Below are 144,179 nucleotides of genomic sequence, written 5' to 3' on the forward strand. Positions count from 1 at the left end.
ATGAGGCCTCTATTTTCTTTATTTTCCATTATTTCCCTTCATTTTCCTCCTCACCTACAACCTATGACCTTTCACCACCTTTTTCTCCTAAATTCCATTATTTTCATAAATAATTGTGCCAAAAATGCCATTTTGTCTTTCCAAAGCCTTATCCATTGCCTTTGCTAATTTCCTTAGCCATAAACAACCAAATGAAAACCCCCCTAGGATGTCCTTCCCAACATTCAACTTGGAATAAGTATCTCAGTCACCCATGGTTTTTAACATTTATTACGTGGAATTTTCACCAGGGTTGTTACAGAACCCTCCCCCTTGGGGGACACCATCCTCAGTGTTCAATCAAACATACTGCTTATGGAGCTTTATATCACAGCTCGATGTAATATATACAATGAAAGATCTGCTCAAGACATAACATCGTAACAACATGACAACATACCACATAGTGGAGCTTTATAACACAACTCATTACGGTATTTACAATGATCATCCTGCTGAGTGCCAACTCATATGACATCATAACATCATGATAACATAACCACATGATAACATATTAACATAACACCCCTACCACATAGTGGAGGTTTATAACATAGCTCGTTATGGTATTTACATCCATACACAGGTGTACATATAACAACATCATCAAAAACTATATATACCAAAATATATGCCAAATCATATATCAAAACATATATCAAACATATACTAACATCATATCTAAGAATATATATCAAAACATCATATAATATATATCAACCATCATAAAGCATATATCGATCACTATAAATCATATACTAAACCAACATAAAACAAATACTAAACCACCATGAAGCATATACCAAGCCATCATAAGCAAATACTAAACCACCATAAAGCAACTACCAACCACCATAAGCAATCACCAAACCACCATATCAAAGTTTCTTTGCCTCAACTGACAAACAAGGAAGGATACATGGCCCACATCTGGTCCGCCATCTCCCATGTAGCTTTATTGGGCCCAAAGTGCTTCCGTTGCACTTTAACTTGCTTGATTGCTCAGTTCTAGAGCATGAGCCCCTTTTTCTGCAATATACATTGAGGCTCCGACTGGAATTCTCCATCTAGTTCCATCTGAAATACAGACTAGTTAATCACATGATCAACATATTTAACATACTTCTTAAGCAAAGATACATGGAAAACATCGTGGACTTTCACTGTTGGAGGCAGTGCAAGTCGATAGGCTACTGGCCCAATCCTCTCAATGATACTGAAGGGTCCACAAAATCGTGGTGCCAGTTTGGCACATGAGCCAATCCACAAGGATCTCTTCTTCGGTTTGATGTGCAAGTACACCTATTCCCCAACCTGGAACTCCTTGAACAACTTGTTCCTATCTACATAACTCTTATGCCTACCATGTGTTGCCTTGAGATTCTTCTTGATCACCTGCATCTCCTATTTGATGTCTGCCAACATATCAAGTCCAATAAATACCATGCTAACTGGATCACTCCAGCTAATGGGAGTGTTATATTCTGCCCATACAATGCCTCAAAAAGACTCATCCTCAATGACTCCTGATAACCGTTGTTTTATGCGAACTCTACCAAAGGGAGATACTATTTCCACTTGCGCTATTGATGCATCAAATACATCCTCAATATGTCTTCTAATATCCTATTGACCCTCTCTGTCTATCCATCTGTCTGCATATGATAAGCTATGTTGAAGGCCAACTCAATGCCCGAACTTGCAAACAACTCCTTCCAAAACTTGGAAGTGAAATTCGCATCCCTTTCTGACACAATCTTCTTTGGAACACCATATAGTCTAACCATGTCTCTGATGAATACAAGTGCCACATAACTAGATGAGAATGTAGACTTTACCAGAACAAAGTGTGCAACCTTTTTTAACCTGTCAGCAATGACCATGATGGAATCATGTTGCTTCACTGTCTTCAACAACCCTGTGATGAAATCCATGGAAATGACCTCCCATTTCCACTCGGGAATAAAAATTGGTTGTAGCATTCCACCTGGATGTTTGCACTCTGCTTTCACTCGCTGCCAGTCGAAACATCTAGCCACAAACTCTGCTACACCCCTCTTCAAATTCGGCCAATTGTAATATCTTTTCACCACTATGAGTGTCTTCTAATAACCTGGGTGACCCGAATAAGGTTTCACATGAAATTCCCTCAAGATCACCTTCTTGAGTTCACTGCTATCTAGTACATATATCCTATCTCAGAACCTGACCAATCCCTCTGGTGTAAGACAATATTCCATGCCCTGTGCACCTGTACCTGTACCTGTACTTCCACCTATACTTGTACCACTACATGTACATGTACCTATACCTGTACCCTGCTACAACCTGTGCATAATCTCCATATACCTGGCATCCTACTATCTTGCCTGCAAGATCCTATCATGTAAGTCAGTCCCATAGGAGCTCATAGCTTCCAAGTGATGTACATGTACCCGTTTGCTGAGAGCATCTGCCACCCTATTCTCTTTACCCTTAATGTACATGATCTCGAAACCAATCTCGTTGATCATGGCCAACCATCTAGCCTTCCTAGCATTTAGATTCGGCTGGCCAAACAAAAACCTCAATCTTATGTGATCACTCATAAGCACAAATTGCCTGCCAAGAAGATAGTGTCTCCACAAATTTAGTGCATGTATAATCACAGATAACTCAAGATCATGTCTCAGATATTTTTGCTTGTGTTCGTTTAGTTTCTAGGACTCGTAACATACCACCTTTCCATCCTGCATAAGGACTCCATCAAGTCCTCTCTTGCAAGCATTTGTACATACTATGAAATCTTTATCCAGATCTACAATTTGTAGCATTGGTGCATGTGTCAGAAATTGCTTAAGCTGCTCAAAGCTAGCCTCATACTCTTCAGTCCATTCGAACTTCTTGTTGGGTTGTGTTATATTCTTTCCATGACTAGCCCACGCAGTTAAGTGAGGGGTTAAATGGGGGGGTGAAGCCCCCCCTTCATTGTGCCGATTGCATAGCGGGGGGGTCACAGGGGGTTTGAGGGTGCGGGTAGTCCCCCACTATGGGGTCTGGGGCAGTGCCCTGGAAAATTTTGTTTTTGGACCCTATATTAGGTTGGACGGACTTACCTATGGTTTTTTGCATGATTTTCGCACATGGTTTTGGACGCGATGGTTTTCAGTCCATTGTTTTGGAAACGATGGTTTTCGGTCCATGGTATTGGATGCTTCAGCATGTATAAATATGTATTGTAACATTGAAAGGAACATAATGAAAAATCATGCTGGTAGTCTCAGTTTTTGGATCAAAGGGAAAATTTGTGTATATGTGTTTTATGTGTTATGCTCTCGCATTGTTTATTTTCTGTGTTTTAGAATTCGTATGCAAGTAATTTTTGTACGGAGTTAAAACCTACATTTGGTATCAGAGTTGTTTTGGCTTCAAGGGGACGCCTTTGTTGCTGAAGGGTTTCACTCGGCCCTGTGGTAGACCCTGTTCAGTGGGAGATCTACGGGATCGATTCTGGTGGTGAACGAAGATGGCGAGAAATGGAAAGATAGAGATTGAGAAATTTAATGGTCGGAGTTTTGAGTTATGGAAACTCAAGATGGAGGATCTGTTGGTGGATAAAGATCAGTGGGTTGTGGTAGATTCAGGTACTAAACCAATGGGAGTGTCTGATGAAGAATGGAATAAGTTGAATCGGAAGGCTAAGAGCACAATAAGATTGTGTGTCTCAGATTTAGTATTGCTGAATTTATCAAGGGAAGCTACGACAAAGGCTTTGTGGGACAAGTTAGGGACTTTGTACCAATATAAGTCTCTGGTGAATAAACTGTTCCTATGGAAAAACCTCTATAACCTGAGGATGAAAGATGGAGACTCGGTGACAGAACATCTGAACGCATTTAATACTGTGGTAAGTCAGTTATTATTTGTTGATATTAAAATTTCAGATGAAGATAAGTGCATCAGTTTCTTGTGTTCTCTACCAGATTCGTGGGATAGTCTGGTTATTGCAATAGGTAGAAATGCAACTGCCTTGTAGCTTGATGAAATAGTCTCATCCTTGCTGACGGAATAGATGAGACGGGAAAATATGGAGAGCCAGAATGGTGATGCCTTATCTGTACGAGGACGGTCCCAGAACAGAAACAAAAATGAGTCATCGAGTAGGAGATCTAAATCTAGAGGGAGATCTAAATCTCCAGGAAAACCTATAAAGGTGGTGTTCTGGAAATGCAGAAAGGAAGGGCACTACAAAAGGGATTGTAAATCTAAAGCTCCTGACAAATGAAAGGGATCTGATGATGCTCCTTCCATAAAGATGAAAACCACCTCAGATGAAGGTGGGGATGTGTACTTGGCTTCTTCAAGTACACATGTAGATCATGAGGCATGTTTGATTGACTCAGGTGCATCCTTTCACTTCACTCCCCATAGAGAGTAGTTCTGCGAGTATGAGAAATATGATGGTGGTGATGTATTCTTGGGGGATGGTAGGAAGGCTAGAATTGTTGGTCGTGGAAAAGTAAAGTTGAAGTTGCAAGGTGGAAGGGTTAGAACACTTTTAAGTGTTTTGCATATTCCTACATTAGCCAGAAATCTGATTTCCGTAAGCAAGATGGATGATGCAGGTGTAAAAACAATGTTCGAGGAGGAAACCTACAAAATGGTTCGGGGAGCACTGTTATTGATGCAGAAGTTCGAATTGGAACTCTGTACAAGCTGCAAAGTAGCATTGTTATTGATGGGTGCAACAGTTCTGTGGTTCTTGAAAGTGGAGCAGAAAATCTAGTGGTCTCTGGAGAGAAGACCATGCTGTGGCATCAAAGGCTTGGACATATTGGAGAGAAGGGCATTCGAATACTTCATGGTAAAGGTATGGTAGAAGGTATGAGTAATAACTCTCTAGATTTTGATTTCTATGAAAATTGTGTATATGGGAAGCAGAATCGGGTGAGTTTCCCCTCTGGTGATAAGAGGGTGAAACATATATTAGAACTTGTGCACAGTGATGTGTTTGGACTTGTGAAGGTTCCATCGCTGGGTAAGTCTATGTACTATGTATCATTTATAGATGAATTCTCAAGGAATATATGGATATATTTCCTTAAGAATAAATCTTAAGTCTTTGACAGGTTTAAAGAATTTAAGGCTCTGGTGGAAAAACATACAATGAAGAAGATAAAGGTGTTGAGGACAGATAACGGTGGAGAGTTTTGGAGCAAGGAATTTGAAGAATTCTATAAGAAGTTTGGTATAACACGGCAGAAGACTACTCCATACACAATTGAGTAAAATGGAGTTGCAGAAAGAATGAACAAGACGTTGATGGAAAGGGAAAGAAGCATGCTCAGTGGTGCCGAGTTAGGACATGAATTTTGGGCAGAGGCAATGGAGACAACATGTTACCTGGTCAACAGATCACCTTCATCAACGTTGGAGGATAAGACTCCACAAGAGGTATGGACTGGTAAGAAACCCTCTCTTTCACATCTGAGGTATTTGGATGTGATGCATATGTACATGTTCCAAAGGAGAAAAGAACCAAGTTAGATAGTAAATCTGAAAAGTGCATCTTTATTGGGTATAAGAATGGTTTAAAGGGTTATAAGCTTTGGAACCCAGTAACAAGGAAGGTTGTGTACAGCTAAGATGTGGTTTTCAGCGAGGTGAAAGATGTTATTAAACAAGAAGTCCAACCAAAGGAACCTGAGAAGATAGAGTTTGAGCTTAAGGAGGAAGAATCAGACTCTATAACAGAGGGGGAATCAGAAGATGAAGAGCCACAAACTCTGGCTGTGAGAAGATCAGTTCAAGATAGAAGACAGCCAGAAAGGTATAGTCCATCTGCTTTTTGTTCAAATTTTTCTTTATTTGTTATTGATGATGATCCCAAAACTGTGAAGGAAGCAGTAGATTCGGAGGATGGAAAACTCTAGAAAGAGGCCATGGTTGATGAAATGGCATCTTCGCACAAAAATGAGGCTTGAAATCCGGTGGAGTTGCCGGCTAGAAGGAAACCCATTGACAAAAAATGGGTGTTCAAAAAGAAGACAAATGCAGAAGGAAAGGTGGAGAAATACAAAGCTCGGTTGGTACAAAAAGGTTATTCCCAAGTGTCGGGAATTGAATTTGGTGATATTTTTTCTTCTGTTGCCAAGGTACCTTCTGTTAGATTACTTTTATCTGTTACTTCTGCTTTTGATTTTGAGGTAGAACAGATGGATGTAAAGACAGCATTTCTTCAAGGGGATCTGGAAGAGGAGATCTACATGAAGCAACGTGAAGGTTTTGTGGTGAAGGGTAAGAAAGAAATGGTTTACAAGTTAAAGAAGTCTCTGTATAGGTTAAAACAGTCACCAAGGATGTGGTATCATAAATTTGATACATTTATATGGGGATTTGGCTTCACCAGAAACAAAGCAGATCACTGTGTGTATTTTAAATTAATTGGTGACCGTGTTATTTATCTGGTCTTGTATGTGGATGATATGTTGTTGGTTGGAAATAACAAAGAAATTATTAAGGATTTGAAGACCCAATTGTCCTCCAAATTCGACATGAAAGATCTTGGTGCTGCAAACTATATTTTGGGCATGGAAATTAAAATAGACTGAGCAAAGAGGAAGCTCTAGTTAAACTAGAGGAAGTATGTCAGGACAATAATGCAGAGGTTTAATATGTAGGATAGTAAACTGGTGAAGGTTCCTATTCATATAGGTGTGAGGTTATCTGTTGAACAGTGTCCCAAGACACAAGAAGAAGAAGAGGACATGTCCTGTGTTCCATATGAAAGTGCAGTCGATAACCTAATGTATGCAATGGCTTGTACTAGACTAGACATTGCACATGGAGTGGGAGTATTGAGCAGGTTTATGTCAAAACCAGGGAAGGAGCAATGGAAAACAGTGAAGTAGGTTTTCAGGTATTTGCGTGGCACTAGTGATTATGGTTTGTGATACCAAGGAAGAATAGGATTGGACAGAGTGTTGGATATTTGTGGCTTTGTTGATGCAGACTGGGCTGGAGATCTGGATCAGAGAAGATCTACAAGTGGGTATGTGCTTAACCTGTTTGGAGGTGTAGTCAATTGGATGAGTAATAAACAATCTGTAGTGGCACTATCAACTACAGAGGCAGAATACATGGCAGCCACTCATGCAAGCAAGGAAGCAGTTTGGTTGCAAAGATTGTGTTCAAGTATGGGGTTAGTACAGGGAGCTATAAGGATAGATTGTGACAGCCAAAGTACAATTTTCTTGGCAAAGAACCCTGCATATCATTCAAAGACAAAGCACATTGATGTTCAATATCACTTTGTGAGGGATATTGTAGAAGACAAAAGGGTGTTGCTGGTAAAGGTGGACACTTTGAAGAATATTGTAGATGCATTGAAAAAATATGTGAGCTCTGAGAAGTTCTCTTGGTGTAGAGAAACAATGGGCATTACAGGGATGGATAAATGACTAAGCTCTCTTATGGCCCCCTGTGGAAAGAAAAAAACAACTGGGAGAATTTTGGGTTGTGTTATACTCTTTCCATGACTAGCCCATGTGGTTAACCGAGGGGTTAGAGGGGCAACAGAGCCCCCCCCCCTTCATTGCACTGATTGTGTAGCAGGGGTATCACAGGGAGTTTGAGGGGTGCGGGTAGCCCCCCTCTATGGGGTCTGGGGCAGCGCCCCGAAAAATATTGTTTTTGGACCCTATATTAGGTTGGGCGGACCTACTTATGGTTTTGTGCATGATTTTCGCACATGGTTTTGGATGCGATGGATTTTTGTCCATGGTTTTGGATGCTATGGTTTTTGGTCCATGGTATTGGATACTTCGACATGTATAAATATGTATTGTAACATTGGAAGGAACATAATGAAAAATCAAGCGGGTAGTCTTGGTTTTGGGATCCAGGGGAAATCTTTGTGTGTATGTGTTTTATGTGTTATGCTCCCGCATTTTTTATTTTTTGTTTTTTAGAATTCGTTTGCAGGGAATTTCTATACAGGGTTAAAACCTACACTTCTTACCTTTCCTTTGCAATGATGTGATAGGATAAGAAATCTATGAGAAGTTCCTATTGAACCTCCTATAATAGCTTGCCAGACCCATGAAAGTTCTCACCTCATCCACACTCTTAGGAACTACCCACTCCATGATGGCCCTTATCTTCTCTAGATCTACTGCAATTCCTTCCTTGGAGACAACATGTCCCAATTAGTGTACCTCAATCTAAAAGAAGCTACATTTTTTTATCTTAGCATACAACTGATGCTCTCTCAACAACCTCAATACTACTGCTAAGTGCTCGACATGATCTTCCTCATTTTTAGAATATACCAGTATATCATCAATGAACACAATGACAAACTTATCCAAATATGGATGCAACACACTATTAATCAAACACATGATTGTAGCTGGAGCATTAGTTAAGCAAAATGGAACAACAAAAAACTCATAATGACCATACCTTGTCTTGAACGCAGTCTTGTAAATGTCCTCCTCTTTGATACGTACCTGATGATATCCGGATCTCAAGTCAATCTTCGATAATGCAACTGCTTCCTTCTGCTGATCAAACAAGTCATCAGTCCTTAGGAAAGGGTACTTGTTCTTGATAGTCACTTTGTTCAACTACCTGTAGTCAATGCACAATCTAAGAGTACCATCTTTTTTCTTTACGAACAACACTAGTGCGCCCCAAGGCGATACACTTGGCCTAAAGTATCCCTTGTCAAGAATTTCCTTCAACTGCAACTTTAACTCAACCAACTCAGGTGTGCTAATCCTGTAAGGTGCTTTCAATGTTGGAGTTGCCCCTGGAACTAACTCAATAGAAAAGTATACCTCCCTGTGAGGTGGAAACTTTGTAATGTCTTTAGGAAATACATCATGAAAATGATTCAAAACTAGATACTTGTTCGATACATCTGCATCCTCAACCTCTTTAGCCTTATCACTAGAAATATGTACTGAAAATAGCTTGCATCCTTTCCTGCAGCTACACTTTGCTTGCATATATGTTACCATCCTAATTGATGTGGCTTTCTTCTTACCCTGCAAGACTCTTGGTTCCCCATTTTCATCAACACACTCAATGGATTTTTCATAACATTCTACTTTGGTCTTATGAAGATACAACCAATCCATGCCCAATAAAATATTGTATGAACTCGATGGTAATACATTCAAATGAGCTGATGTAGGCATGCCATTTAAGTCAAATTCGCAAGCCCTTACCCAATGATGAACTCGCTTCTTTGTACCTATATCCAACTGCACTAACCAAGACTTTAGATGCAATTCCTTAATCAAACCACAATTATCCACCAAGTTAGGACTAACATAGCTATCGTTAGATCCATTTTCAATCAAAATAGAAATAACTTGATCACAAAACTTACCGTCCATCTCAATGATAAATGCCCGGTGTTCTGTCTGCCTATTGTCCACTGCTACATAGATATGTGGAATACTCTGACCAATGTCTCCAACAATGTGCGCCTCTTGTGCACTATATATCTGAGGCCTAACACCCTGATTCCAACACTCCGACCAACCAGTGCCAACACCTCTATGTTGTTGCTACAACTCATGTCCTTGTTTAGCTGCATTAAATCTCTTTTGAGGTGCCACATTATCTTTCTCATCTACATGCTGAGGCATTATTCTCTTAGGCTGCCATTTACCTCTACATTTGTCCTTTCCTTTCCATCCATGGTGAGATTCATTCTTACGCTTTGATTGCTCATAGCAATGCTTGAGTTTCCCAATAGTTTCCTCAAGTGACCAAGGCTCATCATACTCAATCCGATCTCTATATGCTAATGGAAAACGACTGACAAACCATTGAAATTTATCCTTCTGATCAGTAAGATATGGTGCATACCTCAATAGATCCAGAAACTTGGTCGTATACTCCTCGTCTGTCATTGACCCCATCTTTAACTCATAGAATTCTTTAGCCTTGCTGTCGTAGTACCATTTTGACAAGTACTTCTTTATGAAAAGCCTCTTGAATTCCCACCAACTCAAGTCATTTGTCTGATTTCTCTAACCCGCTTAAAATTTTCCCACCAGATGTCTGCTTTACCTTTCAAGCTAAAGATAACTATCTGGGCCTTAATGTTATATGTGTATTCATGCAACTCAAACAATTTGTTCATTCCAAGTATCCAAGCCTCTGCATCTTCTGCTTCTTCATATCTCTGTAAAACATAGGTGGTTTCAGTTTCTTTAATTCATCCGACAAGTATCCCCTATCATTCCTCCAGTAAGGATGATAGCGAAGACGATCATGATGTATATCAGATCCAAAACTAGAATAATACTTGTACTCACCACCCCTCTGATCCAGAGTGTCCAACAACCTACCATCTCTCACTATATCAGATCTATCCGACCTGGGTTTACCAGGAGATCTACTGCCATATGCTTCATTAGTCCCATCCTCATGTACATCGTTGATCTGAAGCGTCCCTTGTCGTTGCAAGTTCAACAAACTCTTAATAAGTATAACATTAACCTCTGCTTGCTTTTCTTGTGCCTGTATGATCCAGTCATTATCTGCCTTGCAACTCCTTATCTCTTCCTTCAAGCTCCTTGGTGTTTCAACCAAATCAGAATTATACCCCACACCACACTGCTCATTTGATGCATAGGGAGATTCTATGTACTCTACCACCTTGCTAGCCATTTGATCTCTTTCTTCCTACAATTCATAATATATCAAATAAACCAAATCATAATAAATTGACATACCTTAATATAGCTTGGGGAGGATACCCTGTTTGCAAGATCACCAAATCATTGTGATACATGTATAGCATAATCATGATAGCATATCGACATATGCAAGTAAATGTATCAACACATAAGCATCACTCTAACTAGGATCTAGTCATCGATGTAAGGCCATATCAATAGTGCATGCTATGATCTCATGCATGATAACAACCATTACTCCATTGTACACATTGCTACATGCAACCAACAACATGCATAAGTAATGCCTAACCAACTACAAATACGCATAACTGCATGTAGTCGAACATAATCGATTAGTTCCTGCAAGACTGATACATGTAATCAAAATACTCAAGGATGTAACATAACATAAAAGGATGTAAGTAGGCAACATAAGATCAACATGTAAGTGACTATAACCCATATGAAATCAGTCACATACTTATGACAAATACGTTCTGAAAGATCAACATCAAATTCTCCATGATAACCATACTACAACCCTAATCCATCATCAAGCAAATGCAACAAGTATATAAGTGTAAGAGACAAAACGAAACTGACATGCATGCATGACCAACACATTCAACCCATCCAGTCTGAGAGTTGAATCGTGCTCTGATACCACTCTGTAACACCCTCCTCCCACATCCACCCAAGTAACCATGCCAACTAGGGTAAAAATGAGACAAGAGGCTACTATGATAATATTCGACCTCCTAAGTAATCTTAAGGAAGTGGAATCGATAGAACATCACACACAACCATCCAACATCATCAACAGAACCCTCAACAGACAAGTCAGCCACTCAAACAGGCTGTCCCTCGGTCCCACTGTTGTTCTTGACAATTTAAGGCTAAGTCGCTCTCATGCTATGGGCAAGGGAGCGACTAGAGACCTAAAGTCACTCTCATAGGCCTGCATACCAGGGACTCCGGGATTTGAGCCACTTTTTCATACCCAGAGCCCAGACCACTGCCCAGAATGGAATGAAAGCTCATAATTAAGTAAGGTACAGGGAAATAATGATGCGAAAGTAAATAGTTGATAAAGGCCTTAACCAAACCCATACTAGCCACGACAAACATTTCATTAAACATATCATTGACATGTAACCTACAGGTGTAAGCAACAACGTTAAGTGTAGGGATCTCTTACTTATATGAGAATCATCATTAACCATTGTTACCTCATGCCATTTGTTGCCTTATCACTTATTAGGTCATAGATATAATATATATTCAAATACAAGTAAAAACAAGCTGAGAGCCAAACATAGCTACCGCCATAAAATGAACATATAACCAGCATAATAGGAACATAATTATAATAAACATATAAGCCATCAAAATCCATATATACACTAGTAAATTTACACATAAAAATCAATAGAATTAATTTCTCATTAATCAATGCAATGAACTGACCGAAGATGGGACTACCACGCTCCACTCGACCATAGATTGGCTAATTCAAGTCTCTCTTCAACCAATCACCCCCGTGCCATATTCCAAGCATGAATGTGGGACTCAAACCAAAAGAACTCAACTAGGGCATACCGAGGCTAAACCAACTCACCCTCATCACCAGGCTTTATCGTAATCCATCCCGAATCAATAGGCCAACACAATGAACACATCATAACACACTTTAGCATGATTTCCACCTGATGACTAGGCCAAACAATCATGGATGCCACCATATTTCTCCACTTACACCGTGAGGAATTTTCCTGTCTCCTAGTCTCTCATGCTTTACCGCAATCCAAACCCGGGTCACTTGGCCCTAAACCGAGACCCACTCTCCAGGTTTTACCCAATATCCCAAACCCGAGATTACTAGGCCCAACGGAGAGAAAACCACCTCTAGGCTTTACCATATATCTTGCCATTCACCGACAAGGATTCCTAGGCCATCTGAGGTAACACAAAATACAAATTTACCGCAACCCACAGTCTGGTTCAGGGGTTACTAGGCCATGTGTTCTATAATTTCGGAGATCCACCTCACTCAGCTTAGAATCCATCCGAAAATCCAACTCACCTAAACATGAGAACCCCATTACACCATGGCTATCCAGAAATGGAAAGGCTAGGCTAAAAAACACTATTACAACTGGCAAAACCCATGCCACGATAGAAAAGAATCACATGCAATGCCATGCATACCAAATCTAACAAGGAGAATACACATGCAAGTCGATGCCTACAATGAAGCCTATTGTGGCTGCTTGATCCTGCTTCCTCTTGCTTTCTTTTTGTTTTTTTCCCAATGCCAAAGTGCTCCAAGAAAACTCTAAGTGTCTAAGAGTATGAGAGAGAGAGAGAGAGAGAAAATACTGAAAGAACTCCAAAGCTAAACTGACAAAAGTTTACCAATTGATCCTTAGAAGCCTTTTTATGAATGAGGCCTCTATTTTCTTCATTTTCCATTATTTTCCTCTTCACATGCAACATGTGACCTTTCACCTCTTTTTTCTCCTAATTTCCATTATTTTCTTAAATAATTGTGCCAAAAATGCCATTTTGCCTTTCCAAAGCCTTCACCATTTCCTTTTCCATTTTCCTTAGCCATTAACAACCTAATGAACACCCCCTAGGATGTCTTGCCTAACAGTAAGCTTGGAATAAGTGTCTCAGTCATCCGTGATTATTGCTTTTAACATTTGTTACATGGAATTTTCACCAGGGCTGTTACAACAGGGCAACACCTTATAGTTCATTGGTCCTTAATGGAAGAAACCCACTCTTATACACTTGCCTTTTTTAAGGGAAATCTCCTAACGAACTAAGCTCAATTACAATCCTTAATAGACCTTATTTAATAAGGTCTCATTATATTTATTCACTACCAACTACCATAGTGGACCTTATTTTATAATATAATGGACCTAGTCCACCTTATGTAGAATGGACTCCATTATTCTACTATTACTCCCCGTGGGTACCACCCCATAATGGCCCCATTATTGCCCTCATAAACACACTACATTACACCCCGCTTAGGAAAGTCCCAACATTACCTTCCCAATTGTAATTTTTTAAAGTCCAAACATTTTTTATTTCCATATGCAATCCCATCCAATCAAATCAAATCATTGTAGTATGTCATGAGTAATTAATTTTAAATGTTGCATAGCCGCTCAAGTCCGTGTTGAAACAAGTTATTACCCACTTTTGAAATTATGTGCTCCCATTCACATATATTTCCTAGATAATTAAAATATACCTAAACAAACAAGGTTTTATTATTAAAAATTGACCAGAGTTTTAAAATTCAAACACCATTATTGTTATGTTATTTAAGAAGTGGCTAAGAAGACTATATGCTATGCAACCTAATAGTTATACTACTAAACATTGATGGACTAAATACACCATTAACAATACAATATAATACAGTGGACATCTTATTTTAGAAATAACGAGAGTAGTCCAAATTAAATCGATAATAAAATACGATATCAATTTATTAAAAGCATAATGTATTTGTTTGTTTGTTTCGATATGTGATAAAATATCATAAAAATTAATTAAATAATAATTTTATTTTAAATTTAGTGTTATTATTAATTATAAAAAATATAATATATGAGTTAAATATATATATATATATATATCAAAAAATATGTGACAATATTTTTAATTATGGAGATTTATTTCTATTTTAGGATGGAAATTTTAAATTGGTAAATAATATTTTTTACAATACCATGATTTATTAATACCGCGTGCTTAATATTACATGTGTTAATATGACATTTCGTTTAATTAATAAATTTTAGATAAATTAATTAAATAAGCATAACTAACTTAGAGGTAAATCTTTAATTTTAATCTATGAATACTGCTATGAATATTCCAACATATTTTATAGAGATTAAATCTCGACCATCCAACTAATAATTATTGATAATTAAATTAAAATTGTGGAAGACCTCTTACAAGACAATAATTATTAATAATTAAATTAGAATTGTGAAAAACCTCTTACAAAACAAATACACTTATAACATAATTAAATATGATACAAATTTAAATATTTTATTTTATAAAATAATTATTGTATATCTAACATTAAATATGTTTGACCTACACAATTATCTTGCTCAAGACAAATATTTTGACATGAACCATAATATGATCATTACTTCCTATTTTTAGTAAGCCTGTATAAGAAGAGACGCCCTAACCAACTCATTAACACAATGACTAGGTGCATAAACAACTCACAATCACTTGATAATTACCTCAACCTTAAATGATAGAAGAAATATCCCAAGGCAATGTGACTAGGTTGTTTTAGCACACTTCTTCTTCTTATGCTTCTACCTAAAACCTATTTAGCAAACTAATTTTCTTGATTTTTTGAGCTTTGCTTACGTGTATATTTTATAGAAATATCCCAAGGCAATGTGACTAGGTTGTTTTAACACACTTCTTCTTCTTAAGTTTCTACCTAAAACCTATTTAGCAAACTAATTTTCTTGATTTTTGGAGCTTTGCTTACGTGTATATTTTATTTTGTTAGCATGATTCTTCATCCAAATGACTTATCTATTTTAGCACACTTCTTCCTCTTAAGCTTCTACCTAAAACCTATTTAGCAAACTAATTTTCTTGACTTTTGGAGCTTTGCTTACGTGTGTATTTTATTTTGTTAGCATGATTCTTCATCCCAAATGTCTTATCTTCAGTGTATCTTTTGCAAATCCATGGGCCATTTTTAACTTTATGTGGATATTTTTAATAATATAGAGGAGAAGAAATCAAGATTGTTGTTTATAAATAGATAGGGATTTTTATTTAAAACATCAAATGGACCACTGAAGAACATATTTTACAGCATTAACGTACACCACTCTTCATTAACCTTTGCTTTTTCTTCAAAATATTTGGTATTGTTTCTCACAAACGTAAGAAATTTTCCATGTTGTTGTGTTGCTCAACCTAACTAATATTACTTATATGTTTTCTCACATGTTAAGAACACATTTTCATTTAACATTTCTATTTCCCTATTCTTCTTGTTTGGCAACATGTGATGTTATTTAACAATATGTCCTCTTTGTACCTTTCTCTTAATCCAAATTGGACTACCATACCATTTGTCATCTATATTAGTATTTTCTAGGTGGGAAAATAGGAGGAAATGGTATTCAAGGCTCATTTTAGTGGGGTTGTTAGTTTGGAAAATTCGGGTATGAAAAATTTCGGGGCCATTTCGAGGCACCAAAAAGTATTTTAAGGGGTTTTTAGTGTCTAAAACTAGTGGAGACACCCTTGACTTTGATCCACACTTTGATACGTTTCCAATAGTGCAAAAATCACTAAATGAGAGCATGTATGTGAAAGTTATACCTCTCACAAGTACACCTCCCTTGTTGACCACCATGGTACAAGTGGATGTCACGTCAACTCCCCATTACTCACAAATGTGGAGCTAGCCATATTTGGACTTTCAACGAGATTCTGGAGGGTCAAAAACCTTATCACAATTGAGGTTTGAAGAAGTCAAAAACCCCACCCCCACATGGTTATTAGGCTATATTAAATATTGAGCTACTAGGAGGAGAAGGGGTTCCATTCTTTAGCATTCTATCATGTTCCATATTTTAGCAAAACATTTAGGAGCAGTATTTTGAGAGCATAGCAGAAGAGGAGAATGATTTTGTAGTAGTCATTTGGGCCATAATGTTAAGAGGTAAGTCCAAAGTGAGTGTCCATCCCTTTGTATGTGATTTTTGATAATAAAGGAAAGAGAGTAAAGCATAGGCCTAATCTTCTAGATGGGTTTTCTCCCGTATTGGGTTTCCTAAAATAAATCGTTTATTCATTTATGTGGATATGTATTTTGTGATTATTTGTTCGTTTTCACATTTTAGTTATTTATTAAATTCAAGCCTTAAGCTATAGATAAAAAAATATGATATCTAATGATAAAACTTGCAAGATTTAAGGTTTTTAGAATATTATAAGATATGTTGAAAAAAAGTCATACAACTTAAGAATTGGAGAAAAAAAGTCATACAACCCTATCCATGGTAGATGAATTATTGGAAGTAATGCTTCCATGACTTCCAAATTGTCATGAAGTGTAAGTGTGTGAGTTCTGAAGTTATTAGTTGTATAAACTATTTTTAGTAATATAGATCCACTATTCTCGGATCTAGAAGTATCATGTATTCATATATATGTAATCTTTGTGAAATCAATAAAATCAGTGTGATATTTTTGTTGTGTGAAGAGTCTCTGGCTCTCTCTATATTTTTGTGAAGAGTCTCTATCTCTCTCTCTATTTTTCTAACATGGTATTAGAGCTAGATATGGCTTGATTCCCTCAAGGGAAGGCCACGACGATGTGAGAGAGCCTTGAGTGTTATTGTTTTGTACATAGATAGATTAATATAAGTGTGTGACAGTTGATTTATGTTGTGAGCTTTATTTCTCCATGTTTAGATATGTGTGTGAGTGTGACCCTCTAAATCTAGATTTGATCTTAAGCGAGAATTATGCTCCATTTTCTTTAGGAGATCTACAACTCCAGGGATCTACAAAGCGTTGCCTATCATTACATGTGGCAAAGGAGTGGTGTAAAAGTTGTGCATTCTGTTTTGAAAGGAAGAAAGCTGTGACATTGTCACGATTATGGATCTACGCAGAGATGATTCTGGATCGTGGATCTATGTGAAGAGGCAGAGGAATATTGTGGATCATGGATGTGTGTTAAGAGGCAGAGGAATTTTGGAATTCGCTATACACAGTTCCACTAACCCTCCCAACGGAACCATTTAAAATGTTAGAGTGTTCGTTAAAATATCTATAAGAGGTGTGTTGCCTTGTCTTTTGGCAAAAATCTTTGAAGGATTTGACCTGCACAGGAGATTTACAATAATCTAAAATAACCGAATGTTATGCACTGATATATCCATGTGGATGGTTAGATATCGTCGTCAAAGGAAAGATTGTGTCTGGTACTGTGCAGTTCTTCTGTCAACGAGTTTGTCGGCGTTATAATCCATCTTTGAAGCTGCAAATATTGGAAGCCTATTGGCATCAAGTGACGCTACCATTGTTTTTCTTTGTGGTGGCCACGCTGAATGAATGCGCATGCAAGGCCTCTCATTTATGTTCAATGAATCTTGACTAGCAAAGTGGATCCAGTGAAAGAATGTCGCTACTCTAATTGTCATGAGGTGTAAATGTGTGAGTTATGAGGTTATTAGTTGTATAGCCTATTTTTAGTAATCTAGATCCACTATTCTTGGATCTAGAAGTATCATGTATTCCTATATATGTAATCATTTTGAGATCAATAAAAGTAGTGTGTGATTTGTGTTGTGTGAAAAATATCTCTCTCTCTCTCTCTCGTTATTTTTCTAACATGAGTGTGTTCACAACAACCATTAAGCTTGAGTAGAAGAGACATTTGTGATGTTGAAAGAGAGAGTCACTGCCATCTCTCACAATATGGCCCTCCTTATTGTGGCTCTAGCAAGCAATCTTGGACCATTTGGGGAGGTTGCATGTTAAATACCCAAGATATAAATATAGAATCAAATGCCAAGTATCTACGACTATGATAAAAACACTCCATAATTTATTATTATCAAACCCCTTAAGGTAGGGAAACACCTTACAATTCATTGGGACTTAACAAAAGAAGTCCACTCTTGTACACTTGCCTTTTTTAGGGGGGAAACTCTTAAGGAGATAAGCTAAATTACAATATATTTCCACACATATCTAAGGAGTTCTCCATCCTTATTTATAATTTTCAAGAGATCTCTAATCATAAAAACTCTTAAATTCTCAATGGACCTTATTTAATGAGATCACATTACATTTATTCACTACCAACTACCATAGTGGGCCTTATTTAATAATATAATGGACCTAGTCCACCTTACATAGAATGGACTCCATTATTCTCAAATTATTCCCATTGGGTACCTCCCTAGGTACCCCCACATTACCTCATAAACACACTACACTACGCCCCACTTAGGAGAGTATTTTCCTCAATGACTGTTGTAAAAAAGTACAAGCACCATATACCGTAGTCCTATGTATAAATTTTGAACATAATGTTGACGTAAATCAAGGAATCAAAGTTCCATGTACCAGTGTCAACCACCATGTTGAAGTAATCTAAGTGCCACCTTAAACATGGGTCCCATATACAAGTGTCAATGTTGACTCCCCTTGGAATATACATGAACTCAATAGCTGGCTAAAATTCGTTCCCCAATTGTCTACCTTGACCACGTAGACCTAACCATATTGAAAAATCCATCCATGTAAAACACTACAATTGTGGAATAAGAAAGTTCAAAACTCATATCCCAAACCAACTGCACAAGTCCCTCCATGATATTCTCTACATAAGGGAGTTTAGAGTTGTCAAATAAAAGAGAAAATAAGTTTTTATCCAAAAAATAAAAACTATCCAAATACCAAGAGGTACAAGCATCCTTGAGATCGTACTAATAATATCATTCATTGGTATATTCTTCCTTGATTTAATTGTATATGAGCCTAAGAATTCAATTCCCCTACCATTTATCTATCACTACTTGCATCTCTTTCAGTGTGTAAGGCCAATACTAGCAAAAATTTTTAATGACCTTAATACCTCCATGTCCATCAAGCTTAGAAGGTGAAATTGTAAATAGCTTTAGCATACTACATATTGTTTGACAGTATAGCATATCATGCATCAAATTGAATGGCTAACACTCCTCTTTATAATGGTTCTAATCTAATGGAAAATAGAGGCCCCTATCCAAACTTTTGAGAGGTATAGTCCAAAATCCCTTAAAATAGTTGGTTTTAAATTAGTGATACCTTGGTCTCCTAAACTCCAATTCAGATGATTTATTTTTTAAATCTAGGTTATTTTTAATGAGGAATTATGATCTATAGATTGTCAAATTTAGTGCCAAAATATACAAGAAGTTATTTAAATGTTGTTGCCCTCATTTTTTTCTTAAAAAATCCACAAAAGGGAAACAAATTGCCTCGCTTTGGACAATGAAAGGTCTCTCATTCCAATTGTGAAATACCCAAGATATGAATATAAAATCAAATTCCAAGTATCCACAATTATAATAAAAACACTCCACACTTTATAATTATCAAACCCATAAGGTAGGGAAACACCTTATAATTGATCCTTTTACAGAAGGAACCCACTCTTGTTCACTTGCCTCTTCAAGGGGGCAACCTCCTAATGAGCTAAGCTCAGTTACACTATTCCTGTATGCATATCTAGGGACTTCACCATCCTTGTTTGCAATTATCAAGAGAAATCTAATAATAACAAACTCCTAACTACCTAATGGACCTTATTTATGAGGTCCCATTACATTTATTCACTACCCAACTATCATAGTGGGCCTTATTTAATAATACACTAGACATAGTACACCTCACATAAAATGGCCTCAAATATTCTAATATCATTACCCTTAGGTACCTCCCTTGGTACCACCATATTACCATCCTAAGTGAACTACACTACAAGATCTAATTCAAATATAAAATCAAAGGGTAAATTGAGAGAAAATGTAGACCTATAAAAGTAGTATAGGAAAGAGCCCAAGAAAGAACAACTAAGTTCCAATGTCATTACCCCATCACGATCCTTATTTAAATTGGAAGTGAAAGTGGATATATATCCACTTGAAAGTGAGATAAATGCAATAAAGTTGAATATTAACAATTAGAGGTTTATTTTAGCTTCCACCATAAAGAAGAAGAGTAAAATATTTCATTTTCTAGAGTAAAATTAGAGGGAAATGCATTAACCTAGTGGGAAATTCACATGGAGACACTGAGGATGGAAGGTGATCCACAAGTAACTAAGTAGGAGGATTTCAAAACCCTCATTATGTCCTAGTTCTACCCTATTGGGTATGTAGAAGATTAATAAATCTATTGGCATTACTTCAAGCAAAGGTACAGGTGAAGTGTGCAATAGTATACCACTAATTTAGGAAGATGGTTATCATGTTGGATATCTCTCCCAAAATCCTAGATGTGCTCCTCAAGTGGTGTGTGTGTGTATATATATATATATATTCCATGTGAACTTCAAATGTTTATTTCATGCATGTATAGACAATTCTTATATTCTTTGGCCCCAAGTTTAAATATGATTCATACCTATGCATGCACTTCTCTCATTTTTTTCTAAAAGATTCAACATCAAGGCTTATTTTTCATTTCTATTAGTAAATCAACTAAATTAAAAACCATGTTAAGATTGTGTCCATATAATACTTCAAATGCTTAGCATTTCATTTACCTATTTAAAAAAATAAGTATGTAGACTCCTCCTACTTTGAAACATGAAAAGTGAACCAAAAACATATTCCAATGTAATTAGTCAATGAAATTAAGTGCAAGAATCAAATAGAGCTGACTACTAAAGTGCATCTAATTGTATTTGAATAATATTGCCAAGAATTGAAGCACAAACCTATTTTAGTATAAAATGTTTAATTTGATTATCCTCCCCCTTTTAACCATTTGGCTTGTAAACCAATGTTAGGTTCTTAACAATATGGAATATTACAGGGCATATAAGTGAGAATCAACCTCTATAGAGGAAAAGTTTGCATATCATCAAAATCTCAGTTACTTGAAATGTATCTAGTGGGATTTATCTCAAAATGGATCATGTATTCATGGTAAGGGAAACCATCAAACATACTTCATATTTTCATAACAATTATTGAATATAAAGATCATTTAAATTAAGGGATTCAAAGTCAACATTATTGTATGGCTATAAAGGTCATAAGAAATTGGTAATGGTGTTTAAGAATATTAGAGAGTTTAGCCATGATTAGTTTCCCAAAGAGGCACCACTATCTTGGATTAGATTATGAAAGGGTTCATGGAATGTGTCACTTCTTGAGAAACTTTAAATCGTGTTATAGAAAATCCTTTTGGATATCATGCCTCATATGCATAGTAAAAACATTGTAGTATGGAAATTGATACCAACTACAAGCATAAACAAGCGTTGCATGGACTATGTGTAATTATACATGATTAACAATTGCGTACTAGGATAAATGGAATCAAACATTTGCAAAAGCAATAATAATAGGCCAAATCACACTTGTGACACTTCAAAACCAAAACGTTATACTAAGGTAACAAAACACATGGAATGACAATAATGTTGAGGGTACCTGGTAGTACCTATACATCAATATTTTATATATTAGCTTGTTGAAAAACTTTACATATTCAAAAACAAAAAAAAATTACTAACATTTTAAATGAAAAACATCTACCATTTATTTTGTTGAAATAAGAAAATTGAAAACTTATCACACATCATCCATTGCAAATCAAAGAAACAACCCCAACACAAAATGAGATCAAAGTGAAGTTGCCTATTTCATGTCATTAATGGTGGTGTTTCAAATAAGGATCCAACCAATGAATTAAATAGATAAATATGAACTTGCATCTAAGGAAACAAATCAAACCTCATTGAAATCTCAATTCACTCATTTCCCTCTTTTCCATTTTTCAAGGTGGAAAGGAAAGAGTGTTTATATAAAAATACATAAAAAATTAGAACGTTGCATAATAACTTTTGGGTTGATTCATTTGCTAATTTCATGAAAAGAATGAAATCCATATACATAGTTGTTGATCCCTTATCCTGCCAATGACAAGAGTCAACCTCCTAGGGAAATCTCAAAGAAATATCAATATCCCCTCTTTATTTTTAGAGAGGTGGTAGCCTCTTTTGATATTTGGAAGATTCTGATTATGGTTTTAGATGAATCCAATGGGTGAGTGCTAAACAAAAAACTCCAACAAATTTTCCAACAAAGCTCTACGACATATTTACTCATTAAGCATTCAAGAAATGAATGTGAAAAATAGATATTATATATACGAGGGTCTACCTTTAACAAATATTTTTCCTTTCTCTTTAAAATAATGTTAGTCTAGAATCAGCGATAATTTTGCAAGATGAAATAAAAATAAACATAAAAATATGGGTAGGTCTTCAAATAACTTTAACGGATTGCATGCATTAGAATCAAATGAATTTCTAAAGCTTCAATTTTGCAAGAATCCAATGATACATTATCATACAAATTATGTTTGCAACATGAAACTTGAATAGCTCTTTATGTGATTAGGAGCTCAAATTTTTTCAAAAATAAGAGTGTCAGGATTTTGTTAAACTTAGCTTCAGATCAAAGAGCTCGTCATTTTGAATCCAAAGGTGTGAATGAAACTCAAATCTAAGCTCGTATGCAAGATTTAGAGAAAGTCAAAGTTCAAGTTTGACTTGGACATGTGGAAGAATTGGATGACATGGCAAAGGTCTCAGCGAATGGAGAAGCACCAAATGATAGGTTTCCATTGGGTCCCGCATAGCGCATATTAGAGGAGTTAAAGTAATTGGCCCCTAGAGCAGTGAGAGTTGTGATCATATATATCGCAAGTGCAGATCAGCAAAGGGTCAACGTTACAGAATCGACCTCCAACAGAGCTTAGGTGCGATGCGATATATATTGCATATCTTAATCGCAACCCGGGCAAGTGTTTACAAAGAAACACCGGAAGTAAGCGCCGATTGCGATTTGTGATAGGGCGCTGGATGCGATACTGTTATATGTTGTGGTTTATAACTCGTCGGGTCCGTTGGATCGCCAGATCGCATATCGCAATGCGTTAAGTCCCGCATACACAAGACCCTAGGTTATCCGCCGATTGCGATGAGCGATAAGTCCCATATGCGATTGGATTATAGGATCCGTTAATACCCCCGCCGGGTTCGCTGATATCGCAATCGCATAAATCGCCCGCTTTTGTTCACATACCTTAAGACCACGGGTTTTCCGCCGATTGCGAGTTGCGACAGAGTTGCGGAACCATCGCCTTTTCCGCCAGACTCAACACTTTGTATGTGACCATTCAGCCTTAACTGCTAGATAGGCTTGGAAGTTGGCGGGATCGTCGATTTCGACGGAACTACCATATTTAACTCCAGATAATGAATTAACTGCTAATAAGCTAGATTTGGAGGAGAAAATTGTGGAAACACTGACATAAGTCATAACTAAGGCAATTTTCGACGAAATGGTATTAAAAAAGTGGTTAGATAGCCATTTTTGAACATTTTAAACTCATTGGAACAGGTTTCAAGATCAAAGGAGCACTTCGGTAGGATTTTTTGAAAAATGAAGCCTATGGGTGCCATGGTTAACCAGAGTGTTGATTCAGTTTATGGAGGAGTTTGAAGATGGATATGACCTTGCAGGAGTCTTCCAGCCTCCATGTGCTTTCTGCAACATCCATTACATCAGTGTTGTAGCTTTGTCTCTTCTTTCCTCTATATGTGTTTTGGAAAAGAGACTTATTGATGTACTTCAAGTGGATTGTGGTACTGTTTATGCTCTTTGAAGTTGGAGTATGGGGTCTTGGTGTAAGATGCCTATGTTTACTGAAGCTTTACGTGTTTGACTGTAGGTTAACATGTATATGGAGTGAGAAATTTTGCAGAAGTTGTTTCTTTGAAGGAGAAACTAACCATACCATTTCAGCAGTTTATGTACTATTCTTTTCTAGATATTGAGCATAATGAGAAGGGGTCATACCTTTAGAGATGATCCAATGAGATGTAGCCCAGGAGGGGTGAACTGCTTTATCAATGGTTGATGTATTACTAATTCATACATGCTTCCATTCAGTGTTTTTGTTTCATGTTTTAAATTTTATTCATGAAACTAACTTAAGTGAAACACACATAAAATTCATACTTGCTATTTTGGAGTAAAAACCTCAAGCACATTTTTATATTCTGAATGAGGAATTAGCACAACATTACTAATCTACTCCATTTTAGATTAAGTTGGTATCAGAGCATAGGTTTTACTTTGTGCAAGGAGGAATTGACTATTGTTTGCAAGTGAATGTGTTTTGAATCTCAAGTGAGGAGAAGGTTTTGGAAAGGAGAGCAAGATTGTTACAATCTATACCACCAAGTTCTACCTAAAATTGTAGTAGAAGCTTCAAGCAAAGCATGTCCCAAGGAGGAGATCTTGCAAGAATGTCAGAGGATGTGAAGGCTTTTAGAAAGACTTTCTTAGACATGGAAGAAATGGTGAAAATCCTCTATGAAGAGAGGAATACCAAATTGCAAGGTGAAATCTCTAGACCTCCAAGAGGAGAATGTTCTCCAAGGGAAGAAGGTAACAAGAATGGAGATAAACCACCATCTTCTCCACAATCTTCATGTGTTTCTACAACTCTTATGCAATATGCTAGTGTAGAAAGTCCCTCAGAGATGGTAGATGGACCAGTTTGTACCTTTTTTCCACATGATGTGGAAGATGAGGTTCTATCAGCACCCAAATTTAAGGCATTGAAGGAAGAGAGCCAAAGAATCCAAGAGGACACATCTAGAATCAAAAGGGAGTTTGAAAACATCTTTGTATGTCAATCAAAAGATGAGGCAAAAAGTAAGAATTTATATGCTTCTTCCTTATGCGAAAGTGTTGACGTAAACTCATTTGCATCCTTCGAAAAACATAGTAAAGGCATTGGATCCAAGCTCTTGACCAAGATGGGTTACAACGGAGGAGGCCTTGGAGTAAACCAGAAAAGAATTAAAAATCCAATTGAGGCCAAGGAGAGGCCTAAGTATGAAGGCTTAGGCTATGTTGCAAAAGAACAATGGTATTGTAGCAACAACTCATGGGTATTGTGCTCCTTTCGCCGTAACAGTGGACACGAGGAGGCAAGATGTTGGGATTTGCATCTAGAATTGGTTCCACTTGGTTCCTCAAGTGTAAGGAGGACTTGAAGTGCAAAACATCTCCAAATAGAGATGCAAAAGTTGAAGAAGAAGGGAAGCTAAGTTATTCTTGCCATGCAAGTTCCTCACGCAAGAAGCGTAAACCAAAGGATGACAAAAAGAGGTATAGTCGTCCTATTAATGCAAATGCTTTTCATAATGGAAAACAAAATGTTGATTTGAATAACATGTTGAGAAATATGTTTCCATGCACCTTTTGCCTTTCATCTAACCATTGTGTAGATAAGTGCGATAAAAGGAAAGCAATTATCAAGAAGATTTTTATGTCTAATGGAGTTGAGACCGAGAAAAGAAAATCTCATCCAAGGTTAAAGGCAAGTGAACCAAGAGGAGCTCAAAAGAATTTTTGTACTCACTGCAATATCAGTGGGCATTGGGTTGAGAAGTGTTGGAAATTGTTTCCACAATTTCATCCTGGTAAGGGAAAGCAAATCATGCAAGCACCAGAAGAGGAAGCAACAAAAGAAAAAGTGGCGCAAGATGCGACCATCCCTGAAGCAGCTCCAGAATAAGAGAAAGTTCAAATAGAGGGTTCATTTACTTGGTTGGGTAAGAAATGGGCGGACTATTTGTCCAATTGAAGTTTGTAAATTTTTGTTTTGCATTAGTTGCATAGCCTCATAGTTGGGTAATTTGTAAAAGTGATGTTCATAAATAAATCACTTATATGCAACAGTGTTTTCTTTAAGCATTACAATACTAATTTGGGTTGTTGATAGGCAATTTGAATGGAAAATTTGGGATTCAAGTTTATTCCATTTTGTAAAATGCATTTATATTAGTATGTTCCAAATGTGTTTAGCACTCAAGTTATACAAGTATTCACTATGTGAGTCTTTTTTTGGTTCATTTGGCGGAGTCTTTTAGGATCTTATCCTCGATAAGGATTTTGCAGATGAGCACCTTGGAATTCGTCTTGGAAAGGATGTTGTTGAGGATGGCCATAGTGACATGGACAAGTCGAGAAGAACATCCTTTTGATCGGAAGCCCAACATAATTTTGACAAACAAAATGTTGAATGTGTGGGCAGACTTACCACAAGCATGGGTGAAGTGTCTAAGGGTTGTCCATTGTTGAAAGAATGGAATCTAGAAGTCTGCAAAGAGCACGCTCATCAAAGTACACAGAAAATGAATGGAGTCCAGCGCATCTTACAAATCGGCTCCATCTTGTGTAGCAAGAATATGTGCATGAATTCGCAGCGTAGTAATTTGGTCATCATGTGGGAAATGTTGAAAGAAGTGAGGAACTCTTTCTCTTGCTGCAATGAGAGTCACATTACGATGAACAGATCTTACGTAGACCTCAAAAGACATGAGTGTCATATTTTCAGAAGATATCATGAGAGTTTGGCAGCAGCCATTAATGGTGGCAGGAGAGTGTTTCACTTGGCATGTCCAAATATCGTCGATAAAGTTGATGATCATAAGGAAGCACTCGTCAATCTAGCAGTTTAAGGCACTTTGAACGTGTTGAAGACATCGACTGCAGCAAAGGTGAAACACGTAGTGGTACCATCATCCCAAACCCAAGTCAAGTAGATTTGTTGAATTATGAGAGTCTACAATAATAACCTTAATAAAAGTTTAAAGTGCTTTATGGTACTTAGAGCACTAACCCCATTATTTGTACACGATAATATGATGGCAAGAAACAATAAAACATAAAGTGTTTTAAATGGCCATCAAGGGGATTTGTATCCACTCTAAAGTGATGAGAGAATGAGAGGCATTATGCCTTAGTTTTTGTAATGGGTTTTGTAATCATCATAATGTAATCGATTTGAAAGAAGCAATTTGCCTAAACCATCTTGGCAATTCCATGTAAACTTGTCCAAAGAGTATTTTATAAACTCTTGGCAAGTAAATTGCTTCATTGTAAACTTGATAATATCATCTACAGATGCAGGTAATGGCTTGATCATTCAATTTTTGAAGAACAAAGGTGAAGGAGACAAAGAAGATGTTTCAAAGACATCGCATGTAGTTGATTGATGATTTGAAACTTTTGGAGACCAAAACCTTTTCAGTGGGGAAAAGTGATCAAGAGCTCAAAATTTGTCAAAAATCAAAGTGTCAGAATTTTGTTAAACTTATCTTCAGATCAAAAAGCTCGTCATTCTGAATCCAAAGGTGCGAACGACACTCAAACCTGAGCTCGTATGCGGGATTTAGAGCAAGTCAAAGTTCAGGGTTAACTTGGACACATGGCAGGATTGGATGACATAGCAAAGGTCCCAACGAATGGGGAAGCGCCAAATGGCAAGTTGCCATTGGGTCCCACATATCGCATATCGGAGGAGTTAAGGTAATCGGCCCACGGAGCAGTGAAAGTTACAATGCAATATATCGTAATCGCAGATCGACGAAGGGTCAACATTACAGAATCGACCCTCGACAGAGCTTAGGTGGGATGCGATATATATCGCATATCGCAATCGCAACCAGGGCAGGTGTTTGTAAAGCGACCTCGGTTGTAAGCGTCGATTGAAATTTGTGATAGGGCGCTGGATGCAATACTATTATATGTTGTGGTTTATAACTCGTCGAGTCAGTGGGATCGCCAGATCGAATATCGCAATGTGTTAAGTCCCGCATACATAAGACCCTAGGTTATCTGCCGATTGCGATGAGCGATAATTCCCAGATGGGATTGGATTATATGGTCTGGTTAATACCCTCGCCGAGTCCGCCGATATCACAATCGCACAAATCACCCGCTTTTGTTCATAGACCTTAAGACCACGGTTTTCTGCCAATTGCGAGTTGCGATAGAGTTGTGGACTCATAATCTTTTCCACCGGACTGACCACTTTGTATGTGACCACTCGGCCTTAATTGCTAGATAGGCTTGGAAGTTGGCAGGACCGTCGATTTCGGAGGCACTGCCAGATTTAACTCCAGATAATGAATTTAATTGGCAGCAAGCCAGATTTGGAGGAGAAAATTGTGAAAAGACTAACAGAAGTTGAAACTAAGCAATCTTCGACCAAATGGGATGCAAAAAGAGGCTAGATAATTATTTTTGGACATTTTGAACTCATTGGAACAGGTTTCGGGATCAAAAGAGCACTTCTGGATAGGGGTTTTTTTAAATAAAGCCTATGGGTGCCATGGTCAACCAGAGTGTTAATTCAATTTATGGAGGAGTTTGAAGATGGAGATGACCTTGCAGGGATCTTCCAGCTTCCATGTGCTTTTTGCATCAGCCATTACATCAGTGTTTTAGTTTATCTATTCTTTCCTTTATATGTGTTTTGGAGAAGAGACTTATTGATGTACTTCAAGTGGATTTTGGTATTGTTTATGCTCTTTGAAGTTGGAGTATGGGGTCTTGGTGTAAGATGCATGTGTTTGTTGAAGGTTTACATGTTTGACTGTAAATTAACATGTGTATGGAGTGAGAACTTTTGCAGAAATTGTTTCTTTCAAGGAAAAACTAGCCATTCCATTTCAACAGTTTATGTACTCTTCTTTTCTAGATATTGAGCATAATGAAAATGGGTCATGCCTTTAGAGTTGATCCAAGGAGATGTAGCCTAGGAGGGGTGAACTCCTTTATCAATGGCTGATGTATAACTGCTTGATGCATGCTTCAATTCAGTGTTTTGGTTTCATGTTTTAAGCTTTATTCATGAAACTAACTTAAGTGAAAGACACATAAAATTTATACTTGTTATTTTGGAGTATAAACCTGAAGCACATTTTTATATTCTGAATGAGGAATTAGCACAACATTAGTAATTTTCTCCATTTCAGATCATTATGGGAGAAATTAATAATAATATCCCAATGTAAAAGGTTTAACATTGTCTAAAAACTGAAATAACCTCCTAGATGACAATTACATAAATTGTAATTAAACTACATTTGTTTTATTACAAGTAGGGATCTTGCTCCCCTGGACCTAAGATACAATATGAAGCGCTGGAAAGAAATGAGCAGACGTAATTAGACTTATATCTTCCAGTACTTTAACAAACATGGAAAATATAATGGAAAGACAAATGTAGAAGAATACATAAGATGGAAAGTTAAGTAGGTTGATTCACAAAAGCTCTAGGAAAGAAAAACTCTTTAACAAAAGTTCTAGAAGCCATCATTCTTTTTTAATGTGATTTTCTCCCTTTATAATCTTCTCTTGATCTTTACAATTACTTTGGCATTTACTTTTTTCCTTTTTGTGTTAGTGCTAAATAGAAAATCCAAACAAATCTTTCAACAAAGCACGCATACACAAATTTAGCCACTAAAACCCCCAAGAAATGAATATGAAAAATACAAATTTTATGTAATAGGGTCTTCCTTCCATAGGTATTTTACTTTTCTTTTTATAATAATGTGAATCCAAAATCAGCTACCACTTTGCAAGATGAAATAAAAATAAAAATATGAACATGTCACTGGATAACTTTAAAAGATTGCATACATTAAAATCAAATGAGTTTGTAAATTTGCAAAATATTTTAGCTTGGAAGAAGTAAAAGTAAAACCAAGAAAAATTAAATATCTAATAAAATAGATTGTAGGGTGTGGAGAGTAAAGGCGTGTATAAGTGGTTATTTTGATGATTTGTCAAATTACAATATTATAACTATAGTATGATGACAAAATTCAATAATAATGTGCAAAGTGTTGAACCTAAAATGAGATTAAATTAAATCTAATTCTTTTTGTCTCATAAAATTAACTCACTATGAAAAAGATAATAAAAAATATTATTTATTTTTATGATATAAATAGAGATAAAATATATAATGATCTAACATTTAACATATGCAACTAATATATCCAACATATTAATTAAATGAAAGACATTCATATTTTATGGTGTAAGGCTGGAAAATAGAAAAGGAATTCCCATTAAAACTACCTATATAAGTTGATCACAAATACACAACTATACCATACATGTATGATTTATGTTTTATGTATGTGATTTCACATTCACCTTAAACTTTACTAATTTTCCTTTTTAATAAAAAGAAACGTAGAGGTATTTACCCACATTCGTAAATGTCATATCTAATAAACTCCTTAATGTGATATCCGATATCTAATAAACGCTCTAGGTAACTAAGGGATCCAAATATAGCTGATATCTAATAAACGCTCAAGCGCAGGTAACTAAGGGATCCAAATAAGAATTGGACTGTATTTTTTTTCATTCTCCTGGTATAACAAAAGAATATCATTTTCAATTGAAAGAAAAACTAAAGGGATCCAAAGATGTAAATAAAATATTTAAAAAATATTTCACTCACACACGCTCACAAGACATACATTGAAACCCCTTTCTTTGCTCTGATGATGATGTACAGTGCTCATGCCTTTGATCTTATGAAGCAGCACTCGATGAAGATGGGGGAGGAGCAAATGTTTCGATTTGCTCATCCATCAAAATCTGTTGGTAACAGTACTCCATCATCCATCAACATCATCCATCAAAATCTGTTGGTAGCGGCATTCCACGCTGCAGAATGCTTTGTCACCTCTGCAAAAATCAGCAAATAGAGATTCAGACTAGCTCTAGAGGATGGGAAATTATAATCAATTCAATTTAATTCTCAAAGATTTAAAGTCATGGTATGATAATTATAACGGACCTGTACATGTAGATGTCCTTCCCATGGTTCAATTGCCGTTTGCAGAGGCAGCATGCTCTGAGAAAATGGCCAACGGAAAACGCTGGAACACTTGAATAGCTCCGAGGTGGCGATGCGACATCCCATATTCCCTGTCCATTTTGCTTTTGAAGAGGGTATTGCAAAATTTCGCGCTCCATATCGCTATGAGTATACAAGTTATTTGTGCTTGATTTTGAACCACGGGAGATAACACAAGTGTGGCTCTTTGTAAATCCACGAGGAGAACCAATCGGTATTGTCTCGCTGTGCTGCTTGGGAGAACTCGACTCGAGATCTAAGCCGTTTTCATGAGAATCAGTGATCCCAATTCCAGAAAATATCTTGATGTCCAGTGGAGAAGTTGGGCTTCTGGCCCAATCTGAATCTGAGGACCCTTTTGCACTGAAACCTGTAAAGATCCCAGGGCCATTGCAGAACTTGTGGTTGTCTTCGGGGCAGTCTCTGGTGCGTGATGAATCGGATGGGTAATCAGGCGTCACATAACACATCTTCTGTAGTAATGAGGACTGACCCTTCAACCCTTGTTCTTAAACTTGCCAAGCACAGTCTCTACAATGAATGGCGTTCACACCCAAAAACTCCTTGTATGCCAGTCTTCATCCACAATCCCCTATAACTTCGGGTACACTCTTCCGCAAAAAGAGTAGGACTCCTTGGAACTTGTGACACCTATACCACAATGAAGAGCACCTCACACTAAAACCCTCGACCTAGTGATGCATCTACTGGTCCTAGGATGAACCAGAAATGGGTCTTTTATAAATACAAAATTGCTCCAAAACTGGATCAAAACTCCTCCAAGCTCCTGACCACTCCCTCACTATAAACTGCTATTTTCAAAACTTCTGGTTAACAAGGCTCACAACTCCACAAGCTTGTGCCTGATCAGCAACCGTGACAATCAGAAAAATGACAGAAAACCTTCTCCAATATCAATCTACTCCAATACCAGTACACCAACAACAATACAAATCATCCTTCAATTCCGCCGCGAAACTCGCTCACAGGCACCAATTTTTTCTGCGCAAAACAATCCCCAAGACCACTAGAGCATCCTACTCTGGCAAAAAAACCCTTCCTATAAACCCCTTCTTCAATCAATGCTGCAGAAGCAGGAACCCTTCCTAGAGCTTTAGAACGATGATTTGCCTAAGCCTCTGTGGCAGGGGTACATATACGCACTTCCATATGGCAAGAATCTCGCGGAATCTGGGGTACCCAAATACCAGAAACCGGGTATGAACAACGCCGACCTTACTCATATGAATCTGGGGGTACCCAAAAGCAGTAAGCCGGGAATAAACAAGAGCCACACATCCCCATCTATCTCTGTATTTATTTATTTAAACTTCAGTGGACACTGATGTAACACACACAAAATCAAAGGCACAAAAGACAAGCTAATAATAATATATTCCAATATAGTTTTGTCTTTGCTTATTTGCTTCAATACGTACAATTAGACAAAATTCTTTTCGAAGTATAAAAAGATCGGTACGGAAAGGTTATTTAGGTAAGTTCATTAAAGTAATCTAAAAACCCGCACAATTCTAATAATGATATCGCATTATGAATTCTAATCGTCCAAAAAGGGTTAAAAATAAAATTAGGGAGTGAATATCCCATTTTACCCACTTTTCGGATTAATTTTGGTTGTCAAATACTGCATCGGGTATTCCGTGGAACGGAGGATTTGGGCCGCCGGTTTACATAAAAATATTTCGCCCAACTTCAACTGCTGGTGACTGATGGAGCCACCGCTTTGTGGGATCAGGCATCTACAACTCTAATTTTACCAACTAAAGGTAACTGACAGTGAAATTTTTTTATCATATTTCACGGGCAAATGGCCCACCATCAAATTCAACCGCTGGTGATTGTTGCAGCCACCGCCTGTGAGGGAATCAAATGAGTCAACTTTAGTGAGCAGAGGCGGGGCCAGCACGAGAGAGCAGAATAATTGCTTTGTAATTTTAAAGTGATTAGAGTTTTAAGATAAGAGTTTAATATATTTTATTTTACATGAAAAATGAATTGTCCCCACGATGCCAATTGCGCCCTCTTGCGAGTACCAGTAGATTTCAAGTAAAAGTTTCATATCCCTGATGAGTAGGTTTGATCGCTAAATTGTTTGGTGATTCGTTTCTAGGCGTTGTTTACTGATGGTCAAATTTGTTTAGATGACAAAAACAAATAACAGTTATTTTTTTTCAAAAAATCAGATAAAAATCAGATACTATGATGTTTAAATTTGGTTTTTAGAGTAGAATTGGATTTAATATTAATTTTTTTGGGCATTTAAAATATTGAAATTTGATAATTATAATTAAATTTCCCAAAATTTCTCTACTTAATTTTTGTAAAATTTTCTATTATTTTCCGGACAAATTTGAAACCTCCTCCACAATCAAACAGCAAAACCTCCAAAATTCTTTTGTTGAAACTATCAAAAACTACTGAGCGTGTATTTTGAAATTTCAATTTTATTGATAATAATAATTTTTTTTAGATTTATAGAATATTTAATGCAGTCAAATTATATATACCTACTATTACATTTAAACCAGCATAAATAATTAATCTAATGGTAGACATATAGAGCCCACCTGCATTAAATATCTTATAAACTAATAAATAAAATTTATAAACTTTGTTGAGTAATAGAGCAACTGACTGTGAGGGACCCGTTGGTACTGTGGGGGCATCAAATCACAGCCACCACCTGTAAATGCAATGCGCAGAGAGAGGCCCAGTACGAGAGCGCCGAATAATTGCTTTGTAATGGTAAAGCGACTAAAGCAATAAGATAGGGTTTAATGTATCCTACGATGCCATTGGCGCCCTATCGCGAGTACAAGTAGAATTGAAGGGGAAGTCTCAGCGCAGCAGTTACCCTAAAACAACAATGTTCTATCCACAAGGGATGAAGTTATATGATTATAGGACCATAAGTGAGTAAATAATGTTGATGCAAACATTCACATGTTAAATTATAACATTTTAATTTTGTAATTATGTTTTTAATTTCAAAATTATATTATTAAAGTGTTTTTCAAACAGGAAAATCGAACTTCAATTTATAAAGATGGAGAGGCATGGATTCAATTTATAAATAAATATTGAGAAGTATGGATGGAGAGAGGCATAGATTCAATTTATAAATAAATATTGAGAAGTATGGATGGAGAGGTATTTTAATTATGGATTTATAAAAGTTGACCAATATCAAATTTATTGAGATTTTTTTTTTTTAAAATATAAAATTTGAATAAAAATTTTATATATGATGAGTGATAATTTCTCGATGCTATTGCATCATAAGTTTTAGTTAATATTTTCGTCGGGTCCGCCGAAATCACAATCACACAAATCTCTTGTTTGTGTTCACACACCTTAAGACCATGAGTTTTCCATCGATTGTAAGTTGCAACAAAGCTGCGAAGTTGTCGCCTTTTCCACCAAATTGACCACTTTGTCGCCTTTTCCACAGGATTGACCACTTTGTATGTGACCACTCGGCCTTAACTCCGACATAGGCTTGGAAGTTGACAGTGACCACTCGGCCTTAACTCCGACATAGGCTTGGAAGTTGGCAAGACTGTCGATTTCGTTGAAACTGCCAGATTTAACTTCAAATAATGAATTTCACTGGCAGTAAGTGAGATTTGGAGGAGAAAATTGTGGAAACACTGACAAAAGTCATAACTAAGGCCATTTTCGACCAAATGGAATGCAAAAAGAAGCTAGATAACCATTTTTGGACATTCTGAACTCAATGGAACAGATTTCAGGATCAAAGGAGCACTTCTAGACAAGTTTTTTTGAAAAATGAAACCTATGGGTGCCATGGTCAACCAGAGGGTTGATTCAGTTTATGGAGGAGTTTGAATATGGAGATGACCTTGCAAAGGTCTTCCAACTTCCATGTGATTTCTTCCGCAACCATTACATCAGTGTTGTAGCTTTATCTCTTTTTTCCTCTATATGTGTTTTGGAGAAGAGACTTATTGATGTACTTCAAGTGGATTGTGGTACTGTTTATGCTCTTTGAAGTTGGAGTATGAGGTCTTGGTGTAAGATGCATGTGTTTTCTAAAGGTTTACATGTTTGATTGTAGGTTAACATGTGTATGGAGTGAGACCTTTTACAGAAATTGTTTCTTCGAAGAAGAAACTAGTCATTCCATCTCAACAGTTTATGTACTCTTTTTTTCTAGATATTGAGCATAATGAGAAAGGGTCATGCCTTTAGAGCTGATCCAAGGAGATGTCGCCCAGGAGGGGTGAACTCCTTTATCAATAGCTGATGTATTACAGATTGATGCATGCTTCCATTCAATGTTTTGATTTCATGTTTAGAATTTTATTCATGAAACCAACTTAAGTGAAACACACATAAAATCCATATTTCCTATTTTGGAGTACAAACCTTAAGCACATTTCTATATTCTAATAATAATATCCCAATGTAAAAGGTTTAACATTGTCTAAAAACTGAAATAGCCTCAATTATATAAATTGTAATTAAACTACATTTCTTTTATTACAAGTATGGATCTTGCTCCCCTGGGCCCAAGATCCAATATGAAGTGCTAGAAAGAAACGAGAAGACATAATCAAACTTATAGCTTCCTGTACTTCAACAAACATGGAAAATATAATGAAAAGACAAATGTAGAATAATACATAAGATGGAATGTTGAGTAGGTTGATTCACAAAAGCTCTAGGAAAGAAAAAATCCTCTTTAACAAAAGTTCCAGAAGCCATCATTATTTTAATGTGATGTTCTCCCTTTATAATCTTCTCTTGATCTTTACAAGTACTTGGAATTTACTTTTTTTAGAGATTTATTTTGAAAATATGAAGTAGAAATTCATCCCCCACACTGGCTTTGATTTCAAATATTCTAGGTTTCCTTTTCAAATATTTATTTTAAAAATATAGTAGTGATAGACCCAAAATGGTCACAATTATTCTTTTAACTTTGTGAAATGATATCTATAATTGTATCCATGGAAACCACTCCCAACATCTTCACGTTTCATCTTTCCAACAAACTTTCTTTTTCCTAATTCAAACACTGAGAACTCAAATTATCAAACTTTCTTTTTCCTAATTCAAACACTGAGAACTCAAATTATGGCCTTTGGAAGATATGACTCGCCAATTGTCGATTTTTGTTGAAGGTGGATCTTAGCCCATTGGTATACAAGTCCGTCTTTTAACCCTGTAGGCATAGTGGTGATACACTTCAACACATTTATAAAGTACAAGTCCGTCTTTTAATCCCATAGGGATAGTGATAATACACTTCAACATATTTATAAAGATAACCTGCCCCCATAGGCATAGTGATAATACACTTCAACATATTTATAAAGATAACCTCCCTCATACTGTTTATGTATTAAGCATAGTGAGTCACAAAATTTTGTGCCGTTTGTGAAAAGTCTACTCAATCTTTAATTACATGGCTAGAAATCTATCAAAACTTATAAAAAAGAAATGAACCAAACCTACTCAATCTTTAATTACATGACTAGAAATATACCAAAACTTATAAAAAAGAAATGAACCAAAGACATTCTAGTTTCCCAATAATTTCTAATCCTTCAAATAAATTGTTAGATTTCTTGAAAATGAATTGTGTCCTTAGTATGGTTACCAAAAATGATGATCTATTTTCCTATTAACAAAAAAAGTCAACCTCCTAGTCCTTGTTTTGTTTTTAGAAAGGTGATACTCCTCTTTTGATTTTTGTTTTTAGAAAGGTGATACTCCTCTTTTGATTTCTGTTTTTAGAAAGGTGATACTCCTCTTTTGATTTCTGTTTTTAGAAAGGTGATACTCCTCTTTTGATTTTTGTTTTTAGAAAGGTGATACTCCTCTTTTGATTTTTGTTTTTAGAAAGGTGATACTCCTCTTTTGATATGTGAAAGATTCTTATTAGGTCATAGATGAATGCAATGGGTTAATGCTAAATAGAAAATCTAAACAAATATTTCAACAAAACTCACATACAAAAGATTTACCCACTAAACACTCAAGAAATAAATATGAAAAATAAATATTTTATGTACTAGGGTCTTCCTTTGATAGGTATTTTACTTTTCTCTCTATAATAATGTGAATCCAAGATATAAACATAAAAATATGAACATGTCATGATATCTTTAAAGGATTGCATACACTAGAGTCAAATGAGTTTGTAAATTTGCAAAATGTTTTAGGTGGGAAGAAGTAAAACTAAAACTAAAAGAAAGAAAAATTAACTAACTAATAAAATAGATTGTAGGGTGTGGATAAGTGGTTACTTGATAGTATGTCAAATTATTCAATAGTAATCTGTAAGGTGTGGAAGTGCTTAAACACAGTCTCTGCAATGAATGGTGTTCACACCCAGAAACTCCTTGTACGGCACTCTTCATCCACAATGCCCTATGACTTCGGGTACACTCTTTCGCAAAAAGAGTAAGACTCCTTGGAACTTGTGACACCTATACCACAATGAAGAGCACCTCACACTAAAACCCTCGACCTAGTGATGGATATATTGGTGGAGTTGTCTATAATGCGATTTTTTGAGATTCCGGTGACCGGCGGAAGAAATTGAGATGAAATCATGATTTGTTGCAGTTAAAATGGTTTTTTAACTGCATATTCGTATTCAGCACCCTCAAAAACCCCTGGGACGCTTTCATTGTGCAGAAACTAGTTATCAAACTTCGATTTCAATAAATTACTGCCGGATTTTCACCGGAAAAAATTGCCGGAAAGGCTTTCAAAAAGTCGCGTTAAAGACTACGGCTATATTGGTCCTAGGATCAACCAGAAATGGTTTTTTTATAAATACAAAGTTGCTGCAAAACTAGGATCAAAACTCCTCCATGCTCCTGACCACCCGCTCATTACAAACTGCTATTTTCAAAACTTCTGGTTAACAAAGCTCACAACTCCAGAAGCTTATGCCTGATCAGCAACGGAGACAATCAGAAAAATGACAGAAAACCTTCTCCAATACCAATACACCAACAAGAATACAAAAATCCTTCAATTCCGCCGCCGAAACTCGCTCACATGCACTAATTTTTTCTCCGCAAAACAATCCCAAAATCACTAGAACATCCTACTCTGGCAAAGAAAACCCTTCTTATAAACCCCTTCTTCAATCAATGCCACAGAAGCAGGAAGCCTTCCTAGAGCGTTACTTAGAACAATGACTTAGACTAAGCGTCTGTGACAGGGTACATATATGCACTCCCATATGGCAAGAATCTCGCGGAATCTCGGCTTCCCAAATACAAGAAACCGGGTATGAACGACGCCCACATTACTCATATGAATCTGGGGGTACCCAAAAGCAGTAAACCAGGAATAAACAACACGCACACATCCACATCTATCTCTGTATCGGGAATAAACAAGAGACACACATCCACATCTATCTCTGTATTTATTTAAACTCCAGTAGACACACACAAAATCAATGGCACAAAAGAGAAGCTAATAATAATATATTCCAATATAGTTTTGTCTTTAGTTAGTACAATTAGACAAACTTCTTTTCGAAGAATAAAAAATATGGTACGAAAGGTTTTTAGCTTACGTTTTTTATAAAATTTTGAAATTTAAATGGTTATGCGTAAATTAATTTAATTACTTGCAATAAATTATCATAATCGGTAAAGGTGTAAATTTCCATTTTTACTTGATCTCTGAGTTGGTAAAGACGAACTTTTAATAATATGAATTCATACTCGTAAACCAAAAATAATCGAATCGATGTTATGGAACACCCAAATTGAGGTTATTCACCCTCTGGTCTCTTTGGAGGTGGCGGAATCTGATAATTTTTGAAGACTCTCTTTTTTTCGCTAAATTTGTTTTGCAATCAGTTTCTGCTCTGTACACCCTGATCTGCTAAACATGGGGTTTGATATTCTTCTCAAATTCTGTTAATAGGTTCATGTCATATGATGGTTATCTGACACATGGTTTTTCCAGATGCTGCTTACTAAAACTATAACCTGTTTTGAGCTATAAGGTTTCAGGTCCACCTGAACTTTTGTCTGTATATCTCCTCAATATAATATCAAGATTTTCTTTCTAGAAAAAAAAACTTGAGGTTATTCACCCAAAGCATATCCAAATTACCAAAACTGCATATGCGAGTGGTAAAATTGTGGCAATTATAGGTCACTTTTAAATTTGTAACTGGGAATCTATAAATTTGCACGTGAGTGCATGATGTGGGGGTAGTTGGCTTTCGCACCCCAGCCGATTCCTGTGGGAGGCCATTTGTTTGGGTGATGCTTTTCACACTTCGGCGATATGTATATCTGCTGGTTTTGGCCATATATGTTGTATATTGATGATGCTCTTCACGTTTCAATGATATGTATATCTGCTGGCTTCGGCCACATATATTGTATGTTGATTCTTTAACGAGGATCTCTTCTCCACTGAAAAAAAAGATGTAAATTCATTAGTCTTACTAAGGTTTACTTTTAGTCGGATTTGGTTCAAATTTTATGAAAAGAAAATGAAAAAAGATGTAAATTCATTAGTCTTACTACGGTTTACTTTTGGTCGGGTTTGGTTCAAATTTTATGAAAAGAAAATGAGAATCGAAATGAGTTTAAGAGAATTGAAGTATTCTAAAAACCCTCACAATTCTAATGATTATATCTCATTATAAATTCATCGTCCTGATTGCATTCAACGCTAATCATCCCAAAAGGGTTAAAAATAAAATTAGGGAGTGGATATCCCATTTTACCCACTTTTCGGATTAATTTTTGGTTGTCAAATACTGCGTCGGGTATTCCGTGGAACGGTGGATTTGGGCCGCCGGTCTACATAAAAATATTTCGCCTAATTTCAATAGCAGGTGACTGATGGAGCCACCGCTCTGTGGGGTCAGACATCTACAACTCTAATTTTACCAAATAAAGTTAACCGACAGTGAAACTTTTATATCATATTTGACGGGCAAATGGCCCACCATCAAATTCAACTGCTGGTGATTGATGCAGCCACCGCCTGTGAGGGACCCGTCGGTATTGTGGGGTCAGGCATCAAATGAGTCAAGCTCAGTGAGGAGAGGCGGGGCCAGCACGAGAGCAGAATAATTGCTTTGTAATTTTAAAGTGATTAGAGTTTTAAGATAAGAGTTAAATGTATCTTATTTTACATGAAAAATGAATTGTCCCCATGATGCTAATTGCGCCCTCTTGCGAGTACGAGTAGATTTCAAGTAAAAGTTTCATATCCCTGATGAGTAGGTGTGATGGCTTTTGGTGATTCGTCTTTAGGCGTTGTTCACTGATGGTCAAATTTGTTTAGATGACCCCAAAGAAAAATATTAGTTTTTTTTTTTTTTCAAAAAATTAGATAAAAATTAGGTCTAAATTTTGTCGGTAGAGTAGAAATGGATTCAGTATTAATATAAAAAAAAATTGGGCATTTAAAATCTTGAAATTTGACAGTGGTAACTAGATTCCCCAAAAAAAATTTCCCTGATTTTTTTCAAAATTTTACCAGAATTTCTATTATTTTCTGGGCAAATTTGAAACCTCCTACACAATCAAATATAGTTAAATTTTTTTCAAAACCATCCAAATTCTTTTGTTAGAAACTATGAAGGCTAATGAGCACCTGTCAAATTTAACTAGTCTGTATGTTTTGAAATTCCAACTTTATTGGTAAATAATAAAGAAAACAATATTTGTGAGTTTATAGAATATTTAATGCAGTCTCGCTGTATATACCCAACTTATAAATCTAAAAGTAGACATATAAAACCCAACCACATTAAATATCCTATAAACTAATAAATAAAATTTATAAACTTTGTTGAGTTATAGACCAACTAACTGTGAGGGACCCGTTGGCACTGTGGGGGGCGACATCAAATCACAGCCACCGGTTGTGGGGTGGGGGCCCACTTCAAATCACTTAGCTCAATGAGCAGAGACAGGCCTAGTACGAGAGAGCGGAATAATTGCCCGATTTCCATCACTGCTCGGAAAAACGTCTAGCTCTTGCCACCAGTAATTCCTCTGCCCTCAACCACCTTTCGCGAGCTCCGCCACCATTCCACCCACCATCGTGGAACATTAAATCGTCTGACAAAATTCTGAGCGCGGGTATTTCAATTCAAATTTGCCCCAAACCAATTCCCATTTCGCTCATTCCAATTCGAATTTTCCTCGCGGGCTCTGAAGCTCCCCTAACCAATTCAACTCACCAGCTCTGCAGCTCACCAGCTCACTCCGAGGGAAAAATCTACCCCACGCTCTACAGCTCACCACCGAGGCGACAGATAGGCAGCGAACCAAGGTGAACATTACCAGGCGACAGACAGGCAGGTTCATCTTTCCACTTTTCTCACCTTCCCACCGCTCAAACCGGATTTTGTTCATTCCTAGTGAAACCATGCTTTCTCAATCACAAGACACTCCAACTTCAACATGTCAAATGCTACTTTGAGCATCCGACATTATTTTTACAAATAACAGCGATTAGGAGATGTTTATGACATTAATCAAATTCCCTTTAATTGCTTGTATGAAAGTTTCAAAAGTAGACAAAGTAAACTGAGATACCTTACCTCAGCTGAGTGAGCTGTGCAAACCATGTAGACATGCACAGGTTTGGTTTGCCCAATCCTATGGCATCAATCCATAGCTTGCAAATCCATTTGTGGATTCTGTAAATATGCCAACAACCAATATATCAAACATTTGCAAAAGCATGAAGGCTTTACAATGGGACTGCAAAATTACAAAACATGGCTCATAAAAAATAGGTTCCATGTTATGCACAAAATTAACGCTGATGCAAACCAAATCATGTCCAAGTATACAAAATTTTTAGACAAAGCCCGTGTCGATGCAATGGCATAAAAATAATTTTCTTACCCAGTCACTTCATAAATGATGCAAGGATCTGCAGTAGTAAGATTAATCCCAAGTCCACCATTAAAAAGTAAAACTAGGCAGGTAAAAAAAAAGTATTAAAGCTCTCTACTCTCTTAGGAATTAATCCTAGTTCTGCCAACAACTAGAAGTCTAGTTCCAGAAATTGCTTCTTTGGGTAATTTTGTTATTTGACAGAATTTTAATTGACCAAGACAAAATCAAACTCATTTGAGTTTATGACATCAAAATCAAACAAATGATCGTGCAACAAAGAATAGAGAAGGCTTGAGAGCAATCTGTCTTTGCCTATCATCCAGTTTAACAGACCCATCAATGCGCAACTATTGTGTCCGCTCTCACTCAAGTAGTAGTCTAGTAGGTCTAACACTCTTGTCCATTGCAAAAATACCAGAACCTGTCATCATCCTCCAATCTTGCAAATCAGGATTGCATGTGGTTAAGGTTTCAGAATGAATACCAAAGAAAATAGAACTCAATCATATCAAGTATTGTGCTTTGCTTATATCTGCTGAGATCCTAGGCTCAAACCTTATGATTTCGAGCTCTTAAATGTTTTAGAAGCCTGTCCAGAAGCTGAAATTTACCACATCGTTCATCAATTTCTCTACTGAAGGATAGAGATCTGAAATAAATATAAATTCCAATCAGATGATGTAAACCACAAGTCTTTTCATGTTGCATAATGAATGTAATCAATCAACTAAGAAAACGACAGGAAATGCCCTCAAAACCAAGGAGAGATGACAGAGGAATACAGGATATCTCAAACTATGATTGCAAAAGATATGGATGGTTGAAATTCTTGCGTAGTTGAATCATCAGATTGTCCAGACTGGTTTTCACTACTCTACCTGTAGTCATGAAAATCCATCTGGTTGACTTTTGTACTTGCTAAAATAGTAGTTAATTGAAAAGGGAGATTAGTCATGCAGATTTTTTATAAGCTTGACAAAAGTAGATATACAAGGACATGTTATCAATAAATATATCAAAAAAAAATTCACAAAAATATCCAACTCTTTGTTGCAAGCAATTCCAAGAAAGTGGTGATTGCTAGATGTGTTTTTTGCAGAATAGTTGCCAGTGTTGAAAGTGTTGCAGTGTAAATGAACACAAATATGCACCAATTTATATCCATTGAGGCCACTATATTTTCAGTTTTTGTATTCCTCTGACTAAAATGTATCTCTAGAAAGACAACAAAATGATATTAATTCAAGAGTTTACAATCTCACATGATAAAACCACGTTGTGGATACCCGTAGAAGTTATAATCATTCAGGTGATTGCTTGCTCATCAAAGTAAAAGACCTGATATTATAGGCTTAAAATGACAGTACCATAAAGTGAATGAAAAGGAGATTAGTCATGCAATATTTTCATTAGGAGTAGTCTAACAAGGCGGAGGAATTTCCCGGTTTCCGTCGCCACATATGATAAAAAGTGGGTTAGAGCCAAATGTATTTGTAGAAAACAATCTCATCAACATGTATGCTAAATGTGGAAGTGTCAATGATGTGCACCAAGTGTTTGACGAATTTATGAGCGGAATGCTATTTCATGGAATACCATGATTACAGGATATGTTAAACAGGGTGCAATTGAGTTTGCTTGCCAAATGTTTGACGAAATGCCTGAGCAGGACTTGGTTTCTTGGAATTCAATCATTGTAGGATATGCAAACACTGGGATGGGGAGAAGGCACTTGGTTATTTTTTCCGAATGCTGAGGGCAGGGATGAGGCCGGACCGGATCACTTTCACTAGTGTTCTTGGTGTTTGTGTTGGAATTGAAGATTTCATTGCCTTTTCTTTGTTCTAGCACATCTCTTTTCCACGAGTAGTAGAATGTGAGCATAATGATTACCTGCTATAAATTTCACATATATTATGGCAGCACCGAGAATCTTTGAGGACAAACTACTAGTAGAGTTGTGATGTAAACATACATTGTAGAAAGCCCTTTCATTCAAGTCTAGTCCTGCTTAGCAAATGGTCACCCTCAAAAAACATGGCCAACATTCATTAGATTGCATATGTTCATGTTGTCAAAGGAATCTTTCATTTAAGGAACACCATGTTCAAAGTGAATGAGGCAAGAAGCAGCATCTTAAAGGAAAGGCTTGCATCCCAATTTTTTTGCATCCTTTTGTGCTATTTATTTTTGTCATTATTGAGTGATTGATATTTTATACCTCAAAAAAAGCATAAAAGAGGTTTTATATTTATATAAATGTTGGATAACTTGCTAAGATTGAAAGTTAAATTTTGATGTCCTTGCATATTGTTTGACCAGATCAGTTCAAAATGGGCAAGCGAAAAAAATGACAATATATCATGGATCTTGAGGTGCAAGACTGCAAAGGCAAAATGACGTTCTCTAGTAAAGACTTGGCTTGGACGGAAATAAATAGAAAAAACAATAGTATTGAGCGAGTTGTCATAATCCCATTACGACGAGTTGCTGACTTTATCAAAGGAGAGGAAGAAAACCCTATTGCTCCATGTAAATTCATACGAAAAACAAAAAAAAGAACCAAAAGAAAGAGCTACCTCTGCATTGCAATATGAGATGTGAGTATTTAAAATATGTATTGTTTAGATCTTTTGAAACAACGGTTATCTTTCTTTGTATGTACTAACAATTTAAATTTTTGGTGTAGTTATCATTGTTTATTTGGCCCAGAGGACAAAAGAGGAAATCTTCCAGCTAACGAAGGACCTCATTTGTGCAGAAAAAGGGTTGCCAATGCCACTTTATTGTGAAAGTTATGCATGAAATTCTTGATAGAGCAATATTAACTTTCAATATGTATGAACATGAAGATGAGGATGCTTGGGCTTGTCATGGTCAATGTGACACTTCAGGTGAGATTAGGACCTTGCATAGGCCAAAGCTTTCAAGGGACGTTGTTGAATATGTAGAGAGTTGTTTCTTTTTGGTAGTCCTGTTGATGTAGTGTATAGAACCCACATTAAGAAACATGTTGACATCGATGTGGAAGCTCGAGATAGAGATTTTTTCTTATGCAGGAAATATATTGTAAACATCTAAAATAGGTTGGCAAAGGGAAATTATCATCTTCACAAAAAAGATGAAATGTGTGTAAACCTTTGGTATCAAAAGCATCGGGAAGATTCTTTCTTTTACCAAAAGCCCAGTAGTGTGGAGGTCCCTTTCATAATAGGGATTCAAACAAAGTGGACATTGGAGACAATGATCAAGCTATCACACAATAGCTTAATAGTCATGGATTCAACATTTAACACAAATAAATATGGGGTAAGTTAGATGTTAATGATTGATTGAATATATTTATTTAAGTTGTATACATTCAAAATAATTAATAACTTGTATTTGACTTTATGTAATGTTGAAAATGACAGTATCAGTTGTATACACTCGTGGAATTTGATGAACAACAAAGCAGGGTGCTACTGCTTGCTGCATGAGTCGTGGCATCACGAAAAACATCATATGATATTGCAATATGGCTGAAGCAACTCATGCGTAAGTGTTTCCATGTCCGTCCTGATTGGAAAGTCAATGCTTTCATGGTTGATGATGCACTGGTTGAAATTAGTGCCTTGAGGTAGCTTTATCATTGTCATGATATAACCAAACTTGCATTTTTTCTAAAAATACCACACTAAAATGCATTGAATATGGCAGGAGGATCACAGGTTGTGATGTGATCTTATGCATTTGGCATGTGCGGAGGGCTTGGTTGAAAAATGTCAATCGATTGACCACTAGTTTCATAAAAGCCAATGAGATGTTCAGTGTGTTAGGTTTCATCATGAAATAAACTCTCAATTATGAAGTGGAAGATGCAATCAATCAATTTTTTTATCAAATTTGTAGATGAAGAGAAGTTCTTAGAATATTTCAACAATAATTGGGTCACTAGAGATAAGATTCATAAGTAAACATTTTTTTCGTATTATATGCATGTTCTTCTTCTATAAAGGTGATATAGTGAGACTGACATCGTTCTATTTGAAATTAAGTATGTGGGTGAAAGGTTGTCGGGAGTTTCCTCATGCAAATCAGGAGACTAATAATTCTGTTGAGTCATACCATTGTTACCTAAAAACAACATTTCTATCTGATAGAAGGAAAAAGTGTGCCCAGAGGATGGATTGGTTATTTCATATGCTACTAACAACAATTGAACCTTGTTATCGGTTCAAGGAAATCTTAAAAGAAGAAGGATTTCTAAGTAACTACAAGAGAGAAAAGCAGCTAGAATCATCAGTGGAACTAGCAAGAAAAATTATGGATACTAATTGTTGTCCTCATGAGAGCATAAACCGTGCTTATTAGGTGAGAAGTCAGACAGATCGAGGTAAAAAATACCTTGTCACTTGGTATCGTACGGATTTTATAACGTGTGAATGTCCATGGTATATTCGTGGAAACATTTGAAAGCATGCCATAAAGGTTAATTGGTTGTATTTCCACTCGGATAATTCAAATCCATTGCTTCATCAACATGCAGAGGATACCATGTGCAATGACCCACCTGAGAGCAATATAGAGCCTCAAAACCATGATGTAGATGTCGATGCTACTCTTATGGCCACAAATATTATTGATGCAGATGCCGAGACACTTCATTTAGCAAGGAAGGAGTTGTTTAACTATACACATCTCATTTTAGATAACCCTCCTACTACTTTGATGAAGACATTCTAGTTGCCTAGTATGCTTAAAAAAATGTTGGATGAAGCCAATAATTTGTATGTTACTGATTTTGACTTCACACCTGGATTGGGTTCTCTTGATCCATCTTTGAAGAGGAAGAAGAGTTTCCTTAGCCCCACAAAGAAAAGAAGAAGCAGTAGAAAAAACAATGGTTTGGAAATTGATTTAAATGTTGATCCATCAGAATATGAACCATTTTAGTTTCAATACCTCAATAAGCGAGGACGTCATCGATCAAATAATGCCCTATCTATGGTTCTAGGTTAGTTTCATGTGTTGAATAGAGTCATGGTTTTAGATTTAAGTATTTAATCATCACCATTCTTTAACATGTGGTATGTTTATTTTTATAGCAATGCAACAATCCCCAACCATGGCGATAACCCAAAACCAAAGATAGATGCAATACCATCCAACCTTATCTGCCATGCCAGGTACATTTGACACTCTTTCACTATGTGTGTACATATACCTTGATGCTCTAGAAAAAAAATTGCGATAATGTTTGACACTTATCTAGGTAACTATAGAATAAGTGGAGAAGCATCATCTTCTACCATGTCTGATCATCTATGGAAGGACTTCAACTTTAGTGGCAATCAATGAAGTATGCACAAAGAATAGATAAGTTAGGTTTTCATGGCCTCGTCAGGTGGGTAGCCCTTTTTCATATGATAAGTATATTTATTTTTTCCTATTGTTATGTTGTTATGAAAATACCTTTTTCATAATCTGTTCATGGTCATTGAAAAATTAGGATTGCCAAATGTGATCATTGTCAGTGCTTATGTTTCTTCCCATGCATTTCTCACTGAAACAAAGTTCAATTCTCAACACCTTCCCCCCCCCTAAGGTGTTAATTGTATTTCCTATGCCAAAGTCATGGGATTTACATGCCTTTTTATGCTTGTTCATGGTTGAGGAGAAGGACCATCTTATGGGTTCATTGCCCATTCTGTTATTTTTTCCCTATCCATCATGCTGACTGTAAAATAGAATCTCTTACTTATTTATGTTCATGCAACATGTTTGATTTTTATACTTAAACATGTAGTTACTATGTTCTCATACCTATGTTCATGGTTCGATGTTTATTAAATTTATAGATCTTTATATTTTACATCTTTATAAAGTTATGGTTAGATGGTCAAAGGCCAATGAGGTTTGAACCTTATCTTGCATTTTATGTTGTTGGATTTTTGATTCCTTGCCTCTAGTCAGAGATCTCGTTGGATTTTCATGACTTCATTAAGCTGATTTTGCCTTCATAGAATAGTATATGATAGCGTAGTAGATTGTTATGTTATTTTGGACATGCCCTCTTCATGATTTGTTAATGTTCACTGAATCATGTTCTGTCCTTTTATGCTTGTGATAAAGTGTTAACTGTCCTATTGTCCAAATCAACGTCGGTTGTTATCTTTTAGTGGTGTGTTTAGTGAAAGTGTTTATTTTGATCTTGTGTGCTCATGTATATATGCATGTTGATGTTCCTAGTCACATATAGTTTATGGTCTGCTGCGATAATGATGGTGTTGATTAATTTTCAAATTGTAACGTGGATGCTATTTTTTTCAGGTTGTTTTACAGTTCTGCTTCCAACCAGGATTGTTCATGCATTGAACCTCAATGTGGAAGACATAAATTCTCAGCCATGCACACAATGTGGTATTTTTCCAAGCATGCAACTCTCATCCAAGCACACAATGTGGTCTTTTTCCAAGCACACAATGTTTATCTATACAAATATTTTTTGCTGTAAAACGCATCATGGAAGTGATGGTCATGGTTGAAGGCTTGTATTTTATCTAGTCCATGGTTTTCCAACTTCTAGTTGTATAGCAAGTGATAAAGCTGTGATAGATTAATTTACCTTTTGTATAAGAATCATTACATGAAATTATTCTCTGGAAGCATGAGGGAAGTATTATTCAATACTGTGGCAGTTTCCGTGGTCTTGAGGAAACAATTCTAGCATTTTGTAGTAAATTGAATATAATGAAATCCATTGCAGTGAATTTCTTGCTAGCAATCTGTTATATTCCAAACTTTTGATGTTCAGCTCCACTCCATTTTGGTATCTTCCTTTTTATGTCAATAAAGCAGATCCATTGCAATCACTATACTTACCATTCCAATGGTAACCCCTTTAAATGATTAGTTAACCAATTTAAGCTAACAAGGAAGATCCTTGCAAGTGTCCACTCTATTCCATCTATGTTCCTCGAACATGCCAATGAAAACACTGATTCATTCTTTGAAATCTGCTCCCCTCACCATATTTCCTCTATTGATCAAATGGCTCTATGATGCATATAGTAATGACAGTATTCCTATACCCACCTACCCCTAATAGTTGAAATGGATTAGGCATTTTCTAGGAACTACAAAATCCCATATTACATTACACTTCATAAATGTTCTAAGAATTTTTGTCCTTGCTCATTTCCCTTAACAAAATTTATAAAATTTGACAACATTTAAAAATATCGATGGGGTTCAATTATTTGAAACAGAGTTTTAGGTTTTAGAATTCCACAGAAGGCATATTTAATGAGCTTTCTTCATCATTTTTTTATATTCTGCCATAAGAGAACCCCTTTTTTAGCATATCCACTGGCCACTACACATTTCTGCCATTAAAAGGATTGAAGCTCATCTTTTAAGGATTACTAATGCTCAGTAAAAATGATCTCAGTGCAAGCTCATTTGATACGAGAAGGAAGCTCATTTGTTGTCATTCTTGCTATTGTGTTTGGTTTATGGCTCTTGTTATCAATCCTAAATCAACTTTTTGTTTTCTTCTATTGTTCATGGGAATATCTAGAATTCTATTATATTCATTTTGGTTTAGATTGGGAAAACAATTGCATCAAATTATATTTCTTTTTAAAGGCAGGAAAGATGGGTATATGGAGTAGACATAAAATGTTCATGCTATATTTACTGTGACTTTCACATATACCAATCAAACTACCCCATGATTCCAGTTCTACAAAACTTGAAATTGGTAAGCAGGCATTACCATAAGATTTCAATTATTTCTTTTATTGGAGAATTGTTGCAGAGAAGAGAACCCCTTTTTTAGCATATCCACTAGCCACTACACATTTATGCCATTAAAAGGATTCAAGCTCATCTTTTGAGGATTACTAATGCTCAGTAAAAATGATCTTAGCATAAGATCATTTGGTACGAGAAGGAAGCTCATTTGTTGTCATTCTTGCTATTGTATTTCCTTTATGGTTCTTGTTATCAATCCTAAATTAACTTTTTGTTTTCTTCTATTGTTCATGGGAATATCTGGAATTCTGTTATATTCAGTTTGGTTCAAATTGGGAAAACAATTGCATCAAATTATATTACTTTTAAAAGGCAGGAAAGATGGGTATATGGAGTAGACATAAAATGTTCATGCTATATTTATTGTGACTTTCACATATACCAATCAAACTACCCCATGATTCCAGTTCTACACAGCTTGAACTTGGTAAGCAGGCATTACTGTAAGATTTCAATTATTTCTTTTATTGGAGAATTGTTGCAGAGAAGAGAACCCCTTTTTTAGCATATCCACTGGCCACTACACATTTCTGCCATTAAAAGGATTCAAGCTCATCTTTTGAGGATTACTAATGCTCAGTAAAAATGATCTCAGCATAAGCTCATTTGGTACGAGAAGGAAGCTCATTTGTTGTCATTCTTGCTATTGTCTTTGCTTTATGGTTCTTGTTATCAATCCTAAATCAACTTTTTGTTTTCTTCTATTGTTCATGGGAATATCTGGAATTCTATTATATTCAGTTTGGTTTAGATTGGGAAAACAATTGCATCAAATTATATTTCTTTTTAAAGGCAAGAAAGATGGGTATATGGAGTAGACATAAAATGTTCATGCTATATTTACTGTGACTTTCACATATACCAATCAAACTATTTGACAATTTCCATAACTAAATGTGTGAATGTCGGGGCTAAGTTTATCATAGTGTTGCCTTTGACTTATCTCCTGCAAGAAGCTGACAGCAGTTAATTGCATCATTGGATCATAGTAGCTTGTTTACATGCTCTTTGTACATGAAGTCCTTGAGGGTATATCGCCATCCATCGTTCAGGTACTCCTTGCATCATGATTAATGTTGAAAAACAATAAATACTGTGTGGTGAGATTTTGATGGAAAGTAACTTCAATCATTTTACTGTTATAGCTGGGAACACCTAGGCATAAATTAGAGTTGAAGTGATTGCATAGTGTAGTATGAAATAGGTATTTGGGCTGGAATTTGATTAGGACAATTATTGTGCAGCACACTTGTATAATGACTAGGAGATTGGGGTCTGATTAAAGGGGGGAACTATGGAAGGAGTTTTGTGGCCATGTCTAGTATGCATATCAATTATGTGAGGATGCTATGCAATTAAGAAATTTGCATAGTTTTACATTCCATTATTGATAGAAGAGAGAAACTAGTGGTAGACACCTAGTATTCAAGGATCATCCCACATGTCAAATGACTGGCAAGTGATATATGACAAACAAAGACAGTAAAGGCTGGTATTTGCTGGGGCTGATGACAATTCAACTTGGCATTATATTTTAAAATCCAATTTTGAATGGATTGATGGATGAAGATATTAATTAAATTCATTAGTTAGTGGGTTTGGTTTAGATATTGTCAGTGTTCCATGGGGATGTGCCCCCTAGTGTGTTTCCCATACTTCTGGGTTTGTATGTTCCACTTTTGGGGAAGCTTAGGGAAATGATTCCTGAGTGTGGGGGATGATTTTTCCCAGCTACACCCCCCCATCTACAAAAAAAGGATAAGGGGAAACACATGGGAAATGATTCTTGACCTAATAAGACAGAACAAAGATAGGGGAATGAGTTTTGAGGAGTTTGTGATCTTGGTGGTTAATGGTAATATTAATTATTTCAAGATGTTTGAGAGGTGCAAATCTCATTGGACTTCATATGGAGAAAGTAAAATTTCATATCCCATTCATATTTCAGTGGACTTAACAGTTTTCCAGATTTTGGATTGTAGCATTTCCACTTGATTGTACATTGATGAATTTTCATGGGTTGAATTGTTGTTGTTGAGATTTTATCATATGGGGATCCCTATGTTAGGGGCCCCGATGCCCCCCTGTCCCCCATGAATTTCCCTAAAATTTGGGGTTTCCCACATGTCCCCCATGTGTGTTTCTCCACTCATGCACTCTGTTGCCCTGGAAACTTGGTAGAACATATGATATTGTGCATACTGTGTGTTCTATTATGACCAATGGTTTTGAAACTTGTAATTTTAGCCAAGAGCAAACAATTATGTTCGATTACAATCCATGATTATGTCCCTATGCAACAAATGGCTCCTATCTATTGTTGATTTACCATTTAGTAGCCAATTGAACTTTGATGGGAAGTTGATATGAGGTAGTAGGTTTGGCAACAGACACAAGATGATGGAACATAATCAATTTAGCTGATGTGTGATTCTTGCAAAAGTTGTGTTCTTTAATGATTGTTAAGATATGCTGTCAGCCTCGCACTTATTTGGGTAAGACTTCTATGAATCCATCCTTATGCAACAATGGATTGTATCCCTTGTTGATTTACCATTAACTGCCCACTTAACTTTGATGGCAAGTGGCAAGTTGATCTAAGGTAGTGGGATTGGCAATCAATGCAAGGTTAAGGAGCAGAATCAATTTTTCTTGTGTAATTTTTACAAAACTTGTTTGGTCTAGTGATTGTCAATGTATGCTGGAAAGTGGGTAACATTTTGGGTCTCTCGGTGTCAAACTTCCACTGAAGATGGAAAGAGAGAGGATTTTGAACTGCAATTTGAATTAGTCTCTATAAAATTTAAATTGTTTTTCAAATTGTTGTTTTTTCCCTTGATGAGAAGTCTGTAACTTGAGGGAATCAAATTTGATACGACATGGTAATAATGTTTGAACTATAAATTGAATTTGAAAATGTATTCAAACTTTGTGCATGGCAGGTGTTGGTGGTAAGGGAAATATTCTCAGGATTAATGCAAAAAAGCTCGTACCAGCGCAAAATTCTTTGTCCATGTTGTATCCAGTCTTTAAATTGATATGGATGCTGCTAGTTGGACGATTTATTGGCCTTTAGCTATTCTCCAATTTACAATTCATTCCTTGAATGATGCAGTATTTTATAAGTCTCTTCTTTACATATGTCGTCAGGTTTAGAAGCTTTGAACTCTTGCCTAGTTAAAAATGATTGCTCTATGAATAGACGCTGCAGGCCTAATTTTGTAGAATGCAAATAAGCCAAATTTAATTGGTTATATATAGACTAGACAAAAGCCAATCACACAACACAGTGAATGCAAATTAAAGGTTTTGTCAAGAATGTAAACATAATGAGGATATATGGAGCATAAAAATGGTGGAAGTTGTACACATTTGCTACCAAGGAATGATAAGAAATGTGTTTTCTTTTGTTTTTCAAAATCATTATTTCTGTGATTGTTTCGAAAGTTACTAGTTTATTCCCTTTTACATCAAAATTGTTAATAGAAATATGTAGATCACTAAGAAATGCGATAAATTTCAAGGTAGATATAATCTTTTGGAAATATTATAAACAAATGAGGATTATGTATTATCGCTGCTTCATTTCTCTGTTAGATTGTTAATGAAATAATGATAAATTTTTTCAATCTAAATTTGATTCTTATTCTTCTAATTGGATTGCACGAATAAGATAAAATGTACAGAGAGGTTATACAGGTTGGTTTATCTATAATTACTCTTTGGATTGCCTCTGCTTTCAGTTGATATACAAGAATGTTCACTTCTTACATGTAACTTGGAAAATTTATGGCAAGCTTTTATGTATCATACCTAGGTTAAAAACCTCTTGCAAAAAACGAGGAAAATTTTCTAAGCCTTTTCTGTCATGTTAAATAGAAATTTTCAATTTCTACACATCTTGTTAATACTTGATTTTTGAATATCTTAGCATGGAGAACTTGGCTTGATTCAACAATACTCTTTCATTTATATGCTTAGTTTGTGTTCCTGTATGGAAGGTGGTCCAAAATTCATCATATGCACTTATTGTTTTAAAGTCTTTTATTTGGTTTAATTTTTTAAATGTTTGACTAGAGAAATTGGCAATTAGGCCCATTTCATACTCGCATGGCTCGGGATCAATTCTAATCATTGCCACTATAACCTCTAGGTTTCCACATATGCCCCTTCTGTGAACAAAGGTAAGTTGGGGTTTGAACCTGGGACCTTTTACACAAGGTGTGCCTTAATTTTTAACAAACACCCTGTCACTAACTGGTCTAGGCCTCGGGGGCTATTACATGTGGTTATTGTTGTTCCTTCTTCCAACTAAATTTACGTGTTTGCTAGTAACTAAAGAGAGGATAGATCACAAATTAGAACAAACTATTTTTTTCGAAATCTAAAACTTTCTTGAAGATTTCACTTAGCAAGCACACTAAATTTCCAAAAAATGAGGACAATTTGTACAACGAAAATCCTTAAAGGCTTGGAGTTGAAATGCCATGTTTGGAACTTTTCTGAATTTTTTTTTGCAAAAGTTGCATTGACTCGTTTGCATGGTCGATGACCAAATTCATCAGCAGGGATATTATTCATGGGCTAGAAAAGCCACCTGTATGTAAAACTTGAATTGATCATGTCTGCCGACTTGGAATCATATAAATTGCTCAATAGACGAAACTTTTTTTAAAACATATAAATATGACCAAGTCCCAAAATGCAGCTTACCAACCTTGTTAGACCATCATGATGGATGTGATTTCTTGGAGAAATATTGACATTTCCTTGCTTATGACACACTAAGCATGAGAAATATTTTCTTTGATTTAAAAAGACTAGGTCCTTACTATCATGATAAATCCACAAGCACAATATCTGAAATACAAAGAAGTCAAGCCAAAATAGAGTTGTGATCTGGGAAAACTATTGGGATGAAATCCAAGGTGGAGATGGGAAGAGTGACTAGGTGATTGAGAAATAGTAGTGTTATTAAGAATAAATTCCTTATAAACATTAACAAACCTTTCATCATTGGTCAACAACCAACAAACAAATCACATAGCATATCAATATCTTTCCAGAAACAAAGATCTAAGAAGGTGTTTGGAAGGAACAGGCAATACCATAATGTATTAATGATAATCACAAAACCATGAACCAGTAACTTTTCTCAAAATACATTTGTCCATAAATTTGTCTCCCATACAAAAAACTGTAACCGTTGCATGTTGGGGAAAATAAAACATTGACAGGTTCTTCTTCAGTGAAAGAACCATGCTATGATAGACCCTAGAAAAATGATAACAACAACCCATTCACACAATGGGGATCTATATTGATGGTGATCAATGATTTTTGTTGCAGTGGATGGTGATCCTATGTCATATTTGACATCTACATATGTGCTTAAAAATGTTCTGAACATTATATAAATGGACATCTTTTCATTATCTGCAGAGCGATTGATGGTAAAATGTTGAAATTGACAACTCCAATTTATTGCTTCCTTATGAAGAGGTTTTAAATTGTCCTTCCGAACTCGATAGATGCCTTTCATCTGATTACATATCAACTCCGAGTTGGTGAAGACTTCAATATCATTGACATCATGTTGTTTTGCCTCTTTTAGCCCTTCAACAAGGGCAATGTAATATGCCTCATTGTTTGTCATCATTCCAGGCACTTCTCTCTTTCCATGAAATAAATGATTTGTTGCCATATTGTAAAGGACAAATTTAACAACTACTCGACCTGGATTTGGAAACCAGCACACTTCAATGCATAAACGCCACTTTTTCACCATCTTTTACACTTCAAATACCTGAAAAAATATGATGATAACAATAAATTCATGTTAAAAAAGTAGACAATTATCTATTTCCTAATACTCAACATGTTTTTCAATCATATATAATTCAAGAAAGCAGATAATTTTTTTCACAAATTCAATGTAAGACTGACTCATGCAATCTCTCATCATAGTTGCCAATTGGTGTTGTTGAAAGTAAACAAATAAAAGGGTAGTTTTCTTGCCCTTATGTTACAGTCCAACGTAGAATTTTCTTTAATGACAAAATCTCCCCAAAGTAAGGATAAAATAGGCGGCTTTTAAAGACAATAGAAGGCTATTTCCAACTCTATACATATTCTTTTCCATTACCTTTTCTTACTGTTTCTATAAAGTACAAAATCATAAACTCAAGATTTCACTATCTTCATTTAGGAACAACACAATTTCATCTTATTAAATTCATTCCACTAATGTGTTGCCATATATACATGAAACATGTGCAAATCTTTAAAAAATGTCTTCTTCTTTTTTCGTTGATCCACAACAATATCATTTTGCATTCAAATCTAATCAAGACAGATCTCAAAATATATTGAACAGTGGTGTCCTTGACTTCTATCTTAGAGGCGAGAAAAGGCTAAAAATGTTAGAGATGATGGCACATTCCTTACTGGTTACATTCCTGTAGATGGTTGCCAAGTGAATTGTTTAGGTTTTGATATTAATGTTCAATACTCTTTAATGTTTTTATTTCCAATAAGTATTTCAGACTTGACAATCCAGTTTGTTTACAATGTGTTTTGAAACCTATTTCCACCAACATGACCTCGCCATTTAATTAATCTTTGTACCTCTGGGACTCCTCACCATGACCATTCTAGGCATACCCCAAAATAATGGCAGTCCACGACACCATATTCCTTTCCGACATATTGTCAAACACTCTGTTTGCTTCCTCCACACTTGGCATATATGTCAAGAAGGGCACTCCCCACAAATATACAAGACTCAAATCCAGTTCTAACAATATGGGCATGTACTCGCGTACCTCCTCTATCTTCAACACGAACACAAAAACCAAGAGCACTAGTGAAAGTGATTCGGTTCGGCCTCATCCCTGCCCTCAACATTCAGACAAAATAACAAAGTGCCTTCTCCCCGTCCCCAGTGTTTGCATATCCTGCAATGATTGAATTCAAAGAAACCAAGTCCTACTCATGCATTTCATCAAACATTTGGCAAGAAAACTCAATTGCACCCTGTTTATTATAGAAGTAAATTCAAAATTAATGGAAGCATCAATACAAGAAATAGAGGAAATCACATATATAGATCTAGAGGATCATATGGAGAATTTAGTACCAGAATTTGAAGAGATCCTTGAGAATAATGAAACCCCGGTTCCTAAGTTTCTTGAACAAGGAAAGTCATCAAAATTGAATCAAGTAAAAGGAAAGGCTCATAAGACCTAAATTACAAATTAAGACATCGAAGAAGACAATTAAAAAATAAGAAGGAAATTGACAAGAGGAGAAGACATGACTCTAAAACAAACAAAACATAATATTGCCATTAGAAATTTTATCGACAAGAAAGGTATTAAAAGTAAAAATTTTACGGGATTAAAATATTTAAAACATAAAATAAAAATAAAAATAAATACATAAGGGTAACAAGAAGCATGAAAAAACAAGGTAATGAGAATAACCTTGTTTCACCTAAAATAATGGAAAACTTAGAAGCAAGAAAGCCTTAATTGTCACCAACAAATCTAGGATGAGATAAAATTCAACAATAGGTCTATGAATAAATCAATTCCGTGGAACAAGAGGCACATAATGAAAAGGTACAAGATTATTCTCATATTCCTGAACATTATTTTGAGTAGTGTGACTTTCCTTTAGACATTCCTATGGAAAAGGATATCATCAAAGCATCAAAATAAGAGGTAACAAAATTGGAAGTTTTAGAGAGACATATCAAAAGAGAGAATGAAATGCTCAAAGAGAAAAACCATAAGATTCTCAAAAGGATGTATCACTAGTAGCATAAAAATTCCAAATTCAAGAAATATAGGAGGGAACTACACTTAAAGATCAAAATTATGAACGAAAATATACTAGTGAGGAAGCCTAGATGGTTTGTTGCCATGAAAAATAAGGGCACCCAAAACAACCTGGACATTTTCATCTAACCATCTGAAACCATACTCTAAATCAGGAAGTTGACAAAAGAATTGCAATTTTGTCAAATTGCATGAGGACATGCACTAAATTAAGTATGGGGAATGATGGGCCCATAATTAGTAACATTTTATCATTTTTCTACATTAGTCTGATCTCTTTTACCTTGTAGAAACCCTCATAATCATCTTTCCTACATCATTTTGTCATATTTCACATGAAATCTTCCATATGAACTAAATAAGGTTCTACAAAGGTAATAATTTTGTTATTCTACGTTTTATATGTTTTTCTTTGTAAAATTAGGCTAATATGCAAGTATTGTAGAAATTAACAATTTATGTAGCTCATCTATTAATCTGTAGTAGAATCCAAGGTTAGTAATGCTTTTGAAGTAGTGAAGTTGAATGAAGCACATGGACAGGTAGAAAAAGACTCCAATAAGGTGATCCATCCATCTGGTGCATCAAAGAAGCGATTGAGTCATCACGGTGGTGCAATCAAATCTTAGGTCAACCCATCACATGGCACAAAGCGCGAAGATAGATTACACTAAGATGATTATGTGTTAGAGCAACCAACATCAAGTGATGAAATATCTTTATGTATCAAAAATGTTAAGGAATAACACAATGATGGGTTGAGTGTTCATATGCATTAATAGTGAGATACAAGCGAAGCATAGGGATTAAATTTGAAAAATATCAAATGGATACTTACTCATCATCCTCATTCTGATTTGTAGCATTTTTATTCTGATTTTGTTATTTTCAAAAACGATAGAAATTGACCTCACTTGGCACAGTGAAGGACAATAGACAAAAACTTAAGCTTGAGTTAATGTATGCACTGTTGCTTTTTTCTATCTCAAGCTCAAGCTTAAGTTTGTGTCTATTGTCCTTCACTGTGCCAAGTGAGGTCAATTTCTATCGTTTTTGAAAATAACAAAATCAGAATAAAAATGCTACAAATCAGAATGAGGATGATGAGTAAGTATCCATTTGATATTTTTCAAATTTAATCCCTATGCTTCGCTTGTATCTCACTATTAATGCATATGAACACTCAATCCATCATTGTGTTATTCCTTAACATGTTTGATACATAAAGATATCTCATCACTTCATGTTGGTTGCTCTACAGCTCCCCTAACACAGTAGAGTTTTGATGCACAATGCATAAAACTTAACTACTATTTTAGAAAGTACAAAAGTCAACTAGATGGATTTTCATGACTACAAGTAGAGTAGTGAAAACCAGTCTGGACAATCTGATGATTCAACTGCGCAAGAATTTCAACCATCCAGATCTTTTGCAGTCACAGTTTGAGATATCCTGTATTCCTTTGTCATGTCTCCTTGGTTTTGAGGGCATTTCCTGTCATTTTCTTAGTTGATTGATTACATTCATTATGCAACATGAAAATACTTGTGGTTTATATCATCTTATTGGAATTTATATTTATTTCAGATCTCTACCTCCAGAAGAGAAATTGATGGAACAATGTGGTAAATTTTAGCTTCTGGACAGGCTTCTAAAACATTTAAGAGTTCGGAATCATACAAGGATCTCAGTAGATATGAACAAAGCATAATACTTGATATGATTGGGTTCTGTTTGCTTTGGTATTCATTCTGAAACCTTAACTGCATGCAATCCTGATTTGCAAGATTGGAGGATGATGACAGGTTCTAATATTTTCGCAATGGAAAAGAGTGTTGGACCTACGCGACTACTGCTTGAGTGAGAGCGGAAAAAATATGTGTCGCATTGATGGGTCTATTAAACTGGATGATAGGAAAAGATAGGTTGCTCTCAAGCCTTCTCTGTTCTTTTTTGCATGATCATTTGTTTGAATTTGATGTCATAAACTCAAATGATTTTGATTTTGTCTTGGTCAATTAAAATTGTGTCAAATAACAAAATTACCCAAAGAAGCAGTTTCTGGAACTAGACTTCTGGTTGTTGGAAGAACTAGGCTTAATTCCTAAGAGAGTAGAGAGCTTTAATACTTTTTTTTACCTGCCTAGTTTTAATTTTTAATGAATTTATGTGTTGGTTGATTTACCCATTCTGTATGGAACTTGATTCAGATCAAAGATTTTAATGATCCAAACAGTAAACTTCATGTCCTTTTGCTAAGCACACGTGCTGGTGGACTTGGGATTAATCTTATTTTTGCAGATACTTGCATCATTTATGACAGTGACTAGGCAAGAAAATTATTTTTATTCCATTGCATCAACACAGGCTTTGTCTAAAAAATTTGTATACTTGGACATGATTTGGCTTGCATCAACGCTAATTTTGTGCATAACATGGAACCTATTTTTTATGAGCCATGTTTTGTAATTTTGCAGTCCCATTGTAAAGCCTTCATGCTTTTGAAAATGTTTTATATATTAGTTGTTGGCATATTTACAGAATCCACAAATGGATTTGCAAGCTATGGATCGATGCCATAGGATTGGGCAAACCAAACATGTTTATAGGCTTTGCACAACTCACTCAGCTGAGGTAAGGTATCTCAGTGTGCTTTGTCTACTTTTGAAACTTTCATACAAGAAATTAAAGAACATTTGATTAATGTCATAAACATCTCCTAATCACTACTATTTGTAAACATAGTGTCGGATGCTCAAAGTAGCATTTGACAAGTTGAAGTTGGAGCGTGTTGTGATTGAGAAAGGACAATTTCACCAGGAACGAACAAAATCCAGTTTGAGTGGTGGTAAGGTGAGAAGAGTGTAAAAGTGAACCTGCCTGTCTGTTTCCTGGTGATGTTCGCTTTGGTTTGCTGCCTGTCTGTCACCTGGGTGGTGAACTGCAAAGCGCAGGGTAGAGTTTTCCCTCGAAGTGAGCTGGTGAGCTGGTGAGTTGAATTGGTTAGGGGAGTTGCAGAGCCTGCGGGGAAATTCAAATTGGAATGAGCTAAATGGGAATTGGTTTGGGGAAAATCCGCGCTCAGAATTTCCATACCCGCGCTCAGAATTCTGTCAGACAATTTAATGTTCGACGGTGGTGGGTGGAATAGTGGCAGAGCTCGCGAAAGGTGGCTGAGGGCGGAGGAATTGCCGGTGGCCGGAGCCAGACGTTTTTCTGGGCGATGTTGGAAACCGGGCAATTCCTCCACCTTGTTAGATTACTCCCTTTGTAATTGTAGAGCGACTAAAGTAATAAGATAGGGTTTAATGTATCCTACGATGCCATTGGCGCCCTATCGCGAGTACAAGTAGAGGAAGTTTCAGTGCAATAGTAACCCTAAAACAACATTGTTCGATCCACAAGGGATGAAGTTATATGATTATAGGACCATAAATGAGTAAATAACGTTGATGCAAACATTCCCATGTTAAATTATAACATTTTAATTTTGTAATTAATTTTGTTTTATTTCAATTTTTTTCAGACAGGAAAATGGAACTTCAATTTATAAATATAGAGAGGCATGGATTCCATTTATAAATAAATATTGACAAGTATGGATGGAGGTATTTTAATTATGGATTTATAAAAGTTGAGAGGCATCAAATTTATTGCAATTCACATTTTTTTGAGAATATAAAATTTGAATAAAAAGTTTGTATTTCAATAGATTTGATTTAACTAAAAATTTGAAAAATCTATGGTTAAGATAGATATATAATTTTTGAAAAAGAAAATATATATATATATATATATATATATATATATATATATATATATATATATATATATATATATATATATATGTTTAAATTGCATTTTTGAATGTATAAATGGAGTCAATGTCTTAAAACTCTTTTTCTTGAAATTTTACTTGAGCATTTGAACACATTTTTGCTAGATTTCAAACAAAGTTGACTTAAAATTAAATCTAAAAAATGACGAGAATATAAAATAATGACAATACTTGAAACTTTTTAACCATAAAAAATTATATTTTCATAATGTATACATAGTTTTTCTAATGTACAATTATATTTAAATATTTTACTTAACATGGGTATCTAAATATTTTATTTATCACTCACATTAGATTATTCTATTATTAATAAGCCTCTATCTATCCATTTTTTCCCAAGAAAAAAATCGTAATTTCCGTTATCAAAAGAAAATTACATGTTGTATAATTTGCATAAAGGATATGCTAATTATTAGAGATGGACCAAGCCATCTATCCAGTGTCATGTTCAAATAGGACTATAAATATCTACATAAAAGACATATAAAATAAACATGTTATATAACAGCATTAAGAGTCATATAGTCTGAGTCAAAAATCAAAAAGAAAAAAAACAACTGAATGATCAAGGCAGATCATTCGGTACATCTCCGCTAGCATGCTCGATGAAAGGCCTATGGAAGAACTGATATATATCATGATCTCAGTGTTCATGAATTATCCACTGCCCCCTGCGTTGCTGCACGACCTCCTTGGAAAGACTGTTAGAAATCTTGTTCATTTCCTTATATATATGCGAGCAAAAAGTAAAATCACTATGTGATTTTAGTGTGACGACCTCATCCAACAATCCCCTGAGTGTGTGCATGTAACAATGGGATACAGAGTTGAACCAATTGATAACAATATTTGAGTCCCCAAAGATGTGTATCGTGTTGCAGTTTTGCTCAAGTGCAAAAATGAGTAGGTGTTTGAGACTGTTAAGTTCAAAATAATTGTTGGTGCCCCTCCCTATTCCCATTTTGAGCTTGTAAAAATGTCTTTCCAATTTCTATAGTACTACTCCATCCCCACAACTAGTGTCTTAGGCCAATCCATCAAAATATGCCCATGGGAAAGTTCGATCAATTACTTCAGAAGTAATGGCTCAGGTGGGTTTTGATGCCAGACCCTTAGGTACTAAGTGATATAGTGAAACAATGTTATTGCAAATCATTGTCCATTGGATAGGAGAATCCTATAATATGGTATGATTCCTGACTAGCCATATATCCCGACAGACTAGTAGTGGAAGATTTAAATTTTTTTTGATGTTGCTGCGATCCACCAAGTATGCCAAGAATTTATGAGTTGTGTCCCATTCCATCTGATATTGATATTGAGGGAGATATATATCTGATGCCACACCTGATTCGTCGCTGGGCAATGAAGGAAGAGATGGTCAATGTCTTCAGCCTATTCCTTGCAAAGACAACATCGTGATGGTCCATGTATGGCCCGACGATTTAGGTTATCATCTGTAGGCGCTTTATTTGATAATATGCACCACATGAACAATCGGGCTTTGTGTGGTGCCTTAAGCTTCCATAGGGGTTGCCACCTGTTAGAGCCTAGATTTGCCTCGGGCTGAAAAGACAAGGTTCTAGGTCCACATCAAACCACGCTCAGCGTCATAGCTAGCCCTACGAGGATAGGAGAGGGCTCTCTCCGGGTCGATCTCGGCAAAAGATAATCGATGGGGCTCGAGATGACTGTAATAAAAGCTAATCTTAAGCTAGGTATTAAGTGCAAAGGATTTGATTTGAGTTTTGGTGATTTTTGTTGAAAAAATGGGAAAGGCAAATTTGGGCTCGGGGATGAGGCACAGTTTCTGCAGAGTTCTGATTGGGGCAAGGAAGGTAATCGCTTTGATGCTCTAAAGTGAGTGAGATGGATAGATTAGACTGTAGAAGCACTAAGGAGAGTAATAGATTCTCAAGAATTCTCCTTAAATAGATGAAAACATGGAAATTTAAACAAATTCAAAGGCAGAGCATAGCAGTTATGGATTCTACCTTAATCACTCATTTGTTCAAATTCAGAAGAGGAAGCAAGAAAATGATAACATAACACTAATGAACTTACAATTACTTAGAGAATCACACCATCAAAACATAAAGCCACATGGATCCCAAACAGTGCTGCAAAACCCTGGTCTTTCCTTAACCAAAAATACAGAAATGAATGTACAATAGAGTGCCAAACTTTTCCCAAGAGTCCAACCATGAAAATGACTTAGAAATTACATAATATAGACAAGCCAAACCCATTCCCTTGCCTCTAGGGGTCAAGCTCATCATTCTAGGAGCTTTTTGAACTAATTCTAAACAAGGAACTTAAAACTAGGTAGTCAAACAACTTACCCCCATATGCAAGGAAACTGATTCTTTCACTCACATTTCACCTTTTGGTGAATGAATCTTCTAGAAAAAGTAAAAATGTGCCAAAATTACATCATGTCTATCCAATTACATCAATATAGATCAAAAATTATATCACAAAGAAAAACTAGTCAAACTGGCCAAATTTCTGAGCTGGACGGTGCAAAATTGAGTAAAAATCCTCTGTGCGCTGCGCCAATTTCTCTGTGTGTTGTGCCACTTTGAGGTTGAATTTGAGGCCCTTCTTGAAGTCCAAATTGAGCCCAAGTGTGCTTTTTGGAAATCCCTACCTATCTAATTTCCAACCCAAGTGTAATTTCTGAATTTGGATGTCATTTGCCACTCCAAAACTTCAATCTCCCAAGACTGCTTCCTGTGTGTCAAAATAGGGGCAGTGAGGTCATTTTTTGAGTGTTTTTGACCTCCTGAGGACTCAAAACTTGCCCAAACTTCTTGGCCATGCACCAGAAGTCATGATTTTTTCATGAAAAATCCAAAAACATAAACTTTTTTAAGTTTGGATCTCCCTAGCAAAAGTGCGCGCCAGGTGGCGCGGCGCATAGGGAAGGCGCGACGCATTGGGCTTGAGGTGCGGCACATAGAGCCTGTGCATAGCGCTTTTGCAGGAGACTTTTGGAGGCCTTCTCGATGTTCAAATTGGGCGATGAATAGCTCGTTGGAAAGGTATTTGAGTCGAATTTCCAACCCAACTAAAATTTTTCAATTTGGAGCTCATTTGCCCTGTCAAAAATCAAATCTCCCAAGACTGGTAAAAATGTGCCAAATGAGGCTGCCTAAAGGCATAGTGCTGTTATAGTCAACTTTTGAATGCCTTCCTCAACTCAAAATTGAGCTCATGATAGCTCATTGGAAATATACTTGTGTCTAGTTATCATTTTACTCATCAATAAAGTCATTTGGCTGACCAAGCTAGGAGAAAAATTGATTTTCCCAAGGTCACTTCAGAGGTGCATCAATTCTCCCGAGGCAATTGTATTTTTGACATTTCTCTAAAACCATGACATATGTGTAAAAAGTGAAGGAGTTTTTTATTCCTTGGCCCGTTTTGGACAAAAATTTCTCTCCGTTTTCCTAAATTCCTCTTTTCTTGCTCATAAACATCATTTGATTGAAACCTACCCCAATGTGTGGAACAAGAGATTTGTCGAAATGAAGGGGATAGGGAGCTTCTAAATTCTTGAGGAAATTTTGGGAAGTAGGGAGGGATGTTAGGAAGTAGGGGAAAGTGTAATCTTAGAAATTGAGTGAGGGGAAGGGGTGCAAAAAGGCAAAACACAGGCCTAGCCTTGAAAATTGTCAAGTTGTAGTAAGAAACTAGGGTTTGTGCGAAAATGAGGAATTTGGGGGATCTCAGTGATGGGAAGTGTTTAATAAGGTATATTAAGGATAGGGGAAGGTGCATGAACATCCGGATACAATTTTTGCTAATTATTGGACCATCCAAGAGAAATTGCCTTCAAAACCCTAGGAGAGGGAAATGAACCTAGGCGCAACTGAAGCATGAACAAGCTATAAAATGACCCATTACAACCTGGCATGATGATGATAACCCTATGAATGATGGTACACTCAGCTAAATAGTGACATAGACCTACATTTGGACAACTTTGAAAGGAGTGAAAGCAAACCCTAGACCTAATGCATAGTGACCAAATTTTACTTGAAGACTCACTGAAATGATAAAATTTGACCTTGACACCTTAAAATCACTTTGTAAGAGCATGTTTGATCACTGGAGGAAGGCTTGAAAGACTAACACTAACATTGGCTCCAATGGGGATGGTAGCTCCTTAGAGGTGCCAAGAACGACAGATCTTTGCGAGAGCAGACCAATGCCTTCGTCCATTGGGCTATGGAGTCCATTATTTCGACAAACCAACATGACTCAATTTATTGACTGGAAAATCGACTCAAACTAACTCAACGTTAACTGAAATGACTGCTAAAATGACTGAAAAAACTTGACTTTAACCAACTAACTCAAAATGACTAAGACCTGAACTTAAAACTTAAAGCTTGGTGGTAGTACATGACCACCTGTGTTTCTTACAAGACAATATACGATCAAACTATATCAAAATGCCAATGTAACCAATCAAGTAGATGCCTTCTTGATTGATTCTCCTGATTAGATCTCCTGGTCAATAGTAGATACTTGTAACTGGGCATCCAAAAAGCTAATTGACCACGATCTCCTTCATCACCGAATACTGCAATAATCACCTTCACTGCTGATTGCAACATATTTTCCATTGGATCCTGAAAAACATGAAGTCTTTCCTCTTGCTAAAAGAGTAAGGTGTCTTTCTCCTTTGATTTTAATCTTTCTTCACACTGTACTTCAATATGTTCCTGGTCCTAAAATAATTCTGAACAAGTAGATGAGTAGATTTCCTCTTCAAAGAACAATTCAAAACATGAGACATATGAGGAAGAATATGAAAGAGAATCTCGAATGGTCTGTGAAGTCTGAATATATGGTAGGTCATCTTCATATGATATGACAACCAGATTCTCATTACATTCATCAATCATAAGAAAAGAAACTTCAAATGATTCTTGAAACCCAACACTAACATTTCTATCATCTACCATAAATTCATCCAGAGAAACCTTTTCACTTACTAGAGCAAAGACCTCATCTTGTTGTTCATGAATTGATTGGAATATCGCTTTATGCAGGCTTTGTTCTGATGACATGAGAACACTCGGATTCATAACTCTGTCTACTTTATTCCAGCTGTTTTCAGCAGCAGAGTTCTCCTTCGTGAGATTCAACACAAGGTATTCTTGGTCATCACAATCTGAATCTGAAATGGGTGACTTAACTTCATCACATTCTGAAATTGAAACTTGACTTCCCAGCATGCTGTCTTTTTCTATGGACAGATCTGAAACGACACTTTTTCTTTCATCACTTTTAGCCATATGGACATCTTCAACCTGCTGATCTATAAAGCTGCTTACAGGACTGTCATCCTTTTCAGAAGAAGAAGAAGTTCCACCATCACCTTCTTAACCATGTGCACATTGTAGATCTGCGTTAACTTGAGTTGGAACATGACCGTTCAAGAGTTGTTCTATCTCGTCTTCAGACAGAGGAGATAAAACTTTTTGTTTTCTCTTGCTCAAACAGTGATTGTCTTCATTAATTTCAAGTGAAGGAGTGTACAAGTTTTCCTCATACTGCTGATCCATTTCATGTAATTCCTGTTGGCTGTCAAGATGCAAAACTCCTTCATCTTCCACTGTACTAAGATCTTGATCCTGCTGCAAATTTTCCTGATCATCTTGATAAGTATCACTCTCTTTATGCTGCTGAAATGGATTTTCATACAATGCTTCCATGATTTCTCCGTCCATCAAGTCATCATGTCCATAAAAATTCTCAAGATCTTCAATAAAACTATGAACATGGCTACAACAGTCCTGAACTAAAGCCAAGGACGGGTATGATTCTTTATACCTTTCAAATAATATTGCATGAAAATCTTTTAAACAATATATAGAAGCAGGTGGCAAACTTTCATACCAAGATCGGGCTTCGTCTTCCAGAGTAGCCATAAACATTTTCATCAAACAATCTTCAGGAAAATTGATCTTTAATTTATGCACATGAATGTGAAATTTCACCAAATGAAGAGCAGCGTCATTACCTTCCACATTTCTGAACATAGGCAAATTCTTTGATTAATCTACCTTGGGAATTTTGTTCGGAAAACTTGGGATGTGATCTCGGCTCATGGGAGCGTATCTTATTGCAATCTGTTCCATCTTGAAAATCTCAAAGCTCCTGATCTCTCTGCAGTGGAGTCACCATGAAGCATTGATTTCTGGATTTTTCAGTGAATGGAGTCGCTAGGTGAATGATTTCAGCCTTCTTATGTCTGATCGTTGTCCACCATCAACCATCAAATCTGAGCTTGATACATGTACTAGGGCAATTAACAAGTTAGATGTCACGTTTACAAGCTAGACTAGATATTGACTAAAGCAACGTTTATCTACTTCCGCTAATGCAAATCAAAAGCATTTCGAAGGCTACCTGGCATAACTTCCGGCTACGTCTGTAACTTATAAAACAAATGAAATCAACAAGAAAACCATTTTCTTCCCCAGTATGGTCGCCACTATGTTAGAGCCTAGATTTGCCTCAGGCTGAAAAGACAAGGTTCTAGGTCCACATCAAACCACGTTCAGCCTTGTAGCTAGCCCTACGAGGACAGGAGAAGGCTCTCTCTGGGTCGATCTCAACAAAAGATAATTGATGGGGCTCGATATGACTGTAATAAAAGCTAATCTTAGGCTAGGTATTAAGTTCAAAGGATTTGATTTGAGTTTTGGTGATTTTTGTTGAAAAAATGGGAAAGGCAAATTTGGGCTCGGGGATGAGGCACAGTTTCTGCAGAGTTCTAATTGGGGCAAGGAAGGCAATCGCTTTGATGCTTTAAAGTGAGTGATATGGATAGATCAGACTGGTGAGGCGCTAAGGAGAGCAAGAGAGTCTCAAGATTTCTCCTTAAACAGATGAAAACATGGAAATTTAAACAAATTCAAAGGCAGAGCATAACAGTTATGGATTCTACCTTAATCACTCATTTGTTCAAATTCAAAAGAGGAAGCAAGAAAATGATAACATAACACTAATGAACTTACAATTACTTATAGAAGCACACCATCAAAACATAAATCGAAATGGATCCCAAACAGTGCTGCAAAACCCTGGTCTTTCCTTAGCCAAAAATGCAGAAATGAATGTACAATAGAGTGCCAAACTTTCCCAAGAGTCTAACCATGAAAATGATTTAGAAATTACATAATATATACAAGCCAAACCCATTCCCTTACCTCTAGGGGTCGAGCTCATCATTCTAGGAGCTGTTTGAACTAATTCTAAACAAGGAACTGAAAACTAGGTAGTCAAACAACTTACCCCTATATGCTAGGAAACTGATTCATTCACTCACATTTCACCTTTTGGTGAATGAATATTCTAGAACAAGTAAAAATGTGCCAAAATTACATCATGTTTATCCAATTACATCAATATATATCAAAAATTACATCACAAATAAAAACTAGTAAAATTGGCCGAATTTCTGAGCTGGAAGGTGAAAAATTGAGCAAAAATCCTCTGTGCGCAGTGCCAATTTCTCTGTGCATCGCACCACTTTGAGGCTGAATTTGAGGCCCTTCCTGAAGTCTAAATTGAGCCCAAGTGTGCTTGTTGGAAATCGCTGCCTGTCTACTTTCCAACCCAAGTGGAATTTCTGAATTTGGATGTCATTTTCCCCTCCAAAACTTCAATCTCCCAAGACTGCTTCATGTGTATCAAAATAGGGGCAGTGAGGTCATTTTTTGAGTGTTTTTGACCTCCTGAGGACTCAAAACTTGCCCAAACTTTTTGGACATGCACCAGAAGTCATGATTTTTCATAAAAATCCAAAAATATAAACTTTTTTCAGTTTGGAGCTCCCTAGCAAAAGTGCGCGCCAGGTGGCGCGGCGCACAGGGAAGGCGCGACGCATTGGGCTTGAGGTGCGGCGCATAGAGCCTGTGCGTAGCGCTTTTTGCAGGAGACTTTTCGAGGAATTCGCGGTGTCCAAATTGGGTGCACGATAGCTCGTTGGAAAGGGATTTGAGTCTACTTTCTAACCCAACTATAATTTTTCAATTTCGAGTTCATTTGCCCTATCAAAAATCAAATCTCCCAAGACTGGTAAAAATGTGCCAAATGAGGCTGCCTAAAGGCATAGTTCTGTTACAGTCAACTTTTGAATGCCTTCCTCAACTCCAAATTGAGCTCATGATAGCGCATTGGAAATCTCTTTGTGTCTAGTTATCATTGTACTCATCAATAAATTCATTTGGCTAACCAAGCTAGGAGAAAACGTGATTTTCCCAAGGTCACTTCAGAGGTGCATCAATTCTCCCGAGGCAATTGTATTTTTGACATTTCTCTAAAACCATGACACTTGTGTAAAAGGTGAAGGAGGTTTTTCTTCCTTGGCTTGTTTTGGACAAAAACCGCTCTCTGTTTTCCCAAATTCCTCTTTTATTGCTCAGAAACATCATTTGAGTGAAACCTACCCCAATGTGTGGAACAAGAGATTTGTCGAAATGAAGGGGATAGGGAGCTTCTAAATTCTTGAGGAAATTTTGGGAAGTAGGAAGGGATGTTAGGAAGTAGGGGAAAGTGTAATCTCAAAAATTGCGTGAGGGGAAGAGGTGAAAAAGGGAAAAACACAGGCCTAGCCTTGAAAATTGTCAAGTTGTAGCAAGAAACTAGGGTTTGTGCGAAAATGAGGAATTTGGGGGATCTCAGTGATGGTAAGTGTTTAATAAGGTACATTAAGGATATGGGAAGGTTTATGAACATCCAGATACAATTTTTGCTAATGATTTGACCATCCAAGAGAAATTTCCTTCAAAACCCTAGGAGAGGGAAATGAACCTTGCCTAGGCGCAACTGAAGCATGAACAAGGTATAAAATGACCCATTAGAACCTGACATGATGATGAAAACCCTCTGAATGATGGTACTCTTAGCTAAATAGTGACATAGACCGACATTTGGACAACTTTGAAAGGAGTGAAAGCAAACCCTAGACCTAATGCCTAGTGACCAAATTTTACTTGAAGACTCACTGAAATGATAAAATTTGACCTTGACACCTTAAAATCACTTTGTAAGAGCATGTTTGATCACTGGAGGAAGGCTGGAAAGACTGACACTAACACCACCACCAAATAGCCCACACCGCTTCCTGTTCCGAAATAAGGAAAGTGTATCCATCTTGGGGTGTATAATGACCTTGAGGGGATGCAGCCCAAATAATTTCATCCTCTCGGTCAATTATTCTGACATGTGACTCTTCTAGTGCCCCTATGGATCTATTCCAATCCATACTCCAAATATCCGGTAACATGAGGTACTGTGCAGATAACCAAACCTATGAGAGCCATGAAGAGTTCCTCCCATCTACAATTTGAGAGAGTTGAGTGATACAGCCAATTCAAGATATTGTCTGAGCTCCAGTGGTAGTATATGTGCATTTCCACATCTAGAACAAGCATCAATGCCAAGGCGAATAAGCTCACTTGTTCCAATCCACCATGCCAATCATGTCTTAATGACTGATATGGAGTGAGTGATATTTTTCCATATGATGGAGGAACTGGTAATTTCCTTGTTCGGCCCTTGATTCCATTCCATAACTGCAAGAGGGTATATATATTTGTGATAAACCACCTCTTTCCATAAACAATCAGATGTAATTATTTTCCAACCAATTTTTTCTGCAAGAGTCGATGCAAATATATTCAAGTCCTTTATGCCCAATCCTCCCCCTTTTTTGGGCTTACCAATTCTCTCCCATTTAACCTAGGAAAAGGCCCTACCAACATGTTTCCTTCTCCATAAGAATATACAACATATTTTTTGTATTCTGTTGATGACGCCTTTTGCTATCTAGGTCAGAGCCATCCAGTATGGTGGTATGGCCTCCAATACAGATTTAATTAGGATCAATATGCCTGCTCTAGATAGCCATCTCTGCTGCTAGATGTTGATGCACCCTTCAAGTTTTTCAATGAGCCATGTCCAGTTCATTATGCGGTAAACATTTGGCTTGAGTCTGAATCCAAGATACTTGGGTCTGGCGTCCATGTCTTTCCTTGTTGTTATAGACAATTTTGTGCCTTACAGCAACAAGCATGAATTGTCAATAATCCAAGGGATCCAAAGTTCCCTAAACATGATGTTCCTACGCCTAGAGGAACAAGGTCAGCCAACCAACAGCTCTCAGATCAGTTCTCCACCTGAAAACACTCAAAAACAAGCAATCCTGAAATCAAAGCAGGTGCTCCACTAGGTTTCTACGCTGAAACTCAGTTGCTCCATGGTGTACCTGCGTTGCAAAGCAAGTGGAACAAAGGCCACCTGTGCTGAGCGGGATGGGACAAGTGGCACAATGAGTCATTGCTTTGGAATCTTCCAAAAATGACACTTGGATCAGGGATTTCGCCTTGTGATGAGTCAGAGGCTCTGTTTCTCCAAGTGGAAGCAAGGTTCTCCAAGTGGACTCAAGAACTGAAGATCAACTAAAGATTAACTGAAGAGAGAGAGGACACAAGGCAGCTACACATTAGTTGCAAGCTGACTCATCCTTTCTCAATTCATCTATATATTGAGCTCTCTCCTATGAGCTCAGGAGGCTGGAATTTTGTGCAAAGTAATGATATGTTGTTGGTTTCACTATTGAGCTATTGGGTGATTGTTTGAGAGAGGTGAAGAGGAGCAATTCTTTCTACTGGGAGGTGTTGCTGGGTTGGAGCCTTCAATGGTTGTAATACTCTCAGAACCTTTACTTCTTCATTAATAAAAGCTATTAAGGTTCTTCTATGTGCTCTTGTTTCAATAATATATTGTGATGATTGCATGTTTGGTTTACACTAATCCATGAACCAGTTATGATTGCATGCCTCTTGTAGTTTCCTTCCTTGTTATTTTGCAGGATCTCATTGTAGCCGGGCAAGCAAAAGAACAAGGAGCTAGGAGCAAGCGGCCAAAGAGAAGAGTTTGGATTCGACATTAAGCGCAAGGCAACGGTTAGTGCATTTCTCCATTCTCTTTTGCTTTCATAAAGAAGTAAACCTTAAGTAGTTTGTTTTACAGTTGTTGCTAAGGAACTATCACCCTTAGAGTGGGATAGGGTCATCCGAGTCGGATACTTTTCCCTACAACAAACTGGCGACTCCGCTGGGGATCGTATCCGTTTGATTGTGTTTGTAGTATTTTTGCTATTCATTTCCTGAACAAAAGAGTACCAAATCGAAAAGCTTTTGACTATATCAAAAGCGAAGTAGAGGGCAGCTACTCTGGCTCATTTCTGAGCAAGTTCATGATTTTAAGAGCTGATCTACAAGGATCCTTGTAAGCTCTTAGTGATAGCTTTGCACCTTCCTAATCATCCCTTTGAGTGTGCTTGACTGATTGTTTCTGATTTGAGCAAAAACCGTGCATTTTTGAGAAAATTATGACCCGGAAACTGTGAAAACGCAATTCTCGTTTTCCAAAGCAGGTAGTACACAGGCTACCTGCTTTGCAACGCAGGTCCTGAAGGGGCTACCTGCGCTGAGAGCCAGTTTGGCTGTGCAGCACCTGCGTTGGCCCAAATTTGCCTAGTGCATTTGGGGTTTCCTCCCTTTCTCTTGCCTGTTTTCACCATTGATTTGGCTGCCAGTTACCAGTCTTGCACCTGTTCTGAAACCAATATTACTTGCCATCATTCTGCCTCTGTTATATAACGAAATTGTACTTGTTCTTTGTATTTCTTACTCATTTACAATTTCCCATAACGAAGAGTAAACTAGTCTTGCTTTTGGCCTCTTAGATCTGAACCTGTGTTAGGCATTTTGCTGGTCTAAAGAGTTAGCTTGTTTGCTGTCCATAGCTGATTAGTCATTTTACTTTCGTTAGTATGGTTTGATTTCATGTATTTCCAGTGATTAAGCAAGTGAATCTTAAGGTGTCTTTTGATTTTTGGACAAACTTGTTTGTTTTCGCTCTAAATCGAAATCAAAGTTATATAACCACTTTCTTTTTGTAATCCATCCACATTAAGAAAGGGAAAAGAAAATACATGCATTGTGCATTTTGCATTTGACTGTTTGCTTGACGGTTTAGGAAAAATTTGCATTTAGTGTGTGCTCTATGATCTGTGTGAAAAGATTTGCCTTTCTTTTCCCTCAGTAGTTAAGGTTTTCAAAGTTGAAAGATTGAAAAGTTTGCTTCTCATCCTAGACTGCATTCAGGAATTTGTTATATACATCTCGTGGTGATCCTTAAAGGCAAACTGCTAAGCAAGATCAACATTAAAATAAATCCAATTTACATAACAACGCTTTGTAACATAACGCAAACACATAGAGGTCTAGGTAGAGACGTGTTCCGGCGTCGTTAAACATAGTGACTGTCGATCTCTACGAAGGTGGGTGATTCCTCCTGAGAGTCGGTGGCACTAATACGGACTTGTGCTCCCACGTACCGTCGCGTATATATTGGGAGACCCCTATAGGAAATTATCCTTTATCCATAGGAACCCGTGTCGGTCGCCCTACTGATCGCGATGCAGTGAACACAGCATTCACGAAGATCGACCACCCGTACCGTAAAACATATTCTGTGGTTTCGCGAAAAGTTTGGCACACCCTCTGCCTAGAACTCCAGAGCAGTTTCTTTTGGCCTTTTTCAAACTCTATAACTGAAAAATTCCATCTGAGCATTTGTCACTTCGGGCTCGTTAAAACATCGAAGGCGACTAGAGTCATCTTTAGCTTTTTCTCGACTCTTAAAACATGAAAAAGCAAGTTTTTGTCTAAAAGCGTCGTTAATAAAATTTATTTTAAACGGAACATAATCACCTGTTATTCCCACGTTGATCTTTCAGTTGAAAAGTATGGAGCCCACCAACCAAGGAAATAACCTTGGTGGAAGTCCAAATCCCTTCTCCTCTTGGGGAGATGTTGGTGCGCCTCATATGGCAACATTGTCACTTCCAGGATTGACAATTGGCCTACCTGTATGGCTCTTTTCAACTAATGTAGTCCAGATCGCCACTAATCCTGAGCAGTCGAATCAACAGTCAGAACAGTCTAGAGCTACCCACCAGCCTTCCACTTCTTACAATTCTTCCTCTGATCCTTCATCTTCACAAGGTAGAGCCGACAAAAGTCAGCCTCCCATGGAGAAGAAGGAAAAGAAGAAAAGAGAAAAGAAGCAGAAGGGGCCTATGGCGAAGGCGACTGGGGGCAAGCAAAAGACAGCTGACAAAAACCCACACACTGCACCGACCGGGCCTAAATCGCCATGTGTCATTTGCAAAGGGGCCCACTTCCATCGTGATTGTCCTTGTATTCCCCGGATACTAAGGGACTGGTCCCCAAGGTTGCACAATCCGGTAGCGTCAACCTCTGGTAGTCATGTTGATTGCAGTCCGTCAACTAGCGAGAGTGAAGGACGAAGAGGGAGACCAAGATCACCCTGTATATTGTGTGAAGGCGAGCACGCCATCCACCGATGTCCATTCTTAGATGAGGCAAAGAGAGTTTTGGAAGATCGTCCGGTTTCACCGTTACGACTTCCTCCTGGATACCAAAAACTCGCGCCTAATCCCTCGATAGTTGAAAATCCAGCTGACCCGCTCAAGTGGTCAGCTGAAGTGTCGGTCATTGAGAATGAACCTACTGAATCCAGACCAGACGAAAGTCTAAAGGTCGAAACAACAGTTGACCCGGTTCTTCCTTCAGAGGTTTCATCATCCAATGGCTCCGTCATTGAAGACCCATCTTCAAATGACACCCTCACTGAAGAGGATAAAGATGACACCGTCCATATCCTTTTCATCAACACAGACTCTGATGAGCATCAGGGCAATGCGCCCATTCCTTTATCGCAGGAAGGAAAATCGTCAGGGTCGTATCCGGCCGTGTATTCGGTCCCACCACCAAGCCACCTAGTTGTATCCTTTGATTGGAATCAACTAGGCAGACCCCGGTTACCAGCCAGTATCCCATTCAGAATCATAGTCCAAATCTACAGAATTGTGATGGCTGGAACTATCATTGATGAAGGGGCATCTGTGAGTATCCTTTCCTCTGTTGCTTGGAAAGCACTGGGTTGCCCGGCGCTTTTACCTGAGATGAGAAATCTATCAGGTTTTGATAAAGGAACCAGTCACCCGTTAGGGATTCTCCCCAATGTTCCAGTTACATTGAAAGGGAAGACAGTTCATATGAACATCATGGTCGTCCAGGGACCCTTGGTTTATAACTTACTCCTTGGACGAGACTATATATATTGCATGGAGGCAATAGTGTCCTCGCTCTTTAGAGTCACGTGTTTTCCGCACGAAGGAAGAATGGTCAAGCTCGTAGACCAACTTTCATTTCCAGGATCACGCATTGCAAATAGTCAAATACCATCCCTTAACGGTCTATTCACTCAAGGAATGCCACCGCCCCCGGTTCTACTTCCCAATGAATGCGAGTAATTCGAGAAGAAAAGAACTGGGGCCTAGGGGGCATGCACCCTGGCCTGCCTCGGGCAGAGAAAACCTTAGGTATAAAGTTAATTTCCGCAGAAGAATGGACTAGTCCGTACCCCATCCGAAAAAGGAAGAGAGGGTTGTTCTAGGATAAAATTCTTTTGTCAAAGTTATGTTGAAGCGGAAGAATCGCTCCCTTTGTCTAAAAAAGTAGGCTCTCCTAAGGAGGGGATCTATTTGCGACAGCAAGAAGGCACCATCTTTGAATGTCAAGCCTCACCCATTAAAACAATATGTTTTGAAAGAGAGTAGGGGCAGTCTTCAAAGAAAGAGAGGAAATTGCTGTAACAAGTAGTCACCATCCTTAGCAACCTAATGATAGACATCGCCGAAAAGAGAGTTTAGTTTGCGGCAGCAAACAAAGCCATTTTTCGGATAATAAGTAAGAGGACAGAATCTCGAAATTATACTTTATACCTGGGGGCATGCAAACCTTTTAGAGTGCAAGCACGGGACGACTATTTATTTTTTAAATTTTTAGGTCCTCCCTTTAAACCTGTAGGTCTAACCCGTTAAACTCGTAGGATTAGCCGTTTCCAGCTTGCATAAAGAAAGGATGAAGGGCAAAAGTTAAAACCTGCCAAATTGGAGTAATTAGTGAGGTATCGCTCCTTAAATAAGATTACCTCACCTAAGGCATTCCTTGTATTAAGACTGGTATAATCAAGCAGTTTTAGCAATGTTCATGCTCGTTAAAAAATAAACTCAAGAATCGAGCAGTTTTGTACAGAGTTCATGCTCGTTAAAAAATAAACACAAGTTGTGAGCAATCTTTCCCTAGCAGTTCAAGCTCATCCAGAAAAAATGAACCGGTAAATAACCTGGAGAAATGTAACCTTTGAAAGCCATATTAAAAGCCCTTGGTCGTGTTTATATGACATCACCTCCATCTGTTCATTTGGCCAATCGTTCACCTCCATATGTGTGTTTACCCATTTTGAGGAACAGCTGCGAAGAGTGATTTCACCTAGCCATCCTTGTGACACTGCCGTGATTGGAGAATTCCAACCTGTACCTGGAATCTGCTGCTATCCCTGTTCATCACTCGTTCCTCAAAAGACGAGTCTTCTTTGAGCTCTTTTCACTGACTCGTAAAATATGAAAAGTTTGCCGAGTTTTGGCCTTCCAGCTCGTTAAAAGGACCGGAAGAGCTATCCCTCCTCTAGATTTTAATCTTTTTGGACCTGAGGGATTATTGCACAAAAAGATCGAGCGCTTGTTTTATTCGGCTCGTTAAAGAAATCGAAAATTCATCCCTTCTGTATGGTTTTATACTTTTTCGGACTTAAGGGATTAGAAGACGAAAAATGAATTTTGGAGTTAACTTTTCGTACCTTTTCAGACTCTCTAAAAATGAAAAGGACCGAGTTTTCCTTTTCGTTAGACTCGTTAAAATGATTAAATAGCGACAAACTTGTCTTTAGACGAGAACGAGTTTCCCTATCGCTAGGCTCGTTAAAACATAGCGATGGGCTTGCCCGAAGGGCAGGTTATAGAACAAGCATATGTTATCCTCCTCAAGCTTGACAAAAATAAAGAGGTACTGGTCAGCAATGACTGGGGAAAAATTGGGAGAACCTCACAGCATTAATGGTAGCAAGTCGCTCTTGAACATGACACTTTGTCCTCCGTATCACATCGGGTTGGGTTGTTTCATTCACCGGTCTCATAACCATGGTCCTCGCCACACCATCCACAATGGGGGTAATGCTACCAATCCATCACATCAGTGTCGTTATATGTTCAAGAGATGTGGTTCTGTAAAGATTCAACCGTGTTCCACCCACTGCCATACATTATCCTTCATCCACTTCATGACCGCCACCTTGAATCATACATCACAGTTTGTTTTCACCTCATCACAATCACTAGCTCCGTTCCGTGTCACTGATGTGGGATTCATTAAGGCCCTCCTTTGACGGATCGCTCCTTGTCGACATCAGCTCATTATCCAAGGAGTTGATCTAGGAACACCCCCTTCAGTACTTTGAAGCATGCATGCCTAAATGGCAAGTTTCTCACTTCCGGCGACAGGTATACATCAATGACCTTCGACCAGAAGATTTTGCATGGTGGTCGACGCCAAGTCCTTTATTCCCACCATGTGAATTGTACTGCCGTACCTTGAGGGTCATCATCCTTATCGGTGATTCCTCTCGCGCTTGTTAACGGTTTACATCATTGACCGGTAATCAAGCGATGTCTTTCCATGTTCGACTTCAAGAAATTCTCACATGGATCGATTTGTACATCGAGTGAAGATCGAAAGAGATTGAAGACCCCGGATCTAGTCATCCATCCGGGCTGCGATATATATTCAGGATATAAAGACATTTGATATGTACATCATTACAGCAGATGATCATCCTTCTCAAAGGATGATAATTTCAGCAGAGAATTATCAGTCTACAATCAGACGATCGTCTGTTCTATGTACCGAAATGTATTTATAAAGCTGAGCATGGGAATGCCCGCCTCAGCTAGATCATGAAAATGTATGAAAAAATAATGTATTGTATTGTATCTTATTACAGGACACTTCTCAGCAGATTGAATGAACTTCGGATCCTCTCAATAAAGCATTTCACCCGATAAACGACCTCATACTTTAGGGGGCATCTGTTATAGACAATTTTGTGCCTTATAGCAACAAGCATGAATTGTCAATAATCCAAGGGATCCAAAGTTCCCTAAACATGATGTTCCTACCCCTAGAGGAACAAGGTCAGCCAACCAACAGCTCTCAGATCAGTTCTCCACCTGAAAACACTCAAAAACAAGCAATCCTGAAATCAAAGCAGGTGCTCCACTAGGTTTCTGCGCTGAAACTCAGTTGCTCCATGGTGTACCTGCGTTGCAAAGCAAGTGGAACAAAGGCCACCTACGCTGAGCGGGATGGGACAAGTGGCACAATGAGTCATTACTTTGGAATCTTCCAAAAATGACACTTGGATCAGGGATTTCGCCTTGTGATGAGTCAGAGGCTCTGTTTCTCCAAGTGGAAGCAAGGTTCTCCAAGTGGACTCAAGAACTGAAGATCAACTAAAGATTAACTGAAGAGAGAGAGGACACAAGGCAGCTACACATCAGTTGCAAGCTGACTCATCCTTTCTCAATTCATCTATATATTGAGCAATCTCCTATGAGCTCAGGAGGCTGGAATTTTGTGCAAAGTAATGATATGCTGTTGGTTTCACTATTGAGCTATTGGGTGATTGTTTGAGAGAGGTGAAGAGGAGCAATTCTTTCTGCTGGGAGGTGTTGCTGGGTTGGAGCCTTCAATGGTTGTAATACTCTCAGAACCTTTACTTCTTCATTAATAAAAGCTATTAAGGTTCTTCTATGTGCTCTTGTTTCAATAATATATTGTGATGATTGCATGTTTGGTTTACACTAATCCATGAACCAGTTATGATTGCATGCCTCTTGTAGTTTCCTTCCTTGTTATTTTGCAGGATCTCATTGTAGCCGGGCAAGCAAAAGAACAAGGAGCTAGGAGCAAGCGGCAAAAGAGAAGAGTTTGGATTCGACATTAAGCACAAGGCAACGGTTAGTGCATTTCTCCATCCTCTTTTGCTTTCATAAAGAAGTAAACCTTAAGTAGTTTGTTTTACAGTTGTTGCTAAGGAACTATCACCCTTAGAGTGGGATAGGGTCATCCGAGTCGGATACTTTTCCCTACAACACTTGTGAATTGAAATTGATGTAGTGAATGTCTTTGTTCGTTTAGAAAACATCACACATGCATTATGGTTGATTTTTTATCATTGGGCATCATTACGGCAGCTTTACAAAACAGGGACAATATAATCTTGAAACAAGTGGTGTCACGAACAGACCCATCTAAAAAAATTAGTACATCATCTACAAATAAAATATGTGTTAGATAGGATACATTTATCATCTTGACACCACATACATACCTGTTTGCTCGGGCATTTGATATGAGTCGACTTAACCCTTCCATGATCAGGAGGAATAATAGGAGTGATCAAGGACATCCCTACCTAAGGCCACAGTCAACATGGAAAAAATTGGATGCAGCCCCATTAATGAGTATGCTATATTATGCAGATGTAAAACAACACATAATCCATTTTATGAATGAGTGTGGAAAGCCAATATGGGTCAATATAAGTTGTAACTATGTCCATATAGCTCTGTCAAATGCTTTTCAAAGGTCAATATTGAGTATGATACTCTTAATTTTCTTCAGCTTAATGGAGTGTAGCTCTTCTTGTGTAGTACCAATGGCTTCATGAATTTGTCAATGATTGAGGAATGAAAATTTCTCCTTGGATATCAACTTGGATAAGATAGGCTTGATGAGGATAGAAATGATCTTAGATATGATTTTATATATGCAATTGCATAAGGAGATAGGTCGATAATCATCAAATGTCTAAGGGTTATTAGCTTTGGGAATGAGTGCGATGAATGTAGAATTGAACCCCTCGTGCATCTTCCCCGAAAGTCTGCAGTCCTCGATGGCCATCAGGAGATCTTCTCCAATATGGTCAAAACAGGTAAGGTAGAATTCAATTGGCCATCCATGAGGTCCTGGAATTTTTTCCTTTTCGAACCACTTCAAAACACCTTCGATCTCCCCTAGTGTGACCGGCTTATTTAGTGTCTTCTCATCCTCTTCCTCCGCAAAATGAGGCATAGTCTTGGCAATTCCAAGTACTTCTGCAATGGTATCTTCTCTAGGTGCTCTAAACATTTGGGATAAATGTCTATTGCCTATATCGGCAAGCTGACTGAAAGTGTTGGCTTCCCTACCATTATGATCTCTTAAACTCCATATTTTCTTGATCAGTTTCCTCCCCCTGGCACATTACTGAAAGAATTTTATATTTTCATCTCGAGCCTTCATCCAAATAGCTCTGTTCTTGTTAGGAACTAGCTCACAAAAAGATAGAAAATATAGATCAATGCCTTAGAATTCAGCCTCTTTGAGGGGGCAACCTCCTTTACATTACACAAATGAACAATTATTGCATGATACAAAATGACTAAACCTCCCTTCTATATATAGGAGTCTAAGGGGTCACAATATAATCAAGCCGACATAACAATAATAACATAAGGGCACAAAAATAACAATAGTGGGTTTATATGGGGCATACTAAAAACAATATGGGCAAAATAGGGGCACAATAATAACAATAGGGGATACAATGACAATAGTAATGGGGTAATCACTAGTATTATAGGGGCCTAACATGCCCCTCTCCTTCCGAAAAGAATTGTCCTCAATGCTTGAGTAGTTCTAGATGCTTTTGTATAAAATTGTCATCCTCCCATGTGGAATCATAAGCGAATAAGTTCTTCCACTTGATGCGATACTCCAAAATTGATCGATTTCGTAGCTGTCGAGTTCTTGTTTCTGTGACTACTTCGGATTCCAATATGATTTTTTCTTCCGCGTCAAGTTTTGGCAATAATGTTTGAACTGGGAGCTTGTCACCTATAACCTTCTTAAAACATGAAACATGGAAAACTAGGTGCACTCGAGAAGATGCAAAAAGATCCAATTTGTATGCCATAGTACCAATCTTTTGCAACACCTTGTACAGACCATAATACTTTGGAGATAATTTATTATCCTTCTTAGCTTGCTTGAGGGACATTTGTTTATATGGTTGTAGCCGTAGGAATACCCAGTCACCTACATCAAAACTTCTTTCACCGCGATGTTGATTTGCCTGTTGTTTCATTCTATTTTGTGCCAACGTGAGGTTATTCTTTAAGAGTTGGAGAACTTGTTGTTGATGCTCGATGCGATGTTCCACTGCTTGAACCTTAGAATTTTCTCTTAAATATGATGTGATGTATGGTGGATGATATCCATAAAGTGCCATAAATGGGGTCATTTTTGCTACGGTATGGAAGGAAGTGTTATACCACCATTCAACCAGAGGCAACCATTTGACTCATTGTGTATGTTTATTAGATAAAAAGCAATGAAGATATCCTTCCAAAAAATTTTGTACTATCTCAGTTTTCCCTTCAGATTGAGGATGATAAGATGAGCTATGAGCTAACTGGGTACCGAGACAAGAAAATAATTCTGTCCAAAAATTTCCAGTGAAAATGGGATCTCTGTCGCTTACAATAATCTTTGGATTTCCATGTAGCTTTTGAATTGTTTCCATAAATGCAATAGAAATTGTACTGGCTTTAAATGGATGTGATAATGCACAAAAGTGTGCATACTTGGTAAGTCTGTTAAATACCACCATGATGACACTCTTTCCTTCAGACTTGAGTAAACCTATGATAAAATCCATTGAAACCTCCTCCCAACATTGGCATGGAATGGATAAAGGTTGTAATAGACCTGGGGTCTTAATTGTTTCAACTTTATTTTGTTGGCAAACCAAACATTCCGCCACAAACTTTTGAATATTTGATTTAAGGCCATCCCAAAAAAATTCCTTCTTAACACTGTGGTAAGTTTTTAAAAATCCTGGGTGTCGTCCTAAGGGAGAAATGTGCAATTCCATAAGAATCTTTTGTTTGAGTTGGGAATCTTACATAGGTATAAGCGATATTTGTACCATGACGAATCATTTTTCCAACTAAATGTATCAGATGTACTAGAATCTTGTTGTAACTTTCGAATGAGTGCCCACACTTCTTCGTTATTCTTCCATTCCTCCCTTGCTTCGTTTATCCAATCTAGTTAGATAATAGAAATGGCGCACAACAATGCTTCCACATCCTCATCCTTTCTTGAGAGTGCATCTGCCACAACATTTTGCTTCCGTTTTTTGTAGATGATTTCAAAGTCATCACCCAACATCTTTGTGACCCATTTTTGTTGCTCTTCAGAGGATAATCTTTCTTCTAAAAAGTATTTAAGACTATTATGATCTGTTTTTACCTTGAAGTGTCTTCCCATTAAGTATGGTCGCCATTTCTTAAGTGCATGTAGTATTGCCAACATTTCCTTCTCATTAATAGTTTTGTGTAAATACTTTCCCTTGATTGGATGAATTTCGAAAGCAATGGGTCTTTCATCTTGCATTAAAACAACACCAATTCCATTTCCTGAAGCATCACATTCCACAGTAAAGGTTTTTGTGAAGTCTGGCGTAGCTAAGACCGGTGCTTAGCACATTGCCTCTTTAAGATGTTTGAAGGCCTTTGTTGCTTCTGGAGTCCATGAAAATGCATCTTTCTTCAATAATGTTGTTAGAGGTATTGCTATTCTCCCATAATTCTTAACAAACTTGTGATAATACCTAATCAACCCGAGAAATCCTCGCATATGCTTTATGGATGTGGGAATTTTCCATTCCTTAATGGCTTTAATTTTGCTAAGGTCTACCTTAACACCTTCATGAGATATAATATGACCTAGGTATTCCACCTCTTGTACTCCAAAGTAACATTTGGAGCTTTTTGCATATAATTGTTTCTCCTCCAATAGTTTGAGCACCCCGACAACATCTTCAACATGATCCTTCCAAGACTTGTTGTAGATTAGTATATCATCAAAAGATAGTAACACGAATTTTCTAAGGAAGGGTTTGAAAAAGGAATTCATCAAACCTTGAATTGTAGAAGGTGCATTGGTAAGGCCAAAAGGCATGACCAAAAAATCATAATGACCCTCATGAGTTCTAAATGTTGTTTTCGGAATGTTTTCAGCCTTCATTCTAATTTGATGATATCCTAAATGAAGATCCAACTTGGTGAAGTAAATTGATCCATGCAATTCATCCAATAATTCATCAATGACAGGAATGGGAAATTTATCTTTAATATTGAGCTTGTTGAGCTCTCTATAATCCGGACACATGTGCCATGATCCATCCTTCTTGTGCACCAACACTACTAGAGCAGAAAAAGAACTTTGACTAGGTTGAATTATACTAGCCTCTTGAATTTCTGCAACCATACATTCAATTTCACTCTTGTGGGCATAGGGATATCTGTACAGCCTAATGTTTGAAGGAACACTTCCTGGAATCAAATGAATAGCATGATAATGATCATGAATAGGTGGGCGACCTTTGGGAGTCTCAAATACCATCGAATGATTGTCCAAGACTTTTTGGAGATCTGGAGAAATAGATGATTTCTGTAATGAAGAATAATCAAGAATTTCTTCTTGATCATAGCTATAGTCATTGACTGTCACTATAGTAACAAATTTCTCATCTGATATTGTACCTACATTCATCAACAAATTATTAGTTTTAAAAATACAAGACCTTTCTGTTGTAGGGAAAAGTATCCGACTCGGATGACCCTATCCCACTCTAAGGGTGATAGTTCCTTAGCAACAACTGTAAAACAAACTACTTAAGGTTTACTTCTTTATGAAAGCAAAAGAGAATGGAGAAATGCACTAACCGTTGCCTTGCGCTTAATGTCGAATCCAAACTCTTCTCTTTGGCCGCTTGCTCCTAGCTCCTTGTTCTTTTTCTTGCCCAGCTACAATGAGATCCTGCAAAATAACAAAGAAGGAAACTACAAGAGGCATGCAATCATAACTGGTTCATGGATTAGTGTAAACCAAACATGCAATCATCACAATATATTATTGAAACAAGAGCACATAGAAGAACCTCAATAGCTTTTATTAATGAAGAAGTAAAGGTTCTGAGAGTATTAGAACCATTGAAGGCTCCAACCCAGCAACACCTCCCAGCAGAAAGAATTGCTCCTCTTCACCTCTCTCAAACAATCACCTAATAGCTCAATAGTGAAACCAACAGCATATCATTACTTTGCACAAAATTCCAGCCTCCTAAGCTCAAAGGAGAGAGCTCAATATATAGATGAATTGAGAAAGGATGAGTCAGCTTGCAACTGATGTGTAGCTGCCTTGTGTCCTCTCTCTCTTCAGTTAATCTTTAGTTGATCTTCAGTTCTTGAGTCCACTTGGAGAGCTTTGCTTCCACTTGGAGAAACAGAGCCTCTGACTCATCACAAGGCGAAATACCTGAACCAAGTGTCATTTTTGGAAGATTCCAAAGCAATGACTCATTGTGCCACTTGTCCCATCTCGCTCAGCGCAGGTGGCCTTTGTTCCACTTGCTTTGCAACGCAGGTACACCATGGAGCAACTGAGTTTCAGCGCAGAAACCTAGTGGAGCACCTGCTTTGATTTCAGGATTGCTTGTTTTTGAGTGTTTTCAGGTGGAGAACTGATCTGAGAGTTGTTGGTTTGCTGACCTTGTTCCTCTAGGGGTAGGAACATCATGTTTAGGGAACTTTGGATCCCTTGGATTATTGACAATTCATGCTTGTTGCTGTAAGGCACAAAATTGTCTATAACAGATGCCCCCTAAAGTATGAGGTCGTTTATCGGGTGAAATGCTTTATTGAGAGGATCCGAAGTTCATTCAATCTGCTGAGAAGTGTCCTGTAATAAGATACAATACAATACATTATTTTTTCATACATTTTTCATGATCTAGGTGAGGCGGGCATTCCCATGCTCAGCTTTATAAATACATTTCGGTACATAGAACATACGATCGTCTGATTGTAGACTGATAATTCTCTGCTGAAATCATCATCCTTTGAGAAGGATGATCATCTGCTGTAATGATGTACATATCAAATGTCTTTATGTCCTGAATATATATCGCAGCCCGGATGGATGAAACTAGATCCGGGGTCTTCAATCTCTTCCGATCTTCACTCGATGTACAAGTCGATCCATGTGAGAATTTCTTGAAGTCGAACATGGAAAGACATCGCTTGATTACCGGTCAATGATGTAAACCGTTAACAAGCGCGAGAGGAATCACCGATAAGGATGATGACCCTCAAGGTACGAAAGTACAATCCACATGGTGGGAATAAAGGACTTGGCGTCGACCACCATGCAAAATCTTCTGGTCGAAGGTCATTGATGTATACCTGTCGCCGGAAGTGAGAAACTTGCTATTGAGGCATGCAAGCTTCAAAGTACTGAGGGGGTTGTTCCTAGATCAACTCCTTGGATAATGAGCTGATGTTGACAAGGAGCGATCCGTCAAAGGAGGGCCTTAATGAATCCCACATCAGTGACACGGAACGGAGCTAGTGATTGTGATGAGGTGAAAACAAACTCTGATGTATGATCCAGGGTGGCGGTCATGAAGTGGATGAAGGATAATGTATGGCAGTGGGTGGAACACGGTTGACTCTTTTACAGAACCACATCTCTTGAACATGTAACGACACTGATGTGATGGATTGGTAGCATTACCCCAATTGCGGATGGTGTGGCGAGGACCATGGTTATGAGACCGGTGAATGAAACAACCCAACCCGATGCGATACGGAGGACAAAGTGTCATGTTCAAGAGCGACTTGCTACCATTAATGCTGTGAGGTTCTCCCAATTTTTCCCCAGTCATTGCTGACCAGTACCTCTTTATTTTTGTCAAGCTTGAGGAGGATAACATATGCTTGTTCTATAACCTGCCCTTCGGGCAAGCCCATCGCTATGTTTTAACGAGCTTAGCGATAGGGAAACTCGTTCTCGTCTACAGACAAGTTTGTCGCTATTTAATCATTTTAACGAGTCTAACGACAAGGAAAACTCGGTCCTTTTCATTTTTAGAGAGTCTGAAAAGGTACGAAAAGTTAACTCCACAATTCCTTTTTCGTCTTCTAATCCCTTAAGTCCGAAAAAGTATAAAACCATACAGAAGGGATGAATTTTCGATTTCTTTAACGAGCCGAACAAAACAAGCGCTCGATCTTTTTGTGCAATAATCCCTCAGGTCCAAAAAGATTAAAATCTAGAGGAGGGATAGCTCTTCTTGTCCTTTAACGAGCTGGAAGGCCAAAACTCGGCAAACTTTTCATATTTTACGAGTCAGTGAAAAGAGCTCAAAGAAGACTCGTCTTTTGAGGAACGAGTGATGAACAGGGATAACAGCAGATTCCAGGTACAGGTTGGAATTCTCCAATCACGGCAGTGTCACAAGGATGGCTAAGTGAAATCACTCTTCGCAGCTGTTCCTCAAAATGGGTAAACACACATATGGAGATGAACGATTGGCCAAATGAACGGATGGAGGTGAGACTGCAAGAACACGACCAAAGGTTTTTAAAACGGCTTTCAAAGGTTACATTTCTCCAAGTTATTTACCGGTTCATTTTTTCTGGATGAGCTTGAACTGTAGGGAAAGATTGCTCACAATTTATGTTTATTTTTTAATGAGCATGAACTCTGCACAAAAACTGCTCGATTCTTGCGATTATTTTTTAACGAGCATGAACATTGCTAAAACTGCTCGATCTTTATGCATGCCCCCAGCATCATAATGATGCATGTCAAAGGAGGGTGCCCCCCAAGCTTCATTGCAATCAACTTGGTGGTTAGAATGAAGGTTTACCTTTGAATTTTGAAAAGGGGATTTGTTTCATTTTTTAATGAGGTTGACATAGTAAAAGAACTATCCTCATGACTCCTTGTTTCATTTTTTAACGAGGTTGACTCGAGATAAGAACCGTCCTCGGGGCCCACTATATTTACAGTATTTCCATTAGGGCGACGATCCATGCTGACAAAATATTTAGGAATCTTCTGAATCCGTTGGATATGGAAGATTTCATATTGTAGGTTTCCACTGTAGCCACTTCCGTCAGATTACTTGCCGGCGGTAGGGCAAAAGTACCCATTAAGGCAGGGTCTTTTAGGAGACCTACTCCGATATTTTGGAGTGATTGAATACTTTCATGGATCATTGTGCTGCTTCCCGTAACTTGAGAACTGTTGGGGAGAAATGTTTGTTGGTCGACGATTGTAATTTTTCCTTGAAAAGGAAATATAATCCTCCTGAAGTAGGTCGACACAACTGCAGCCATGGCATATATCCAAAGCCTTCCTAGTAGGATGTTGTAATCGAGGTTTCCGTCGATTACTTGCACATCAACTTCTACTGTTTTGCCCCCTAGTTCAACTTGCAAGTTACTTAAAATCCCGTATGGAGTGTATGATCGTCCATCAAATGCTTTTAATGTCGTTGACGATTTCGACAAGGGTGGTGAGCCTAAATTTTTCCAGCAACTCATCGACATAAGACATGTAGATGCCCCCTCATCAATAATTGTTCGATGAACAGTTTTGTTGAGGGCTTTCACTTTAATAAGGAAAGCTAGTTGAGCTGGTAACTGAGGGTCATATCCTTTATGATCAAAGGCCACAAGATTGGAATCCATTGGGCCAATCCTACCTATTGCTGATAGTAAAGCTTGCTCTTGGGAGGGGCAATTTTGTGGTACCTCAAGTGTCGACATAGTGGACGGCGATTGGGCCAGGTCCTTTACTATATTATAATTCTGTGCTCCTTTGGCACGAGGATTAAATGTCGATTTGTGTACTACTCCCTTTGGCGACTTTATCATCGGCTCAGGAATGATGGGTGGCACAACTTCGGTCAAAGTTGTTGTTGAACTACTAGGTTCTTCATTAACCTTGTTGTTCGACAACTTTGGATTCCCGTAATCTTTATTCCTTGTCAAAGCATTATTTTGTTGCTTTGAGGTAGACAACATAAGCACTTGGGATCGGGAAGCATTTTGATTGGCAACCAGATTTTGGCTTGGATTAGGGAACGGATCAGTCGATACTGCTGGGGTTTTTGAACTCTTGAAGAGTTTCTTAACTTCAGGTATATGCGGACAATCTTTCGTCCAATGATCCTCATCGCATATATGACACCCTGTCGGGGGTCTCCCTTTCCTTTTCTTTATCTTCTTGCCCCCTGGTTGCTTCAGTTGTTTGCCCTTGTCGGTCGACATGGCATTTACTTTTGAGGTAAGAAGTTCCTCATTTGCATTTTGACTAGAAATTTTGCGTTTTCCAGTTACGCCATTACTGGCGTGAGAGTTAGTATTCGATTCAGGAGGGGGAGGAATTGAAAATTCAGGTCTAGGGGCGTCAGGTATTTTGTCGTAGAGCGTGCCCGACTGAGTATATACTAAGTCTAAGTATTGAGCACGAGCAATGACTTGCTCCTCTGTTACGACTCCTCCCTTGGCCACATCTTCTGTTATAGCCGGAAGTAACGACTTTATAAACCATTCAGCTAACAGCTGATCGGGAACGTAAGTTTTCACCATCCTACGACGACGACGCCACTCATGTATATGATCAGATATGTGAGTGGCCGTTGTCTGTTTGAAGTTGGTAAGGAGTTCTGTTCCCGTTTCATACCTTATCGGTAATTGAAAATGGGTTAAGAAAGTCGTGGCTAAGGAGCTGAAATTGTCGAAAGAGGCTCTTGGCAATTCAATATACCATTTAGCCGCTGGACCTGTCAATGTCCTCTGGAAGAGGCGAAGTCTTATCGAATCATCATTCAGGGTGTTTGATGAACACCATAGGTGGAATGTCATCACATGATTCGACGGATCTTCACCTGGATTTCCATTGAATTTAGGAATGTCCGACGGAAGTTTATGTGGAATCGCTGGCCACCAAGGGGCATAAGCAATTGGATCATTCATCAGCCGGTTTAGATCTGGTAATTCTAGAGTTGCTATAAAGGGAAACTGTTGATTCAGGTTAGGCGAAGCATATCCAGGATAAGATGGAATCGCCTGAGCAGTGGGTCTTTGCATACCAGCATAATGTTGGCAACTTTGACAAGGTTGATGGGCATAACCATTATAGTATGGTTGCCCATTACTTACAAAGACTTGTTGCTCAGGTCCTTGACATGATTGCTGGAATGGCGGTTGTTGAGTTTGAACCAGCTCTGGTTGTTGGACCATTTGTTGATGCCCAATACTAGATGATTGACCAAGATGAGGAGTCACAGTACTTGTTTGAGCCTGAGTCGCTCCAGATAAGGAGGCACTACCCTGAGATTGTGATTGAGCCGCTGAGCCAAGAGGTTGTTGTATTACAATAGGTAGCACTTGTACTTGCGACGCATTCGCCATAGCGGGTGTGGTGGTAAAACTCGACACAGGGTGTACTGGTTGCATTGAAGATACAACTCCTGGTTGTTGGGGCAGTATTGGTACCCAACCGCTGGATGTAATTCCAGTTTGACCTGAATTTTGTTGTAAACTCCCATATGGTTGTTCTCCAGGGGGGAACAATGAAAAGGCATACTGTCCTCCATATGGTGGCAATCCAGTACTTAAAGGGTAGATTGGCCTTTGAAGACACGTTGGATTGATTTGTTGAGTTTCAACATAAGAAATACCAGATGATAATCCGGACGAAGAAATATGAACTAACCATGTCATCGTCCCTGATGGGACTCCGGCCTGTTGTTGACAATTTGCCGGGACAGATGGTATACCAGCGAACATCGTCAGAGTAGCAGCAGGAGGATCTGCTGCTGCTGTGTCGGACGACACAGTCCTAGACGTCGACGGTTGTTCAGACATATCTAGTCTATCCAAAAGATTTCTCAGCGATTCTACAGGAACTTCCACTTGTGGTGGACTAACTTCGAAGATCAACGAGGGAAGGGTGATGATTATTCCGCTTAAAATAAATTTTATAACGACGCTTTAGACACAACTTGCTTTTTCAGTTTTAAAGAGTCGAGAAAAAGCTAAAGATGACTCTAGTCTCCTTCGATGTTTTAACGAGCCCGAAGTGACAAATGCTCGGATGGACTTTTTCGGTTATAGAGTTTGAAAAAGGCCAAAAGAAACTGCTCTGGAGATCTAGGCAGAGGGTGTGCCAAACCTTTCGCAAAACCACAGAATACGTTTTACGGTACGGGTGGTCGATCTTCGTGAATGCTGTGTTCACTGCATTGCGATCAGTAGGGCGGCCGACACGACTTCCTATGGATAAAAGATATATGCCTATAGGGGTCTCCCAATATATACGCGACGGTACGTGGGAGCACAAGTTCGTATTAGTGCCACCGACTCTCAGGAGGAATCACCCACCTTCGTAGAGATCGACAGTCACTATGTTTAACGACGCCGGAACACGTCTCTACCTAGACCTCTATGTGTTTGCGTTATGTTACAAAGCGTTGTTATGTAAATTGGATTTATTTTAATGTTGATCTTGCTTAGCAGTTTGCCTTTAAGGATCACCACGAGATGTATATGACAAATTCCTAAATGCAGCCTAAGATGAGAAGCAAGCTTTTTCAAATCTTTTTGACTGATGAAAATCTTAACTACTGAGAGAGAAGAAAGGCAAATTCTTTTCACACAGTTCATACAGCACAAACTAATGCACTTTCTCCTAAATCATCATGCAAAATTTTTCAAATGCAAAATGCACAATGCATGTATTTTCTTTTCCCTTTCTTAATGTCAATGGATTACAAAAAGAAAGTGGTTATATAACTTTGATTTCGATTTAGAGCGAAAACACACAAGTTTGTCCAAAATCAAAAGACACCTTAAGATTCACTTGTTTAATCACTGGAAATACATGAAATCAAACCATACTGACGAAAGTAAAATGACTAATCAGCTATGGACAGCAAACAAGCTAACTCTTTAGACCAGCAAAATGCCTAACACAGGTTCAGATCTAAGAGGCCAAAAGCAAGACTAGTTTACACTTCGTTATGGGAAATTGTAAATGAGTAAGAAATACAAAGAACAAGTACAATTTCGTTATATAACAGAGGCAGAATGATGGCAAGTAATATTGGTTTCAGAACAGGCACAAGACTGACACTTACCAGCAAAATCTAAGTGAAAACAGGCAAGAGAAAGGGAGGAAACCCCAAATGCACTAGGCAAATTTGGGCCAATGCAGGTGCTGCACAGCCAAACTGGCTCTCAGCGCAGGTAGACCCTTCGGGACCTGCATTGCAAAGCAGGTAGCCTGTGTACTACCTGCTTTGGAAAACGAGAATTGCGTTTTCACAGTTTCCGGGTCATAATTTTCTCAAAAATGCACGGTTTTTGCTCAAATCAGAAACAATCAGTCAAGCACACTCAAAGGGATGATTAGGAAGGTGCAAAGCTATCACTAAGAGCTTACAAGGATCCTTGTAGATCAGCTCTTCAAATCATGAACATGCTCAGAAACGAGCTAGAGTAGCTGCCCTCTACTTCGCTTTTGATATAGTCAAAAGCTTTTCGATTTGATACTCTTTTGTTCAGGAAATGAATAGCAAAATACTACAAACAATCAAACAGATACGATCCCCAGCGGAGTTGCCAGTTTGTTGTAGGGAAAAGCATCCGACTCAGATGACCCTATCCCACTCTAAGGGTGATAGTTCCTTACCAACAACTGTAAAACAAACTACTTAAGGTTTACTTCTTTATGAAAGCAAAAGAGAATGGAGAAATGCACTAACTGTTGCCTTGCGCTTAATGTCGAATCCAAACTCTTCTCTTTGGCCGCTTGCTCCTAGCTCCTTGTTCTTTTGCTTTCCCAGCTACAATGAGATCCTGCAAAATAACAAAGAAGGAAACTACAAGAGGCATGCAATCATAACTGGTTCATGGATTAGTGTAAACCAAACATGCAATCATCACAATATATTATTGAAACAAGAGCACATAGAAGAACCTCAATAGATTTTATTAATGAAGAAGTAAAGGTTCTGAGAGTATTACAACCATTGAAGGCTCCAACCCAGCAACACCTCCCAGCAGAAAGAATTGCTCCTCTTCACCTCTCTCAAACAATCACCTAATAGCTCAATAGTGAAACCAACAGCATATCATTACTTTGCACAAAATTCCAGCCTCCTGAGCTCATAGGAGAGAGCTCAATATATAGATGAATTGAGAAAGGATGAGTCAGCTTGCAACTGATGTGTAGCTGCCTTGTGTCCTCTCTCTCTTCAGTTAATCTTTAGTTGATCTTCAGTTCTTGAGTCCACTTGGAGAGCTTTGCTTCCACTTGGAGAAACAGAGCCTCTGACTCATCACAAGGCGAAATACCTGAACCAAGTGTCATTTTTGGAAGATTCCAAAGCAATGACTCATTGTGCCACTTGTCCCATCTCGCTCAGCGCAGGTGGCCTTTGTTCCACTTGCTTTGCAACGCAGGTACACCATGGAGCAACTGAGTTTCAGCGCAGAAACCTAGTGGAGCACCTGCTTTGATTTCAAGATTGCTTGTTTTTGATTGTTTTCAGGTGGAGAACTGATCTGAGAGCTGTTGGTTTGCTGACCTTGTTCCTCTAGGGGTAGGAACATCATGTTTAGGGAACTTTGGATCCCTTGGATTATTGACAATTCATGCTTGTTGTCGTAAGGCACAAAATTGTCTATAACACTTTCGCCCTCTTTTGATGCTTCAAGCACCAATCTCCCATCATATACCTTCTGGATTTTAGCAGTTCCTCTTTTTTGTGTCTCCATTCCTTTGAGTCTCTCTTTTTTTAACAAATTAATATGATTTTTTTCAAGTTATCTGAACTCGTTTATCAGCTTTCCATTCTACTTCTATTGCAATGGCTTCCACTTGACCCATTTCTTCGTTATCCATCTGTATCTTCGGTCTTCATTTGTATTTCTTTGTATCCATTCCGTTAATATATCTACTTCTGCTCTCATTATTGCCATACTAATCTCACGCTCTTCATTTTGCTGCCAGTTGCTATAGTCCTGCAATCTAATATCTTCCTCAAATTTACTCTCATCTTGCTGATCATCTCTTTTAAATTGTTGGTTTCTTCCATATTTATCCTGTTGGATTAATACTTATGTTTCCTTCATGTCTCTAAGGACATAACTTTCTTGCTGCTCCTGATCTTTCATCTCATCTTCAAATAATCTCTGTTCAATTTCTCTGATTTCAGCATCATATTTATTAATGTTGTCTTCCGTACCTACAACTACATTATTAATCGAAGAGTCAAAACATTCACTTAACTCTATAAACATTAGAGAGATTCCACCTTTACCATGCTTGGTAACCGCAATCTCTTCTTTATCAGCTTTTGAAAGCTTCTTTTCTCCTTTAGGTTCCTTGAGAAATATTTCCAAGAACTTTCTTTCCATGTGAAATTTTTCCAGCATTTCATCACAATCTTCATTCTCAGCTTCATTCTTTTTCTGGTAACCCTCCTGAGTTATCTTGTTTTCTGTACCATCACATTGCAAAATTATTTCATTAAATAAATTCATTTGTTTACCTCCTTGGAATACCAATACGACATTTTCATTATGCTTCTAGTCCATAACAACTTCAACTGGCTGTCTTACACCAAACAGAAATTCATCTATGAATTCTTTTTGCTGCAATAAATCAACACTTCCTCCTCTAAAAGGCATCCTCCATCATACTTCACCTCAAGAGATTTATTCATCTTCATGATAGTTTCACTAAACTGTCCATCATCTTCTGCACATCCTGCAAACACACAAAAACTATGAGATTTAAAAACACAAGGCTTCATAGCCTCATCTGCTTCCCTTTTCAACATATCTTCGAATTGTTCTGAACTATTCCAATAGTCCATGAGATTTTCAGCTGATCTCCCATTATCCTCTTCACCCAAAATGTCACCCTGTTCTGGTCCACAAATGGAAACTTCTATTTCTGACCTTGCTTCTCTGAATGTTTCCACCAACCACTTTACTTGCCTCTACTGTAGCCTTTTCTGTAACTTATGCTACTTCACTGGATTCTTCTTTAATACCCAACCTAGTCTTTGGTTTTCCTATAGCAGCATTGTTAACACATCAAGTTCTTCTCTTATCTCATCCATCTCCTTGTCAAGCTTCGCTTGACTCATCTGTTTCCTGCAGATTGTTTTAGCACCCTTTTCCTTCATCTTGTAGGCTTCTTTTGAACCTTCCATATGACTTTACATAGCCATATTCTCTTTTGTGTGAGCTTCTACACCTGAAACCTATCAACTTCCTTCTGAGTTGATCTTCTCACCAAGCTTCTCCTCGGCCTGGTTTCCAAGTCATCTTTCCCTTAGAACTTTCACTGAGCAATCTTGCTTTCTCTTTGGTTGCTACACTCACTTCTCTTAAGGACTCCTCTGTCCCTGTCTATTCCAAGCCTTAGCTGGAATGAGGTTCTGCTACAATCTCTAAGAACTTCCAAAAGTTCTTCCTATAGTCTTACTGTTGTAGTCTTGTGCCAAACTTTTCCATTCATTCAACTGCTGCGAACTTTCATACCTTTGTAATCATAAATCTCCATAAGCAAGAACATCCTTGCTCTGATACCACTTTGACGCAGGAAAAACTGCCTAAAGGCAATTTCCCTGCTTTACATAATCACCTTACCGTGAACTTGTGGGTTATGGCCCACCTATAAATCACAAGCGTTTACATTGGTGGGTTTTAACACAAATCCGATCAATCACCAAACAACGCTTTAACATATAATCTACCAACGAATGTTGGTCCCACCTGAATGCACACAAGACCAGACCTCAAATCGCAATTGAACACCAAGCGGTAATTGAACAACAATCACAATTGAACAACAATCGCAATTGAACATCAATCACAATTGAACAACAATCAAAATTGAACAACAATTTCAATTAACGCTAGATCACTTTATGGCCCATATATGTTGGATAACACGCGGTCATCAAATCTACAGGCCTACGGGTCTTCAACTAGCACGTGGGTTAATTATAGGCCTAATCCTGTAGTTGACAGTGACATAAGCGTTGACTAGTGAGATTGACGGCTATGATTTATTGCGGGCTTTCAACCACAATCAGGGCATCCCGTACTCTCCTACCCTCGTTGTGGTTGCTAAACAAACTTCCTCTTGGTTTTGAACAGAGAATTAGCATCTTAATTTCATTCCTGGAATGGTCGAATTCAGGTGTTAATGCAGATCTTCCTTCGTAGTTCCACTGAGTTTTCTCTGAAAAGGAAATGCACAGATTCCATTCTAGTTCAAATTTCCCCAATTACGTATTATGTGAAGTAGTGTTCTCCTAGCTCAATTAGATCCAAATCTTTGATCCTCCCGATCCAAAGATCACTATAACAAATGGATTTAATGACTTAATATACACATAACTACTTTAACTTCGATTAGATCATCATGATGATCACGATTACTCTCTCTCGTTCCACTGGATTCCTATACGGAGCTCTCGGCTAATGATTCACACTAAACTTCACACAGACACAGATTCATCTACCAACCTTACCTAATTAGAGAATTGACATGTCATGCATATATAACACTTTATTTGATTGTTGAACTTCTAACTTGATTTCACTTTCTTACTCTGAACAAAACAAAGTTCTCCTTCATGTATGTGACTCGATCTCTGTGCACAGATAAGATGCCTCGTTCAATGTTGTAAATAAGTTACACATACGCACTCCAAATTCGTAAAACACTTTACGTTGCTCGTATTACTAAGAGATATCGTTATAGATGGTCAAATTTCATGACCTCTGCAAATACCTTCTGCATTGATAACTTCAGCTCGGCATCACAAGCTTCTTCAATGCATATTTTCAGATCTAAAGATTCGACTTATTACAATGGTCTTTTACAATGATAGAATTGCTTCAACACAGAACATTAAAGGAGCTAATCTCTTATCCAAGACTTCAACAGGAATTTAATCAATGAAATAACATAATGAAAACTTTCTTCCATCAATCAAACTATATACATAAAATGCTTGGCCCGATTTCTACATTTGAAATGGCCCTCACACATTTCCTCACACCCATCTCTATCTTTTCCTCTATCCTCTCATTCTACCTATCCTCATGCGCAGGCTTACATTTATAAAATTAATTACATAGTTATGGATTATTCTAAATCCATGATTTCCTCCATAGGTCACTCAGCTAAATCCATAAAATATCTTATCCCTCTTTTGACTCAACTAATTTCCATTCAAGGAGCTCATAATCCTAAACATATCTATACAACCCAACTCCTCTCATATTCTCAATTATAAGAGAATATTTACAATAAACCACACACTCAAATTTTTCTCTTAAAATGTACATAGTTTATAAAATAATTAAGAAAAACATCACCCCTTAAATCAACCAAATAAGCAACGACATTTGAGTAGGATGCTCCTGCATCAGCGGCCATCCAAAAAACTGATATCCACATCAAGGAATGTGAAAACTAAAAGGTAGTTGTTGCAAGAAAAAAACAAGTACGTAGACATATGGTGAAACATGCCAAAAGCGATTGCCGAAAGGTGGAGTTCGATATGTTGTAAGTTTTTCAAATGAGCATGTATGGGTGGAGTGCTATTTCGTAAGTTTTTCAAAAGAGCATGTATGTGCGAAGTGAACGTGTGTGGATTTTTTTTTAAAGTTATTATTACGGTAGGCCCACACATTTTCAAGGTTGGATTTGATGTTTTTTTTTTAAACGTAAAAGTATAGTTTATTAAAAGAAGGAGGTTGATTGTTTGTTTTTTTATTAAAGGAGATTTTTTTTTTTTTTTTTTTGGTCTTGGTGCAATAATTAAAGTCTTATTTTATAAGAGGAATTTGATTTTTGGGGCATCAATATTATTGAAAATGGAAACACCAGCTACATATATGGAGAAGTTGAGCGACACTAATTTTTCTCTATGGAAATCACAGATGGAGGATATACTGATTTTAAAATATCAATATTTTTCGATTGAGGGAACAACAAAGAAACCCTCATCAATGACAGATGAAGAGTGGAATAAGCTTGATAGAAAGGTGATTGCAGCAATCTGCCACTATCTAGCAAAGAATGTGTATTTCAATGTGTCCAGAGAAAAGACGACAGAAAGATTATGGAAGAAACTCCATGATCTATATGAGAAGAACATGACATCAAAAAAGTGATATTGATGAAGAAGATTTATAATCTCAACATGAAGTAGGGTGCTTTAGTTGCTGAGCACTTGAATGAATTCAATAATATTACTAGTCAGCTTGCCTCTGTTAAAATCATTCTAGATGATGAAATTAGAGCTATTTTGTTAATGTGTTCTATGCCAAAGAGCTTGGAAAATTTTATTGTAGCTATGACCACTTCAACAACTGCAGGGACCCTGAAGTTTGATGATGTCAGCAACAATTTAATGAACGAGGAGATGCAACACAAGTCAATAGCGAAAAAACAAGGAGGAGAAGCTCTAGCTCTAGCTGATCACGGTAGGAGAATTAATTAAGACCGACAAGGGCGATCAAGATTGATAGGCTGATCAAAATCAAGGAGGGGTGGGATCATCTGTTATCATTGTGGCAACCCAGGCACATGAAGAAAGAATGTAGATTCTGGAAGAAAGGACAAAAGGATCAGAGATTGGCCTGTACAAATCACAAGTCATCTAGCACAAACGAAGGTGAGACTACTGTTGTAGTCACAGATGGTGATATGTTGTTCACTGTTTTAGTAGAGGATGCATGTTTATATACATCTAGCAGTAGCTTTCACTGGATCCTTAACTCTGGGGCATTTCACCATGTAACCCTGTGCAAAGATAGTTTTGTTGCATATAATCTTGGTGATTATGGTAGAGTGCATTTGGGGATAATCACTTTTGCAGTAATTTTGGAGTCGGAGATGTCCAGATCAAGATGAAGGGTGGCCGAGATATATTGTTGAAACGGGTCAGGCGTGTACTAGAAATGTGCATGAGTTTGATATCTATGGGATGATTGGATGATGAAGGCTATTCCACAAGCTTTGGAAAAGGAGGTTGGAAAATTAGCAAAGGAGCATTGTTCGTTGCCAAAGGACCCAAGACAGGAACATTATCTACATTGAAGGCAATGATAGGGAACTTAGATTTGGTTATTGTCATAAAAGAAGGAAATTCAGTAGATCTGTGGCATAATTGCTTGGGTCACATGAGTGAGAAGGGCTTAAAAATCCTTGTTGGTAAAAATTTATTGCCAGGTTTGAAATCCTACAATATTGATCTTTGTGAGCATTGTATATATGGTAGAAAAAGAAGGATTTCATTCCTTATAGGTGGCCATGATAGAAATAAAAATTTGTTAGAATTGGTACACTCAGATGTGTTTGGTCCTGTCAACATCAAGTCATTAGGAGGAGCATCATATTTTGTAACATTTATAGATGATGCATCCAGGAAGGTTTGGGCCTACCCTATGAAAAGTAAAAGTGACGTGTTTGGAATATTTCAAAAATTCCAGGTTGTTGTTTAGAGAGAGACTAACAAATTACTCAGGTGCTTGAGAACAGATAATGGTAGAGAATATTGCTCAAATTCATTCAATGAATATTGTAATAGGTTTGAAATAAAGCATAAGAAGTTTGTGCCTGGTACTTCTCAACCAAATGGTGTTGCAGAAAGGATGAATCACGCCATTATGGAAAAGGTGAGAAGTATGTTGTCTAATTCTGGATTGGAGAAGAATTTCTGGGCAAAAGTTGTAAAGCCAACTTGCTACCTTATCAATGGATCTCCAACTATAGCCTTGGATGGAGGTATCCTTGAATAAGTTTGGACTAGTAAGAAGTTGAAATATTCTCATTTGAAAATCTTTGGATGTGAAACATTTGTACATATTCCCAAAGAAAATAGAACTAAGCTAGATGATAAATCCATGAAATGCATTTTTTTGGGATATGTGGATGAAGAATTTGGTTATCATCTATGGGATCGAGTCAAACACAAAATTATTAGAAGCAGGGATGTTATATTTAATGATTCAGGAATATTTAAGAGGATAGTTGGTGAGTTGGAGGTCAGGAAAGTTATTGACAAGTTTGAAGAGAAGCATGAAGACATCCCACGAATGCACGAAAATGGGTAGCAAATTCAGGAGCAGGAAGAACAACAAGTGGAAAATGAAGAACACAAAGAAGAAGGAATCTTTCAGGAACCTTTATAGGAGATTCAACCTGGTAATGCACCACCACAGTTGGTTTGCAGATCTTCTAGGCCTCATATACCTTTTCAGAGGTATCCTCCTTCAAACTACAACTTATTAACTAATGAAGGTGAGCCTAATTATTTTCTAGAAGCTTGTAAAGTTGAGCACAATAAAGAATGGAAGAAAGAAATGGAAGAAGAAATGAAATCTTTGCTGGAAAATAAAACTTGGGAGTTGGTAAACCTCCCAAAAGGTCGAAAGTTTCTGCAAAACAAACGGGTTTACAGGATTAATCGTGAAGGTGACGAAAAGAAGGAGAGGTATAAATCAAGGCTGGTGATGAAAGGATTTTCCCAAGAAAAAGGTATTGACTTCACTAAAATGTTCTCACATGTTGTCAAAATGTCATCCATTAGAGTCATTCTTGGTATTTTTGCTTCTTTAGACTTAGAATGTGAAAATTTAGATGTAAAAACTTCTTTTCTTCATGGTGAATTAGAGGAAGAAATTTATATGGAGCAACCAGAAGGCTTCATAGAAAAAGGCAAAGAAGACCTTGTTTGTAGGTTAAAGAAGAGTCTCTATGGTTTGAAACAGGCACCTCGACAGTGGTACAAGAAATTTGATTCATTCATGTTGAAACATGGTTTTCACAAGTTGGAAGTTGACCATTGTGTCTATATCAAGAGGTATGATCAAGGAAATTATATCATATTATTTTTATATATGGATGACATGTTGATTGTCAGGAATGATAATAATATGATCAATAGGTTGAATAAGGATTTGGGCAGCAAGTTTGTAATGAAGGAATTGTGTCTAACACAACGGATATCGGGCATGAGGTCATGCATAACAAGAAAAGCAAAAGGTTGTGGTTGTCACAAGAAAAATATATCAAGAAGGTGCTTGACAGGTTTAATATGAGTATGGGGGTTTACGCAGTGCATTATATTAGATATCATTTTGGGATTCAACTGTGTTAAGTAAGTCATTCACGTATGACCATTTCCATGAGAGGTAGTCGTAACTGACTAATTTCTCATGATTTTTGAATAGTTCACTTAACACTCATTGCATGGGGTGATGCTCACAGGGGTGAAGAAGTGGGATTGAAACTAGTGAAATGAATCACATAGCATCAATCATCACTTCCGGCGCTTGCACCCGGTAACCAGGACTTCCCAGGAGGTCACCCATCCTAGAACTCCTCTGGCTCAAGCGCGCTTAACTGTGGAGTTTTCCCCACAATATGAAGGATACCAAGCCAGTTGATACACCCCTTGCAGCTCACTTCAAGCGAAGTACTGAGAATGTCCTAGTGACAACCAGGAGAAGGAAGAGATGAGAAAAATTCTTTATGCTTCAACAATTGGCAGTGTGATGTATTGCATGGTATGTACACGACCAAACATTACATATTTAGTGGGAGTAGTTAGAATGTCCCTTGCCAATCCAAGAAAACAACATTGGTAAGCAATAAAATGGATTATGATGTATCTCAAGGGTACTAGTCATTATTGCTTATGTTTTGGTCATAATGAGATTGTGCTTGAAGGATTTATAGATGTCGATATGGACGGAGATATGGACACGAGAAATTCCACTACATGTTATTTGTATGCATTTGCAGGTACAACAATATCTTGGGTGTCAAGGATACAAATAATAGTAGCTCTCTTTACAACAGAGGCAGAGTACATAATTGCAATAGAGGCTTGTAAAGAGATGTTTTGGCTGTAGCAATTCCTAGGAGATATAGAAATAAAGAAGCACAAGTATGTGCTATATTGTGATAGTCAGAATGTCGCTCACTTGGAGAAAAACCCAACATTTCACTCAAAAACCAAGCACATTGACTTAAGTTACCATTGGATCCAACATGTGTTGGAGGAAGGACAATTATCCTTGGAAAAGATCCATATAGAGAGGAACCCTGTTGATATGCTCACTAAGATTCTACCAAGAAATAAACATGAATTAGGTAGAGGCATGGTAGGACTCGGTGTGACTTGATTCATGACTCTTATTTGGCTTCCAGTGGGAGAATATTAAATGTGAAGCCAAACCGACACACACTGTGCTAATGCCGACGCCGACTCCTTGACACTCAGCTGTCTTCAGCGGTCGCTGCCACACCCGCGCCGAACCTACCACACCACCATTAATTTATAGATCTTCATCTAAATCACATGCAGGATTCTAGACCCTCCTTCTCCCTCTATAATTTTTTTTTTCTTAGCCCGAGCAAGGCAAGCCAAGGCCAAGGCCTGTTGTGTAATACAAATGTGATTTCAGTTCTCCAATTATTTGTATTCTCTAGTTATTTGTTTTATCTATGTTCTGTTGTCTCGTATTAAGTTATGCTACTATTGTTTCCCTCTGAAACTGACAGGGCACCCAAACACAGTAAACCGACAAGAAGCAATAGACCCACATATCCACGTTTATCACTGCATTTCCTTAAAATTAATTTAAACGCCACTGGGCACTCATGTCACACAAAGACAGCCAATGGCACAAAACACAAAGCTAACAATAATATGATATATTCCTTCAATATAGTTTTGTCTTTTGTTATTTGATTCAATATGCACCGTTAAACAAACTTCTTATTTTCAAAGTATTACGGCACTAAAGGTTATTTAGCTAGTTCTTAGGTTATTTAGCTAGTTCTTTATAAATTTTTGAAATTTATGTATTGTGTGTAAATAAATTTAGCTACTTAAAATAAATTATTATTATTATAATCGGTAAAGCTATAAATTTCCATGTCTTATTTTTCATTGCCTTGCTATTAGTTTTTCTTCGACTAAAAAAAATTAAAATCTATCCAAAGTTTAACATTATGAAATTAAATTTATTATTTAAAAAAAATTACTTCTATTTATCTCAAATATGATTGGTTAAAATGTCTCCCCTCTGATTGTGTAATGATGTAAGAATTAGCTTTTGTGTACTTTATTATTAATTACTATGTACTATATCACTAATTATTGTGTACAATAAATATAAATGGAGTCCTCTAATGACGCCGAGGAATTGTTCGGACCGCTAAAAGTGGCCATAATCCCGGCAAAAAAATTCAAAAATTGTAGAGGCAATGTTTGAATCATGTTTTTGATGCTGGAAATAGATTTGAACACCATCAAAAAAGTCTAGGACACCTAAAATTTTGAAGTTTAACAACTATAAATTGGATTTACAAAAATCCTTGCCGGATTTTCTTTAAATATGACCAAAATTTCCATATCTAAATATGACTAGAATTTCCATAGCTTTTCGGGCAACTCCGCCTAATTAGACTATGCAAATATAAATAGTTTGAAAAATAACATTATATATTAATTACTATGTACCATAAACAAAAATGGTTTGTAATTAAATTCAAAAATTCCATTTTCTCATTGGTGCAAAGTATTGAATTGGCAATTTTTATAGGTTTTATTTTTTAATTTACAAAAAAATAATTTAAAAAATATAAATTTGAACAAAAATGTAAAAATAACATGTGTACAATTTGTACAACTCTCCTTATCTCAATCTATACTCTAATGACATGACATGTGTACTATAATATGAAATATGAGCATCATATAAAAAAAATTGACACAAATATTCAAATAACTTATTTTACAATTTTGTTATTGTGTGGAGTACATACAACACATCATGAAATTAAATTATTTTATTAAACTAAGCAGAAAGAACGCTTAAACTAAGCAGAAAGAACGCTAGCTATGCGGCCTTGTATAATTGCGTAGAATCAAAATAAGTAGAAGATGACGGTAAAATTTGGGCAATCATAAGTCACTTTTATTGCTGGAATTGGATGGACAAATTGTCTTTCAAGAGTGATTTGTTTGTTAAATATAGTAAAAAAAATGTTTCTAAAATTATAAAAATGATTGATTTTGAAAAGTAATTTAGATTTGAGATTTTTATTTTAATAGTTAGTTAAGAAGAATTAAAAATATTAAACATTATGTAAAAAATTAATGATTGACTTACTATCTTTACATCTTGTTTATGAAATGAAATTCTTACTTTAGTAATTAGTTAAGAAAAACTAAAAATATGAAACATCATGTAAGAAATTAATGATTGGTTTACTATCTTTACATCTTGTTAGTGAAATGAGAATGATGAGAATAAAGTGATATTCAACCAGCGGATATCCATTTTAACTACGGATCTACCAAGAGGGATCAAATCTCTTGATATGAAAACCTCTTTTAGAATAAAAAGAGATTTGAGAGTTAAGATGGAGCTAGGTTGGTTTAATTTCCCCTTTAAATAGACTATATTTCACATGAATACCATGGGTTCTCAATATCATGGGCCATTTTTATTTTTATAGGGTTATTTTTTTGTGGTTTATTTGTATTTTGACCCAATTAAGATGTTTACATTACATTATTTTTTTATTTAGTTCAATTTTTTTTTAATTATCTAATTTGACTTAGTGAAAATGTTAAACATTACATTACAACATCTCTACCATTTTGGACTAGAGAAGGCCTCTGGATACAATAAATAGGATAGAAAGACAATAGGTCAATCATTAACTTATTGCATGGTACTTAGTACTAATATTTATGCAAAATTAAAAAAGATTAAATTTAAACTTGAAATATCTCCATTTCCCTAGTTAATTTAGATTCTAAATACTATGTCAAATATTTCATGCAATAGATGGTTTAGGCCACCATAGTATTAAAAGATATTTTTGTCTATCTTCAATTGCTAGGGATCAAGGTAGCAATTTCAAATCTAAAATACACTTCAAAATTAAGAATGTTTGCATTGATCATTTTAACAAATAACATTGATAGAGAGTGAACTTATCTAAGGATCAAGGTAGCAATCTAAAACACCCCTCAAAATTAACAATGTTTGCAACTCTATAACCTGTTTTGAACATTTTAACAAATAACATTGATAGAGAGTGAAAACTTTTCATCTAGGGATCAAGGTAGCGATTTCAAATCTAAAACACCCCTCAAAATTAACAATGTTTGCAACAACAAATAACATTGATAGAGATTTTTTTTTTTTCCTAGGGATCAAGGTAGCAATTTCAAATCTAAAACACCCCTCAAAATTAACAATGTTTGCAACTCTATACCCGTTTTGATCATTTTAACAGATAACATTGATAGAGAGTGATTTTTTTTTTTCTTCTTTCTAGGGATCAAGGTAGAATTTCAAAACTAAAACACCCCTCAAAATCAACAATTTTGGCAACTCTATAACCCATTTTGATCATTTTAACAAATAAATGGTGTGTGATGGAGCCACGAGGCCACAAATTGACCTGAAACTAGTAGAAATTTCAGCATGATTTTTGCTAAAATTTAGCATAAATGTTGGGAAAACTAGGTTACAATTTCAAAACTAAAACACCCCTCAAAATCAATATAACCAGTTTTGATCATTTTAACAAATAAATGGTGTGTGATGGAGCCACAACAGTCTACCGAGGCCACAAATTGCCCTGAAACTAGTGGAAATTTCAGCATGATTTTTGCTAAAATTTAGCATAAATGTTGGGAAAACTAGGTTACACTTGTTAAACTTCAAGGCCACAAATTGACCCGAAACTAGTGGAAATTTCAGCATGATTTTTGCTAAAATTTAGCATAAATGTTGGGAAAACTAGATTACACTTGTTAAACTTCAAGATTTTAGGTATCCAAGAAAATTTTGATAGTGTTGAATTCATTTCCACCATAAAAAACCCCGAACTTGAATCCATTTCTACTCATCATATTTTTTGAAAAAAAAAATCACAAAATTCAAAAAAAAACTTCCCAAACAAATTTATAACCTCAATAAACAACCCCTCAAAGTAATTGCTTTATAATTTTAAAGTTGTAATTTAAAGCTTAATGTATGTTGTTTTACTTGAAAAATGAATTGTCTCCTACGATGCCTATTGCGAGTAAAAGTAGATTTTAAGGGAAAGTTTCAGCGCACGAGTGACCTTAAAGTAAAAGTAATGAATCGACAAGGGATAAAAGTTATGTGATTTTATTAGGGTACTTTTATGTGATTTTATTAGGGACAATGAATGAGTAAATAATGTTTGCAAAATGAATGAGTAAATAATGTTTGCAAATATCACCTAGCCAAGTTATCACATTGTTCATTTCTATGCATGTTTTTAATTTTTAAATTTATATATAATATCTCATTTCTATGAGTAATCAAATCATGATTAATCATTGTACCGCGTGATTGGAAATATGCATCATCTCAGCATTATTATATTTAAATGTTTTTAGGCAACTCATGTCATCGTATATTTAAAATTAATTAGAATTTTAGATTTCAAATAATATTATTTTTAAATGTTTTTACGGCAAAAATTATTTAAAAATAATAATTTTTTTTATAAATTTGGTAAGATGATAACTTATACCATATAACTTAATAGTCCCACCAAACTTTCATAGACTAAAAATATATTATAAATATACATTATGATAGGAAAACGACATTACCAAACCTTCATACACTAAAAATATATTATAAATATACATTATAATATATTGGAAAACGACATAACAAATTGAATCGCTTTAAGAGAAAACGAAAAAATAAAATATTTAGTGGTTTGCTTTGAATGATTTGGCCAATTTAAGAGTAGGCTTCTATGTCATCATTTTTATTATTTTAAATTTTATTTTTATTAATTTTTGTTTATTTATAAATAAATATAAATATGAAATAAAATATTATACTAAAAATATATATTTTAATAAATTTAATTATAAAAATATTATATATTAATAAAAAATACAGTGTAATTTATTATTTTATGTTTTGTATTTTTCTTTAATATATTTTTTTCTAACTTTATTTGAAATTTGATATTAGTGAAATTACAAGTTTAAATTTAAAATTCATTTATACAATTTAAAATATATTTTAAATAACAACAAAAATATTATTTAATCAAAATTTGTTCACAATATTTGTAAAAAAAATTCTAAACATAAAATAATTAAACGAAAAATTATATTAATATTTTTTACAAATTTACTTAACATAATGTATATATAAATATTAATAAATTTAAAATATTAACTTAATTAAGGTGGATGAAGATTTGTTGACTTTTTTGTTTTTTGTTTTTAATTGATGACCTAGATTGATTCTCAAGGGAATATGCTTAATATATGGTTAGTCTTAAGGCTTATTACGGTTGCTCCCCACCCATATTCTAAATTAGATGGGGAAATTAGAATATGGTTAGTCTTAATGCTTATCAATGTATTACAGAGTTTTTTTTAGGTTGCATTGACTTTTAATAAATTTAAAAAATTAGATTGGTGCTCCCCACCCACCAATTTCCTAGGGATTTGAGATTATTCCAACTCTAATAAGTTCATATTTTATTTAGCAAAATGATCCATTTTACAATAAGATGTCTAATTCTTTTTTTCCTCAAGTTAAATTAGATTCATGCCACGTGGCTCCCCACTCACCAATTTCCTAGGAATTTGAGACTATTCCAATTCTAATAAGTTCATATTCTAATTAGACGGAGAAATTAATATATAAGCAAAATTTATTTAGCAAAATGATCCATTTGTAAGGTATTCTTCCCATTGCGATAGTTTTTAACAATCCTATTATTTGACACATACTATCTTACCATTAGATAGGTATTTGGAAAGAAAAGGTTGGGCCACTAATTTATTTTTTAGTTACATGGAATTAAGTATTAAGAGACATGTTGTAACTAGGAAATGAAATAATTATTTATATATATATTTGGAGTATGAAATAATTATTTATATATATATATATATTTGGAGTATGATTTAAAATCATTTTTGTCTACTTAATTTTTTATTCCATAATTAAAAACCCAAAAATATAGAGCAAAAGTAAAGATATATATTTTTAATAAGAATAAAAAATTAAATCATATTTATAGATTAAAATAAAAGATAATTATTTCTATTATTTCTTAGTTTACAACTAAATTATAATATTTTTTTCCATTAATTAATGATTTGAAGATTCTGCATTCGCTTAAAGTTAGTAAAATACTAGGTATGCTCATCAAGTTAGATCTTTGGAAAGTCTATGAGAGGCTTAATTGGGATTCTTAATACATTTGACTTCTAGTGGTAGTGGATTAGTGGATTTCTTGGGTTAGATCACTTGTATCCTCCCCATTTTTTTCAGTCTTGATTAACGGATCCCCATCATGTACTTTTAACTCGTTAAGGAATCTCCACCAAGGGGATCTAGTATCGTCTTTTTTGTTTATCTTAGTTGTAGAAGGTATGGGGAGATTTTTTAAGAAAGCATGTGCGGATGATAGGATTAAAGGTCTGAGGTGTTATGGTTAAGACCTTCCTATAACACACCGACAATTTGTGGACGATGTATGTCTTTTTGGCCAACCAACTCCTAGGGAAGCAAAGGAGATCCATGCTCTGCTGGAAACCTTCATGGAAGCCTCTAGTAGTTTACTAAATAAAGAGAAATTTTTTTTTTTTTTTTTCTAACTGTAAAGATCCAGTTCAACGTCATTTGGATAGGACTTTGGAGTTTTGAATTGCTTCTCTCCCTTCACAATATTTGGGGGTGTCAATAGTTTTGAACTTGAAAAGAGCCTCTTGCTGGAAAAGGATATTAGATAAATTGGCTCAAAATATTAGCAATTGGGTTTTTTTAGCTTTGAACTTAGCGGGGAGAATGGTTCTGGTGAAATCAGTCCTGTAGGTGATCCCCTTATATTAGATGATGGTGATGCCCTTGCCGAAATGGGTCTCTAGAGATATTAACGCAAGTTGGAGGAGCTCCTCATGGCAGGAATAAAACAAAGCAAAAAAAATGGCCTTTGATGGCTTAGGAGAAGTTATGTTTTCCACAATAGGTAGGTGGTTTTATTTTGAGAGACCCAAGAATTCTAAATGAGACCTTAGGTGCTAAGCTATGGTGGAGGTGGGTATTGGGAGGAGATGATTTGTGTAAGCAAATTTGGGCCAGGAAGTACAATTTCCAAGATTCATAAGAAAATTGTCTTTGGGCTAGGGATAGAAAAGTAGGGTTGTGTTTATGGATGTGGGCGCAAGTAAGTAGAAATTTAATCACATACCACGCCTTATCGGAAATCAAGGATGTGAAGTCAACCCTATTTTGGAAATATTCATGGCAGTAGATGCCAAAGTTGGTAGTAAGAGAGGATCCAGAGGAATTGAAAAACTTCACCATAGAAGGAGGAGGGGTAAAGGTGGTAGAATTTTGGATTGAGAGCCAATCCTCGTTGGTGTGGAGATCCTAGAAGTCTAAGGAGGATTGGGGGGCAAGTAACATGGAGCTTTCATGGGAAAATCTCAATGAGGAACTGATGGAGAGGAAGATTAGGAAAGACCAAGGGAATGACAAGTTGAGATGGGGATATAGGCCCATATGAATGTTCTCTACATTGAAGAGGAATATAAGGTGTTAGATAAGAAAAATTCATTGGAGAAAGACCCTATCTGGATAACAATGTGGGCTAGTTGTCTATGACCTAAGGTTAAGTATTTTTTATGGCTAATAGTTAATAGAAATATTTTTACTTGGGAGCGTATTAGAGAAAAAAGGATTTTAGGGCCCTTCCTTTTTCCGCGTTTGCAAAGCCCAAGAGGAAACATTGGAGAATTTGTTGAATTCTTGTACCTTTTCTAGAGAAGTTTTGGAGCTCAGTTCTAGCACTCTTTTATCAATTATCCATGCTTCCAGACGATGTAGTGTTTCTTCTCACGTAGTGGAGGAACACAAAGTTTTTGAATCCCATAGTAATCCATGACTAGGACTTGGTGTTCATATTTGTTATATGGTCATTATGGAAAGAGAGGAATGCTAGGATTTTTAAAGATAAGGGCAGAAGAACATAAGTTATTTTTAATTATATTACACAGAAAATTAAGAAAATGATCCAAGTGACCTCATGGTTGGAGGAAGATTGGATGACACATGAAAGAGAGTTTCTTATCCTTAAGAGACTAGAGTTGGTCAGATGTATGATTATTCATTAGAAGAAGAACTCGATGGACCTTTGATGATCAATGTCGAACATATTTTCCCCACCACTAGTGCGTCTCATAAAATAAAACTTTGATGGGGCATCAAAAGGGAATTCAGGTCTTACTTGATTAGGAGGGATTTTCATGGACTTTATTCCAAGGCACTGAGGGTGTATGAAAAAAGCTCTAGGTATACCACAAACAATGTGGTATATTTGCAAGCATTTGCAGTGAGGGAAGGTTATAGATCATTACAAGTTGCTAGATATTCCCAAATTGTCATTAGTTGTCTGCAGAATTTGATCTGGGGTCATCCCTTGAAAAAGCTTACAAAAAGCCGAAGATTGGAAAGTGTTATCAGGACCATATCAAGATTGATAGTTTTGTTGGAATACACACCACTCCTTCGGATTAAGAAACAAGGTGGCATATTTCCTTGCAAATACAAAGGTTAGTGGTAGGGAGGTAAATATTGATATGAGTTGGCCCCCATCGTCAATGTTGGAATGGACAGGGGATCGAAGAGCCTCGATTGAAGGAGACGTGTTGTCCCCCAATGGGGGTGTTAATTAGAAAGGATGGGATCTGGGTTGTCGTTCCCACCACCCTCGGGAAATCAATCTCCCATTTAATGTGGGAGGTACGAGGCATTAGACTCACATGCATGAACATGCAGTTAGGGGATAAAAGTTATGTGATTTTATTAGAGACAATGAATGAGTAAATAATGTTTGCAAATATCACCGGAGCCAAGTTATCACATTGTTCATTCCTATGCATGTTTTTAATTTTTAAAGCTATATATAATATTTAATTTCTATGAGTAATCAAATCATTGTACCACGTGATTGGAAATATGCATCATCCCAGCATCATTATATTTAAATGTTTCCAAGCAACTCATGTCCTCATATATCGTATATTTAAAATTAATTAGATTTTTAAATTTCAAATAATATTATTTTTAAATATTTTTATGGAAAAGAATTAAATATAATGAAAATATAATTTCAAAATATTTTTTTTTATAAATTTGGTAAGATTATAACTTATACCATATAACTTAATAATCTTACCAAACTTTCATTTACTAAAAATATATTATAAATATACATTATAATAGGAAAACGACATTACTAAACCTTCATGCACTAAAAATATATTATAAATATACATTATAATATATTGGAAAACGACAAAACAAATGGAATCGCTTTAAGTGAAAACGAAAAAATAAAATATTTAGTGGTTTGCTTTGAATGATTTGGCCAATTTAAGCGTAGACTTCTATGTCATCTTTTTTTTATTATTATATTTTATTATTTTAAATTTTATTTTTATTAATTTCTGTTTATTTATAAATAAATATAAATATGAAATAAAATATTATATAAAAAATTAATTTTAATAAATTTATTTATAAAAATATTATATACTAATAAAAAATATAGTGTAATTTATTATTTTGTATTTTGTATTTTTCTTTAATATATATATTTTAAATTTATTTGAAATTTGATATTATTGAAATTACAGGTTTGAATTTAAAATTCATTTATACAACTTAAAATATATTTTAAATAACAACAAAAATATTATTTAATCAAAATTTGTTTACAATATTCGTAAAAGAAATTCTAAACATAAAATAATTAAACGAAAAATTATATTAATATGTTTTACAAATTTATTTAACATAATGTATATAAATATTAATAAATTTAAAATATTAACTTTAATTAAGGTGGATGAAGATTTGCTGACTTTTTTTGTTATTTTTTAATTAAAGACCTAGATTGATTCTCAAGGGAATATGTTCAACATATGATTAGTCTTAATGCATGTCACAGTTGCTCCCCACCCACCAATTTTCTTGGGATTTGAGATTATTCCAATTCTAATTAGATGGGGAAATTAGAATATGCTTAGCCTTAATGGTTATCAATGTATTACAAAGTTTTTTTTAGGTTGCATTGACTTTTAATAAATTTAAAAAATTAGATTCGTGCTAGGTGGCTGCCCACCCACCAATTTCCAAGGGATTTGAGTTTATTCCAATTCTAATAAGTTCATATTTTATTTAGCAAAATGGTCCATTTTACAATAAGATGTGTAATTCTTTTTTTTTCCACAAGTTAAATTAGATTCATGCCACGTGGCTCCCCACTCACCAATTTCCTAGGAATTTGAGACTATTCCAACTCTAATAAGTTCATATTCTAATTAGACGGAAGAAATTAATATATACGCAAAATTTATTTAGAAAAATGGTCCATTAGTAAGGTATTCTTCCCCTTGCTATAGTTTTTTAACAATCCTATTATTAGTCCGCCTGGGACTCTTACCGATTGATTGTGTGTTGACCGCGTATTAATGTCTTGTTTGACCAAAAAATATCGTTGTGTATCACAACTTTAACCAAAGTTTTCCTAGTAGAAAATAATATAAAATTTATTATGTAATTTTTGATTGGACAACAAAGTTGGGGGTCTTATTGCGGGCTTCGCAGCTTTCAAGACATTATGTTTGGCGTAAAAATAAGATATCCAAAGTTTTCCGAGCAGTTGTCTATAATGCTACTTTTTGGAAGCTTTTCTCGTGGGTTTCCCCGGTCAAAATCCGCCAGCTAATAATGCTACTTTTTGGAAGCTTTTCTCGTGGGTTTCCCCGGTCAAAATCCGCCAGCTATTTATTGGAATCGCAAGTTTGATAGCTTGTTTTTGCACAATCAAAAAGTCCCAGGGGTTTTCCAGGCTGCTGAATCCAAATATGCAGTTAAAAAACCATTTTAACTGCAACAAATCAAGATTTAACCTCAATTTCTTCAACCGTCACCGGAATCTCCAAAAAGTCGCATTATAGACAACTCCGTTTTCCGAGATGAAAAGTTTTTGTTATCCAAAGTTTCCTTATATTGCCGAGCTTTTCCAAAACAACCTTTTCGAAATATGAGAGGTTAAAAATATTAGACAAACAGTAAGATTTTTTCCGAAAACATTAAAAGATATATATATATATATATATATATATATATAGATATATTACAAATAATCAAAAAATTAAAAATTAGTCATCTAACTTTAATATTATAAACATGTAAAAAGTAAAAAAAAATAATAATCTAACCTTATCATAGTTATCAATGTAAAAAGCTAAAAACTAACCTAAGCTTATCATAATTACATCACGGCATCCTAAACATTTCCAATTTCTCACCCAAAAAATTATAATAAAATTAGCTCTAATAACTTTTTCAGTTATCCGAAACTCATTTTTCCAATTATAACTCATAAAATCCTACATTTCAAATTTTTTTAACAAATATATCTCATTAAAACTATTTTTTTTGGTGTGTATGTTTCCACTAATTTTCTGCTATTAATTTTTTGTTATTTTCTGTTACTTTTTGTCTTTTTTTACTGTTACCAAATTATTAGTAAGAACTCATATTTTACCGAAATATTTAACATTACTTTTTAGAATAAAATAAAACAAAAGTCACTAAACGCTATTTAAATGATTCTAAAATTTTCTGAAATCTAATTAAATATAAATTACTTGAGAAGAAAAACATAATAATAGGATGTTTATTGAAATTTTTTTTGGGATATCAAAATTTATTTCTCCAGGCATTTCACCGTGTCCTGCATGCAGTGTCGTGCATCCTGCAAGTCCTGCATGCAGTGTCGTGCATCCTGCAAGTGCCAGCTGTTTGCATATGGTGGTCTACAAATACCTTGTCCGGAGTATGTTCAGAGCAGAGAGTGTCGAGCAGCTAATTCTCCGGAGTAAGTTCAGAGCAGAGAGTGTCGAGCAGCTAGTTTGAGGAGCAGAGAGAGTCAAGCAGAGGTTCACCTTTACAACTTGTAAGTTCCATTTTACAATGTTCATGCCATTTCTTCGTCCAGTCGAAGTTCAGCCACTCGTCTTCCATAGTTAGTTCCTTAAGTTGAATATATTAGTTCCATTTCCATTTTAATTTTGGGATTTGTAGATGGTGTTTAAGGGCTTTTTTAATTGCGAAAAACTCTATTTGTTAGGATCATCCATAACTCACATTCTCGGGATTTACAACAATAGGCTCTTACATTGACTTATATATTGTGTTTCGTACCTTTATTAGAACATCTTTTTATTATAGAACCCAACACAAGGGAAGGCGGGGTCACAAGTTGAGATCTTCCCTATGATATGTTGTTTTGCAGGTTCTTTGTAGTGGCGAATGCAATTCCCTGTGGGTACACACTATTTTCATTCATCTTCTCCGTAACAAGAAAATTTTCCTCCTCTACATTGTCAGCCTTTCTTCTCTTTGTCACCGATTTGGTAATGCTTTTTTCTTCTTCTTTGCTATGAAGGTGTGAAAGTTGCTTTATAAATGTTGTTCAAATCTCGAATTGAATTTCATAATTGTGTGCAGGTGATGGTGGTGTTGGTATCTGCGGGGTCTCTGCAGTGGCTGCCATTGCTTATGTGGGGTACAAAGGAAATTCTCATACTCACTGGGAAAATTCTGCGGTATATATGATCGCTTCTGCCACTCCATTAAAATTCAATATGCTGGCTTCTGCCACTCCATTAAAATTCAATATGCTGTAAGATATATCTGAAGGGTTGTTATACATGAATATAAAGCGGGAGAGGGTAGCAAAATAGGCAACGAGAAGAAAAGTAGAAATAATAAGGGTGATAATTGAGAAGTGAATTTATGAGCGAAAATAGAGATTCATTTCTATATATCTGCTTAAATAATTTGTTATAAAAGGTTGTTGATTAGATTTTTTTTTAATTATTTGAATATTCATAGTGGTATTTGAGACATGGACAATGTTAGCAAACGTGACATCAGAGCACTAGTGTTTTAGAATATAAAATCGCATGGTGTGTTTTAGAATAGAAATTCGAGTGTAGCACATGAAGCTTTCTCATCAAATAGCTAGCTAATGACTTTCGTTCCAAACGATGGTTCTACGTGGCGCAACATTTGTTTATTTGTTTTAATTCTTTTATTATAAATTATGACGAGTATATAAATTTAGTTGTTAAATAAAGTTAAGAAAATTACATTTTTTAAATTAATATTATTAATTATAAAAGCAATAGTTAGATATCTACATTTAAAGGAAATTGTTAGAAATTTTTTAATAGTGGAGATTATTCATCATTTTATTATATTTATTTTATAAATAAAATTATTTAAAATATTATTCGTAAATATTATATTTTATTAATACTATTTTTAATTTATAAATAAGCTTCTTAAAATATTATGAGTCAATATCATACTTTATTAATATTAGGTGAGAAAAAATTATGATTCATTTCACATTTAATATATTGTAGATAAATGTCCTAACATATGACTAATATTAGCAAGGAACTAATATTTCGATATTTATGGTTCTTATGCCGCATTTTACTATTTATAGTTCCCTATCTCTTTATTACTATTTAAAATTTTCTTATATTATGATTTATTTTGGTTAACATAATTATTATAAATATACTCTTAACATTTTCTTTTTCTTTTTACATAAATCGTATTTTATAACAATTTCTTAATTCTTTATCTTTATTCATTTTTTACAATATTATAAATTTATTTCATATATTTAAAATTATTAAATACACTCTTAACTACTTTATAAATATATAATATCTTTATAGCAATTCTTAACCCTATCCTTTATAAATCTATTAAAATTTTGTTATTATAATTAGTTTATTTAATATAATGAAAACCTCTAACAACTACTTTATATTAAATATACTAATTCTTATTTTTTAGAGTTTTTTTTAATTAATTATATTATTTTTTTAATTAAACTGAAAAGTAAAAAACTTTTAAATTACTAAAATATTTTATTAATATTTTGTAAAATTTAACTCTTTATTATTTATCTATAATTATAATTATTGATAATTAATTAAAATATAAAAAATTATATTTTAATTTTTTTATATACATTAAAATATTTGAAAAATAATTTTATATTAAATTATTTATCAAATAAATTATATATATATAATAATTTATAGTTAAAAATTTATTTAAATAAAAATAATAAAGAAAAAGATAATAAATTTATTAATTTTTAATTAATGAAAGTAAACTATTCCCATATACTTATTTGAATATACCTACAATATTTTTTTACTCGTAACATTTCACACACTCTTACGTGAAAACCATGTTCTAGGGATTTCAATTTTTTTTTACTTGTAACATTTCACACGCTCTTACGTGAAAACCATGTTCTAGGGATTTCAAAAAATTTAAGTTATTGAGTAATAGGCCTAAACTATAAGGAAATATTATAACAATAAAATCACATTCGTGAATGTTAGTTTTTTTATTATCATAAAACCACCTATTTTTATGTCTTTCATTATGAACATTCAGTTCAACATCTTATATCATGTATTCCAAACCATGTTCTAGGGATTTCTAAAAATTTAAGTTATTGAGTAATAGGCCTAAACTATAAGGAAATATTATAACAATAAAATCACATTCGTGAATGTTAGTTTTTTTATTATCATAAAACCATCTATTTTTATGTCTTTCATTATGAACATCAAGTTCAACATCTTATATCATGTATTCCAGAATGAACGAGTTATGAATAACAAGTTCAACGTCTTATAATATGTATTTCAGAATGAACGAATTATGAATAACAACTTCAGTGTCTTATATCATGTATTTGAGAATGAACAATTAATTCACTAATCGTGTATTTCATAATGACCAACAAAGTTCAATGTCTTATATAGTGTATTGTATTTCAGAATGAACAATTAATTCAATAACTATATTGGATTTCCCATTCATGGTTATACCACCACTGCTTTGCCAACAATAGACAAGACATATATATTAAAAAATAAAAAATAAAATTACTTTCCTTATGATTTCAACATTGTATTCTGACCAATACAATTCGTTTAAAAACAAATCTGCAAAAATAATTTGAAAACAATTTCGACCGACATCTTTTTATTACAAAATAAAAAATTACTATTACGATTTCAGTATTGTACTATGAGTAATACAAATCATTTAAAATTAATTTCGAAAAAATTTCGGCGAGTATGTCATGTGCAACGTAGACCTTCTGGCAGACCTCGGCAGGGATTACCGGGTGCATGCAGCACTTGTTTGACACATACTATCTTACCATTAGATAGGTATTTGGAAAGAAAAGGTTGGGCCACTAATTTATTTTTTAGTTACATGGAATTAAGTATTAAGAGACATGTTGTAACTAGTTTATCTATATTATTTATGAAATAATTATTTATATATATATTTGGAGTATGATTTAAAATCATTTTTGTCTACTTAATTTTTTATTCAATAATTAAAAACCCAAAAATATAGAGCAAAAGTAAAGATATATATTTTTAATAAAAATAAAAAATTAAATCATATTTATAGATTAAAATAAATGATAATTATTTCTATTATTTCTTAGTTTACAACTAAATTATAATATTTTTTTTCATTAGTTAAAGATATTAATAATTTGAAGATTCTGCATTCGCTCAAAGTTAGTAAAATACTAGGTATGCTAATCAAGTTAGATCTTTGGAAAGCCTATGAGAGGCTTAATTGGGGTTCTTCATACATTTGACTTCTAGTGGTAGTGGATTAGTGGATTTCTTGGGTTAGATCACTTGTATCCTCCCCATTTTTTTCAGTCTTGATTAACGGATCCCCATCATGTACTTTTAACTCGTTAAGGAATCTCCACCAAGGGGATCCAGTATCGTCTTTTTTGTTTATCTTAGTTGTAGAAGGTATGGGGAGATTTTTTAAGAAAGCATGTGCGGATGGTAGGATTAAAGGTCTGAGGCGTTATGGTTAAGACCTTCCTATAAAACATCGACAATTTTTGGACGATGTATGTCTTTTTGGCCAACCAACTCCTAGGGAAGCAAAGGAAATCCATGCTCTGCTGGAAACCTTCACGGAAGCCTCTAATAGTTTACTAAATAAAGAGAAATAAAATATTTTTTTTTCTAACTGTAAAGATCTAGTTCAACGTCATTTGGATAGGACTTTGCAGTTTTGAATTGCTTCTCTCCCTTCAAAATATTTGGGGGTGTCGTTAGTTTTGAACTTGAAAAGAGCCTCTTGCTGGAAAAGGATTTTAGATAAATTGGCTCAAAATATTAACAATTGGGTTTTTTTAGCTTTGAACTTAGCGGGGAGAATGGTTCTGGTGAAATCAGTCCTGTAGGTGATCCCCTTATATTAGATGATGGTGATGCCCTTGCCGAAATGGGTCTCTAGAGATATTAACGCAAGTTGGAGGAGCTTATTATGGTAGGAATAAAATAAAGCAAAAAAAAATGGCCTTTGATGGCTTAGGAGAAGTTATGTTTTCCACAATAGGTAGGTGGTTTTAGTTTGAGAGACCCAAGAATTCTAAATGAGACCTTAGGTGCTAAGCTGTGGTGGAGGTGGGTATTGGGAGGAGATGATTTGTGTAAGCAAATTTGGGCCACGAAGTATAATTTCCAAGATTCATAAGAAAATTGTCTTTGGGTTAGGGATAGAAAAATAGGGTTGTGTCTAAGGATGTGGGCGCAAGCAAGTAGAAATTTAATCACATACCACGCCTTGTCGGAAATCAAGGATGTGAAGTCAACCCTCTTTTGGAAATATTCGTGGTAGTAGATGCCAAAGTTGGTAGTAAGAGAGGATCCAGAGGAATTGAAAAACTTCACCATAGAAGGAGGAGGGGTAAATGTGGTAGAATTTTGGATTGAGAGCCAATTCTCTTTGGTGTGGAGATCTTGGAAGCCTAAGGAGGATTGGGGGGAAAGTAACATGGAGCTTTCATGGGAAAATCTCAATGAGGAACTGATGGAGAGGAAGATTAGGAAAGACCAAGGGAATGACAAGTTGAGATGGGGATATAGGTCCATATGAATGTTCTACATTGAAGAGGAATATAAGGTGTTTGATAAGAAAAATTCATTGGAGAAAGACCCTATCTGGATAACAATGTGGGCTAGTTGTCTATGGCCTAAGGTTACGTATTTTTATGGCTAATAGTTAATAGAAATATTGTTACTTGGGAGCGTATTAGAGAAAAAAGGATTTTAGGGCCCTTCCTTTTTCCGCCTTTGCAAAGCCCAAGAGTAAACATTGGAGAATTTGTTGAATTCTTGCACCTTTTCTAGAAGAGTTTGGAGCTCAGTTCTAGCACTCTTTTATCGATTATCCATGCTTCCAGACGATGTAGTGTTTCTTCTCAGGTAGTGGAGGAACACAAAGTTTTTGAATCCCATAGTAAGCCATGACTAGGCGTTGGTATTCATATTTGTTGTATGGTCATTATGGAAAGAGAGGAATGCTAGGATTTTTAAAGATAAGGGCAGAAGAACATAAGTTATTTTTAATTGTATTACACAGAACATTAAAAAAATGATCCAAGTGACCTCATGGTTGGAGGAAGATTGGACGGTAGATGAAAGAGAGTTTCTTATCCTTAAGAGACTAGAGTTGGTCAGATGTATGATTATTCATTAGAAGAAGAAATCGATGGACCTTTGATGATCAATGTTGAACATATTTTCCATACCACTGGTGGGTCTCATAAAATAAAACTTTGATGGGGCATCAAAATGGAATTCAGGTCTTACTTGATTGGGAGGGATTTTCATGGACTTTGATTCCAAGGCACTGAGGGTGTATGAACAAAGATCTAGGTATACCACAAACAATGTGGTATATTTGCAGGCATTGGAGATAGGTCTAATGATTGCAGTCATGGAAGGTTATAGATCATTACAAGTTGCTAGATATTCCCTAATTGTCATTATTTGTCTGCAAAAGTTGATCTGGGGTCATCCCTTGAAAAAGCTTACAAAAAGTCGAAGATTGGAAAGTGTTATTAGGACCATATCAAGATTGATATTTTTGTTGGAATACATTATAGCCCACCACTCCATCAGATCAAGAAACAAGGTGGCATATTTCCTTGCAAATATAGAGGTTAGTGGTAGGGAGGTAAATATTGATATGAGTTGGCCCCCATCATCAATGTTGGAATGGACAAGGGATCGAAGAGCCTCGATTGAAGGAGATGTGTTGTCCCCCAATGGGGGTGTTAATTAGAAAGGATTGGATCTCGGTTGTTGTTGGAAATCAATCTCCCATTTAATGCAGGAGGTATGAGGCATTAGACTCACATGCATGAGTATGTAGTTAAAACATTCGAGTAGATCTTGGGCCATGGCGTGTAGAGTTTGTGGTTCAACTTATGAGGTGAATGTGAGTTCCAAGATTTATTCCTTGACCTCGTGGAGCATACTATATAAGTAGAGGAGTAAGGGAAATTTCCTGTTGTGGAATTTTCCATTAGTTTTCTTAAGGAAGAGTGGAGATTTTCTACTAGCCTCCTGTTGGTTCACGGAGGTGGTGTTGTAGGTTTGTATTTTACATTGGTTGACAGAGTGGATTTCTCATATGTGCAGGGTGGAGAATTAGTCATGTAAGTTTACTCCCTTTGTATTTTCTTTCTGTCAGGATGAGTTATTTGTTTTTCTAGAATTTTATGGGAATTTTGTTTCTAGGTGTGTGTTTTTCTTAGCCTTGGCTTGTAAAGTGTCTCTAGAATGTGAATCTCCCTCTTGTTGTATCTTAGGACTCAATTTTCTTGGGTATGCACTCTTTTTGTTACATTATGTGTATTTGTATTATTGTGAGCAAGCGATTTTTGTCATGGGTTGTGCTTTCTTCCTTCAAGCTCTGGAATAGAGACTATGTCTTGGGTCTCTGGTTGTCAGGAAGTAGCTGGTCTAGTTTCGTGGGGTGGTGTTTCCTTGTCAAATGGTGGATGAAATCAAATAGATTGTTGAATTTGTGTCGGCCCCTGCTTGTTCAAGTGGCCTGCTATCTAAATTTAGTGATTTCATTTAGGGTTACTGTGATGATCTGGTGTGTTGGTGTCCTAACTTGGTAGAAAGGGAAAGGGTTTGGCCTGTCTGCCCTTTTGCAGGTAGGGGTAATCCCCACATATACTCTAGTCTCTCCCTTGATGATTCTGTGATGCCACCGAGGCAGAGATAAAGAAGTAGAAGAGGTGGAGGGGGCGCTTCTCTACTTGGTCAGAGGGGAGTGAGGTTATTTTCTCATGAATCGATGGCATATTATTTTAAATCAGTCTCGCCATAAGTGCACTTAGATATAAGAGAGTTAGAGAAAAAAGTTGGGGAAGAGAGGAAGTCCATGTCTTATTTGGATTGCTTAAAGACTTGGATGGGTGGGTTCTAGAGCCTCGACACTCAAGAGGTAGAAAGAAGAAATAAATGAACTCAATGGCTCTTCATTAAGAGATGTGTAATTAATTCAATTCTTAATATGGCATTTAAAAAATAATAGCAATGATTAAAAAACTTAAGTGTAATATAAATAATATTGAAATACAGTTAAAAATATATTAATATGAAAAAAAAAGGATTTAATGCAAACAATGTATTCAAGTGATTTTGAAGGGGTTAAATTTATTTATGCATTCAAAATTACTATTAAAAATAATATATATATATATATATATATATATATATATATATAGAGAGAGAGAGAGAGAGAGAGAGAGAGAGAGAGAGAGAGAGAGAGAGAGAGCTTAACCAACATCTATCAAGTCCCTCAAATGATTCAATTTTTGAAGATGCAATTTTTTAAGTTTTGCACTATAAAAAGGGTTTGCACCTCAACAAATTTGATCCCTTTTGGCTCTTGCTAGATTCTTGGTTTAGACAGATATATACATACACACCATGTCTCAAATCCATCCTGAACATGAAAAGCACTACAAATCTCCTTCATTTTGAGCAAGACAAAAATAAAATGTTTAACTTTAGGAATTGTTTTTCCCAATTGATTTATATATTATGTACATACTTGAGTATGAAATATTTTACTCAACATAGGTATTGAATTACATTATCTAGCCATATTACCTAGATCAAATTATTTTTCATTATTAATATATTTTTAAATGCATTTATATCTTATATTGGAAATTAACACACACATTATCTAACCACATTACCTAGGTTAAATTATTTTTAGTTATTAATATATTTTTCATTAAATGCATTTATACCTTATATATATATATATATATATATATAGAGAGAGAGAGAGAGAGAGAGAGAGAGAGAGAGAGATATATATATAGATATATATATATATATATATATATATATATATATATATATATATATATATATATATATATATATATATAGATATATATTCAAGTTATTACACATAAACTTCATATAACTTCATATTAAGCATTAAAGAAATCATACATATCATGTTTTATTATTAATGTCGCGTATCGATTCCATATAAAAAATTAAATAAATTACACATAAACATATTAAAAATAGGAATAAAAATGAGATATCTCTTTATATATAAAATTGATATAAAAATATTCTGTGTATGATTAATATTAAAATAATATTTTCTCTCTCTCTCTCTCTCTCTCTCTCTCTCTCTCTCTCTCTCTATATATATATATATATATATATATATATATATGAAGTTGATATTGAAATAAATTAAAATAATATGAATATTCAAATATTTTATTTAACGTGGGACATTGAATTTTTTTTAATATAGTGAAGAAGCTATACATTTTTCTTATATTGAAAAGTGAAAATAAAATAAACCTTTTACCTTTAATTACATAAAGTTGATATAAAATTATGTTACCTAATGTGAATATCTGAAATATTTTATTTATTATTCATCTATATATTTTGTTGAAATATGTAACATTCCATTGTTCTACCCCTACTTATTGTAATGATGATTGTGATTGTAATGTCAACATGGGAGGACCACGACTCGCTGAATCTATAATTAAATATATAATAATTATTATTATGTAATTAACACAACTGAAGGTTGGACAACTTTACGAATCCTTGGCTTGAGAGGAAACTTGCTTGCTCATCTACTGTACCTAAAGAAATTGTAATGCTTGAATCCTTCTTGTCTTGCTTTAAAAGCCACGACCCATATAGGTGGAATAAATGTCAAGATTTCTCATCCACTTTAAGGGGTTAGTTTTTTAATAGGTGTTATGCAATGCGATTGGGCCTGAACTAAAGTAGAAAGAGCTCATTAGCAAGCATTACAAAATGAAGGAGTGAAACAATGCCATCACTGAAAGATGGAGGAGGTGGCGTAAAAAAAGAACCGCCTCCTTATAGGTGAAGGGATGTGACAGGACTATGCAGGGTATGAAGGGGAAGGTGGTGTCTATTCCCCGTCTCTCACTTACGGATCGTAAGGGGGGGGGGGGAATTGAAGAGCCAAATTAGTCTCCGGTAATCAAGGAGATAACAAGAAGAAAGCAGAAGGATGTGTTAGATTCTTGGAGATTGGAAGTGGTCGGCCATAGCTAGGTTGTATTCACCTTTCTTTTGAAAATTTTCCATTGAACTGATAGCATGCGCTCTATGACCCTGGGTGATAATTCATGTAGTTGTGTTTGTAACCTTTGGTTTAAGTCTATGCTTATATGTCCTATGTGAATCTTAGCGAGTGAGTGGACCACTAAGTGTTGGTTGTTGAGCTGGTGAAGCACTAGAACATTGGACTCCATCTCCTGAAATCATGTTCAACCCATTCGTGTGAACCCTTCCCCTGTGCAAGCATTTCCTCAGTCCCTAGATCTAGCTCGAGGGTGGTTAGCTGCAAGAGAGCTTGTAGTGTAGCTAGCCTATGTCTGGGTGGAGAGTGGAAGTCCCTCCACTAGTTTCCACCTAAATCAAAATTCACAGATAAGTACTCTTGGTAATGCATGCTAGACTATAGGCTATAATATGGCTTATTATGCTTATGATCAATGATTAATCCTGTGTAAGAATGCCTAATTCATTCTCTAAGCATGTTTCACCAATTAACTTATGTATCTATGGTGATTATGAGTTGTTTGAGTTATGTGGATGCAACCTTCTTAATAATTTGTAGGTTGTGTAATATGTCCCTGACTAGTAATTTGATATCACTCGGGACTAACTGTGATTTCATAAGTTTTAGTTATATATATATATATATATATATATATATATATAATCATGAGCAGCTCACTACCATAACTATGAGTGTAACATGTTATGTATTAGTAATCGAGGAATGTGTTATTCCTGGTTATTTACAATGAGATGTTTATGTGGATGTTCATGGTTTTGAGGTACTTGCAGATCCCTTTGGTTGTTGATATGTTCCTTATTAATATGGTCCATCTTATTATTACATTATTCCCTTGGGTACCTCACTCTATATCCCGTACCATCCCCCCTAGGTATACTACACTTATTTAAAAAACTAGTTACATGGTCTTGTATGAATGTTTGATGTGCTCAGATAAACTATTATTATATGTGATTTCCATTGTTTGGCATGGTCATGTGTTAAGTGTGTGTTATATTCTTTCCACAACTAGCCCCACGCGTGAGGGGTTCAGAGGGGTAGCGATAGTCCCCCCTGTTCATTTCACCGGGCGTAGCAGGGGGGTCATAGGGGGGTTTGAGGGTGGCAGTAGCCCCCCTTATACATGGTTCGGGGTAGCGCCGCGGGAGAAAAAAAACATTGGACCCTATATTAGGTGGGCGAACCTAACTATGGTTTTGTGTGTGGTTTTCACACATGTTTTTGGGCATGATGGTTTTCTACCCATGGTATTTTGTAGATCTCGTCAAGGGAACTAAAGTTATGTTCTAATCCAGGGTTAATGGATTGAGGTTTATGGACGCTTCGGCATGTATATATATGTATTGTAAAATATATATGTATATATATATTTTGGCATCCGGGGGAAATATCTATATATATATGTTTTATGTTTTATGCCCTCGCCATTGTTTATTTTATATTTTTAGAATTCGTATGCAGGTAATTTTTGTACGAGGTTAAAACCTACATTTGGTACCAGAATTCTTTGGCTTCAAGGGGACGCCTTTGCTGCAGAGGGGTTTTTCTCGGGCCTGTGGTAGATCTTGTTCAGCGGGAGATCTGCGGGATCGATTATTGTAGTGAAAGAAGATGAAAAGCAGTGGAAAGATAGAGATCGAGAAATTTAATTGTCAGAGTTTTGTGTTGTGGAAACTCAAGATGGAGGATAAATATCAGTGGATCGCGGTAGATCCGTGTACTAAACCAATGGCAATGTTAGCTGAAGACCGGGCGAAGTTGGATCGAAAGGAAAAGAGCACAATACAGTTGTGTATCTTAGACTCAGTATTGTTGAATGTATCAGGGGAAGCTTCGATGAAGGTTTTGTGGGAAAAGTTAGGGACTTTGTACCAATCTAAGTCTTTGGTGAATAAATTGTTCCTATGAAAAAAGTTGTATAACCTAAGGATGAAGGATGGAGACTCGGTGACAGAGCATCCGAACTCATTTAATACTATGGTAAGACAATTTTTATCTGTTGATATAAAAATTTTAGATGAAGATAAGTGCATCAGCTTGTTGTGTTCTCTACAATATTCGTGGGTTAGTCTATTTGTTGCAATAGGTAGCAATGTGATTTACTTGAAGTTTGATGAAATAGTCTCATCCTTAATGTCGGAGGAGATGAGACGGAAAAATATGGAGGGTCAGAATGGTGATGCCTTATCTGTATAAGGACCGTCCCCAAAAAAAAAAAAATCCTCAAGTGGGATATCTAAATCTCTAGTAAAACCTGTAAAAGTGTGCGGGAAATGCAGAAAGGAAGGGCACTTCAAAAAGGACTGTAGATCTAAAGCTCCTGAGAAAGGAAATGGATTTGATGATGCTCCTTCTACAGAGGTGAAAACCACCTCAGATGAAGGTGGGGATGTGTACTTGGATTGTTCTTGAAGTACACATGTAGATCATGAGGCATGCTTCATTGACTCAGGTGCATCCTTTCAATTCACTCCCAATAGGGAGTGGTTTTATGAGTATGATAAATATGATGGTGGTGATGTCTTCTTAGGAGATGACAAGAAGGCTAGAATCCTCGGTCGTGGAAAATTCAAGTTGAAGTTGTAAGGTGGAAGGATTAGAACACTTCTGGTGTTCTGCATATTCCTGTATTGGCCAAAAATCTAATTTCTCTAAGAAAGTTGGACGATGCAGGTGTAAAAACAGTGTTTGAGAAAGATACCTGCAACATGGTTTGGGGAGCACAAGTTTTGATGCGGGGATTTCAGATTGAAACTTTATACAAGATTCAAGGTATCATTGTTATTTATGAGTGCAAAAATTTTGCGGTTCCTAAAAGTGGAGCAAAAAATCTAGTGGTCTTTGGAGAAAAGACCATGCTATGGTATCAAAGGCTTGGACATATTGGAGAGAAGGGCCTTTGAATACTTCATGGCAATGGTATGATAGAAGGTATTTATAATTTCTCTCTGGATTTTGATTTTTGTGAAAATTGTTTATATGGGAAGAAAAATCGAGTGAGTTTCCCCTCTGGTTCTAAGAGGGCGAAACAAATATTAGATCTTGTGCATAGTGATGTGTTTGGACCTATGTGGTTCCATCACTGGGTAAGCCTGTGTGCTATGTATCATTTATAGATGACTTCTCAAGGAATACATGGATATTTTTCCTCAAGAAGAAATCTGAATTCTTCGAAAGGTTTAAATAATTTAAGGCTCTGGTGGAAAACCAGACAAAGAAGAAGATAAAGGTGTTGAGGACAGATAACGATGGAGAGTTTTGTACGAAGGAATTTTAATATTTTTGTAAGAAGTGTGGTATAGCATGGTAGAAGACTACTCCATACACACCTCAACAAAATGGAGTTGTAGAAAGAATGAATAGGACATTGATGGAAAAGGAAAGAATCATGCTTAGTGGTGTCGCGTTAGGACAAGAATTCTGGGCAGAGGCAGTGGAGACTGCATGTTACCTAGTCAACAGATCACCTTTATCAGTGTTGGAGGATAAGACTCCACAAGAGGTATGGGTTGGTAAGAAACCCTCTCTTTCACATCTGAGGTTATTTAGATGTGATGCATATGTACATGTTCCAAACGAGAAAAGAACCAAGTTGGATAGTAAATCTGAAAGGTGCATCTTTATTGGGTATAAGGATGGTTTAAAAGGTTATAAGATTTCGAACCCCGAAACAAGGAAGGTTGTGTATAGTCGCGATGTGGTGTTTAGAGAGGAGAAATATGTTATTAAACATGAATTCCTACCAAAGGAACTCGAGAAGGTAGATTTTGAGCTAAAGGAGGAGGAATCATACTCTACAACAGAAAAGGAATCAGAAGATGAAGAACCACAAACTCCAGCTGTGAGAAGATCAGTTCGAGAAAGAAGGGAACCAGAAAGGTATAGTCAAACTGATTTCTGTTCAAATCTTGTTTTATCTATTATTGATGATGATCATAGAACTATCAGGGAAGTAGTAGATTCAGAGGATGGAAAACTCTAGAAAGAGGCCATGGTTGATGAAATGTCATCTTTGTACAAAAATGAGGCTTGGGATCTGGTGGAGTTATCAGCTTGATGGAAACCCATTGGAAGAAAATGGGTGTTTAAGAAGAAGATGAATGCATAAGGCAAGGTGGAGAAATACAAAGCTTAGTTGGTAGCAAAAGGTTATTCCCAGTTGTCGGGAATTGATTTTGGTGATATTTTTTCTCCTATTGCCAAGGTAACTTCTATTAGATTATTTTTATCTGTTGCTGCTGCTTTTGCTTTTGAGGTAGCGCAGATGGATGTGAAGACAACATTTCTTCATGGGGATCTAGAAGAAGAGATATACATGAAGCAACCTGAAGGCTTTGTGGTGAAGGGTAAGAAAGAACTAGTATGTAGGTTAAAAGAGTCTTATTATGGATTAAAACAGTCACCAAGGATGTGGTATCAGAAATTTGATACATATATACAGGTGTCACACGGAATCAGTCAAGGGTGCGGACACAACTGACCTTCCTAGAAGTCTAAGACATTCTAATGACAAACAAAACAAATTGGAGCTATCCTTCTCTAAACATACATTATGATATGAGAAATCAAGTGTTTCGTTCTTACCTTTGTCCAAACGCTGTTGTAGAAGTCCAAGCTTTGTTGATCCGGATGAGCTCCTCATTTTCTCCAAAACCTGCAATCACCAACAGTCAAACAATTAAATAGCACCTGATTATAACATAAAACAAAGCATATTCAACATATAGACCAAGGAGTACATGAAATAACCCATAAACAACAAGTTATTGAGAAGAATGGACCAATTTGCATTAAAGGTAATCAAAAGGAACCATTACAACCTGAGCCTTGGTGTTGTGCAAGCTCCTTCCAGGGTCCACAAGAGTCTTCCTCTACTTTGACAAAGCTCACCCACTTCCAAATAGAACAAGTAAAGATGGCAATCTCTCCTCACAAGCTTCTAAATGGGAGTCCTAATTCCTGCAGCATTTACCCTTAGAAATGTATAGCTTTCAACCTCCCTCCTTCTGGCCCAAAGCCTGTATTTATAGTGCTCAAGAGGAAGTTAATCAGGTCCACCATCAATGGGATAGTCCCCTCTTTGGATGGGATCACTCCCTTATTGATGGGATAAGTTCCTCTTTGGTAGGAGTGCATGAACCATCTGGAGGCGCTCAATACACGTCAAACAACCTTCTAGAATGCTCTAGAAATGACCACAAGTAAGTTTTTGAAGATAAAACTTGCGCATTTTAACCTTTTCAGAGGGACGCACCTGCCCCTTTAGATACAGAGCGTCCTTGGACGTAGACCTTATGAAAAATAGGTGCGTACCCGCAGGCAAGGTTTGAGAGAACCTGCGTACCCAGAGATAAACATATTTATAAAGGCTTTCTCTCTTTCTTGGAGTTTGACATGAATATCAGAGGCATAAGACTTGCTTAAGAGGGTAGTATGACTGTTGATAGAGCCATACCAACTGTAAATAGCCATGGTGACATTTTTTAGTGTAACAGATTGCCCCCTAAAGTGCGAAGCCTGGAATAGATTAGGGTTTTGTATTATCTAGGAAGGGTGAAGTGCTTTATCATTTCGAGGATTATCTCATGGAGAACCTGGTCAGAACCTGCAATTTTCAACACAAAATACATGTATAAGATTATATCATCACTGAGGTAGGCATTCCCATACTCAGATTTAAAATTTTAACTAACAGACTAACTACTCTGATACAGAAATGATTTTGCAGTACATCATAATCATAGACTTTTGTAGACACAGTATGGATGCAGCCACCTGTTTATGGTTAGTCTACTTAGATAATGAATACAAAACTCCTCGCAGCCTGGATGGTAAAGATTCGATCCAGGGTCTTCATTCCTACTTCTTGAATTAGTACGATTCTAGCCATGCGAATAAATGAGTCGATGTCGAACATGGTAGAAACCACTTGATTACCAGTCGATGATGTAAACTGTTAACAAGCGTGAGAGAGACCACCAGTAATGTCAATGGTTCTCAAAGTACCCAGTACAATCCATGAGATGTGAATGAATGAGTTGATGTCGAACATTTCATGGAATCCTTCGATCGAAAGTCAATGATGTAAACTGACGTCAAAGGCGAGAAACCTGCCATTGATGCATGCAGACTTCAAGGCACTGACGATTTCTAAGTCATCTCTCTAGATAATGTGCTGATGTCAATAGAAAGTGACCCGTTGCGGGCAAGCCCACAACACGAAATCATTGTTCAAGTTGAAGAAATATTGCTGTAAGGACTGACTCAGGGATGGTCAAATGGATGACAAGTATTTTGCAGATGAAAGTTTTGTTTGCAGACCTCTTGGACACATAACGACACGACAGATGGTTTGGTGCTAAATAACTCAAAGTTAATCCCCGGAACCCGGTTGAAGACTTTCAAAAGTGGTTTGATCAACTGTGAGGTAAAGGATTTCCCAACCCAGGTGAATGAAAAGTGTCGTGTCCAAGAGTGGTAATAAAGTTTCTTCTGTGACAAAAGGTAACAAATAGGCTCATTCTTCTCTCTTTTCCCCCACCATTTCTGGCAAGTACCTCTTTATTTTTAACAAGCTTGAGGAGGATAACATATGCTTGATTATAAGCTCATCCTTCGGATGAGTCCAACCCAGTTTTGATTCGAACCCTAGGAAGGAGTGGTTCGTTCCTGTTTGTAATTGAACAGGTCCTTTACTGTGAAATGTTTAACGAGCCCAGTATAGGAGAAACTCGGCGTTTTTCAATTTTAGAGAGTCTGAAAAACTTAAGGAAACTCCAAGTTGAACTTTTTCGTAAATTAGTGTCCCTCAAGCCCGAAAAAGTATAAAATAATACCTGGGGGAACCGCTTGATCTTGCGACCAAGGAGTACTTTCATAATTAGTGTCATCGACCTGAAAAGTAAAAAGCGATCAAGGACACGTCGTTTTATTTCCGTATCGAGTTTGAAACGACAAAAACACGGCAATCTTTTCCTGATTTTACGGTCAGAAAAGAGCTATAAGGGGACCGTCTTTTAATTCCGTTTTAACGAGTGTAAAAGAAACGCTCGGCAATCTTTTCATGTTTTAGGAGTCAGAAAAGGGCTTAAAAGATGACTCTGATATTTTGTTTGTGAAAAAATGACAATTTTCCCTCTAAGTCCCTTTGTCCTGCACAAAAGCGACACATTACTCATACCTGTTTAAGATAGGCAAAAATTCATCGAAAAACAACTTTCCATGGTGAAAAATGAACAAATTCATCAAAAAAACCTATAAAAAGACTTTTTACCATGTCATTTTTACCGTTTGACTGTTGAGGTTGAAAAAGGAGCTTTTGACAAGAAACTTCCCGTGGTCGCTGCGGAAAATCCGACCGTTAGAATCGAACGCCGTCTCTTCCAGGTATTTCACAACATCCTCCTTGTCAATTTCATCCGTTTAGAATTTTATTTTAGGTTTCATTTTTTATTTTTGGGGGGTTTTGGGTTTTGAAAACCGCTCTGCGGGGGACGCAGGTTTCCTAAAGGCTGACTTGCGTCCCCCGACTTTTTCCTACACAGGGAAAAGGTCGGGGGACGCAGGTTACCTTCAGGCCACCTGCGTCCCGGCGCACTGTGCGCCAAACGCGGGGTGCGTCCTCCGCAAACCCGGATTTTGAAACCCCAAGCTCCCAAAGTAACCATTGAAATTACCCAAAATTTATTTTAATGCCTGTTTGTTCATGTGTAGGGCACTTATTATGCTGGATTGGAGAGAAAGAGAGCATGAGGAGGTTGATGAAGCTGCAATCAATCATCAACCTTCCCTCGATGCCCTAAGAGGATGTGGAGTATACAAATACTGGGCCATACCTGGCATGAGAGCTCAGGTAAGATTCTTAGAGTGGCTGGTCGAGAGATGGAATGTTCAAGAGCAATGCTTTTATATCGGCGGGCAACAACTCGAGATAGAGCCCGCTGATATTTACTTTCTTACTGGCTTGCCGAATAGAGGCGAGCAACTTAATCTGGCTGGGACTAGGTCGGGTGGCCAATCCCTTGACAGTCTCCGAGCAGATTGGTGCCTACCTGATCGACACCATAAGAAAGGCATAGAGATCAAATATGTCTCTCGGCCTGAACTCATGGTCTTAGCTTTCACTGTGACCAGGATTTGTGGCTCAGCCACTTTACATATTGCTACTGGGTCTCAATTTCGGATGGCAATTGACTGTCTCCAAGGCACCATCTTCAACTGGTGTGATGCGTTGTCGGCTAACTTGAAAGCCCAACTGACCAGGGCAAAGACCGGGAGACTAAAGACCTTTGGATATGGGCCTATAGTCGTGAGCTTTGCCCTAGAGAGAATTCCAATGCTGATCCCTCAGCATCTCACTGTTGATATTTCGGGTCCTCAGGAGCCAAAGCTGGTACGATGGGTTGCGGTGATGGCCCGGCATCCGGACGAGGGTGCGGCAGTTGTTCGATTCACTGACAATTATTTTCACTGGTTAGAGGACCAGGTGTTTGCGATTCAGGACTTTCCGTATGCCAGAGTAGATTTTCGAGGTGATCCGGACATGGTTCTTCCACAGGGAGAACAATGGGATGACAGAGGTACTTTATTTTTCACGAGTTTTCAAATTATGTATTTTTTTTTGTTTTTTTTTTTTTTATATATATCGTCTCAAAACTGACAGTAAAATTTTCAAAATGCAGATGTTGGTCCACAGCGTCCAGCCAACCTCCGGCCTTTCGAGAGGAGACATCCAGTTGCACCGGTACCGGCCCCACAAGACGCGGCCGCTGCAGAGGTACTAGCCGAGTTGGAGCATGATCTACAGCGTCTGACGGCGGATATACCTGAGACTACTATGGATGATATTCCTATCAGACTTCAGCGCTATGTAGTCGAGGTCCCTGGACCGTTAAGGAGATTTTTGCGCAAGGTAGCCCGTGCAGTGGTGTCGTACAGGGAGCACCACCAGTGATTGGCTAGTCACTTTGTAGACACATGTGACTTTTTTGACTTTTTGTACTCTATCATTTTTTCCGATCATAAGGTTTTTTTCAACCTATGATCGAAGACGATGTATATTTTTTGACACACTCCTATCTATATATATATCACTATTACCGGCTCATCTTGTTTAACATGTATGATGAAATGTTTTTTAAATTTACTTGCATGATTATCGTAAATGTCTGTCCAACACTCGAGAAGCAATTGCATCTGCTAATGTATTTAAGGACCTTGGAATATGCTGATATTCAATGTAATCAAATTCACGTTCCAAGAGACGCACTCTCAAAAACAACCTTAATAACACATGATTTCTAATGGCATAAACTCTATTAAGCTGTAATACAACAAGTTCAGAATCTAACCTCACTATCAAACGTCGAATTCCAAATGAAATAGATTCGGATAATAATTCAACCACTGCACTGTATTCTGCAATGTTATTCGTTGTTTGACCGAGGCTTACCCCATGCATAGAAACTAACTCGTCAGAGGGTGAATAGATAACCCAAGCTGCGGAAGAGATATTCCGTGTACTACGACAAGCACCATCAGCAAATCCAATGTATGTTTGGAGGGGCGTCGACATCTACAATATCAAGAGCAAAACCAAGATAAGCCAGAATAACGACGAAAAACACACTCACTAAGCTAAGCACACTGACTAACTAACAATCATACTAGCTAGAAAGAAAACCTAACCTAACTAAAAATTCTCCATACCCACCATTTAAGCATAATACCTCTTTAGGTAAAGTCCATTTCTGGGTTTACCCAAAGAGTCCCCATCAAAATCTACCAGCTCATAAGCCCCTTTTGCTAGCTTTCGCTTTACAATATAGGGTCCATGCCACATAGGAACGAATTTTCCAGCACCTAGCTTATCGTTAGCTTGATCATATAAAAGCACTAGGTCTCCCTCCGAAAAACTTCGAGGGGTCACATTTCTATCATACTGAGCTTTCATTCGCTTCGCGTGAGTCTCGATTGCCAATGCAGCGTCACGTCGAGTCTCATCTAATTTAGCTAAGTACAATAAACGTTTCTCCTCTTCGGAAGTAGCTGGAAGTAATTCGACAGCCATTTGAAGTGATGGGATTTCACATTCAATGGGTAACACTGCTTCTAAGCCATAAACTAGCTGGAAAGGAGTGAACCCTGTTGAGGTTTTTACTGAGGTTCGGTATGCCCATAGCGCCGAAAATAACATGTTGTGCCAATTCGACCGATGAATACCAATGGTTCGTCGGATCATGATAACCAGAACTTTGTTGATAGACTCAACCAAACCGTTGGCTTGCGGATAATAAGGAGTAGAGCTGTCATGGCGCAAACCAAGCTGGCTTGTAAGTTCAGTCATCATGGTGTTTCGAAAATGGCTCCCATGGTCAGTAATAATTGCTTGTGGGACACCAAACCTAGTTATTATATGATTGAATATGAAAACTGCAGCTGTTTTGCCGCTTGCGTCGAATGTAGGCATCGCCTCGGCCCATTTAGTGAAATAATCAACCGCGAGGATGATATACGCATGCCCCCCGGCCGAGTGAGGGTTACAAGTAATAAAGTCGATACCCCATTTGGCGAATGGACCAACGACAATTATAGGGTGGAGAGGAGCAGGTGGTGCGCGCATCTTTCGATCAAACACTTGGCAGTTGTGGCACTTCCGGACTGCAATGATACAATCCTTAAACATAGATGGCCAGAAGTAACCAGCGCGCAACACCTTCTGAGCTGTGGCATACCCAGACATATGACCGCCACATGCTCCAGAGTGACAATCATTCAAAACTCTCTCAGCCTCTTCGTGAGTTAGACAACGTCGAAAAACTAAGTCTGCCCCCCGGCGATAAAGTGTATCTCCAATAATTTTGTATTGCTGGGATTGAAACCTAATTTTTCGACGTTCCGCTTTTGAAGCTTCAGGCCGAAAGGTTTGGGTTTGGAGATAGATGATTATATCCCCGAACCACGGATCTAAAGTACTGATAAGAAACAAAGATTCGTCCGCAATGGACTCTTCTGCCACAGTCTCTGTGTCAGTACGCGGGAAATCACACATCAATTCCGCAAAAACTAAGGATTTCTTAGACTTGGACTTCTCGAACTCCAAGTCGAACTCTTGCAGGATAACGATCCATTTAGAGTACTTGCCCCCTAGCAGTTGTTTTGTCAAAATATAAATCATAGGGTTGCAATCCGAAATAACTGTAGTTTTACGGAGAAGAATGTAGTGACGAAAACGTTGGACAGCTTGAACGGCTGCTAGGGCCAATTTCTCCACATGCGAATATTTTAGCTCGGTGGGATTTAAGGTCTGACTGAGGTAATATATCACATGCTCCGCTCCGAATTCATCTTCTTGAACTAACACCATTACAATGGTGGAATGCGAAGCTGCAAGGTATAAGAAGTAGTCCTGGTTGTAGTTGGGAGGATGCAACAACGGGGCATGGGTCAACGCGTGTTTAAGTGCATCGAAAGATTGTTGGCAATCTCGTCCCAAAAGAATTGAACGTTCTGTTTCAACAACCGTGTAAAACCTTTAGTGACCTCGGCGTAGTTTGGGATGAATCGGCGTAAAAAGTTCGCTTTCCCTTGCAAACTTTGGAGTTGGCGCAAACTCGAAGGAGGAGGCAATTTGATGATAGCCTCGACTTTCGAGGGATCGACGCGAATGCCAGCTTTTGAAACAACAAATCCAAGCAATCGACCTGTTTCTATACAGAAAACACACTTGTGGGGATTCAACCGAATTCGATAATGCCTACACCTCATAAAGATTGCTCGTAGGTGGTCAAGGTGATCAGCTCGACGTAAAGAATGAGCAGGCAAATCATCGAGATACGGTTGCACAATGTGCTTGATGTCGTGAAATGCGTAAGACATCGCCCATTGAAAGTGGCCCCAACATTCTTAAGCCCAAAAGGTAATTTGCAGTAAGCAAACGTCCCCCATGGACAAATGAATGTCGTTTTTGGTTGGTCGGCAGGTAGAATATTGATTTGATTATAGCCCGAAAAACCATCCATGAAGGAAAACATTTCACTTCCGGCACAATCATCAATAATTTGATCGATATAAGGCGTAGGATAGTTGTCTTTTGGACAAGCTCGATTGATATCCCTATAATCGATACAGATTCTTATTGTTCCTTGTTTCTTATTGACCGGAACAATATTCGATACCCAATCCGTTAACGGGATCGGATAAATGAAACCTGCTTTCAACAGCTTTTCGACTTCTGCTTTAATCGCAGCCGCTTTTCGAGGGTGAATCTGACGCAACCGTTGCCGGATGGGTTTAGCATCCGGGTAGGTTTTGATTTCATGAACAACAATGGCAGGATCGATTCCCGGCATTTCCTCGTAAGACCATGCAAACACATCGCGGAATTCTTGGAATAGGGCCTTGTAAGTTTGGATTTCTTCTTCTGTACATGCGGCACCTATATGAATGTTCTCCTCAATTCCGGGCTTCACTGAAATATCAATGGGAATAGTACGAGAAATATTCCCTAAATTCAACTCTGAATCAGAATGTTTCGTTGGATCCTGAGCGTCTTTGACATATTCAGCGGTAAAGATAGATGAAAAATCATTTTCAAATGCATCATCCTTAGGTAAAAACGAAGATCTGTGATGGAGATCTTCCCATGGTAGATCGTCTACACTTAGGATTTCGCGAAGTTGTTCGTCAGATGACACGACTTCGGGAAACGTTATCCGTTCTAAGGTTGAGGTGAAAAGTGATTCTTCACTGACCACATTCATTTGGTCGACCTCGGTTGAATGAAAGTCGGTAAAAGACATGAGAGCTTCATAAGCAATTTCATATGGACTCAAGGGCATAGCATTACCGAATGAGTCTATCTCAGAGTCAGATGGGACATACCAAGGATCATCATAAACAATGTTTTCTGATGTAATCATATGAATTGTTGCAAACGAAGGTTCTACGCTGAGTGGAGGGAGAGGAAAAGTTCCCAGTAAACCGGAATCCTTAACTAAACCTACACCAATGTCCCTATAAGGGATTGTCGTCTTACCGACATGCTGGATACTCTCTGAAGAGGCTGGGTCGGATGAAAAGTATGTCAGCTGATCAATAGTCACGATCTTACCGTTATGTGGAAATTTAATTACTCTGAAGACCGATGAAACGACCGCTGTCATAGCATATGACCAACTTCGACCCAAAAGAAGGTTGTAGTCTAGAGGGGCATCAACCACTTCCACATCCAGACTAACGGTTTTACCTTATACCCCTATAGGCAATTCCTGTAGAATACCAAACGGACGGAACCCACGGCCATCAAAGGCCTTAAGGATGGTGGGGGATTGGTTCAACGAAGGAGAACCAAGGGATCTCCAACATTGAATTGACATAATACACGTAGAAGCTCCCTCATCAATCACAGTTCTATGAATAGGCCTGTTTTTGACTATCACTGGAATTTGGAAAGCCATTTGATGGGGGAGACGTGGTGTACTATTTTCTAGATCGAAGATCATTAGATTCGGATCCTGAACATCAACAGCTCCTATAGCCGACAAAAGCAATTTTCGTTGTGCTGGGCATGATTGCAGCACTTCTAACGCCGACATTGCTGAGGGTGAAACAGCTAAGTCCTCAACAATGTTGTAATTCTGGGCCGCTCTCGCATGTGGATTGAAAGCAGACCTTCGAAGTACACCCTTGGCGGGCAGTTTAATTACTAAGTCTGGGTTAGGTTTCTCGATCTGTAGTGGATCGGAACCAGGAGCTGAGGTTGATGGGTTAGAGTGAGAAGATTCTGCTTCCTTACCATCAACAGGACTCTTACTACCATAATCTTGCGATCGAGTCGCAATCCTCACATGAGACATCATCAAAATGGGTTCTTCACTTGCATTCGAGGAAGAACCTATCATCTTATTCTCCTGCTCCGGAAATGGATTTTTTAACACAGCAGGAGTGGGAGAACCTTTGACTATTTTCACTACCTCGGCCCGATGAGGGCAATCTCTCGTAAAATGATCCTCTTCACAAATAAGACAAGGATATCGAGGTTTGCGCTTTTCGTCATTGGTTTCCGACTTTTTCAGTTTTCTCCTTCGGAGCCTTGTCTGCTTTAGCCTTCTTCTTTCCTTTCTTCTTTCCACCGTTTTTTGATTTGGCCGTAGATGACTCTACAGCGTGAATATCGGCGGTAAGTTCAGGAGAAGACTCTCCTGTCGGGGAATCGGGCAAAGTGATAATAGGAGTAGTTGAAGCCTTGGAAGACTTCTTCTTGCTCTTTGTATTCACGATACCAATCATACCATCAACGACATGAGATCCCGAAGGAGCAGCAGCGATTTGATTCGACTTTGGAAGATCCAGAATCTTCTCGTGTAATGTACCCGACTGCGTGTAAACTAAGTCAAGGTATTGTGCCTGAGCAATGACTTGCTCCTCAGTAACTACTCCGGCCTTAGCTAAATCTTCAGTAATCCTTGGTAATAATGATTTAACAAACCATTCAGCTAAGATTTGGTCCGGGATAAAACTTTCACTAGCCTTCTTCGACGTCTCCACTCGTGAATGTGATCGGAAATATACGTGGAGGTTGATTGTTTTAGTGAAGTTAATAACTCCGTACCGTTATCGTATCTGACCGGTAACTGAAAGTGAGTTAAGAACGAGGTAGCTAACTGGCTAAAATTGTAAAAAGAGGCCCGTGGTAACTCAATGTACCACTTGGCCGCGAGACCAATGAGTGTACGCTGGAAAAGACGTAAGCAGATCGAATCATCCGAGATGGAATTTGAAGCACACCAGAGGTGGTAAGTCATCACGTGATTGGACGGATCCTCTCTAGACTTACCTTCGAACTTGGGTATATCGCTGGGCAACTTATTTGGCATTGGCGGCCAGAACGGAAGATATTGAATTGGATCGTTTGTTAGGCGCGTCAAGTCTGGTAAATCCAAAGTTGCGATAAACGGTAACTGCCGATTAGGATCTCTAAAACTCTGGGTCACAATACCGGCCCCAGGAGGAGGATATCCAGGATAACTAGGAACAGGAGTTGCATTTGGGATATTATATCCTCCTGGAAAACCAGGATTAACCGGACCGTACTGGGGTTGCTGAGGTTGTTGATAAGTGTACCCAGGATACGGTTGATACTGGTAAACCGGTTGTTGGACAGCTTGCCCAGGTTGATACTGTCCCTGGTACGGAGGTTGAACAAATTGAGGTTGAGTAGTAACAACCGTACTTATACCAGGTTGGCCTACAGGCATCTGGATTGTGGTTTGAATCGTAGATCCAGACAACGGTACAGATGTCTGAGGAGTGGTTACAGAGACAGTAGAAAACGGAGTCGTCGATACTCTAGAAGTAAGTATGGTAGATGTGGCGGTAGTTGCAGCAGCCGTTTGAGATGGAGTACTAGGTGCAATTGGTGGCTAAGTAACTACCGAAGTTACAGAGGTCTAAACACTTGACTGGACAGGTTGTGGTTGCTGGGGTGGACCAGAAACTACAGGTTGTCCCGCTTGAGGTACCGACTGTATACTTGGCTGCAACATCTGTTGACCCTGTGACGGATCCCACACTAACATTCCAGGGTATTGACCCATAACAGGTTGAGGGTACTGAGATCCATAGCCAGATTGAGGATAGGATTGATAACTGTAAGGTGCAGTTCCCATACCTTGACCATATGATTGACCTTGAGGTGGTTGATAACCTTGACCTGAGTATTGACCTTGAGGTTGATAACCTTGAGGTAAATACGGGTATTGGGGTTGACCTTGACCTTGAGGTTGGTATCCTTGAGGTTGATACCCTTGGGGTTGATACCCTTGGGGTTGCCATCCTTGAGGTTGCCATCCTTGAGGTTGATATTGATACTGAGGTTGACCTTGGGGTACATATTGAGGCTGGGGTTGACCTTGAGGTATGTATTGCCCTATAGGAGCAACTGACCTTGAGGTTGCCCCCCAGACACGAATGAAGTACCTTGAGGTTGCCCCCCAGGCATTAACGGAGGTTGCCCCCCAGGCGGTAATTGGCCACCTTGAGGTTGGGTAACGGGAACTGAACCTGACATCATGTAAATGTCTCCTACACCCAATGGTACATTACCACTATTTCCAACTAATAACCCATGATCAACGGGTTGAGGAGACGCTCCCGCAAAGGTACCAGAAAGAGATTGATATCCAGTAGGAACAGAAGGACCGCCATGTAAAAAAGATTCAGGACTTTGTGTAAACACAGATGACTGACTAGACATATTTACAGGAGTATGAATACCTCCAGGTGGAAAAGGAGTACGAGGTGTAGAAAAACCTAGCCCAAAGTTGTCTAAATAATTGGTTAACGAAAGGTACCAAGTAGTACTTCTAGGAGGACTGTAAAAGATAGATTCACGCTCCCTTAGATCAAGGGTAATTTGATCTTCAGGATCAAAGACACCTATTTCTTCCTCTGGAACAAGTTCTTCAATAGCAATCAAACCAACAGGAAGATTTTCGGTGATAATTATTTCTATTCTCGGTGAATCAGGAACACTAGGAGTCGGAGTAACAGGTTCGGATATTTCTGGTTCTTCGCCTGTATCACTAGCAGACGAAAAACTACCAACAAGCTCAGAAACTGTAACAGCTTCGGGATTATAACCTGTCTCTAAACTTTGGTAATCTGGATGGACTACCAAGGAAGATTCTCCTTCTTCAGGTGAACCTACTCTACTGCCACTAGGAGGAGTTACAAGGACCTTTAAACCTTCTAAATGACTGGACTCGTCTTGAGGAGGTTCACCCCTAAGTCTACGAGATCTTCTCAACAATTCGGCCACAGAAACAACTTCAGGAGACTGGCCCCGAAGTCTACGGGACTGTCTCGGTAATTCCGACACAGCTAAAAAGTTTTAACTACTACACACGAAAACAAAATAAAATTTCAAATCAAACCACCTAAAGTCTCTAAAGAACCAAACAAATTTGAATCACACGCCTAAAGAATCTAGGGCGTCAAACCAAACACAAACAGTATTCTTCCGTACCAAAAGCGCTAGTTGGTGATGAATCCCAACCTCGCTGGATTCAGTACAGAAATGGCGGGTGGAACAGTTACGCCGACAACCTGCTTAATCAATAGACTAGACCAAGTTCCTCCACTTTAACCGTCTCGAGTGAAGTGAACCCCCCAGAAAATCCAAGTGAGTATAGCTGACGTCTGCTCCAGGTACAGTGGGACCTTCCCTCCACCGTCACCTTGGGTAGAATCCTAAAGATTATGGTCACTAAGGTTACCAACGGCCACAAGTACACCTGGGGGAACAATCTAAACTTCGACAGCACGCAAGGGCAGAGTAGCAAGCTCAATCCCCTTACCGGCTCCTTGACAGCAATCCAAGGTTTACCGATAAGTGACCCCTGGCTCCTCGACAATGGTTAATCCGAGGTTTACCGTTTGTAATACGTACTGTCTGGCATCGTTCCCAACGAGAGAGGATGGATCCCCTCACTGGATCGGACACGAGCTCGTGCTTCTCCTTTAAGAGGAGCTTTCCCAGAGTGTAAATGTAACAATTGGATTTATTCTATCACAAGATAAGCTACTTGTTTGGTTTTGTTGTCTTGGGGAGTTAATTACTCACCTACTCCAAGACACTAGCCTGATCTAAATTGGTGCTTCAGAGCCCTAGTAAATAAAAGTTACTATTTCAATTTTACTTTAAGCGTTACTTTTATGGTTGTTCTTTAAAGTCACAAGGTAATGGAAGTGAAACCAATGGTGTGTAGACTCGACTCCAACCACTATAAAGATGCACCTAAGATGATTTACGCTACTTTGCTTTTTCAATGAAATTCTTAACTAAGAGAGGTGAGAGAATGCAATTTTTAGAGAAAACAACTTCCTTAGAAAAGACAATCAAAGAAACAATTCTTTTTTTCTTTTCAAGCACACAAACATAACCACTCTTTACTTGCACGAAAAACTCTTTTTCCTTCAAAACTTTCAAAGCTACTTGAAACAAAACTTTTCAAAGGAGATGTTTTTGTATTTTCTCTTTTTAATAAAGCATATAAACCTACCTTTAACAAAAAACAATCTCAAAAGCTACAAAACTATGAAAACTTGACTCGTAAGCAAACCAAAAGAGATATTACTCTAAGCAAACCTAACAAGGCAAAAGCTCACAAAGATGATTCTAGGTTGTTTTACTTGATCAAAATCAAATCAAGGACCAGCTAATGCAGAATCAAAAGACTAGTCAAAACGAAACTCAAATCTTTTTGTTCTTTTTGTAAAATGGAATTCAAGACTTAAACAACAAGCACTTCGAAATTGGCCCAAAAGACAACTTGATGGTAAGTTTCTCTCACAGGTAGACTTTATGACAGGTCTGACTTCTTAGAACGTTGACAAAACTAGAGAGATCTAAGGCTTGACAACTCCTACCGCTAAAGTCACTACAAGACCTACTCAAAAATCAAACCCTAGGGCTTACACTTCGATGAAATCCACAAAAACACACAATGCTATTGAAACAAGTTCAGGTGAAGATTCTGGGTCGCCAATTTGTCACACGGAATCAGTCAAGGGTGCGGACACAACTGACCTTCCTAGAAGTCTAAGACATTCTAATGACAAACAAAACAAACTGGAGCTATCCTTCTCTAAACATACATTATGATATGAGAAATCAAGTGTTTCGTTCTTACCTTTGTCCAAACGCTGTTGTAGAAGTCCAAGCTTTGTTGATCTGGATGAGCTCCTCCTTTTCTCCAAAACCTGCAATCACCAACAGTCAAACAATTAAATAGCACCTGATTATAACATAAAACAAAGCATATTCAACATATAGACCAAGGAGTACATGAAATAACCCATAAACAACAAGTTATTGAGAAGAATGGACCAATTTGCATTAAAGGTAATCAAAAGGAACCATTACAACCTGAGCCTTGGTGTTGTGCAAGCTCCTTCCAGGGTCCACAAGAGTCTTCCTCTACTTTGACAAAGCTCACCCACTTCCAAATAGAACAAGTAAAGATGGAAATCTCTCCTCACAAGCTTCTAAATGGGAGTCCTAATTCCTGCAGCATTTACCCTTAGAAATGTATAGCTTTCAACCTCCCTCCTTCTGGCCCAAAGCCTGTATTTATAGTGCTCAAGAGGAAGTTAATCAGGTCCACCATCAATGGGATAGTCCCCTCTTTGGATGGGATCACTCCCATATTGATGGGATAAGTTCCTCTTTGGTAGGAGTGCATGAACCATCTGGAGGCGCTCAATACACGTCAAACAACATTCTAGAATGCTCTAGAAATGACCACAAGTAAGTTTTTGAAGATAAAACTTGCGCATTTTAACCTTTTCAGAGGGACACACCTGCCCCTTTAGATACAGAGCGTCCTTGGACGCAGACCTTATGAACAATAGGTGCGTACCCGCAGGCAAGGTTTGAGAGAACCTGCGTACCCAGAGATAAACATATTTATAAAGACTTTCTCTCTTTCTTGGAGTTTGACATGAATATCAGAGGCATAAGACTTGCTTAAGAGGGTAGTATGACTGTTGATAGAGCCATACCAACTGTAAATAGCCATGGGGACATTTTTTAGTGTAACAACAGGGACTTGGCTTCACCAGAAGAAAAGTATATCACTGTGTATATTTTAAATTAATTGGTGATTGTGTTATTTATCTGGTCGTGTATGTAGATTATATGTTGTTGATTGGAAATTACAAAGAAATTATCCAGGAATTAAAGACCCAATTGTCCACCAAATTCAACATGAAATATATTGTTGCTGCAAACTATATTTTGGGCATGGAAATTAAACAAGATCAGGCAAAAAGGAAGCTTTGGTTAAACCAAAGGAAGTATGTCAAGATGATAATGAAAAGGTGATGCAGGAGCATCTGGTCAACAGGGTGAAGACCGAGAGAGGGCGAACACAGTTTCTGAAGAAGATTGGGAAGGATAAACAGTTCATTGAGTGGACAGCAAGCCTGTCCGAGTTCCTATGTTTTCTTTTGTTTTATTTCTTTCATGGTCAACTACAGTATTGACTTCTGTTGTTTTAAATTTCTTTTCATTATATTTAAAATGTTGTAATAGGGCCTAGTTAGACAAGTTAAGAATAGATTAGTGTCAATAGGTGATTAAAGACAACTAACCCTTATGGTGTAAAGGCAGACAAAGTAAACTAATGAATAGTCAAGAAAATCATGCCTACAGTAACTGCAAAATAAACTGTAATAGAATAACTACCGGCAGTTATCAAACTGCCTGAAACTATTGTACAAAAAGACAAGCAAGATAACACAGAGGGGTTAAGCAGCGGAGCATTGGAATGAGAATAATAGATATACACATTTTTTTCCTTCATCTAATTCAGTGCACGAGTAAACAAACTGTTCAAATATTTATGTCCTCAATAACAAACAATCTACATGTATAAGTGCTGTATAATTATTTCATTTCAGGTAAATACAATAACAGTGTTTTACAGTATCCAAGAATCGATTAACTGGCCGAGACAACAGTGAGCACAAGGCGGGAAGGAACCAACAAATACAGAGGGACAAACTAGACCATAACAGCAACCGGGTAAGCCACCAGAACCAACTGTAGCCAAGTTTATATATCGCTGAATATTACATTGTATTTCTACATAACAAAAGAATTACATATGCTGTACATCGAGGGTTCACCGAACAAGTTGCAAACGACCCACAAATAAAACCCTCCTACGTTACGGCCGAGGGTTTGAGAAAACCCAACAAGCCCAAACTCGACAGACCAACTAACATGTCACACAACAAGCGATAGC

The 144,179-nt window shown here is 36.9% G+C and overlaps 1 protein-coding gene and 1 pseudogene across 1 annotated transcript; one reads left to right on the forward strand and one right to left on the reverse strand.

The window, feature by feature from the left end:
* Window positions 1-30,760: 30,760 nt before the first annotated feature.
* Window positions 30,761-32,536, reverse strand: LOC149210542 (FCS-Like Zinc finger 10-like). The gene is made up of 2 exons (XM_089396735.1): window positions 31,224-32,536; window positions 30,761-31,111 (listed from the first exon to the last, which is right to left on the reverse strand). Exons 1-2 carry the CDS (start codon window positions 31,751-31,753, stop codon window positions 31,042-31,044), a joined length of 600 nt encoding a protein of 199 aa, XP_089252861.1. The 5' UTR covers window positions 31,754-32,536; the 3' UTR covers window positions 30,761-31,041.
* A 26,632-nt stretch (window positions 32,537-59,168) lies between these two features.
* Window positions 59,169-114,491, forward strand: LOC149210543 (chromatin remodeling protein DDM1-like; annotated as a pseudogene).
* Window positions 114,492-144,179: the final 29,688 nt, after the last annotated feature.

The sequence above is a fragment of the Pinus tabuliformis genome, chromosome 1_2 (genome assembly GCF_031772625.1).
Source record: "Pinus tabuliformis cultivar Carrire ecotype Pingquan chromosome 1_2, CPIR1, whole genome shotgun sequence".
Lineage (NCBI taxonomy): Eukaryota > Viridiplantae > Streptophyta > Pinopsida > Pinales > Pinaceae > Pinus > Pinus tabuliformis.

Coding starts and splice junctions, on each gene's coding strand:
- LOC149210542 (XM_089396735.1), bottom strand. CDS start 31,753: ATGTGTTATGTGACGCCTGATTACCCATCCGATTCATCACGCACCAGA. Junction 31,112..31,223: donor AAGGACATCTACATGTACAG/GTCCGTTATAAT, acceptor TGATTTTTGCAG/AGGTGACAAAGCATTCTGCA.